At 34.8% G+C, this 144179-nt stretch overlaps 10 protein-coding genes and 3 long non-coding RNA genes across 20 annotated transcripts; 8 read left to right on the top strand and 5 right to left on the bottom strand.

Annotated features, from left to right (window-relative positions):
* The first annotated feature begins 9246 nt into the window (after nt 1-9246).
* On the top strand, nt 9247-20944 carry LOC130728001 (uncharacterized). Of its 2 annotated transcripts, XM_057579319.1 has the most exons (11): nt 9250-9459; nt 10080-10248; nt 10545-10738; nt 10838-11548; nt 11630-11707; nt 12552-12876; nt 12960-13159; nt 17952-18028; nt 18181-18282; nt 19276-19462; nt 20469-20944. In XM_057579319.1, the coding sequence occupies exons 1-11, from the start codon at nt 9448-9450 to the stop codon at nt 20565-20567; spliced, it is 2154 nt and encodes a 717-aa protein (XP_057435302.1). In that variant the 5' UTR covers nt 9250-9447; the 3' UTR covers nt 20568-20944. The 2 variants fall into 2 exon arrangements, with proteins under 2 accessions (XP_057435303.1, XP_057435302.1); XM_057579320.1 differs by lacking the exons at nt 19276-19462; nt 20469-20944 and having other exon boundaries at nt 9247-9459; nt 18181-18286.
* Nucleotides 20945-25829: 4885 nt separating this feature from the next.
* Nucleotides 25830-31996, bottom strand: LOC130728000 (protein SIEL). Its single transcript, XM_057579318.1, has 8 exons — nt 31248-31996; nt 30334-30411; nt 29950-30183; nt 29617-29808; nt 28358-28498; nt 27897-27986; nt 27255-27757; nt 25830-26893 (listed from the first exon to the last, which is right to left on the bottom strand). Exons 1-8 carry the CDS (start codon nt 31854-31856, stop codon nt 25969-25971), a joined length of 2772 nt encoding a protein of 923 aa, XP_057435301.1. The 5' UTR covers nt 31857-31996; the 3' UTR covers nt 25830-25968.
* Nucleotides 31997-45467: 13471 nt separating this feature from the next.
* Nucleotides 45468-46894, top strand: LOC130712841 (F-box/LRR-repeat protein At3g48880-like). The gene is made up of 2 exons (XM_057562659.1): nt 45468-45829; nt 46339-46894. Exons 1-2 carry the CDS (start codon nt 45468-45470, stop codon nt 46892-46894), a joined length of 918 nt encoding a protein of 305 aa, XP_057418642.1.
* A 5809-nt stretch (nt 46895-52703) lies between these two features.
* Nucleotides 52704-55309, top strand: LOC130727999 (uncharacterized). Its single transcript, XM_057579317.1, has 2 exons — nt 52704-52956; nt 55003-55309. The coding sequence occupies exons 1-2, from the start codon at nt 52846-52848 to the stop codon at nt 55228-55230; spliced, it is 339 nt and encodes a 112-aa protein (XP_057435300.1). The 5' UTR covers nt 52704-52845; the 3' UTR covers nt 55231-55309.
* A 5835-nt stretch (nt 55310-61144) lies between these two features.
* Nucleotides 61145-64032, top strand: LOC130727998 (uncharacterized). Its single transcript, XR_009015509.1, has 2 exons — nt 61145-63251; nt 63791-64032. It is a non-coding gene; the product is annotated as an uncharacterized LOC130727998 (long non-coding RNA).
* Nucleotides 64033-67305: 3273 nt separating this feature from the next.
* Nucleotides 67306-76094, top strand: LOC130727997 (nucleolar complex-associated protein 3). Its single transcript, XM_057579316.1, has 13 exons — nt 67306-67529; nt 68361-68530; nt 68642-68835; nt 69582-69790; nt 69920-70022; nt 70277-70440; nt 71386-71524; nt 71675-71851; nt 71937-72073; nt 73249-73578; nt 74579-74718; nt 74854-74951; nt 75430-76094. The coding sequence occupies exons 1-13, from the start codon at nt 67369-67371 to the stop codon at nt 75922-75924; spliced, it is 2517 nt and encodes an 838-aa protein (XP_057435299.1). The 5' UTR covers nt 67306-67368; the 3' UTR covers nt 75925-76094.
* A 1041-nt stretch (nt 76095-77135) lies between these two features.
* Nucleotides 77136-79232, bottom strand: LOC130727996 (uncharacterized). 2 transcript variants are annotated; one of them, XM_057579314.1, is made up of 4 exons: nt 79044-79232; nt 77740-77940; nt 77596-77654; nt 77136-77421 (listed from the first exon to the last, which is right to left on the bottom strand). In XM_057579314.1, the coding sequence occupies exons 1-3, from the start codon at nt 79152-79154 to the stop codon at nt 77601-77603; spliced, it is 366 nt and encodes a 121-aa protein (XP_057435297.1). In that variant the 5' UTR covers nt 79155-79232; the 3' UTR covers nt 77136-77421; nt 77596-77600. The 2 variants fall into 2 exon arrangements, with proteins under 2 accessions (XP_057435297.1, XP_057435298.1); XM_057579315.1 differs by lacking the exon at nt 77596-77654 and having other exon boundaries at nt 79044-79229.
* Nucleotides 79233-82128: 2896 nt separating this feature from the next.
* On the top strand, nt 82129-84460 carry LOC130727994 (uncharacterized). Its single transcript, XM_057579313.1, has 2 exons — nt 82129-82271; nt 82691-84460. Exons 1-2 carry the CDS (start codon nt 82249-82251, stop codon nt 84240-84242), a joined length of 1575 nt encoding a protein of 524 aa, XP_057435296.1. The 5' UTR covers nt 82129-82248; the 3' UTR covers nt 84243-84460.
* Nucleotides 84461-85763: 1303 nt separating this feature from the next.
* Nucleotides 85764-93462, bottom strand: LOC130727993 (protein DETOXIFICATION 44, chloroplastic). Of its 5 annotated transcripts, none has more exons than XM_057579310.1 (13): nt 93099-93459; nt 92904-93028; nt 92555-92713; nt 92313-92446; nt 91447-91582; nt 90640-90736; nt 90433-90533; nt 89145-89308; nt 88520-88591; nt 88317-88433; nt 87372-87467; nt 87117-87238; nt 85764-86294 (listed from the first exon to the last, which is right to left on the bottom strand). In XM_057579310.1, exons 1-13 carry the CDS (start codon nt 93347-93349, stop codon nt 86234-86236), a joined length of 1635 nt encoding a protein of 544 aa, XP_057435293.1. In that variant the 5' UTR covers nt 93350-93459; the 3' UTR covers nt 85764-86233. The 5 variants fall into 5 exon arrangements, 3 of the variants coding, with proteins under 3 accessions (XP_057435293.1, XP_057435294.1, XP_057435295.1); XM_057579311.1 differs by having other exon boundaries at nt 92564-92713; XM_057579312.1 differs by having other exon boundaries at nt 92570-92713.
* Nucleotides 93463-95810: 2348 nt separating this feature from the next.
* Nucleotides 95811-101039, bottom strand: LOC130727992 (receptor protein kinase-like protein ZAR1). Its single transcript, XM_057579309.1, has 2 exons — nt 98984-101039; nt 95811-96920 (listed from the first exon to the last, which is right to left on the bottom strand). Exons 1-2 carry the CDS (start codon nt 100500-100502, stop codon nt 96292-96294), a joined length of 2148 nt encoding a protein of 715 aa, XP_057435292.1. The 5' UTR covers nt 100503-101039; the 3' UTR covers nt 95811-96291.
* Nucleotides 101040-107282: 6243 nt separating this feature from the next.
* LOC130712802 (uncharacterized) lies at nt 107283-108131 on the top strand. The gene has a single exon (XM_057562616.1). It carries the CDS (start codon nt 107283-107285, stop codon nt 108129-108131), a length of 849 nt encoding a protein of 282 aa, XP_057418599.1.
* Nucleotides 108132-110966: 2835 nt separating this feature from the next.
* On the bottom strand, nt 110967-114820 carry LOC130727991 (uncharacterized). Of its 2 annotated transcripts, none has more exons than XR_009015506.1 (3): nt 113993-114820; nt 113756-113890; nt 110967-111487 (listed from the first exon to the last, which is right to left on the bottom strand). It is a non-coding gene; the product is annotated as an uncharacterized LOC130727991 (long non-coding RNA). The 2 variants fall into 2 exon arrangements; XR_009015505.1 differs by having other exon boundaries at nt 113767-113890; nt 113993-114810.
* A 2145-nt stretch (nt 114821-116965) lies between these two features.
* On the top strand, nt 116966-119486 carry LOC130732256 (uncharacterized). The gene is made up of 2 exons (XR_009016985.1): nt 116966-117395; nt 119243-119486. It is a non-coding gene; the product is annotated as an uncharacterized LOC130732256 (long non-coding RNA).
* Nucleotides 119487-144179: the final 24693 nt, after the last annotated feature.

Below are 144179 nucleotides of genomic sequence, written 5' to 3'. Positions count from 1 at the left end.
CTCTAGCCAATGTGGGACTTCTAACACTTCCACAAGGAGGTAGAGGGCACTAGTTATGAACCTGGGGCATCTTCCCTTTCCCATCCCTTTACGCAATGATAGGAAGACTTTATTTACAAGATCTTTTATATGATTTTAATTTTTCGATAAGTCTAAAGTGACTGTTAGATATAAATTTCTTTAAAAGTTTCTATCTCTTTGACTTCCACATTTACGTTTCATACATATTAGAGCACACTCTTTTGGTTGTTGCGTCGCGCTGTACCCACTCTTTCGGTAGCTATGGGTTTTAATTTTTGTTTGGAGAGGCAAGTTGTTATTCCATTTGATTCTTTGTTATATGATGCTAATTTTTTTCTTCCGATAATTTTTACGGGTCAAATAAGTTGGTTAACTAGTATCCATTGTCCTCAATCTTTCTAAAACTTGCTCTTCTTATAAAAATGTTACGTATATATCAAATTTGTACACAAAATATGCATGTGAAAATTTAAATTTGTTTAGAAATTATATACACTTTAACTTAGTAACCCTCAAGTCAAAATTCTGCCCTCTGCCGGTTATCATAAGCAAAATTATCACTTCCAAAATACTTATTGTGAACTTTTTTTTTTACATCGGAAAGATAAATTGCATCCTCCAGGAATTGATCCTGGACCTTCCTCTCCTCAACCTATATATTCCTCAACTATTACCACTTGAGCTATCATTTAAGGACACTTATTGTAAATTGTAACAATAATGTCAATTTTTTTATAACCTTTTTAATATATCAGACAAATCATAACTTTGAAATTGAATCAAATTAAACCTTCTTAAATAGTATTATCATATTTGTACCCAAAAGAAATACTACTATCAGACTTATCTAGTTTTAAACTAAATCAAATATTAACAAGAGACTAAAACTAGACCAACACGATCCAGGACTAACCAAGCTATTTTTATTTTCCATTTGAAAAAAAATAAAAATAGAACTCAACGATTTAAGAGGCTTACCATCTCCTCTGAGTGATTCCCGACAATGTCTCCCCTCACGTCGTCTGTGTTCTGTGTGTTGCTGTCTGTCACGTACCTGTATGTGTAGTGTTTGTTGTACCTGAAATTAATTCATCCTTGTGTGTACTGCTTGTGTACTGTGGACTGTGGTGCGTTACTTTTTAGGGTGTCACTTTCATTTATTCTGGTCAAACAATAATTCTTCTCTTTGTAAGTGACCAAATATGAATACATTTTGCACTTTATAAGTGCGAAAAATATATTTTCATAGTTACATGTTTAAAAATTCATTCCTCACACTAGCTTATGGAATCAGACAATATATTCCACAAACAAACTTTCGGTATCTAAAATGTATTCCTCCACACATACTAACTTGCAGTTTGCAAATTAGATTTGACACTTCTAATGTGCGGTAAAACAATAATATAATACACAGGGGAAAAAATGAAGCATGGTGGAAACAGTGGTGAAATTGAAAAAAAAAAACGCAAAAATATAAGATAAGAGGAGAAGAATGATGTTATTGTTGGAGTTTCTAACACACTGAACTAGAGAGAGACAGAGTAAACACAGAGAGAGAGTTGGGGAAAAACGAAATCTGTTTATTCAATTGAGAGTCAACACACTAATGACCCATTATCTTTTATACAAGTCAATCATGGGCTTTTAATACCTCACTAACTCAGCCACATTAATACTGGATCAATCAGCATTAATTCTAGCCCTAATTCCATATTAATTGCATTATTCTAACACTCCCCCATAATGCAATTAACCTATGACAAAGCTACTAAAAAAACAACTCAGCCAAAATATAACAAAGGAAACAAAAAAACCACATTATAATTGTGTAAAAAAAAACCCTAAGTCTTCAAATCAGCCAAGCTTGTGACTCCAATAAGCTTTCTCATTTCTTTGAATTTCTCAATCTTCAGTGCTTTGGTTAGCACATCAGCCAGTTGCAAATCTGTCTTGCAGTACACCAATTTAATCTTTCCAGCTTCAACTTGTTGCCTCAAGTAGTGGAATTTAGTCTCAATATGTTTGCTTCTACCATGTGAGACAGGATTCTTTGCTAAGTCTTTAGCTGATTTGTTATCCACAAGCAAATCAATTTGAGTACCAATACCTGCTCTCAGTTCTTCAAGCAATGATGAGAGCCAGATCCCTTGACAAGCAGCAAAACAAGCTGATATATATTCAGCTTCACAAGTGGATAATGCTACCACTGACTGCTTCCTACTGCACCATGAGACTGGTGCTCCAGCCAAGAGAAATATGTACCCCATAGTACTCTTTCTATCCATGATATCCCCACACCAATCAGAATCAGAATAAGACAGTAGCTTCAACTTGCTTCTACTGCCTTGATGAGGAAATAGTATTCCATGATCCAATGTTCCTCTCAGATATCTCATCACTCTTTTTGCAGCCAAGAGATGAGATTGCTTAGGATTACTCATGAACCTGCTAATCACACCAACACTGAAAGATATTTCAGGTCTTGTGTGGCAGATATACCTCAGGCATCCCACAATCTGCCTGAACTGTGTACCATCAACGGACTGTTCTTCTTCACACAGTCCAAGTTTCACACTTGCTTCAGCTGGTGTCTCTGAAAAATTACTACCCCACATATGAAACCTCTTTAAGACCTCTGAAGTGTACTTCTTTTGTCTCATGAACAAACCACTGTCAGTTTGAATGACTTCCAAACCAAGGAAGTAAGACAAAACTCCCAAATCAGTCATTTCAAACTCTCCTTTAAGCAGTAGTTTCACATTCTCAATCTCAACTGGATTATTGCCAGTTATGAGGAGGTCATCAACATACAAGCATATGTAGAGTACACTATTGTCAGCAAAGAATTTCACATAAATTCCATGCTCAACTGTACATCTTCTAAATCCAGAGCTAGACAAGAATCCATCAATTCTTTTGTTCCAGGCTCTTGGTGCTTGTTTTAGCCCGTATAGAGCCTTTCTCAACTTCAGCACCTTGTCTTCTTGACCTCTGACCACAAATCCAGGAGGTTGATGTATGTAGACTTCCTCTTCAAGTGGTCCATTCAGAAATGCAGATTTGACATCAAGTTGAAATAGATTCCACTTATGCCAACTAGCTAGAGCTATGATTATTCTCACAGTTTCAAGTCTTGCTACTGGAGCAAAGACTTCAGAATAATCCAGGCCTTCCTTTTGCATAAATCCTTTGGCAACAAGCCTAGCTTTGTATTTTGCTATTGTCCCATCAGGTTTGAGTTTTACTTTGTAAACCCACTTTACAGCAATTGGGACTTTTCCTGAAGGCAAAACAGCTAGCTCCCATGTCTTGTTCTTCTCTATGGAGTTGAGTTCTTCTTTCATGGCTTGCTTCCAAGTATCACTGACAATAGCTTCATCAAAACTCACTGGCTCAGAGTCAACTAGAAGTGCCATGTGCTGCACAAGATCCCCATCATCATCAATAGCATCATCTGAGAAGATCTGAAAGTCTCTCAGCCTTGGTGGTAGACTCCTAAGCCTTGAGGGCCTATTGTTAACTGATTGAGGAGTACGTGCTACTTGTAATCTCTCCCCCTCAGCTTCTGTTTGTGAGTGGCCAGTAGTTGCATTATCCTCAAGTTCTAAATGCACTGAGTTAGGCTTAGGTCTATCACCTTTTACTTCATACCAAGTTCTAGACTCATCAAAGTACACATCCCTACTGAAGATTACCTTCTTTGTTTCAGGATTGTACAACTTGTAGGAACCAGTTGAGTTGTAGCCAATGAAAACCAGCATCTCACTCTTGTCATCAAGCTTTTTCCTTCTCTGATCTGGGATATGTCTATAGGCCAATGCACCAAAGATCTTTAGATGACTCACAGAAGGCTTTGTTTTTTACCATACTTCCTCTGGAACCTTTTCATGTAATCTCTTGGTAGGACATCTATTGAGCACATACACTGCAGTTGATGCAGCTTCACCCCAATAACAGTGAGGTAGATTTTTGCATTTAATCATGCTCCTTACCATGTTGAGAATGGTTCTATTTCTCCTCTCAGCCACTCCATTATGCTGAGGAGTATAAGGAGAGGTCACCTCATGCATAATACCATGTTCAAGACAGTAGTTCTCAAACTCTGTGGAAGTAAACTCTCCTCCACCATCAGTCCTTAATATCTTCATGAACTTTCCTGATTGCTTCTCTGCCAAGTTCTTGAAGATCTTAAACCTTGTAAAAGCTTCATCCTTGGTTTGTATCACATCAAGCCAGATTTTTCTACTAAAATCATCTATAAAGGTGATGAAATACTTGCCTCCACCTAAGGAAGGTACTTCAAAAGGACCACACACATCTGAATACACCATGTGAAGAATGTCCATTGCTTTGGAAGTTGTATAGGAGCTGAAAGAGTTTCGAGGTTGCTTACTGACTAAGCAACTATCACAAATCTTCTGAGGAACAGAAATGGTTGGCAATCCTGTAACAAGGCCTTTGGTCTTGAGCAGTGCAAGATCCTTGAAGTTCAAGTGGCCCATTCTGAGGTGCCAAAGCCAAGTGTCTTCAGTCAAAACAGAAGCTGATAAACACTGGGATTCAAGTGCTTTGACATCAAACTGGAAAGTTCTGTTCCTTGATAAAGGAGATCTAATGATCTTCTTCATGGATCTATCATACACATCTAGATACTTGTCCTTTATGTCAATAGAAAAGCCATTTTCTACCAACTGTCCTAGACTTATCAGATTGTTCTCCATCTTAGGAACATACAAGACTTCAGCTATGATTGCATTAGTACCATTTTTCCTTCTAACACATACATCACCAGTTCCCTCAGCATGTAGTATTCTCCCATCAGCAAATCTCACTGAACTTTTTCTAGTGAAATCAAGATTAACAAGCCAATCCTTATTTCCAGTCATATGATTGCTACAACCAGAATCTAGGTACCATCTTTTTATATTTCTATCACTATCATTGGTGAGCATCATGAGAGTAAGGGGTTGATCATCACTACTTACCTCAGATCCTTCCTTCACCATGTGTGCTTCTTCATGTTGAATACCTCTGTGATCAGCTTGCTGTGGTGGTGCTTTACACTCATTCGAAAAATGCCCAATTTTGTTACAATTGTAACATTTGAGCTTCTTCCTATCAATCTTCTTTCCTGTACCACGCCAGTTCTTGTTTCCACCTTTCTTAGTGTTGTCCTGATGATTTTGCTCAGATTTCTCACCACCATCTTGTTGATACTTGCTTTGAATCCCTTTTGAGCTTCCACCCTTGTAGAACTCCTTGCCCTTGCCTCGACCTTTGTAACCACTCTTTCCTCCATAGCCACCCTTCTTGAAGGTTTGTGCTTGTAATGCCTGGTCACCAGACTTCTCAGTGGTCCTCTCCATGAGCCTTTGCTCATGAGCTTCCAATGATCCTTGAAGATCATCTATTGTCAAGGTTTCAAGCTTCCTGGATTCCTCAATAGCAACTACAACATGATCGAATTTCTGTGTTAAGGTTCTCAAAACCTTCTCCATCTTAGATTGATCTGTGATAGTTTCACCACATGCCTTCATTGCATTTGTGTGGCTCACTACCCGATTGCAATAGTGTGCTATCTTCTCATTAGCCTCCATTTGCATCAACTCATATTGACGCCTCAGTGTCTGCAATCGAACTTTCTTTAATTGTTCCGCTCCCTCATTGCATTTTTCCAAGATCCCCCAGGCTTCTTTTGAGGATTTCACACTTGAGATTTTCTCAAAGTGTGCATCATCTACTCCTTGGTGAAGTAAGCAGATAGCCTTGAAATCTTTCCTCTTTTGCTCTTTGAACAACGTTTTCGCAGCTTCAGGAGCATCTTCTGCCGGCGCTGTGAACCCTTCTTCCACAATTTCCAGAACTTCTTGAAACCCCATCACAGCTTTCATCTTGACACTCCACTTGTTCCAGTTCTTTCCATCAAGAATTGGAATGTTCGCTGAGAACCCTGAACCTGAGTTCCCTGTGGATGTCATCGCAAGAAGATGAGAAGTGAATGGCTTCAAGATTGAGAATCGGTGCTGGCGAATGGTGTCAACCACCGTGTGTGGTTTGCCGGAGAGGACGATATCGTCGTTGCGAACTTGAATCGCACCACCCTATCGCCACCGCGCAATCTTCTTCGCCGTCGCAACCCTCGTCGCCGCCGTCGTGACCCTTAGATCGAACAATAGCTCTCGATACCAGTTTGTTGGAGTTTCTAACACACTGAACTAGAGAGAGACAGAGTAAACACAGAGAGAGAGTTGGGGAAAAACGAAATCTGTTTATTCAATTGAGAGTCAACACACTAATGACCCATTATCTTTTATACAAGTCAATCATGGGCTTTTAATACCCCACTAACTCAGCCACATTAATACTGGATCAATCAGCATTAATTCTAGCCCTAATTCCATATTAATTGCATTATTCTAACAGTTATCACAATAACTCCGCAAATGCTTGAAATCAAAACAGATGAGGTTGAGTTTGAGGTTTTAAGGTTGGGAATGGTTTGGAGAAGAAAGGGAAATAGATAGAGGAAGCGAACGAATAGGGAGGGAGAAATGTGTTGTGGGTGAGAGAGTCTGTGAGAGAGTGTGGTGGGAGTGGTGGGGTGTTTTGATATTAGGTGTTTTATGAAAAAAATACAAGGAGGATGAAAAGAATATAGAAAGGGGTGACACCAAAATCAATTCCCTCAAGATGAGACTTGGTTAGGGTGTACTTCCCTTTGTATTCGCTCTTTTATTGCTTCAGATGTTTTACTGAGGTCAAGTTAATATAAGTTGAATTTCTAGTAAAAGAAAATAAAAAATTCCCTACTTGTTATTGTTAGTGCAAGTTAAGAGAGAAAGTGGAATGGGTCAAGGGAAGCAGTTATTCTACCTTAAACACATATTTCAGGCACAAAATTGTTCTAGTTTTGAGGGGAGTTTGGGATTAAATCCGTATGAATAAATTATAAAGCCATGTTAAATATTAGGGTTAATCCTCTAATTAGTCCCTGTGGTTGTGTGGCCGTCTGAAATTAGTCTCTCCCGTAAAATCTAAGTCCTCGTGTTTGGAAAGTGTGTGGAAATTAGTCCCTCCGGCGAGGACCTGCTACACACACTTTTTCAAACACGAGGACTTAGATTTTACGGGAGGGACTAATTTCAGACGGCCACACAACCACAGGGACCAATTAGAGGATTAACCCTAAATATTAAGTAGAGATATTTTGTTGCCCATATAGTGGTATTTTCTACACTAGTAATGCAATTTTGAAAACTATTTACAGATTTTGTGTAACTTCATTTCACTAACCAAACTAGAGTAATGGCATTAGCAATGACAACATATGTTTTTTTTTAAATACTAAAATTCCCACTAACAGTGGTGAATATATTTGAGTTAATGCTCAAATTAGTCCATAATTTTGTAAGCGAATTTGATTTTAGTCATTCAGAGGAAAAATGACGTTTAGTGGCAGTAAAAAAAATAGCTAATAATTATTTAAATAACCGCCTTTAAACGTCATTTCTGCCGAGAGATCGTCCTCGTCCTCGTCATCCACTAGATCTCTGTCACCTTCCTCGGTGTCACCCTGCTTCTGACCATACCCTTAACCAGAGGATCGCCTCTGTTATGGCTGGTCTCAGCCGCCCCAAAGCCTAATAGGGCATGCGAGACCCTAAAAAGTTTTTTTCTCCTCTCATACCCTTGTTAATTTGCTGTTGGGTTCATGTCCCACAAGTTCCGAAGATTGAGAGTCAAGGAGCAGAGAAATGAAACGGGTAAGAGAGTCGAGTAGTAGAGAGATGAAGTTGAATCGATAGAGAATCAACATTGGAAGAGATTCAGTTTCAGAAACACGTCATTGATTCAACACTTCAAAGTTTGCAACTTAACCACACTTGGGGTTGGTGTTGCTAACATTTAAAGTGAAAAGGGGAATCAGAAGGAGCGAAGCAGGAGAAGTAGAAGACAAGAAATGAGAGAACGAAGAAGAGCATTTTGTCTTTGAATTGGCTGAGTTGATTTAGCCTTTGTTTTCTTCTTACTTTTAGATTTAAATTCTCCCTTCACTTCTTATCTAAAGTTTGATTTTGACCTTGTATCGATATTTGTATTACTAATGGGCATACATAACAACTATTATTTTTCTCCTTTACTAGTCATCCCTTGTGTTCTGGCCTTTTGCTATCTTAATCTTCTAGGAATCTTTCTTCCAACTTTAGAGTCGAAGAGAACCTTAATACTTCAATTCCTTCTCATGCAAGATCAAGAGCATACAAAACCAAAAATCTCAAATAAAACAAAGCAAATAAAAATAGCATATAAGAAAAGAAAAGTTTATAGACTAATTAAAAGGCAAAGCTAATTATTTTTAGACTACAATCCTCAACAGCGATGTTAAAAACTTGATACAATCACAAGTGAAGAAGAAGGTGAATTGCAATCAAGGACTTAGTTACCAAAATATAAAGTATTTATTAATAGAACACACGCATGATAGTAAACAACAAATCATAATAAGGGTTGCGATGCAAGAGGTTCTCTTCTTAAGTTCAGGGTTTTAAGTTGTTATCGACACTCTAACACAAGTACTTATGATTCACAACTCTAGGATATATCATAAATCAAGATGGATCAGGTCGAGCTCTGATTGTTTGAAATTTCCCACCAACATCAGCATATTACAACCATTTCACCATTATTGTGATTTTGACCAAACCGACAACCTGGTCCCACTCGCCGCAATTCTTGGATTGATTTCAGGTATATGTGTCGGGCGTTGATGCTCACCTCTTGTACATGATCGATCTTATCTCTAACTTCTATCTCAATTTCTTGTTTTACCAATGAAATTTTCTCATGTAAATTAAAAAAATTGAGGAACCAGTGACACTGTTTTATAAAAAAAATCATTAGGGTAACAACAAGCCATTTGCGCAGCGGAATTCTTCATCCATAGCGGTAGAATTCCTACCCCTCAAGCTTAAAAAACGCCTCATCGCCCCGCATCAGATTCTCACCCTCGAAGTGGCCCGCTGTGCCAACCTCGGTGAATGTGGTAGGTTCGCTTGAAAATTACAAACTTCCATGTTGATTACAATTTGATATGTTGAATTAATATTTTTTTTTTGGTAAAATTGGAAATTGACACACCATTTGAAGTTTGAACCTTTGTTTTGTGGTTGAAGATTTCAATCAATCACCATGTACTGAGCAGATTAGTTATTAATTACCCTCCCAGTGAGGCTAACATGCGCCTATAGTGTTGTGTTAGTCTCTACATTGGCTTTTTAGCACAGAATAGGTGATATTTCCTATATATTTCCTGTGCACCATCTTAGCGTTCAGTCTCGGCAACTTCCACTCTTAGCAACCCATCAGAGCTTCTCTCTCAACACTCTCACTCTCTCACATTCTCTCGATCATTCGTTTTTGTGCATGCTGTCAAATGTAGGAACCCATAATGCCCCATCACCCCATTTCTTCGTTACTATAATCACAGCTAACGTTGTTGTTTTGTTTTCGATTTCTTATGTTGTTTCAGAAATTTTGGGGTGTTGGGATGAACCCCATTTCATCAAGTTTCAATTTTTAATCTGGGTTTTTATGATTTTTTTTTTCTAAATTCTTTTCTGTTTCCTACTTACATGGCAATAAATGCTGATCTTGAGTATTTGCATTGTTATTGTTATGGATTTGAAATGTGGAATGGCGTTGTTTTTCTTGTGTTAGGAAAGCTTTCTATGTTCATTTCCATCGCTGCATTGACATTGTGTCAGGCGCATGCTGTTTTGCCATGTTTGTAAAATGACATTTGTGTGAAGTGTGTGTATTTATGTAGTTACTAATTTATCTTTTCAATAAAAGAGAAACAAAAACAAAAACATGTGTTCTTCTTTTGGGATGTGTTGTTAGGCGGTCCATAATCTTTGTTTTCAATCTAAAGAGAAAGAGACCATCTTCTTTTGTTTTGATATATACATTATCAGGTGTTGGTAACTTTGCATTTCTTTATGTGTTCATGTTTGTCATAGATTGTCAATGAGATAACCTTTCTGTTCTTATGCCAGATGAACCGGAAGAAATCACAGCCTTCTTATTTGAGTGGGAGTGGGACTTTTCCTTTCACTCCAAATTCATCGGTCAGCAGCAGAAATCTGAACAAGAACCAACTAGGTGGAGTCATTTTTGGCTGCAAGAGCTGTACATACCATGAATGTTTAAACAAAAACCTCTTTGGTTAGTCCTTTTCATTTGATTCCTGATCCGCAGATTGCTTGTTTTAATTGTCCATGATACTTACAATTTATATTTTAGATACCATGTAGTCGTATTATGGATGAAATGATTACTTGTTAGTCGCATTTTAGATTCCACGGTGAAGTTAAAATCATGGTGGACAGAAGCGCCTTCCCTTAAGCTTTTGCTTCTATCCACCATGACTTTGGCTTTAGGGTGGTTTTCGAACAAGTTTCCAAACATGCACATGGTGAGGGTGTCTTGTGGCTCATTTGAACCTTTGTCTGTTTTAACAGGCTTACCAGCAGGACACTTCTCTTATGTAAGGAACATTGAGCCAGGGCTGCCTCTTTTTCTGTTTAACTATACCGACCGGAAGCTTCATGGAATTTTCCTGGCAGCTAGCCGTGGGAAAATGATGATGGACCCTTATGCATGGAGTAGTAGTAATGGTGGTTCAGATCTAAGTAAAACACAATTTCCTGCACAGGTATCACTTGCTTGTATACTTCATACAGTTCTGTTCAAGACTATTTTGGATATTATTCATAAAAAATAATGTTCATACCTTTCTATTTGAATATCTTAGGTGCAAATTCGTGTACAACGTAAGTGCGATCCACTATCCGAAGATACGTTTAGACCTGTAATTGAAGATAACTACTACACAAATGCTCATTTCTGGTTTGAGCTTGACCATGTTCAAGTACAGAAACTGATTTGCTTAATGACACCCTTATCAACCATTTCCCATGGTATACCTGCCGCTGCCCCTGCCCCTGCCCCTCCCCCACAAAATAAAAAATGGACAACTTTGTTTCAACCTTCTCCACCGCATGGACCTTCAAGTGAAAGTGAGCAATTTGAAATGCATGACTCAGGGTTAGAGCATCATTCTGATCACTCAATTGCAAGATCAGATTCCACTGAAAATGATTTTGCTTTAAATGGATACATCCAACCATTGGATACCCATACAGGTGAGAATGAAGTAAAACAGGATGAGAAGAGCCTTATATGTATAAAACTAAAGGAATTGGCTCTTAACCGTGAAAGTCAAAATCTCTCTTTGCCAAACGATTTGAATGATAGTCCTGATGCTGATGCGAATAACATCTACTCCATGGGGAAGAATTTGGATACACAAGTTGGTTTAGAGAAGGAAGAGGATCCTAGTTCTCCATTTGAGTACTCGTACAACTTAGATCATGTAGTCCATAATGTTTTGGATACACCAGTTGGTTTAGAGAAGAAAGAAGGTCCAAGTTCTCCATTTGAGTATCCATGCAACATAGCTCAGGTAGTTCAGAATGTTTTATGGCAAACTTTGAATGGTATATTGATTATTTTTCTAAACAACTAACTTGTTATGCATCTACAGCATCTACAGTTGATCCAAGAGCTTATAGAATTCAAGAATAAACAAGCTGAGACGAATTATTATGTGGAGCAGAAGCTGGTACAGTTTTCTATGTTTTAGACTTAAAAAATTTATAATATTTCTTAATTGTTTCTCTGTCACTAACATCTAAGTTTATTTCCGGAATGCATTGAATATATAAGGTCATCACTCATCATAGAAATTGTGCAAAAATGTGGAACTTTTCTATTTACATATTTTTAGATTCTTGATAAGTAATTATTCATATATGTGGTTTCAAACTTCTGCTCCTATTAAAATTTTACAAATATGCAGATCACTTGCTGGTATGTTTGTTGTTACTCATTACACTTTGTTTCCTGATTTGAGATTTCCAATTTTACTTGACCTAATTTTGCAATATTTTGGTTCCACTGCAGTGATGCAGTGGGAGAGTGAAATAAATAAAACAAGAGGGTCCAATAGTTCAAATATAGCGAGACCACCTTTTTTGATTCTTTCTCTCCCGCTTCATCTATGCAATGATTGTCTGATGGTTTTTTCCTCTGATATTTTATAAAACAGAATTGGAAGTAAATTTTAAATAAGAAAATGTCTTTAGGACGTAAACTGAAGACTGTATTAAGTTCATTGCATGGCTGGATAAGGGGAGAAAAACTAAGAATGTAAGTACATTAATGAATGGATAAGAAGCTGACATTGGTTATTTGAGAAGTCCAGTTTGAAGTAAAAGCTCGAGAAGTCTAGATGACTTAATCAAACGTAGATTGGATGGAGATATGATCTGTGGGGTATTGAATTTAGAATCATCTTTTGGAATTACACTTGGTATCTTTAATAGCACACATTTTCTAATTTTCATGTCAAATATGATGAAGCGTTCTCCCATATCATTATTGGTTTATTTTTATTTTAAATTCAGATAGAGGCACAGTTGGAAATTCAGACTCTTAAAGATCGTTGTGCAATACTAGAATCTGCATGCAATATTCCTCCAACACATGTTGAGAAGACAGCAATTAGTTCATATGCTGAGATGGAATTAGGTCCCAAAGATTCATTATTTTTACTTGGAGGCTATGATGGAGAATCATGGTTAGCAAGTATGGATCTGTATTGTACTTCTCAGAATGTCATCCAATCTCTCAAGCCTATGAGCTCTATTCGTTCATATGCTTCAGCTGTACAGTTCAACGGTGAAATTTTTGTTTTTGGTGGCGGAGATGGTTATGTTTGGTATGACACAGGTATGGGATCTTCTTTGGTTTTCAAATTGTGTTTTAAAATGAGAAGAGGTTCTTATTATCCCTTTAATCTTCTATCTGTGTAGTTGAATCATACAATCCAGTTCATGACAACTGGACCTTGCGCCCCTCTTTGAACCAGAAAAAAGGAAGCTTGTCCGGAGCTTCTTTGAACAACAGAATATTTGCTGTTGGTGGTGGCAATGGAGTCGACTGCTTTTCAGATGTTGAGATGTTTGATTTAGACATTGGGCGGTGGATCCCTACACGTTCAATGCTAGACAAGGTAAAGTGTCTATCAAATGATAGACATTCTTCTCTTGATTGAGGTTTGAGTGGTATTGATAGGAACTCACGGTTAGTTAGTTACTTGGGGAGGGAGTTAGTGTGTGAGACTATAAATAAGAATGTTAAAGTCATTTGGGATTATCTTTGTATTCCGTTAAGAATTGGGTTTAGAGAGAGAAGTGGTTCTCTTTCTAGGGTTAGAGAGGGTGTTTGGCATCTCTCTCATGTATCTTTCCCCTAATCCCCAATTGGGAATTAGGGTTCTATCAATAAACTACTGCAAATTTTCTGGTTTCTATCATTGGTATCAGAGCACCATCCTGGTGCCTGAACCACGACAATCCTAGGCTGCGCAAGAGGAAAGGAGAAGAATGGCAAGTTCAGAAGTTGTTCAGGAAAACCAAGAATTGAGAGCGAGGATGGAGTCAGTGGAGGCTATCACCGGGAAGAACGAGTTCGACCTAGCGGCGGTGGCGAAGAAAATGGGGGTGCGACTTGTTACAAATCCTGATCTTGAGAAAGAAATCTCAAGATTGGAGAACAAATTGCGAGATCTTGAAGAGAGGAGAAAACAGAGGGAACAAGAAAGGAGAGAAGCAGAGGCTGCAATTGAAGCGGGGCGAACAGCGGCAGCGACGACGTTGTTGAGAGGAACGAAGACGATGGCGGAAGAAGAAAGATACGCTACGGTGGGTGAGCAACCATCAGAAGTAGAGGAAGATTTGACTTCTGAGGAGACGCTGGAACCCAATGTTGAAGCGGCGGAGGAAGATCGAGTAGCGGCGGAGGCAATGCGAAAGGAATCAAAGTTCGCTTCAGATGTGGAGAAAAACCTAACTTTTGCGATGAAGGGCTTCAATCTTGCATCAGAGGTAGCAATGCCGCAATTGGAGATGAAGAGTGGCAAGATCCTGCATGTCCAAAATGGTGATGTGTTGGGCACGATGTTTCGAGTTGCTGCGGAGGCCACGTTGACGGAAACCACCATGCAGCCACCATGGAAGCGACCACACACATTTGTTGGTGGGCCGGAGAAGACAAAACGTTCGCTGGTGAAACCACCAAACACGCTTGTTTGCGTGCCGGAGATGATAAATCGTCCACCGGCGAAACCGCCTAATATTGGGGCTTTGTGGGTGTCGACGTCGGCGGAGTTTATCGTCGCAAGTCGTGCACCAATGGGGAAGAGAGATGACAGATTGAAGATGAGCCTTCTCCAATGTCGCAAGGAGGATCTGCCTCCATCATTGGATCCGTCAGAGCACAGTACTCCTGCAAAGTTCGCAACTTCGCAAACGGCAAGAGAGGTGTCGACGAGAGCAATTCCACAAGCGAAGGAGATGAAGGCAGCAAGCATGCAGGTACAGTTTCTGCCACTAAATTCATCGAAATCAACTATTTGTGTGGTGAACAAAGGGAAAGTGGAAGATAAGAGACAAGCTAAACTGATCACTGTAACCATGCGTGAGTGGTACTGTTTCTGGAATGATCTCAAAACAGAGACGAGGCCAGCAAGGATTGGGTCTGAGTTGAACGTTTTTTCTCAGCGAATGGGACAATCCCAAAACACTAAAAGGGGGGATTGGGCCTTACAACAGAATAGTGGAGTCAAATTAATAGATTGGGCCAACTTATCTGCTTTTGGGTCAAAACCCAATTTACCCATGTACTTGAAGCAAGGAAAGAACTCATTCCAAAGAGTTACAGAGAACTATGCTGTTGACTACAAGTGTGAGCATTGAAGAGGACGGGATTGCTGTGTCAAAAGTATACTTCAGCTCTGATTGTGAGTTGCAACACAGGTATGCATATAAAATTTTTGGTAGATGGGAACAAGGCCATGGTAGTACAAACAAATTGAATATTGAAGCTTTTACTGCTAGTTTAGGCCATCTTGGTACTGGACAGGAGCAAGACAGTATTTTGGGGTTATTAATTGATCCGGGGGGACACATTATGAGGATGGGGGGAGGAAGTCGCAGAACAGTGGTGGCTAAGGACAAGTATTTAGGTGATTTGTTCTATATTGTCATTCTGTGGAGTATAGAATATGGGGGTAAATTTGAGTTCTTGGTCCAAAGAGTTGATAATGAGGTTTATAAGCCTTGTGGTTATTTCCCTGCTGAGTTCAAGTATCAACTTTTCAGCAATATAGGGAACCATGATGATGAGTCAATTGTCACAGCCACAATAGCAAGGAAATGGGGAGATTATGCTATTTGTATCCAAGACATGGCTAAAGTAATGACAATGACTAAAATGAAGGATAGGAACCAGCAATCTTCCCATATCATATTGCTCCTTTGCCACCTTGATCACACTAGAGTACCTTTGATAATTTGGCATTCATTAGATCCCTATATTCAGGTTTTCACTACTGTTGAGGGTGATGCTATGCTAAAGGTGGGTCATGCCCAGATTAGAAGGTGGGCTCAAGAGGTAGAATTTTGGACTGTGCATGAAAAGGGCTTGGATTCAGCTGAGTTAGCTGCTGGTTTTCACAGTTTGGGTTGTCAAAGTGTTGTGTTCTATATCTGGGTTTGGAAACAAGTGCATAATTGGAAGCATCAACATGTGTGTGAAAGTAGGAACTTCTTCCAATTTGGGTCACATGGAGGACTTTTTAGTGCTGATTCAAGTAACGATCTACTCGAGAGCTTGCTGGCTTGTTATGGGCACAAGCCTTTCAATTCATTCATACTTGGGTTTGCTTTTGAAGATGCTGCTACAGTACTCTTTCAACCTCTTTGCATCAATTGGAATTTCTGCTACTTGTTTTTCCAGCAATGGGACTTAAGCCACATTAGTTCCAGGACAGTGAAGATTTTTCCCAAGTCATACATGTTTTGGACTTTTTGCTTTCGGCTATGGGACCCGGGTGGAAGATGTGATCACCACTCTTGGGTGTTTGGAATAGCTGTTCATGTTTATAGCTTATATTCATATGTCCCCTTTTGCATTCAGTTCTTTACCTTGAGGACAAGGTGAATTTTCAGGGGGGAGTATTGATAGGAACTCACGGTTAGTTAGTTACTTGGGGAGGGAGTTAGTGTGTGAGACTATAAATAAGAATGTTAAAGTCATTTGGGATTATCTTTGTATTCAGTTAAGAATTGGGTTTAGAGAGAGAAGTGGTTCTCTTTCTAGGGTTAGAGAGGGTGTTTGGCATCTCTCTCATGTATCTTTCCCCTAATCCCCAATTGGGAATTAGGGTTCTATCAATAAACTACTGCAAATTTTCTGGTTTCTATCAGGTATACTTATGGGTAGGGTAACTGCTGAACAACACGAGGGCTTATATGGTTTTTTAAGGCTTAAGCTAGCATTGTAGTCGGAGAGTCCAAGGCTTATAAACCTCACACTAGAATCCCATACTTCCAATACATCCCACCACTCTCTGCAGCCCCACCCACACGGGCTTGCTGTATAGTAGCCCCTTGACTAGTCTCGAGGCGAACATTACAATGTCAGGGTCACCACCCACACTGCTCGTTTGCAATTGAGAAACACGGTGGAAGGTTCTGATATCAATTCATAAGAGTTATGGGAGAACCATAACACAAAAGCTAGCCGTCATAGTTGGAGAGCTGAAGGCTTATAAACCCTATGCTAGAATCTCATACTTTCAATGTGTGACGTACAGGGGTGAATCTAAATAGGTCCCTGAAAAATTATTTCCTACCTTTTGGTCCTGCGATATTTTTTTGAAATAAGGACATATGAACATCATAACGCATATGTGGCATATTATTTGCTCAGTCACCACTCACCAGCCCACATGGCAATCCTAGTCAAATATAAGCTGTCCCTGTGGTCTTTTTCTTTTCACATCACTTTTGGTCCCTCCAAAACTTCTTTCATCAGATTTGTTCTTCCTCCCCTCTTCCTCTCTTCTTCCTCTTCCTCTTCCTCCTTGGATCGCACTGTCTGGTGACATCCAACATATCTTTCCCTTTGGTCTGTGAAGATAGACATCTTTTCGGAATGCAATGCAACCTTCTTGTTGACGCACCCACCCCGTACGTTATTGGTCCCCTTGCTTTGATTGCGTGCTCGACTATTTTTCACTTCTTTCTGGCTCTGATTTCTTATGATTTCTCTTCCTGCTTTGCCGTTCTTGATTCTCTCCTTTCTTCTTCCTTCTACCGTAATCTCTCATTTTGCCTTTTCTAATCTTCGATTTCTTAACCAACCTTCCAGAATGCCAATTACTTCTGGTGATAGTGAACACCTCAAAATCTTCCTTTTCCATACCAGCCATCAGCGTCAAGATGGTTCCCACAACTTAAAGATTGGAGCTCTGATACCAATTGATAGAAACCAACCAATGAAAATGTAGGAAACTGATATTATTGAATATTGAACTTCCAGGTTATTCGAGAAAACCTGGTCTCTCCCAATTCCAATTACAATGATCCCAAAAGATGCCTAATGCTCTCGAAGTATCTCATATTTATTATATTTCCGCTCCCACCTTCTTACTAGCTCTCAAAATAACTAACTACGATTATCTATCAAGATGATGACATATATGTAGGCCTAAGATGTTTTAGGGAAGTTTATATGGAGATATAGTTCATATGCTTGCTTGGAGTTATATAATCGATCTTATCCCTTACTTCTTATCTCTGTGTATTAGTCACTTCTATTTTTTTTCTAAGGTAAAGCTGTGCATAACATGAGTCTCTTCTCATATTACGGAATAAATAATTAAGTGATCATTTGGACCATTTCTTTTAAAAGCATAAAACATTGTTGAAGTTATTGCTTATGCTCTTCTATATTTCCAGAGATTTGCTCTTGCTGCTGCAGAACTCAATGGTGCGCTTTATGCTACTGGTGGATATGACGGAAATGATTATTTAAAGTAAGATTTATAATTTGATTTGCACTCAATTAATTCACGTTTATGGTTAAAACTCTTATGATGCAAGCATTCTTCATCTTTCTATACTGATTTTATGTTAGATTTTTCTATAATATATTGAAGTTTTTACTGATGTGAGTACCTAATTGCAGATCTGCTGAGAGATTTGATCCCAGGGAACATTCATGGGCCAAATTACCAAACATGAATACAAAACGGGGCTGCCACTCGTTAGTTGTTCTCAATGAAAATTTGTGAGTTCATCATCTTTTCTTCATGTCCATGATTGCCTTTAATTTTCATTCCATTGATGAAGTAGTACTTAGGACTCGCTCAAGCTATGAAGCACATACACCTATGAAATATGGAGTGTCGACACCTACACGACCCCGACACTCGTACGACATGACATATGCTAGACACTCACAATATGTGTCAGACACTACTTCGCGGTGCTTGAATAAAAAAAGTACTTTTTCACATCTCTGGACTTTTGAACTGACACATTTTCTTGGTTGGACACCTCTTGACTTATATTATTTAAAAAAATTATTTTTTAAAAGTCAAACCATAAAAGAACTGCTAACTTGTCACTTGATGAATCGGGGTAAGAGGTTAACTTGATCAAGGAGGCAAAATCCGTTAGATAGATTGACTCATTTTTGTTAGACAAATTGGTTACTTTGTAAAATGGTTTCTTAGTATTTTTTTGTGTAGCTCGTTGTGGTAAAGCTTAAGAAATTGTTTTTATGTTTTCTTTGTAAATAGACTAACTTGGGAATGGTTATATATATAAGCGGTGTACCAGTGCCCCTACTTTTTGGAAGTTATCTGTGTCACGATGTCTGTGTCGTGTCGCAATGTCGTGTTGGAGTTAGTGCTTGTGCTGAAGTAAAACTTTCCTCCCTGGACATTCTGTCTGGACATATCTACTAAATGGTTTGAAAGGGATAGAGGAAAAACAGGTGGAATTTCTCAAGAGGCAAATTTTCTGCTCAAAAGTTACAACTCCCAAGTATAGTTTTTTCTAAATGTAGATTTGCCATTTAGATCCATTTGGTAATTGTTTGTAGTACTCCTAACTTATCTGCAAATCATTTTTGGACATAATCATGTGGTCACAAACAGGGTAAAATAGTGTAGATAAAACACTGCTTTCTAGACAGATACTTAATTTCTTGTTCTTATAACTTTATGTGCTTGACTGAGACATGCTTCACTTAAACACTTCTTCATTCATTGTGCAGATACGCACTAGGCGGCTTTGATGGAAACAAAATGATTCCAAATGTTGATGTGTTTGATCCTCGTCTCGGAGCATGGATGATGGGAGAACCCATGAATCATCAAAGGGGTTATTTTGCTGCTGCTGTTGTCAAAGAATCTATTTATGTGATTGGGGGAGTTGAAGTAGCTGACAATTTTGTATATACAGTAAGTAATTCTATTACTCCCTCCATTCCAAAACTTTTGTTGTTAAAGGTTGTGCACATAGTTTAACAGTTCATTAATTGATGTATAGTTTGACTAAAACACCCTTATTTAAAGTTGAGTTACATTAAAGATAGAGAATGACAATTATTGGTTAAGTAAATGTTGAGGGTTGTGATTTGTGAAAATGAAAGGCGGGAGGTGAGAGATATAATATTAAAGAGTAAACTTAGAGCATCTACATCCATCATTCTACACTTCATTTTTTACAATTCCTCATAATGTCACATAATCTACACCACTTTACTTTTTACTCCAACCCAACAACTCTTAAAAGTTTCTATAGTGGATCCAACCATCAACATCACATTTGTATATTTTATTATTTATTTCCATTTTAATTAATTATATAATCTAATTATATTAATTGTAAATGTTTGTAATAAATACAAGCTCACTTTTCAAGTCTAGTGTAGAGTATCTATTCTCACATACTCATCTTTGTCATGTTGGAATTGAATATGTACTCCAATGGTAATAGATACTCATGAGTATGTATTTAACATTAGATACTACCATTGAAGATGCTCTTAGATGCAGGACTTTGTGTATTGTTTGACTAGTTGTCCAATAAAAAATTCACATATCCACTATCTTCATTTACCATTAATGTGAAAACTTCCTCAATTTCCCCTTTTCAGCCCACATGTCATGTTGAAATTGGGCAACAGTAAAAACTGCATATATGGAACTGCACCTGATGCCCACATGTCATGTTGAAATTGGGGTACAGTAAAAACTGCACATATGGAATTATACCTAAGTTTCTCAAAATAATAAATGAGGGTATAGTGGAAGAAAATGAGATAAATTATCTTGAATTTCTAAAACAAAACAACACAAGATTTGGAATGGAGGGAGTATCAATAATCTATTGCCTTTCCTCATGCATTTAGGACTAGCTTCACATTTATCCTTCATAGTTTATATATTTTCAAAAAATTTACAGGTTGAGAATTATAAGGAAGGTCAGGGATGGAAGGAAATTTACACAGCAGCACCTATAAAAAGGTGTTTCTTGTCAGCTATTGCCTCCAGCCATGAGTGACAGAAGGTAGTCATATAGACTATAGAGGCTCTTCATGGCGGCCATTGTTTTTTTTTGTAAAGTCATAGGGTAGAGATAATTTGACTTATCCTGACTGCTTATTATGTGTACTGGTCCGAGACATTAAAATCCGTTATAATATATGATTTCTAAAGTGCGTATTATTATATTATCACTACAACAACCCACTTTGTATATTTTTGCCACATTAGATCGTGTACCCGTGCAATACACGAGTCATTATCTAGTTATCCAACGTGAAATATATATACACACCTCTTCATTCTTTTTCCACCTTCATTTTTTATCTATTTCTCTTTTCTCTATCAACCAAATCACCTATCATATCTTTACCTTTCTCTTATTTCTTCCTATCTATTTCTTCCTCCACCTCTCCACACCTTAAACATGAGGTATAAAGGTATAATTATTTAAATTAGCTTCTCTATCAAGAACTATAGAGACTTCCCAAGGTAAACTCAGCCAAGAGAAGACCTCCACCACTTTATATATGAAAAGTAATTCAATCATTTTTCCTGGTTTTATATATGTTATCCTAAGAACGTATGTAGGACTGTTCATGGTTCTCTGAGAACCGAAGCTAACCAAGAACCGAACCGAAAACCGAACCGTTCAAGAACTGAACCTTTAAGAACCGAACCGAACTCGAACCTAAATTGAAAAACCGGTTCGGTAACCGAACCAAAATATCAACTACCAATTCAGGTTCGGTTCGGTTCGAACCATAGTATATCGATTCGGTTCGGTTCGAACCATCTATAAATATGCATATTTTACCGAACTGGTTAACCAAAATTTGAAACCGGTTCGGTTCGGTTCGAACCATACTATATCGGTTCGGTTCGGTTCTCTCAAACCAAAATTTTGGTTCAGGTTCGGTTCGGTTCGGTTCAAGCAAAGAACCGAACCATGAACAGTCCTAAACGTATGTATCATCTATAATTCAATATGATTCTATATAATTCTCTTACACTGTTTGTTTCGGTTGAAAATAGCTCGAATGGAAAGAGAGGGGAAGGATTATGAGTGGAAAACACTATTCATGCATGTTTGGATAAGCCATGAAAATAGATGGAAAATGTAAAAAATACACTGGGCCCACCATGTCAGTTTTCTTGGCATAAGAGGCGTGAAAATGAGCAGAGGCAATAATAACTATCCCAATATCCAATGAGGCAATGACATGTCAACCCTCTACTATGCCCAATAGTTGAAAACAATACAAAATTCATAAACCCCCACAAAACGTAGGTGTATAAAACAAAATTCAGATTCATGTAATTTTTTGTATCTTTACAACCATGCATAGTTACATTTTATCGTAAAAATAAAATAAAGTTACATTTTAAGAACACCGTTACACTTTTTTTTTTTAACAGACCGTTACACTTTAAGAACAAAATTTTACAAATTAAAAATATTGAATAAGATGCATTTTTAAAAAATAGAATATATCATTATAAATATTTAATTTGATACAGTAATTACATTTATGAAAATATCTAACATGTTATTCAAATGATGCATAAAGGGTAAATTTGTAATATCAAATCACAGTCATTATCATCTTTATCACTTTTCCATTCTTCTTCACTTAATCCAAACAACTTTAAAATCAACTCATTTTCCGCTTATATTCCTTTCCTCTTATATTTTTTTCCACTCATTTTCATCTCTATATCCTAACAGAGCTGTGTAAAATCACAAGCCAGAGAAAGGCCCTCAAATAATTCCCAAAAGCTCAGCGAAATAAAGCATCACCAGCTCCTTCATAACTACTAAAGCCCAATTTCAATGAGCCAACATTAGATCTAATAATTCCGCCACATTACATAATTCCTCTAAATATCTACAACTTGAAGCTCTGTGTCACTAATATGAACATAATTAACCAAAGAACATAAAGGTCCAAGTCCATACCAAATACCAATTAGAGTACCAAAGACTTGTATTTCCTTGTTGCAGCCTAAACGAGAATCCATCCCTCACGAAATTTCTTGCAAAAGTTAGCCGAGAGCTCATAATCCCAGAGAACTGTTATGCATATATTTCATATATTGAATACAAATGAGGTTTGAGTTTGTTATAAACTAGATTGAAGAAGGCCTAACTTAACCCAAAAGCTAGCTCAAGAGTTAAGGTTTGCACAACCATATATAAGCAATTGCTTGGCCACATCTCTAGCCAATGTGGGACTCTAACACACCCCCTCACGCCCAGTGTAGAACATCTGGAGCGTGGAATGAAACGGGTGGCCCAAATATGAAAGGTCTCCACAACAAATGGATCTAGGATAGGGGCCTAGGCCCATGGTCAAACAACCATTGGCTCTGATACCATGAAGAAGGCCTAACTTAACCCAAAAGCTAGCTCAAGAGTTAAGGTTTGCACAACCATATATAAGCAATTGCTTGGCCACATCTCTAGCCAATGTGGGACTCTAACAACTTGAATTTGATGAAAAATATTTATGTGTATTTTATTCATAATACTTGACTAGACTACAATATATATAGACTAGCAAAGAGATTAAAACAAACTAAATCTATCTAAACCTATCTCTATTTAAATAGATATCATCTCTATTTAAATAGATACTAATCTAAAATAGATAAACAAATCTTAACTATATCTCCATGAGATAAGACTCATAATAAACTAAATCTTAACAGATATTCAACACTCCCCCTCAAGCTAAAACTTACTTAGCTTTAAGCTTGTAACAAAATCTAACCCAAGAAGAAAATTATCTTAATAGATATCCCTTAATAATGACAGTCTTGGCGAATCTCTGAATTGAATAACCTTTCAAACTTCTAGTAAATCCATGGCGGCAAAAGACAACTTCTTATACTTGAAATTGAATAACCTTTCGAACTTCTGCTAAATCCATGGGCAGGCAAAAGACAACTTCTCATACTTGATCTGGCTGAAATTGATGCAAGACAAAAACCAATTCTTCTGGAGTGTCGTAGGGTAGCTGAGCCAGCAAACAAGGGCGAAAAACCAGCAACAATACGCCCGAAACAAAACAAGGCTGAAGCAACAACTCACCAACAACAACCACACAGAAATAAAACATACTTGAGGTCGATCGATTGATGGCTTCTAAGACAAACAATGGTGTCAACTTTGACACAGACAACTCTCAAACATTAGAGAGTGGGCCAGCGCAACTCGCAGCTGAAGCCCTAAAACCAAAACCAATAACTCTCAACTAGAGAGTGGGTCAGCGCAACTCGCAGCTGAAGCCCTAAAACCAGAAAACCAAACAATCGAGACAAAACAAACGAAGGTGACACTGCCACCTTCAAAACCAAATTGCATAAAGTCAGCCAAGATCAATATAATAAGAGCATCTCGAGCAATGAGACGCAAACAACAACTCAAGTCTCAAAAACCAATGTGGAACCTGAGCGTCAAAACAGAGTTAAAACTCTAAACCAAACCAAACTTGGCCAACAATGAGAGATGGCACAACACACGTCAAAACAGAGGATCCTTAAAACCAAACCTGGCTGATACACAAAGAGGACCAGCGAAAACAAAGCAGCGGAGATAGCGGCACCAGCGAGAACAAAGCAGCGGAGAGAGCGGCGCAACCTGGCTGATACACAAAGAGGACCAGCGAAAACAAAGCAGCGGAGATAGCGGCGCGTGGACTTCACACGCAGAGAGATGGGAGGCGCGTGGCTTGGAATCCGGCGGCGGTGGCTGACTGTAGTCTCTAAGATATTTAACAATATCTAACACTTCCCCTCAAGCTAGATCATATATATCATATGCATAGCTTGTAACAAATAGTATTAACTTGAGAAGCCGCTGCTGCCGGAGAGAGAAATTCACACAACACTTCCCCTCAAGCTAGAGCATATATATCATATGCATAGCTTGTAACAAATATAATTAACTCGAGAAATCGCTGCTGCCGGAGAGAGAAATTCACACACAAACGGAGCACACAATGCAATGCGGTAATCAGAAATTGTAGAGACTTGAAATCGCCCTTCACTGCTTACTCTGTGTGAATACTTCACATGAATTATGAAAAACTGATTTTGAGAAATCACCACAGATGTAAGGATCTTTTTGTGGTTTCCACACCGAAAATTCAGCATCTGAAATCACACATTCCAACCCAACAAACAAGGACAACGACCAGAGGCTCAAATAAGAGCAGAAAAATACCACCAAGCAAGACGAACAAACGTACAAGAGCAAGAGGCTCCAAGAACATAAATCCATATAATCTCTGATTGCAGTAATCAGAGTGCAGAAACAGAAATCTGAGACGCAGCTTCTTTCAATTCCAAAGCCACACATGCTTTAAATATATCTTCAATGGCTTTACTCATGTAGGGCCGGAGGAAATTTGATTCTTCTAGATCTTGAAAAAACGTTAGTAACCTTAACTCCATACATGGTGCTGCATATCATTGCGGCAACTTCATCAAGGGAATAACTAGAATATTTTCCTTCTCCAACTTTTTCTTCAATTTTATTTGAAGAAGTAACAAAAGAGATAACCTGAAATCACACAATAAAGAGCAAGGGGCTCCAAAAACATCTAACAATACTCTGAATCTAGGCAAAATCGAAAACGGCGGTGAAACAGACCAAATCACCGTGACTGTGGCTGACAAGAACGCAAGAACCAAGAGAACATGGCGAACCTTTCTGTGGAAGCAGCGTCACGAACGACGGCTGGGAAGGCAGCACGTGGAAGGACGTTGATTTGATAGTGGTTGAACATTACTAGGGTTCCAAGACAAAGGGGACCATAATTAGAAAGAAACGAGGCCGTAAGAAAACGGCTAGAACTAACAAGCGGAAGCAAAGTACGAAAAATAAATCCAAGAGATTTGGAAAGTCACCATGAGGGGGCTCACGGGGGAGAAGCCCCCTCACAGCGGTAGGATCGAAACTTGCTCTGATACCAACTTGAATTTGATGAAAAATATTTATGTGTATTTTATTCATAATACTTGACTAGACTACAATATATATAGACTAACAAAGAGATTAAAACAAACTAAATCTATCTAAACCTATCTCTATTTAAATAGATATCATCTCTATTTAAATAGATACTAATCTAAAATAGATAAACAAATCTTAACTATATCTCCATGAGATAAGACTCATAATAAACTAAATCTTAACAGATATTCAACATAGATGAAGGTTAAGAAGAGCTGTATAATTTTTCTTTAAAAAACAAACAACTTCTAAAGTTCTATCTTGGTCAACGAAAACTCCTTCATGTACGATCAAAAGTTAGCCCAAGTTATCCAAATTTGGGGTTGTATGAAACTAATGCCATAATTTACAGTAGGACTTACTTTACAAAGATAAACCTGTTTTTCTTTACAAAAATAATTTAATCATTATAAACCTTTGAAAGATAAACCTGTTTTTCTTTACAAAGAAGCACTAGTTCATGTTTTGGACCTCCAAACCTCTGGACTGGACAAACATTTTCAAACATACATTCCAAACCAATAGAAACCTTCAATTTAAGAGAATTAGCTTTTGGTGTTCTGTAAAACGGCACAACGAAAGCTAACTTCCTTACCTCTCTGGAGCCTTCAAAACGGTCCAAATCAAGAAAGACATATTGTGTTGAACCATCATCCACACTCATCCTCAGCCACAACCTACTATCACATAAAACATTATGGAGAGTTATCTCACATTGTATACCAACTGGTAGTCCTGAAACAAAGGTAAGATGATGTTCAGAGTCATTATTGGGAATGCTTAGTTCTGCCTTTACATGTCTGATTCCTCCATGAAACATAAACTGCTTCAGGGAGAATAACTTGAGACATTTATCAAGTTCAAGTGGACTGCAGGAAGCTTCATATGTGGAGGTGCACTCATGTAATAACTTGCCAAGTTCAGCTACGAAATTTGACGGCAAAGACGATTTTTCTTTAAGGATAGAGACAAAACGTAAATATATAGCAGTCAACCTCTCTAATGTAAGACTGAGACAGCTGGTTTCAACTTTATATAGCCTGAGGGCATAAGTAACTAATATAAGCTCCAAGATATTCAATTCTTCTTCTGCCGTAAAACCTACGAACCTACTCAGAAACTCTTTTGCCCTTCTGTCGAGCTTTTGAAGTTTCGATTCCAGTACCGTTCCACATGAAGACAAACCATTTGCTGGCCCCAAGTGCAAGTGCTCCCACACTTCTACAAGTAGCGTTATATTACGGAGATAGAGGACAGTAAATGCCAAAGCATCACCAGATCCCAAAGAATCAAATTTCAGAAGTGCTAAGTCCTCTTTCAAACACCTGCATCATCCACCCCAAAAGGAAAAATGATTAAAAAACAAAAAGCAAACGAATAATACGAGCTTCATACTTAATAAACAATAAAAATGGTGAAATTTATAAGCTTGAAGGATATCCTAAATTACAATCCGTCAAACCAAATATAGAGACACCAACAAATCAGAATCCCCGTATTATTGTATGTAATGTAAACTCAGCACACAAATATACATCTATATGCCAAGATTGAGTTACTCTAAAGCAAAATATTTACATCTGGTATTACTGACATGCAACATGGACCAAATATAAATATCGGACGAAGCAGATTGCAGTAAATGCCAAGGCACAAATGTTACTGAAGCTATAATTTATTGATTACCTGAAGGACCTTAGCACTTCATTTGTACCACCTGTCTGTATCATTGACCATAAACCAGGGAACTTGTCAAGGATGTAATTAGTGAAGTTCGTCACTTCATTATGTAATGACTGATTTTGTTCCACTTGATAATTGGCTACCTCTTTTTGCTCTCTCATGATATGCGAGACCATTATGGAGTCCATTACCTCATTGCTTGATAAATTAGCAGCATCACCTTCAGATAAAGGCAACTGTTGCTTCCCTTCCTCTAGGTTAATATTTGCTGCAGAATACGCCGTAGATCTGCTTCTCTCACAAAGGTATGCCAAAAGGGCATCCCTATCCATGATATCACTAAAAGCATAATAAATTCTACCCAGCAGTGTAACTGCATAAGAAAACATCAATGGTGGTATACTGCCTATATCTGCATTGAATAGTGAAGCAGATACAGAAAGAATTAAAAGTGCAGCGATCCTTGCACTATTAAATTCTTCATTTCCTTCAAAAGCTGCTTCTACCTGTAAGAGCAACATCAAAAATTTATCAGGGCCCCTCTAAGGACTATATGCACATCTGTTTTATTGACATGTAAAACATCCCTAATGTTTAAGATATTTTATGTTTATGTGGTTTATATTATAATATGAACAAACGTACCTCTTCAAAAGTTTCCCTCATAATCAAGCCAACAAATTTCTTGTGATTTCTACCAAGATGTGAGAAAGCTGAAAATACATCAGCTTCATCCTGGAATCATAGTAATTTAAGTTAAACATAGGGAAGAAATAACAATTAAAAAATGCTAAAAAGTGGGTGTATATTCACTATTCAGCAACTTGAACTCTGGAAGCCAACATGAGTTTCATAGGTAATGACTAATAACTATTTTTTAAAGAATAATAAGAATGAACTTATAAGATAATATAGTTAAGCCATCGACATGAAAATGACCACACAAGCGAATGAAGACTTTCATAAGCAATGCAATACCAACTTTGTCTAGTAAGGTCACATATTGTTGCAGACCCACGTGAATATAAGAATTTATAAAATTAACATGATATCTCACATTGCCATTTGAAGAAATAGAAGACATGGGAAAACAGTGTAAATCAAACCTGTGAATAACTCTGTAAATTCTCCAGAAGTCTGTCAATAGATGATTTGAATAATGCTAGATCATTTAGCTTGACTATTTTAAGAATTTTCCTCTCAGCATGTCTTACTTCCCAGCTGCAATCCACTAAAGCACCAAGAAACTGCAAAATAAATGACACAGGCAGAATATCAGTAGCGAAATGCCACATAGGTAAGAAAAAAAAGTAAATTAATTGTGGAAGTTAGCCAAAGATCAGAGAAAATTCATCTGTTTGGCAATTTAGATATATATTGAAAAGATATTATCCATCTCAGAAAGCGCATTCGATATACATAAACCCATCACACAAAAGTCCCCACAACCCATCCAAGTTGTTTATTTATAATTTATGAAGTTTTTTTTTTAAGTTAAAACCCTGATGGGACATCCAAGACAAGTTTATTAGTTAAAGAGTAAGTCTGCAACTATAGTGAGGTTGTTTTTCGTATCTAATTTGATCTTCCTGAAGATACAAAACACTCTTTTTTTTTTGTTTATATACCTCCAATATCTAACCAATCTCTCAAATCATACCATTTTGGCTTCCACGCACCTCACCTGTCATTTTACTTTCCAAAAGCAACTTTTTGGATCCTAGTTACCAAGTTCATTCTACAAATCTAGTAGAAAATTTATTATTGATAATCTAGAGTGTGTGTGTGTGTGTGTGTGTGTGTGTGTCTGTGTGTGTGAGAGAGAGAGAGAGAGAGAAAAGAGAACCTGAGTTTGAAAGAAGAGAAATGTATTCAGTAATTTCATTGACTGAATCCCTAACAGGGTAACTGAACTCTAACTATAACTGTTGCAATTACTAAATCCATCATATGTCCATACTTCATAATAGACTGAGTCTTCTTGAATTTGTATGCTATAGTTCATACATGCAACATACTGTACCTCTTATTATCAATGTGATACCCAAACATCTATCCGGGAAAACTACACCACCAGCATAAGTGCATCACTCATTGACCATAAAATAAAACCTCTAAAAAAGACACGATATCCCCCCCCCCCAATATTTGTCCTGCGGCAGAAAACAAGCTAAACTATATAATTAAGAAACAGAAGTACACAGATTATAATCATTAAATCTCCATACATAAACAGGAAGGAGGTTCCCTAATTTGTCCAACAATAATGAGGTGCATCTAGCAGTTTTTAAACAGAAGAGATATTGTAGGCTGGAAATCATAAAGAGCAAAACGACTAATGAAGGTTGAAGGATGAGAAATATACCATGTGTACGTGCTTTTCCTGAAGCTTTAGACAGCCATTAATTGCCATATGATGCATGGTTTCTAAAGCTTGAAACCGAACCACCACTGAATCATCATTCAGCATATCCATTAACAAGTCCAGGGCTTCACAAGCAAACTTAGCAGAGAGGATCGTCAGTCTGTGTAGGGACTGGCATGCAGCCTTCCGCACCTTCAGGTAAAGCAGAAATGCAGTCAAGTAATCACATAAGGAATAAGTCATGCAGCACTAGCAGATAGTTCCAGTCAACTTTTAGATGAGGTTCTGTAAACAATGAGCAAATTACGGCTCATAGATATTCAAATAAATTACCTCAAAAAACTCATCCTCAAGTCCATGAACTAGTGCACCAGCAACACTAGGTGCCAGCATCACAAACTGTTCAGATTTTCTCTCATCCAATGTTTCCTTTCCCTTTCCAACCTTTGTAACTTTCTTTGATAAACTTTGCATAAGAATATCCTCAGATACTACTTCCATCTTTCTGAGGCCATTAAAGGCTTCAACCCTGACCTTCATGCTCATATCTCTTGCCGCAGAACAAAGCTACAACACACGCAGTGAATGTGTTATGTGATGTAGAGGGGACCAGCCAGCACTGTCAGAAATGCCTGAAACCTCAAACACACTCAACACCAAAAAGTTCAGGACATAGAATCCTTGAAACTAAGTGCAACCCACAATACAAGAATATACCTTGGCAAATACTTCATTGGACCAATACACCTTCATGTCTGCATTAAAAGCTGCTAACATCAAACCCCATGAAGCTACCTGAAAAATCACACAGCTAAATCATTCAAACAATCACAACCATCACGCCAATCTGCTTACACAAACTAGCTTAAAAACAGAATATTAATCATTCAACACTAACTGAACTCAACAAGACACAACATCTAGTGAAACTAACACCAAAGCATCAGATTTTCTCATTCTAATCATCATAGTAATGATATTGATATACTACTTTGATGATCTCACCACAACCAAACCAATCTAATGCTTAGCAAGGTTTTAAATTGCCATCTAGGTTATGTCACAGCCATTGATATTGCCAAAGACCGCATGCAAATATGACTTTTAGAACCTTGATATTGAGGTTGCAACTGTGGCTGTGAGTCCAAATTTGATACATTGATGCTAAGTATACATTGTAATCAAAATCAATATTTAGGGAAGAAAAAAAAAATTAAATGAAAACACAAAGGATTGGAATGCAAGTCAACACTAGGGAGAATGAAGTGTGCGTTCTAACCTAAAACTAGTTTTTTTGAATTCATCTTGTGTCTGTCCTTGGGTTGGGTACTAGAGTCTAGAGCATTTTTAAATTTTAATGGAGTCATACCTATTATTTCCCATTCAGCCAAAACATATTAGATTTGAATCCTCTTAAATGAAACTAATCCACCGAGACTCTAGATCGCATTAAGTGAGTAAGCTTCTACCAACAAATGTTTCTCAATACGCACCGACAATGATCAATCCTTGGATAATGCCTAAGACTATCTACCAGTTGCGTTACACCTTATTAGTAAATACTTGAAAATTTAAGGTGAAATGAAAATTTCTAAGATTCATTCCAAGCGAAATAGAGTTTTGATCCTTACAACACGAAGCGCAGATATCCTAACGCAACCTTCCACATCACCGAGAAGCTGAACGGCACGTTGATAACACCCTTTCACCAAGCCAAGGTCTTGGAACTCTCCACACTCGCTCAACCGAACGAGCCCTTCCAACGAAGCCTCCCTCACATAAGGGAAAGGGTCTCTCGTGAACCCCAACAGCACCGGAAACAGCAATGCGGGTCGAACCCGATACCCCAAACCCGCATTCCTCAGCATCCACAGCCGCGCCGGCACGGAGGGCCCGAAACAGAGCGAGACAAAGGTTTCGCCGTCGAGTTCGCAACCCGGCTTCAAAGCGGCGAGGGCCTCAACGGCGAGGCGAGTGGTGGACTCAGCCGCGGAGGGGAGGAGTGTGTCGAGGGTGAATGAAGGGTGTAGGGTGGCGAGTTCGGAGAGGAGGTTGAGGGAGTGGTGAGTGAGTTGAGGGGAGCGAGTTAGGGTTTCGAGGATGGAGGAAACGGTGCGTTTTGGGGTTGAAGGGTTGATGAGGAGAGACCTCATGGAAGAGAGGGTGTGGAGAGAGAGAGGTTGTTGTTGTTGGGTTTGGTTAGGTGCGGTTTCTGGTTCGGGTTCGGAAGTGTCGTCCATCGCCGGTAAGGTGGTGGTGACGGCGGCGGAGAGCAGATGGGTGAGGCGGTTGGGGGAGGAGATGCTTATTCGCAATTTTCACATTTGAATGAACTACTCTCTTAGCTTTTTGTCTTGTTTTACATAACCAACATGAATCCCAAAATTTAAAGACAAAGCTGCACTCCCAATCTAGTCGTGTTCGAGCATCTCCAACCATGAGTTACTAATTGAGTTGCTTAAAGTATAGTATAACGAATAATACACACACATTATTTATCTTGATTCACCCAAAATTGGAGTGTTATGTTCGGTCTTTGGAAACCACCACAATTTTCACTATTAAGTATAAATGACTTCTCCTTACAAGTATTCTTTTACTATAGGCACATCCGCACATGCAAGTATTTTTTTACACTGCTTTTGCAGACACAAGTAAGTATTCTTTTATCATGTCTCTTCGAGCACAACCAAGTATTATTTTACCATGCCCCTCCAAGCACAACCAAGTATTCTTTTCTCATGCCTCTCCAGGCACGAACAAGTGATCTTTGGGCATGCCTGTTCAGGCATTTACAAGTATTTTTTTTTCATGCCTCTTCGAAAACAAATGATTACAATTTCACATTTGATGTGTGATCCATACTAACTTATGCGATGCATACAAATGTAACTAAGAAGGATTCATCTCAAGTTGTGTAGGATAGAGCTGATAACATAAAAGTGCTCTCAATCCTTTAATCACCATGACTTGATCAATGTGCAAGGTAGAAGTTGTAGACTCATGATCAATATCACTCTCCATTTTCCTCTTTAAGTCCTAGAACTTGTATCTTTTCATTTGAATCTTGTTCTCTCCATTCTCGCAATGGCATAGATGTTATGACAATTTCAGTTTTGCCTTACTTCTCTTCATCTTGTCTGATTCTCTTCATTTTGAGGTCTTGAAGATATAAAGCTTTCATGAATAGAACCTCTGGTTCAGAGACCTGCTTCCTCTTGCTACATGTCTTAAGTGTTGATGAACTATTTCAGCCTATGTGAACTCATGTAGGTGATGCACTCCATGAAGAATTGATTATACTCCCCCTCAATTTGTGCATTGTGTTTCTTTCTCTGCATCTTCTTCTTCTTTTCATCACTCTGTATTTGACTCTTTTCATCTTCGATTCTTTTGACTCGCTCGCTCTTTTCTTTTCTTCTTTTGCCATATTTGACTCTTCAGCTCATTTTCTCCTCTTCAAATTTTTCTCATTTTCTTTCTTTCACTCTTGCTCTCAATGACTTCGATTGCCAATCTATCTTCCATGATCTCTCTGCTTCCATATATTTTTTACTTCGATCATGCTTACTTCTCTTTCTTTTTCTCTTGTCATTTATAATTAGTCTTAGGAATATGACCGTTACAACAAGAAAAGCTAACTAAGAGAATTACAGCATACATTAGAGAGTAGAAGATAGTTGTTCTGACCACAAGTAATACGATAGCAGATATTATGTTTCGTGTGAGATTAATGAGGACTTTAGTAGTGTAGGAAAATGCTTTAAACATGTCTTCTTCGTCCATTATAACTGTAATATGTACTTTGTTGCTTATTTTCAACAGATTATGTTTAGGCTTGTTTTGATCTTAGAGAGTCTCTTGACCGTCGAAGCTAGGTGCCAGATAAGACATTTCTTCTTTTGACATATAGACATGCTTCATCGCTTTTTATGAGATGACAACTCTATACTTTTGATTTTGAACATTGCACTATTGTCAAACTTTAACAACTCATATGTGAACTAGTGATTCTTTGCTTCAGTTGCTTCATAAAATGATCATTCTGGCTTCTGATTGTTTCATTCTTCATAACTTTAGTCAACCTTGTGATGAAATCCTATTCCATAGATGTAAAGATCAGATGATGACATTCTTGGGTCATTGTAGTTGGAAAACGATGATGCTTCTGGACGATCCAAGCTGTAAGCAATTACATCACGGGCTTGAGGGAACAGACTTTATTTGTGTAAACGATGCAGATCAGGATTAGCGAATACGGGCAATTTGAATCGCCAAGCGTTGGGTGATTGGGATGGACGAATAAGGGCTAGTTACTCAGGGACCGGTAGCAACCGCCATATTGCGGATGAATTGATGTAAGGGTTGTTGGGTCGAGACCTATAATTTATTCCTTAGGGTTTCCCTGTACCCCTGCAAAAGGGAATGCTTGTACCTTGAAAGATGACTTTTGGCATTTATGACATAGGCCACTAGACTATTACAAGACCTTAACTCAGGTAAGGTTTTGGGTCTATCACTATCACTATTGTTTCTATACGGAATAGTTCCCTCCTCCTTTCCTTGTTCCTTTCCCATTTCTCTGTTGCTTTTTTGTTTTTGGGGTTCTCTGCGTCACCACTCCATTTTTTCCTTCCCCAACTTGGACCTGACGTCTTTCCTCCCTTCTCAATTCGGATCTAAGGCATCAAAGAATGGGTGTTGCACGTTTCTTCTCTTGGGTTGTTGGTTTGTTGACCATACGTGATATTGGAGTTCTGTGGTTGTGGCTCAGTCTAGTTGGTTGAGTTTTGTTGTTATGGAGGTGCTCTTGTTTCGGGTATTCTGTGGTTGCAATGGGTGGTGGTTTAGGATTCTTTCACATATTGTGAGGCAGGGTTCTTTGGTCATCGTTGAGTCAGATTTAAGTTGTTGTTGAGACAAGATCATTGGGGATTCAGTCATCTTGGGATTTACAACTGTTTACCACATATTTGACGTGTCTCTTGGTGTTTCTGATTCACCAACCCTCATCCCTGCATCTTTTAGCTTTGGGTGCTAACTGAAGTTACTCTCTAGTTTATGGGTTTTACTGCTCGCTACTTGTCGTGCCTCTTAATGTTGGGATAGGGCTCTGCTTTTTTGTGTTGGTTTGGTTTGCTTTGATCCTTGGATCTCGTCATTGCATCTCATTCCCTGATCGAGTCCCCTATTGATGGTTGACTAGTGCTTGATCTAGGTCTCTTGGTTTTGTGGGTGTTTGTTTTTGGATTGGTAAGTTGACAGGTTTGGTGAGTTCGTAGTTGTTTGTTTGGTTTTGGGTTGCGATTTTGGGTTTTTGTCATGGATTTTCGATTCTTTTGGTGTTTTATAATTTGTGGTTGGGGGGTTTTGTTCAATCTATGTTGTAGATTTTACTCTTGTTGGGACATTGTATTTTACAATCTTTTTCAAGATTTCACCTTATATATATATATATATATATATATATATATATATATCATTTAACCTTTGGAAAAAAATAATACTATAACTGAGTGTTATAACCTTCCTCATCAAAAGGGGAAATTCCTTCTCATAGGAGGCTCCCTACACACTCTAGCTGGATTCATTTTCGATCTTTGTAAGGTTCACTCGACCTTTAGATTGGTTTTATCATATTCATACTCGCTCCTATGTATATCATACTTTTCGTAGTTTCTTTTGTCAATTATTTATAATTTTATTATTGTAAAGATTCATCTATAATTTTTTCGGTAATGATTTTTCATAGCCGAAATCCTATGGAACCAAAGTCTAAAAATGACAATATTTGACAATGTATATATTTTTCACCCTTTAACAAAATAATTATATTTTAAAAGATTGTAATAAACCCAAAATATTTATTTTTAATGAATTATGATAATTAGGAAAGAATTATATGTTCTCAATCTATACCACTTATAGTGACTTGTTAGTTTTTGCTGTCATGAAAGTATATTTTGTTATAATAACAACATCTTAACTACAAGGGGTGGCACAAGTGGTGAATGTGCATTTCCTTAAGGGATTTCACCAAGGCTTCTGGCCCAGGTTCGATCTCCTCTGAGGTCAAAAATAAAAACCTTTGTGGCCAAGACAACACTACCGTATCCCGAGGCAGATTAGTCACGTGAGACCCCTTTCCCTAGTGGAGACTGGTGGCCAAAGGAAAAAAAATAAAATAACATCTTAGATATTGATACGAACCTCATATATTAGAATAAAAAGTTGTGTATAAGTTAACACTGACACTGGGTGTTCTAACCTATATTTTGAAGAAGGAAAACTCCCTCTAATACGAGCTCCATGTACCCTCCGACTGGATTCATTTCTCATTCTTGTAAAACTTATCAAATCATTCAATGATTTAAAAGCTATTGTAGAATAGGTCCAGTCTATTAAACTTCATACAAATAAAAAATTAATGATTACTTCATCAAACCCTTTATCTTATTATATAACTAGTACTTTTTACCCGTGCGATGCACGAGAATATTCATTTTTTTGGCTTTGTATTTTTTTTATTAAATTGGTTCTTTTTATTAAATGTTGTCTTAATTGCACTTTTGGACCTCAACTTTATCTTTTCTGCGAAAATTTCCCCCAACTAAGAAATTAGCAAAAATTAATCCCCGAAGTTACCCTCCGTTAACACATTTGGTCCCTTTAGCAAAAATCAATCCTGCGAAAATTGGGGGACCAAAAGTGTAGGTCACGATGGTGAGGAAGTTGACCAATAGATTTTGGATGAAAAATACTAAAGGGACCAAATGTGCTAACGGAGGGTAACTTCAGGAATGCTTTTTGTTAATTTCTTAGTTGGGGGACGGTTTTCGTAGAAAGGTCAAAGTTGGGGGACCAAAAGTGCAGTTAAGCCTTAAATGTTTGTATTTGTTTTTTTGTGTTGTTGTTTTGTTTTTATCGTTTGACATGTTGTTTTAAATGGTAGATTAATATTAATTTTGTGTCTATTGATTAGTTTATTTCAACTAGTTGAAGTAACATTGATGCGCTAGGCTTTTTTTTTTGCAATTGACATTATTTCATTGAGAATAAAACTGAGAGCGTATTATTTCACTTTTTTTTTTTCAGGTAGTATTGTGATCCGTGGGATGCACGGAGGATATTCATTTTTGTTTTTAGCGTAAAATTTTTTAAATGTGTTATTTTTGTTACTTTTATCTGGAAAAAGTATATGAATTGAATAATCAAACTTATTTTCGTTATAAAAAAAATAATCTGAAATGTTTTTTTTACATAAATGTGTTTGAGTTTGTATTGTTTATATTTAATTTAGTTTTTTAAATTCAAATTTAATAGTCTCATGCAACTATTATTTTTAAAATTATTAATTTAAATTGTTTTTGATCAAGATTCTTATAATTCAAAATTTACGAACACTTTTATATATCTTATTTATTCTATCCTTAATCGGACCACCAACATATCTCAAACTGGTTAAAAACTTGTCAAACACCAAAAAAAAAAATTAATTTCACATAGATATCTTATGTATATATAAGATAATGTTACATAGGTCAATATGGTATATTGACTAAAATATTTGATTGTTCTTAGTAATAAATATAACATCTTTCCGATGTACTAAAAAAAAATAATAAATATAACATGTTAAATATTCTAAAAAATAATGTATCACTTTATAAAATTTAAAGGTTACATAATTTTAAATTTAATTTAATTTAATTTTTTTAAAGCAGATAATTTTATCAATATCATTTATGAATTAATATAAAAACTTACTAGAATTGATTCAAAGACTACTATTATTATTAAAGTAAATATTTGTCAAATATAAGATAGTAGCTGTAATAATACATATTAATTACATCTCATAAAATTTTAATATCGTATCCTTATGAACATTAAATAATTTGAGTATTTCTACGTTGTTACTCACAAGGGGGATTTTTTCGTCATTTGTCTTTGGCCTCTATATATTTCATTCTCTATTTTCCTCAACGTATATCCAATATAGTGACAATCAACAAGGTAACTTCGATACGAGCTGCGTAAGAGGTATGCCCTATTTTCCTTTTGACTAAATACATGTTTTTCCCCTACCGATTCCTTTTCTATGTGCATTTCATCTTTTGATCCTCTCTACATGTTTTTGTTTTATTGTATTTATATATCAATAGCAAGAGGACTCCAGAAAATGACTCAATTTATGAGCGTAAATGAGAGTTTCACATCAATATAGGGACGAACCCACGTTAATAAGGATGGGGTCAAGTGCCCTCACATCATTTTCACTTTTGTTCCACATACTATGTAAAATATTACATTGCCCCCACATACTCATTATGAATGCCCCCATACCTTGGAAATTTTACATTTAGTGCCATTAGAGACTAACTTTTGTTCTCTCTCATCCATATTTTGCTTTCTTTTTCCATTGAATAAAAAAAATGTACAGGGTATCCATAACTCAATTCTTCATTTTAGTGACCTCCATTGCCATTGTCGTTAATGTGTGTATAAACCGTAAGAATGGACTGGGTTTCTAAATTGTTTTTTGATAACTCCTAGGCAAGTGTACCTATTCGTTAAGTAGTAATAAATTATCGAACTCAAGGATTGCGGTCGTCTAAATCAATTTAACCTATTAAATAACTAAAAAGACTAAGAAAAAGGTTTGGGGATGAATAATTGTTGTTGAAACGAACTTAATTAATTGCAAAGTAAAGTGAAAAGCAAGGACGTAGTATTGAAAACAATCAAAAGGGGAAGTACCTGGGGTAGGATTTCATCAATCTCACTTATGTTCTTAATACACTAATTAACTCATGAATTATCTAACTTATTTATGGTGTTTGCCTAAGTTTCTACGTGATAATCTCTTACTACGTAGAACTTCCAATTAAACCGCTAACACTAATCTCTTAGTTCCTAGACAAATTTAATTGGAGAATTAAAATACTTAGTTACTAGCCAACACAATTAGAAGTTACCCTTATCTCTAAGGTGTAGGCGTTCCTAATCAATTCCTCACCGGGTCCCTATTTTCTACCGATTTCTCAATCGCATATAAAATAGCAAAGTTAATCTTCATGCATAAAGATTCATAAATAAAAGATGAGAAATTCATAAATAAAACTAGGATTCATGAGTCAAAAAGTAAATCAAAACATAAGGTCAAGAGAATCAAACCAAAAACTCCAAGTACCAACGAAGGTTTAGCCAAGTATGGCTTCCATGATCAAAATAAATTATTGAGATAAAAAGAATTCTTAAAAAAGGCTCAAAGTGGTGCTAGGGTTAACTCCAGAACAGCTCAAAAGCGGCTATCTCCAATATTCCAGTCCAATTTCACGTCCCTGCTTGATGTTATATATCTTGCAAATATATATATCCCTAATACTGTGCTTTTCCGTTTCATTCAATCGCGTGGGCCAGGCTTGGAAAAAGCCAAAATCCTTGTCTTTTAATGCTGCCACGTGTCACCTTGCAATTGGTGGAGACTTTATAAGGGTGGAATCTAGTATTACGCAAGCTACGGTCTTATGGTAGACCCTTGAAAAGGTTATGCCACGTGGTAGGAAAGAGACAACAACAGTTCGATCTTCTGCGGGTGCATGGAAGTTCCGTGGACTCTCAGCGGCAGATCAGCTCTCTTTACCTGATTTTCTCTTTTCCTTTTATTCCGAAAATCCTAAATAAAATAAAATCAAAATAATAAAATAAATCAAAATAAAATACTAAAAAGATAATAACTCAAAATAAAACATATCAATTAAAAATAAAATAACTTAAATCCTAATAAATCCAAATAAAAATCATAAAAATATATAAAAATACTAAAAACCACATAAAAATAGTAAAATGCATGGAATAAACATGGAGTGACCTAAAATGACCAAAATATCCTAAATAATACATCAAAATGCATGGAAATAAACTAGAAAAATAGCTTAAACACCCGGGTCATCATTTTTCTATTTTTTTGTATTTGATATGTCGTTTTGTGTTTTTTAAGGTGTTGGTATTTTGTATTTTTCACCTATTTTATATATAAAAAAATTATTATGTGATATTTTGAATCTTATTGAAAGAATTTTTATGTACATATTTAAAATTTCATAAGGGCAACTATTATACTTTTTAACATTAAAAAAAAACTATTATACTTTTTAGGAGTGTGGAATTAATTATGGTCATTTGATTTTATCTGATGATCAAATTTATTAGCACCAACTTATTTATGTTATAAATATTATATTCATACACCATGCATTTTTTTATGTGACATGTCACAATTTCATCGAATGGGACAAAAAAAAATACATTATTTAGAGTATCTTAATCCGATTTTAACTAGACTAGTAATGAGAAAAAAAAATCATAAGAAAATCAACATCAAACACTTTTCTCCTTAATTTCAAGCACTTGATAAATTGTTAAGTTAATGCTTAGTTAGTGAAGTATTTAATAGTGTTGAGAATGAAAAATTTGTGCAATGTTTGCAAAATATGAAAACTCGTAGTGAATAAAATTATAATCTCTATTCAAAATTTTAATGGTAATATGTTGTATTTTTTGGACTTAAAATTTATATGGGCATATTGCTCCCACAACATAAAATTCTTGGATCTGTCACGACATCAATATATTGAAAATATTTAATGTCTATTCTACAAGAGAAGATTTAAGTGACTTTATTTTCAAAGTATTCTCTTCTAGGGTTTCAAGTTCCAACCCTATCTAACTATTGAGTCAAGATCAATGCAACTAGGCAAGGTACAAGTTCTAAAAACTAGAATGGATGTATTTTTGAATATTTGTGTAAGACAACATTGACATTGAGTCAAACGAGTAGTCTTCTCTCCAATTTTCTCTCTCTAAACTCTCTTGACGCAGATCTAGTTTGGGTGGCCTCTACGCCGCCTCCCTGAGCGACCGCTGCCCCATCCCTCTCACTATATGTCCTTTAGTGTTCCCTCATCCTTTCCTTTGTTCCTTTCCCCTTTCTCTGTCGCTTTTGTTCCCTCATCATTCCCTAACTCGGATCTGACGCCTTTCCTCCCTTCTCTATTTAGATCTAAGGTGTCAAAGAATTGGTGTTGCAGGTTTCTTCTATGAAATGGCTAGTTCATGGATCATGGGTGAGATCGGGGTTTTGTGGTTATGGATAAGTTAATTTCTCTAAGTTTCATTGTTCTGGATGTGCTCTTGTTTAAGATATTCTATGGGTGTTGTTGTTGGTGGTTTCAGGGGCTATCACTAGTGGTGAGGCGGGGCTGTATGGTCGTCACTGAGTTAGATCTGAGCTACTGCAGAGTATGGATATTTGGGGTTTTGGTCTTCTTAGGACTTTCAACTGTTTACCTCTTGTTCGGTGCGTCTCTTGTTGTTTCTGATTTACCAATTCTCCTCCCTGCATCTTTTTTGGGTGTTAACTGAAGCTGCTCTCTGGTTTATGGGTCTTTGTGTTTTTCTGCTCTCTGCATGTTGTGCCTCTTAATGTCGGTATGTGGCTTTGCTTTTTGTGGCTTTCTTTGATCCTTGGATCTCGCCACTATATCTCGATCCTTGATCGAGTCCCCCTATCGGTGGTTTATTGGTGTGTGATCTGGGTCTCAGGGTTTTGGGGATGTTTGTTATTTCATTGTTGTGCTGATGGGTTTTCTGAGTTTGCAGTTTTTTTTTTGGTTTTGGAATTGTTGATCCATGGGTATTTTTCGTGACTTTTCGGTTTCTTTTAGCGTTTTATCATTCGTGGTTGGGGTTTTTTTCAATCTATTTTGTAGATTTTATTCAGTTGGGCTTTTTTGTTTTACAACTTTTTCAATCCATGTTGTAGATTTCATCTAGTTGGGCCTTTATATATATATATATATATATCATTTCACCTTTAGAAAAAATAACACTGCAACCGAGTGTTATCACCTTCCTCATCAAGAGGGGAAACTCCCTCTCATAAGAGCCCCCCTACAAACTCTATCTGGATTCATTTACGATCTTTGTAAGGTTCACTCATCCTTTAGATTGGTTTTATCATATTCATACTCGTTCCCCATGTATATCAGACTTCTCGTAGTTTCTTCTGTCAATTATTTATAATTTTATTATTGTAAAGATTCATCTATAAATATTTCGATAATGATTTTTCATAGCCGAAAACCTACGGAACCAAAGTCTAAAAATGATAATATCCAACAATGTATATAGTTCGAGTTTAATTTCAACTTGCTTAGGACATAACTCTTGAGTTCAAGCAACGCTCAAAAGATACATATTTGTCACCCTTTAAGAATATAATTATATTTCAAAAGCTTGTGATGAATCCAATATTTTTAATGAATTATGATAATTAGGAAAGAATTCTATGTTCTCAATCTAAACCACTTATTGTGACTTGTTAGTTTTTGTGACATGAAAGTATATTTTATTATAATAATAACATTCTTAGGTATTGATATGAACTTCATATATTAGAATAAAAAGTTGTGTGTAAGTCACCACAGACACTGATGTTCTAACCTATCTTTGGAGAAGGAAAACTCCCTCTAATGGGGAGGCTCCTTGGACCCTCCGACGGGATTCATTTCTCATCCTTGTAAAATGAATCAAACCATTCAATGATTTAAAAGATATAGTAGAATAAGTCCAGTCTATTAAACTTCATACAAATAAAAAATTAATGATCACTTCATCAAACCCTTTATTTTATCATATAATATCTTATGTAAATATAAGTTAATGTCATATTGGTCAATCGGGTATATTGACTAGAATATTTGAATGTTCTAAGTAATAAATATAACATGTTAAATATTCTAAAAATTTGTTTATTACTTTATTAAATTTTAAGATTACAACAATTTAAATTAATTGGAATAATTTTCTTAACTTAATTTTATCAATACTATTTAGAAACTAATATAAAAATTTATTAGAATTGATTCAAACATTACTATTATTATTAAAATTAATATTTGTCGAATATAAGATAGTAGGTATGATAATGGATATTAATTACATGTTATAAATTTTTTAATATCCTATCCTTATAATGCCATTAAATAATTTGAGTATTTCCACATCATTACGCACGAGAGGAGTTTTTCGTCATTTCGAGGTCTTTGTCTCTATATATTTCATTCTCTACTCTCCTTAGCGTATATCTAATATAGTGACATAAGGCAACCAAGTAACTTCGATACGGGCTGCGTAAGAGATATGCCTTATTTTCATTTTGACTAAATACACTTTTTTCCCTCTACCGTTCCTTTTTATTTGTGCTTTGCATATTTTGATCCTCTTCACATGTTTTTGTGTTCTTGAATTTATATATTGATTGCATGAGGTGGATTCTCTTGAAAATGACTCAATTTATTCCTTTTTATTTGTGCTTTGCATATTTTGATCCTCTTCACATGATTTTCTGTTCTTGAATTTATATATTGATTTCATGAGGTAGATTCTCTAGAAAATGACTTAATTTATAAGCGCGCGATGAGAGTTTCACATCAAAATTATCAAAATATTAAGTGTCTTTTCTTTAAGAGAAGATTTATGTGACTTTTTTATTGAAAGATAAATATATATATATATATATATATATATATATATATATACATACATATAAGCAGAGAATACAAAACAACCAGCGCCAGCAGAAACAACAAAATCACAAGAAACCTAAAAAAAAAACCAGAAAGCGCAAGGAAACAACCTCAGGATCAAAACCAACCAAAGAAACCCAAGACAAAACCAGAATTTTTCCCCTAAAGGATTCTCCTCTTCAGGGTTTCAAGGTCCTCTCATATCCAATAATTGAGTTCATACCAGTGCAACTGGCAAGGTACATGTTCTAAAATCTAGAATTGATGTATTTTTTGTATCTGGGTGTAAGATAACTCTGACATTGAGTCAAATGAGTAGCCTTCTCTCTGATTTTCTCTCTCGAAACTCTTTTGACGAAGATCTGGTTTGGGTGGCCTCTACGCCGCCTCCCTGCATGGTGGCTACCCCATCCTCCCCGTTCTATCTCATTTAGTCTTCCCTCATTTCCTTGTTCATTTCCCCTTTCTCTGTCGCTTTTTTATTTTGGAGATCTCTATGTCACCACTCCATTTTCTCCTTTCCCTACTCAGATCTTACGTTTTTCCTCCATTCTCTATTCAGATCTAAGGTGTCAAAGAATGGGTGTGGCAGATTTCTTCTCTAAATTTGCTGGTTCGTGGACCAATTGGTGAGATTGGGGTTTTGCGGTTGTGTCTAAGTTAGATTCGCTGGGTTTCGTGGTTTTGGAGGTGCTCCTGTTTCTGGTATTGTGTGGGTGTTGTTTTTGGTGGTTTCAGGGGCTTTTACTTGTGGTGAGGCGGGGGTCTGTGGTCTTTGTTGAGTCAGATCTGAGTTGTTTCTCACAATGGATCATTAGGGTTTTGGTTCTCTTGTGACTCTCAAATGTTTTCCTCTTGTTCGGCGTGTCTCTTGTTGTTTCAGATTCACTGACACTCCTCTCTAAATCTTTAAGCTTTGGGTGCTATCTGAAGTTGCTCTCGGGTTTGTTGGTCTTCGGGTTTTGCTGCTCTCTGCTTGTCATGCCTCTTAATGTCGAGAGGGGGCTCTGCTTTGTGATGATTTTTTGATCCTTGGATCTCGTCATTGCATCTCGGTCCCAGATCGAGTCCCCCTATTGGTGGTTGATGTGTGCCTGATCTGCATCTTTGGGTTTTGGGGGTGTTTGTTTTTAGATATTCATGTTGATGGGTTTTGCGAGTTTGTTGTTTTTGTTTGGTTTTGTTTTTGTTGATCCATGAGTTTTTTCGTGGTTTTTTGATTCTTTTGACGTTTTATCATTCGTTGTTGGAATTTCGTTCAATCTACGTTGTAAATTTTATTTTGTTGGGTCTATGTATTTTACAATATTTTTCAAGAATTCGCCATTTCTATATATATCATTTCACCGGCCTTTGAAAAAAAAAATATTGTAACTGAGTGTTCTAACCTTCCTCATAAAGAGAGGAAACTCCCTCTCATGAGGCTCCCTATACACTCTAGTTGAATTCATTTCTCATCTTTGTTTAGTTTTACTCATCCTTTAGATAGGTTTTATCTTATTTATTCTCGCTCAATCTTGCTCTTGAATGAAATTCTCCTAACGTTTATTTGTATTTAGATAATTCTTCTCCAATTTCCCAAATTCATTGCAATAGTACCTTATGACTTGAAATGATACCAACATGCAATTTTTCTCTGCTTGATCTATATTTTTGCACATATAAAGTGGAGGGTATTAGTCTTGATTGTTTTTTGAATTTTCTAGAAATTTCACACTATATTTCTTTCATCTATATTTGTGATGTTTTTTTTTCTTGATTATTACAATTGTATCATCAAAAACTATATATTGTAGCTCTTTCTCCAATATTACTAGATTATTCTAGATGCTTCACATGAATTTATAAAAAATTTACTAATATCCAACTGTCTCATGCAATACATAGTTTCTTCTAGATTTCTCTAGAATGTTCGCATCATTTTTTTTTCATAATTCTGAATACTTAATATGTTAACACTTTATATTCTATATGTCTCATATGTGTTTCCCAATCCAAGAATAAGAAAGGAATAGAATCAATTTTCATGCTAAAACTATAATCATCTTAATTAGGATATATAGACAAAGTTCAAATACATTTAGACCAATTGATAATTATTTTTATTTTATTTTCTAATTATTAGGTGTCGTACATGATATTTGAATTATGATGTATTGATATTTTTTAATATTTACATATCTAGGTTCATGATAACTAACAAATTCATGTAAAACATTAACGTGTCTAAGTAATAATTCATGTAGGAAACTTCAAGTAATGAAGAAATCCAGCTCATCTTCTAGGTACTCAAATGACTATTTGAACTATGACATTCTGGTGAGAATTTTTATGACCCTCAGTACTGCAGAGCTACTTGTTGTCCCGCTGGTTTGCAAATCTTGGATGCAGGCTAGTCGTAGTCCTTCACTTTGGAATAAGCTTGATCTTACTACACTCCACTCTAGCATTCACAACGTTCCGAAGATACGAAATACTTGGAATGATATATGTTCACAAAGAAAATTGGATTTACTCTTGAAGTTTGGTGTAAGGCTAGGCGGCGGTGGAAACATAAGATGCTTAATATTCAATTACTATGTTTACTTAAGTGACTTCCATTTAATCACTGCAGCTGAAAGGTAACATATTTATCTTACTCTTTTGTATATTTTTATGTTGCATAATACTAAAATTACCATATTTAATTATTTTCGTGACCCAGTTCATTGTCTCTTCAATGAAAGTATAATATATTTGCAAAAAAAAAAAATTATTTAATCTTTCTCTTAATTATTTATTTTTGTAAGTGTTATACCATTATTGGCTGACTATCTTATGTGCCATTTTTCTATCCTTCTATTGAATTGTTGACATGTTAGTTAAAAAATGTGAGTGAACTGGTTATAAATTTATAGAACTGTCGTACCTTTTTATTAATATATTAACATTTCATTGGTGGGAATGGGATATACAAATATGAGAGTCAATTTGAGGACATGAGATCGAATTCAATATGTTATTAGTATTAATGTGACATCAACTTGGACACTATATATATAACTGATTTTAATCAATGTTACACATGACCTTATGACCAAACACCATATGACCTTAGTATATTTTAAATTGTGTCCTATTTTATTTGTAGGACACCAAATCTCCGACGACTAGTTTTTCCAGATTCAGGCTACCTATCAAAAGATGGAATCTACAATGCAATGAGATTATGGGGAGGTCTTGTGTCAATGACTATTACCTCCATTGTCAACCGTCCTTACATGTTTTCAGCAATTGGAAAATATTGCAAGAATCTCTCTCAACTGAAATTGACTTTCAACTTTGAACAACGTCATGCTGATGCCTTGGTTAAACACACCCCAAATTTGATGATCTTGAGTATCCGGGACGTAACAGTGAATTTGAGAGCTTTGTGCCATGTACTCAAAAACATGGAACGTTTGCTGTTGGTAAATATATGTCATAGTATCACCATTTGGGATAGACCAGATGGTTCCATTGTGCTTTATGAGGTCAAAAGTTTGACGAATCATTTGAGCATCTCCTGCCTGAAAAAGATTATCTCTTGTGAAGTAAATGGGTTTTGCAGATGTCAGAGGCCTAACTATGATCCAAGAAGGCATCCAGATGAAAAATTTGAGGATATTTGGCGTTATGATGAAGTAACGTGTCTTGGAATTGATTAGTTCTATCGAAGGCTTCAAGAACCTTGTCTTGTCCAAACTATTTAATTCTCGTTTTTGTTTACTGAATAAGCTTCGTAAACATTTTATTGGCTTTAAATTATGGATGATTGATTCAGTTTGCATGTATCATTTAATGGGTTAAAGATTTTATTATTGTTAATGGTGATTTGAGTAAGGAATATTAAGAGTATTTATAGTAGGAAATTTTTTATTCTTTTGAAAATTTAGGTGTATCACACATGCGCATAGATGTGTGGAGTTTTCACGGACTCAATGATCATTCTAGGCCTTATGACTTCAAATCATCCTCTGTTTCATCAATATGCTTGTATAATTAGTAGCATTAAGAGTCTTCTTCGTCAGTGTTGGGTTGTTCATTGTTGGTACTTGCTTCGTGAAGGGAATGTCGTCGCAAATCATTTGGCTAAGCTTGGTTGAACCAATGCAAATGCTTTCAGTGTTTTTGGAGCTAGCTCTCCTTTAGATGGGGGGGTTATATGCCCTTTTGCAAGTTGATACGCATGGTGTGGCCTTCTTTAGGCCTTAGTTCTTTCTGTCTTTTTTCTTTTTCTTTGTTGTTGTTATACAAAAAATAAAAATGTATAAATACACTATGACATACAAGAGTTAAGGTTAGAAATAATGAGATGTAATTTCAAAAAAATAAAATAATGAGATGCTATTTTTTTTAAAGGGTTCAAATTACTTATCCCATTTTCTTATGCATTTGCTTGTCTCTCAAAAGCAAAACAATGACGTAGAAAAAAGTAGTTTCCTCCATTTCTATAGTTAAAATTCGCTCAATAACATCGTCATATCTACTCCCAATTATTAAAAACTTTCATAGAATTGTTTGTTTTAATTTGAAATACATGAAAACGGATAGAAAAAATGAGATGTTTATCAAAATGAATTGTGGAATTGTTTATTTAAATTGGAAAGACATGAAAAAGGACAGAATAATGAGACTTTCAATAACCAATCAATTTTGGTCATTTAAGTTTTCTCTCTTCTTCTTTTGTGTTTTATTATTTTATTTAAGATGGTTGTAGAAAGATAAAATCTAGGACCAAAATAAATTAATATACAACAATAACACTAAAATTAAAAAAATAATAAAAATGAACAAAAGCATAAAAAAATTATTACAACAAGGTGAGAAAAGATGAGAAGTGTGTTGAAGGGATGAGAGAAAGCATTGTATATTTGTTACCGACGATCGACCTGTCGGTAAAATTGTCGGTAACCTATTAAAAACTTCTATTACCTCAGGCTTAAAGTTGCTGGTAAATAGTCGGTGCAATAAATTTTTCAAATGAAACCTCGAAAATGATCGACAGAATTACCGATAGCTACAATTGTTGGCATAAACCGTCGAACCGAGTTGGTGATTTTATCGGTAGTCAAAATTGTCGGAATATTTCCCTTCAGCATTTCACCCTCCAAATTCCTTCTCGTTATGCTAGCTTCCTGCCAACTACCGGTAGCTAAAGCAGTCGTTAATTTTTTTACTTGGAGAGACAATGTTCCCAAGAGTTGGACCGTCGGTAATGTGGGTAACAACTGACAGTTTAATAGCCATCGGTAACTAAACGTTAGTAAAACGCTGCAATCTTGTAGTGTGGCCTAAAGTAGATGTTGCATCGATGAACAAAGTCTCCACGAAGTGAACCATAGGAAAGTCAAACTGAAACCAAAACAATTCAAGTCTAGCCCTATAGTTCAATAATGAACATAATTTGACCTACTTGCTAATTCCCTTTGATACACAGAAAGTCTATCTCATCTTATTAATGATAGAATCAAATCAAATCCTTCGTACTCTTTTTTTTTTTACATAAAAAAGATAAATTGCATCCGACAGGAATTTATCATAGAACCTCCCCTATCCAACCCATATGTCCATCAACTCATACCAGTTGAACTATCCTACATGGATTATAAATCCTTCGTTCTCTCTAATCCTATAATTCTAAGAATAACATCTTTGACTTATTCAAACTCACCTTTACTAATATCACAAATACAAAAAATTTATAATTAAGTAACTGCACCACAAATTCACAATGACATGGATGTTGGCCCTACGCTTCCAATTTAGCGACCGCCTCTTGGGCTAATTAGACATGTATGTCGAGCTATTGAATCTCCTAACTTCTTCGAGATCAAAGGCCGGCTAAAGGTATGTTTGATAAATAGAAGAAAAGTGTGAGAAAAGAAAATGAAAAGAAAAAAAGAGAAAAGAAAAAAAGATGGTAGAAAGTAAGATAATTTTAAAGTTGTTTGGTTAAAAAGAAAGTGAAAAGAAAAATAGGACAGAAGAGAATAGTATATTTAAAAAATGACATAAATATATTTAGTTAAAAAATTAAACCTAACAATTACACCTGACAAGAAAATTAGTTTTAAAAATTTAGTTAAAATTATACAAAATTTGTCCGTCATGTTTTTGCTCCAACAAAAGAGAGAAAACTCCTAGAAATCTGTCTCTTCTATTGTCACTTTCCTTTTCTATGCATTTTCATTCCTTCCAAGCAATGCATAAATAGACAAACTTTGTCCCCATTGTAGTCTTGGTGCGGAGATTTGTTGAACCCTCTATTTCATGAGATTGGTCTGATGAGACTTGAGAGAATGACGTCAGTTATTTTGCCAATGGCTCAAATCCTCGTCCTCTCATCCTGTCAATTTGTTCTCAACTTGATTATTTTGAACTGTTACTGCAATATATTAAACGGGATAGAAGCCAAAATGTCTGCAGTTACAAAAGTCTCAATCTCATGAGGAACCTCCTCAATCCACACACAGCCGGCGAAAGAAGAAGCATGTCTAGTCAAATAGTCAGCCATAGTATTGCCAGAGCGGCAAACAAAAGAAAGGGAAATAAAATCAAAAGAACGACAAAACTGGAAACAATCATTAAGAATAGTAGCAACTTGATTATTGGTTGTGTTTGATGTGGGTTATATCTTATATGTAAAGTAATGCCCTAGTCCTTAGTTTCTCTATGTCTTATGAATAATGAAAATATGTTTCACACTTTTTGGATATAAACCAATTCACCTTTTTTTACATACATCGATCCCTCAATCTGGACTTTACCTACTAGATGATACTGACACTTCATTTGATGGAATCCATTGAAGATGGGGGGAAGAAGAGATGCACCAAGAGAATGTCTTGTATGCCTACTTCCGATTAGGAATGAAAGAGGAGAAAACTTATCATGACACCCGATTTACATTCAGAGATCGAGATAAAAAACAAGTTGATTAATTGAATAAATGGAAGATATAATAAGTGATTTTATAGAAAAAAAATAAAAAATAAAAAATGATGAAATTGAGATAGAAGAAAAAATATGGTGCGATGAATTAAATCCCGGCAAAAAGAGACACACGAAGAATATTGAAAGGAACCATAACTGCACAAGTCACGTTGTGCATAAAGTAGACACTAGTTCATTTTCTAGCTAGACAATAGACATCTTTGTATCAAGTGGCGCAAAGTGAGAAAGATATATCATCTCGACCCCTTTTTCTTGGATATTCATCAAAAGATGTTGAAAATGCTTAGCTCGTGGAGAGGTCCCCCTCCCCCCAAGAAGGCACTAGATAGTGGCCTCAGATCACCAATTGTTTGTTTCTTTTGGTGAAGTTTGACTTTATAATATGGTGGAGTATAAGGTGCAATACGTCTTAGGTATTGCACCGGTGCCATACATCTAATGCCCAATGAGATATCAACACTTGGCAGTGAGGGAAACGGGGAACTGGGTTTTCAAGTTCAACTTGTAATTTGTTTTATATTATTTATTATAAATATAATTTAACTTTTACATTAAAGCCCTGAGGATGAAGGAAAGTGATTTTGCTTATTGTTGATCAACTTGATTTATGGCTTTTATGTTGATCTGCTTATTGTTTTGTTTCAAATTCTCTTTGGGAACTAGGGTAATGGTTCTGCAGCAAAGGATGCAATTGTGGAATTGGGTTATGAATATGGAGCAGAAGCACATGAACCTGCGAAGAAGATCTCGTTGTGCAACCATCATCACCAACCAACCTGATGTAATTGGGTTTGTCTGTAAAGCTATTTGGTTTTTAGGATAAATGTAGAATAATTGTAATATGTTTTATTCTTTGTTGGTGTTCTATCTGGGTTTTTGGGATGAGTATGGTGGGTGAGGCCGTGAGGGAGATGGAGGCGGGGAGGGGGAAGAGGATGTGCGGTGGAGGACAAAGGTGGAAGAGGGAAAGGATAGAAGGATAATTTTGTAATATGACTTTTTTTTTTCTCAGCAGGTTACTTTACCTGTTATAATAGGTAAAATTTGCTCTTGTATGGTGCAAAATCTAGTGTGCACTTGCACCCTAACAGCCACCTTATAATATTAAGAAATTTTTTTATAACAAAATGTTGTTGTTATAAATTACAAATATTATTTATTTTTATCTTATTTAAGTATGCAAAATAAAAAAAATAAAAACAGAAAATACTTTCTCACATTTAGGCTATGTTTGACATGTCATTTCAGCTAGCTTATAACTTATTTGACTAGCTTAAAACTTATTTGACTAGCTTAAAAGCTCTATAAAAGTGTTTGGTGAAGGAGCTTATTTTAGTAGCTTAAAGTTTTAAGCTATAAGCTATCAGGTAGCTTATAGCTTAAAGCTTATAGCTTATTGAATTTATTGTCAATTTTAACCTTATTATTTTATTAAAATTCCACCATATAGGTATTAATGTTAAAATAAAATAAATAAAAATTAATACTATATTTTAAAGATGATTTTTTTTCCTTCGGAAAACATATTTTTAAGATGAGAAATAAATTGAGTGAAATTAAAATATTTAAAGTTATAATAATTTTAATATTAATATTTTATAGGTATTAATGTGAAAATAAAGTAATGTTAAATATAAAAATAATTATACAAGTATGTCCTTTTATGTTCAACAGCTAGTTTTACCAAACACTTTTGTTACAATTACGTAGCTTTTCAGCTTTCAGCTAGCTTATCAACTTTTAGCTATGAACTAGCTTTTCAGCTATCAGCTAGCTTTTCACCTTTCAGCTAGCTTATCAGTTAAACGTGCCAAACATAGCCTTAATATATCCTCATTAGTTTTTGGCTTAAATATGTGTTTGGTTTCTGAAAATATAACAATTGTTGGTTTTACTCCTTAAAAAAATATTTCTTAGTTTTAATCCTGAAAATATAGCAAATGTTTATCACATTCCTACTTAGTTTTTTCCCTCAATTTGGCAGTGTGAGATCCACCCATTTACGGAACTTAGTGCCACCTAGACTTTTCACATGAGGGTTTCTTTGGTGACCTCTCTAAAGCACTAAAAGACAAAAAATTGACATACAACTTAAGTATATGTAGAGTAAAAGAAATTGTACATAATCAACAATATAATAAGAAAACTTAAAATAACATGCACATTACTGACACATGATCACCGTACGAAAAATGCTTTTTATCGATGGTCAAAAGTTATCGGTAATCTTAATTACTGACGGCAACCGACAGCCAAATAGTTATCGTTGTTTGGCTAGTTGGTAATTTTTTCAACGACATTTTCCGTTGTTAATTTATTGATGACTTTTTCCATCCCTAATTATCGACCATTTTTTCAACGGCTTTTTTTGTCGCTAGTTACCAACGGTTTTATCCGTCGGTAATTTATTTGGTCTACACAAAAAAACTCATTTTATTGCGAATAAAAATATCGAGGTGACATTCTTATATGCAATAGAAGAAATAGAAGAAGTTCAAGTCAAGGCTAATACAAATCCATGTAAATCTACTAGCATCTATATATATATCATGGGAATTGGGATTGTCTTGAATTGGAATATAGGCACATTATCAAACCACCTTGGGTTACAAGTCTTTGAGCAAAGAAAGACTAGAAAGCAGTACAGAAAAAGAGGAAGAAGATGCCTTGCCTTTACATCACCACTAATCTTAACTTAGATGGAGTTGACACGGATCCCATCTTTTCTGAAGCCACCACTGCGGTCTCCACAATCATTGGTAAACCCAAAAAGGTGTGTGTCTTTCTTTCTATTTCAGCTAAAGATTCATTTATCATAAGATATTTAGCCCTGTTGTGTGTAAGAATCCTTGTTGGGCTTGACACAAAATTATTGGCTCTGTTTTATTTTTCCTTTTTTTCTGTTGTTTGATTGTATGGTAGTTCTTCGTTAAAGTGAATCATGTTCTTCCTTGGTTTTCTTTTGGTAAATTTGGAATTTGGATTCGACATTCAATTGAGTTAAATTGTGTTTGGTTTCTGGAATCTAAGTTCACCCGCAAAATCGTGTTAATCTGAAGTTACACATGTGCATCACTTGAAATCCAAACATATATGATTAATGGGTCAATTGTTAGTTGATCTCCAGCTAGATTAGACCCAACAAGATTATTTTATAGCTAATTAAGTAATCTGACACATAAAACCGTTTCTTCATTGCTCTGAAGGCAAGCTTGTATGCAATTTATCCTTTCTCTTCTTATATTGGTGTAGTTTAGTTTCTGCCTTTCTGGATCAAGAAATCAAACAGCTAGTTTAGTTTCTGGATCCTTGGTTTAATTAATCGATATATACACACATATTTTTATTTCTATCTCTCTCCTCTTATCATCTATCACATCTTATACTTTCTCACTCTTACTTTTTCTTTTCTTCCTATCTCTCTCTTCCTCCACCTCATTCCACCTCATTTTGAGGTGTGAATAAATAATTATTGCTTAATCATATTCTCAGGCAACTTGGAGTCAAAGGAATCTCTGGTATATGGGGAAGAGTGAGATCTTTGTGATTGTGAACAAAGGCATGCAAAATCAGATCCCACTAATAAAATAATGTGACAATTAAGAAATTGATGTTTTAAACTTGGGTTTTGATTCAGTCTCACTCACTTTCTCTTATTTTCATTTTTTTATTTCTTTGTGCATTTTCTATTACATCTCTTATTTTTCTATCTTCTCTTTTTATTTCTTTGTGTGTGGGTGAAATTGAGATGTGAATAAAATATTATTCTTTAAACTTTATGATTCATGGTTGTACAGGGTGTGGTCTCCTTGTAGCAGGACAGCTATGGCCTACAGGACAAATTAAAATGAAAAAGATCTATAGTTTCTGAAAGTTAATATAATTTGATAGTAACTAATATATGATACCATGGATCTTCCCATTTTCTTTCCCTACTATAATCTGTGACAAGTGGAAGGATAGTTGAAGGCACATTATACTTCTACAATTTGCATTTCTGGAGGCAGTAATCCTCATCTTTATCATGGGACCCCTTGCACCAACACCACTATTATTTGTTTATGGGTAGCCCTACAGTAAATCCCATCTCTTAAAAAATAGTAGTACTTAATACACCACTTTTTTTTCATAATTTTTTCACTTTACATGTTAAAAAAAATTTAAAATGAGCATACAACCCATATGTTTCTTTTTCTGTGATTTTTAAATCCAATTTATAAAAGACTACATAGTGTTTTAACATACAAAATCCCATAGCCAACCTGTAGGTATGCAGTCTCACACCAAGAGAAATTCATTATGACACCCATATGAGTGTTGTGGCTGTCGCTTATCCTTCGGAATAATTAGAATGCTACAGCTAGTATTGTCTAAAAGGCCCTGTAATCATATATATATATATGTTTATTAGAATTTCAATTAGTCTCCCTCTACTAAAATTTAAAGTTTAGAAGTGAGAATTGTTCTATCATTTATTTGATTATCTTAATTTATTTGATTATCTTAGTAATACTTATGTAGTCAATACTGAAACAGTGAAACAGGTTCACTCAAGTTCATATGATAACTTTGTTGGGTCAAAGGAGATGCTTTAAACTATGAGGATTTTTACATTGAGCTAACAATCATCTAAAATATTAAGTGTATGAGTTATCTCACTCATAAACTACTTAAAATTGGTCATTTTCTTCAAATATGAGACGTACTAACATTTGATAACACAACAAACTTCAAAATACACATTGTCAAAAATATTTGTGCATCTATTGTAGTCTTCATTGTTCCTTCTTAATGTGTATTGTGACTATAACTTTTGCAGTTTGTGATGGTCCTATTGAAGTCGTCAGTGCCAATGTCATTTGAGGGTAACAAAGAACCAGCTGCGTATGCTGAGGTAATTTCAATGGGTGGCATAAATTCAGAAGTGAAGAGGAAACTGATTGCTACCATTGGCACCATATTGCAGACTTGGCTCTCAATCCCAAGAACTCGTTTTTTCCTCAAAGTCTTTGACACTACTGTATTTCGTTCTAACTCCAAAATGTAATGCTTTGAGATTCTGTCAAGCCACAAGATTATGCTCTTATATCAATGTGTTTTTAACTAATTGTATTATAGTTATCATATACCTGTCTACTTGATTTTTGCATCGCGAGAAAAACTTCTAGAATTGGTCATTTATGCAAAGTTCGATTCGTGTAACTCTTCTATATATCCTGCATTTGCAAAAAACTTCTTTACGGGTTGTCTAAATGACCCATGATAAAGTTTGAGTTAAATAACTCATCATTCAATTACATTGAAGATAAGTGAGTTAGAATTTCTATATTATATCTATTAATTTATTTCCATCTCACTTATCTTCAATGTGATTAGATGATGAGTTATTTAACTCAAACTTTGTCATTGATCATTTATACAACCCCTTCAATGAAAAACCAAATGCAGACTATTTTATCTAAAGAGTAAAGTTGCCTCAGACAGGGGACTTTTGTTGAGGTCCTAAATAATGTGACTTACCTCTAGTTCTGCGTGTATCAAAGGGGTTGCCTTGGATAAAGGACTTTGTTGAATGTACTAAGTATTGTGACTTACACTGTATTTAGTAAAGAAGTGGAGAAGAGAGAGTAGAAAGAGTGAAGTTGAGTAGAAACAAACGAGTGAGAAATATAGTAAATTTGTAAGTTGTATTATATGATAAAAAAGAGAGGAGAGAGATATATAGAATAGAGAGAAATATACCATTTATATTTAAAAGTACTTTTATCCAGCTTTAGTAAGTTCGTGACAGATTCTGATATATTTATGACGGTTGGAAACTGCCACAAAACGAGTAAAAAATAGAAGAAAAAAAAGATGAGATCTTAACACCTTTCTGGCGGTCTAAGAACAAGTTATGGCGGTCTCAGACCCTCAAAATTGTACAAAAACTCTAAAAAAATAAAAACCAAACACCCACCAATTTCACTCCAATTTGGAGAGACTCAAAAAATGGTGGGTCCCACCAATTTTTCTCCGCTCGATCTCTCTCCAACTCACCAAACAAGAGAGATTCTCCATCTCCTCTCTATCTTTCTCTTCAATATCTCTTCCCTAACAAACAAGTCTTAGGCGTTGCATGGATTAGAGAGGTTTCCTTGGATAAGGGAATTTGATGGAGGTACTAAGTATTGCGACTTAATCCTGCTAGTGTGCGTATCAGAGGGGTTACCTCGAATAGGGGACATTGTTGCAGGTACTAAGTTTTGTGGCTTAGTCCTGGTTTTCAAGAGTATTAGAGGAGTTGCCTCTAATAAGGGAAGTGTTGTGGCTTAGTCTTGATTGTAGCAGGAGGGTTGCTTTCGATTAAGGACTTTGTTGGAGGTAGTAAGTGTAGTCCTAGTGCTGCACTTATCATAGGGGTTGCCTCGGACAGGGGACTTTGTTGAGGTACTAAGCGATGTGACTTGATCCTAGTTGTCGCGTGTATTAGGGGCTGCCTCTATTATGAAAATTTTGTTGAAGGTCCTTAGTATTGTGACTTAGTCTTGGTTGTCGCACTGCTAGGAGAACTTGCCTCTGATAGTGGTACTCCTACGTCCAAGGCCTAGTAGGTTAAATATGATCTAGGTCTGTTTTTTGCTCGTCATCATGTAAGTTGATCTGTCCTGTCCGAGCCAAGCTGGCGTACGTACCAGGTGAGAGTCCAACCTTAGGCCTCATTGAAGAGAGGAGTCGCGTGCATCAGACGAGTCGCTCGTCATCAGTAGGGTACAAGCATAATTAAGTACGCAATCAAGAAACTCGTGTATTGATAAACATTTTGAATGCAAAAAGTTTGACTATAAATAAAAAGTGATAACGAAAGACTTTAAGCTAGTAAAGTCAACTTTAATACCTCCTAAGGTTGGCGATATTCAAGTAGTGCATCACTTCTTTTCCTTACAGAGTCTTCATCATGTATGTTACTTTTCCGGTATCAATCCTAATTTGAGGTGAACTTTTCCTCCTCAATTCCTCTGGGGCCATTATATGCTCTTCGCAGGATCAAATCTGCGAGTCAGAAGCTTCTAACAATCACATATGAATTGTATCAAGACTTTATCTTCTACTTCGCAACAGCTTCTCATATCTTTTCCGCCTCTTTTAGTTCCTCGATCATGTCTAGCTCTTCGCGGATGACGTGCTTATTTGTGCCCGCTTGGAATATATGGGCTAAACTAGCCATGAGGGTTCACCGATTTCTACTGGGGAAACTTCTTCTTTGATGAAAGCTAGCTTGTATGGAGTTTCTAATGAAAGAACATTTACTACGCTACTCTCAATTCCTCAACATTCGGTGTATTATAATAAGGGTTATATCGTGTCCATAAGGAAATTGCAAATACAATGTCGTTCTTTAACAAAATCACTTAAGTAATAAGTACAATAATTAAAAGAAAGCGGTGATAAAACATATCGTAAACAAGTTGGGTAACCAATTAGAATTGGAAATGACCAATTGACTTTTCAATAATTATGATTCCACATACAAACCATGTTCAATGCTTGATTATGTTTGTTCGAGTGGAATGGGGCGACCCCACTTTGTGCCTGACAATGCCTAGAAAAATTAGTCTCTCACTTATCGAGTATGTATAAAATTCTTTTTTTTTGAAAAATAAAAAGATGTTGTTCCATGTATGTGTAAAATTATATACACTATCACTGTATATAAATTAAATTTCTTTATGTTTATCACTATTATGATATTTTTGTTATCATAATACAATTTACTAGTTAATTAAAAATAAAATTTACAAGTGCTTCACAGCCGAAACCAAAAGACTAATTCTTGCCACGTAGGTCCAATTGCCTCCGCTTTTTCCGTACTCGGCAAAACTCTCAAGAGGGGTTATGGACCAGATATCATCAGCTTGACTACACTGATGAAAGGTCTTTGTCTTAATGGTAAGGTTCAGAGGGCATTGCAATTTCATGATGATGTCGTAGCACAGAGGTTTCGGTTGGATCAAGTTAGTTACGAGACGTTGGTCAATGGGTTATGTAAGATAGGGAAAACAAGAGCTTCATTGCAGTTGTCGAGACAAGTTGAAGGGAAATTGGTTAAGCCTAATGTGGTAATGTACAACACCATCACGGACATCCTGTGCAAAGATAAACTTGTAAGTGTTGCCTACGATTTATATTTTGAAATGGTTAGCAAGAAAGTTTTACTTAATGCTATCATTTACAACTCTTTAATATATGGTTTTTGCATCGTGGGTCAATTGAAAGAAGCAATTGTTTTGATGGATGAAATGATAGCGAAAAACATTGACCGGGGCGGGATGTTTATACTTTTAATATATTGGTCGATGCTTTATGTAAGGAAGGAAATGTGAAAGAAGGTAAAATTGTGTTAATAGACAAAAGAGCGATTGAATGGAGGCTCGTTGGTCTTGGTTTCGATTCCAGAGATCGAGATTCGAATTAGATTTTTTTGAACTAAAAAGAAAGTGAGGTAAGTGAGATGAGGAGTGAAGAGATTCGGGTTAGCCAAGTACCATCCATTTAACTATTGGACGATGTGATCGTCCCTCATCGTCCGCCTATTATTTATACTTCATCCGCTTCCGGCACTAAGAATTGTCATATACATTTTTTTCTTACTTATCTCTCTTCTTATATCACATCATAAATATTTATACCAAAATGAGTGGTTCACCACAAAAACAACGTGTATGGGTGTTATCATAGTTTTGTAGTACATGAATGATGAATCACGTGACTTTACATAATCAAATTCAGGTTATTGTAAATTCTACAAAATGCAGAAATGAATCAAGAAAGATTAAGCCAAATGTAAATTTTAGTTGACATGGTAACTTTTTCACATACAATGAGATGCAATCATTAATTCAAATATTATTTGCTATAAGGTGCTTCACTTCCGTTACTTTCCATTGAATGTATCCTTGAATAATCACCGTCACAGAGGCCGTGAATAGGTGGCATATTATATGGACAAAAACAAATCTTCCGACAACACTTGCAACCATCGTTACAATGTTCGTCAATTTCGCAGCGGAAACTCACAACACCACCCAAACGTGCATCTGATTTCTTGCACATATCTGCGCTCACAAATAGTACATATATGGCAATAATAAGAATCATGTCTATATAAGAGACATTACTTTAACTAATATATGAAATACAGATTAAGAGTTAAGCAAGACTTATAACCTGAAGAAATTACGACCAAAACTAATAATAAGGAAATTTTGACAATCGAATTCATTGTGCTTTCCATCTCAAGTTCTTGTCCATGGAAAAACTTTTACACGTATAAATTTATACATTAAAAAATTTAAGCTTTGCGTTACCTAAAACAAATGTTTCAACCAAGCTTTTAATTTTTCAATAATCATTATGTAACCATTTATTCATTGTGTTTCAGTTTTATTTGAAATTTTTAATGACTTCTCTCATTCAAATGTTACCCAAGAATGTATGTTACGTAAAATCCTCTATAAAAATTTATGACCATGCTGTTGAGAAATTTTTTCTACACCAATACTACTTTCGAAATTCTCAAGATTCAATTGCAATATAGCATATGATTTTATCGTATCTGCAGGAAATTGGTAATATTATTTTGTTCAATAGTTTTTGTAGATTAAGCAATGAGATTTCACAATATTTTGAAGGGATTTTTGTAACAAACATAAATTAAAAACAAAGCAAAACAAAATAGAAAACAACATGAGAAACTGCTGGGATTAGATTCCATTGATTAACCTTTCTGTATCCTGCATATGATTCATCTACACCAGTTCAACCCTACACCATCGATGTCTCGCATGAGTGAATAGCAATAACTCTCTAATCTTAAACATTGATGTCTCACATGATTAAGAAAGAAAGTTATCATGAAGTTTAGGTGTTCATTGACTAACTAACCTAACTCTGTCTGGCAATTAGGATTATTATGTGATTAACTCTAGTTCGGACTCAAAACGTTGTAGTTTCCGCTCACAAGTCGAATCAAGCAAAATATCTTATGTGATTCATCTAAAATATAGTATGAAAATCAAGAGAAAACCACTAAACCATAAGCAAAGAAACATGATAATATATAAACTGAATCAAATAGAATAAATAGAGATTTATCAACTACATCTAACCCCAACAAGAGAGATTAGTTATTTACAAACATGGAAAAGAACCGAAGACTCTGCGATATCTCGTCGTCGAATTCGACACTCAAGCCTCTTCTCCAAGTGCTCTTAGCTTTCTCCCATGTTTCTAAGTTCTGGAAGTGAAGAGAAATGAAGAAAAGATGGGAAAGTTTGAACTCCCCTTGTTTTGCCCTGTTTTAGACTATTTATAGACTTTATGCCGCTTTAGTTTCGCTCGAGCAAGATTTAGGTTCGCTCCAGCGAGTAGCTTTCTTCACATGTGGGTTTCCTGCACCGTCGTAGCTCGCTAGAGCGAAATTTCATCTCGCTTGAGCGAAATTCTTTTCTCCAAAATGGATTTCTTCATCCTCTTATTTCTTTTCTTTAATGAAATCTACATGAATTCTCTTTAGCATCCATTCTACATCAAAAATAGGGACTAGACTCAAAATTTAACATAAAATCTATAATAAATCTAATTATTTACTAAACTACACAGTTCAGGGTTAAATAAATATGAAGTACACACTTTTTATCATTGATAAGTGTTCAAAGTAATATGGAAAACTATGTAATTTTACACTTATCACATCCACAATAAATTAGCATACTATTTAAGGAGAAGCAACGATCAAAACCAACTAGATTATCAACCATTGCTTAGTGATATTTTATATGGGCATTTGAGTTCTAATTAAGAATGGTCATTGTTGTTTCTATCATATCTATCTACATTTCTCTTTCTTATTGTTACAGTTCCATTCCTAAAAGGAATCTTTTTCGTTACTCCTGTATTACATACACTTACTAGATATTATACCCGTGCGTTGCACGGGTTTACTTACAATATTATAGAACATTATATATAAATTATTATAGTTTAAATAAATAAAATTTAAAATAATTTTAATTATAAATATAAAAAAATTGTGTTAATTAAGACATTTCAATAAATATAATTAGAGTTATTTTTTGTGTAAATAATTAATAGTACTCAAATTATATAATTATTAGCATAGAAATAATCTTAACAACTTAAAAATTTATTTATCCAATGACATAAAAAATTGCTAATTTACTTTGAAATATTTAATTTAAGCAATAAGTTAATTTTATTGTGTAATATATTTATTACAAAGAAAATGTGATGTTTGGTACAATGCATTCAAGTATGGGTTCTTTTACCTATGCGCTGCACAGATTTGTTTTAAGTTGTAATTTTAAATTGTGATATTTTAATTTGTATAAAGGTAAGAATATTAAATGAAAGTTCATCAAAAACTTCATTGTACACTAAATTTTTTCGTATATTACGCATATGTATCATCTTTCTCAACAATAAGTATTTCAATCCCTTTGGTAATCTTACTTTAAACAACGCAAATATAATTGGTCATGAGAGCATATATGTCTTGGCAAATATAATCTCCCATAGTTCAATGACTGATTTTGGCTTTTGTTAATTGTCATGGTGTAACAAACTTTATTGAAAATTGTTTCTTCTTAGCATAAAATATCATTTAGAATTATTTGTGGTAAAAACTATATGTGTTATAAGCACTTTTGCACCAGTGTTACTTCCTGAAGTATTTGCGACTCTATTTTCTATTCTCCTAGATGTACAATAATTAGTTTTATTCCATTGCACATTCCTAGGGTTGGATTGATGTTCCTGAGTAGCATAATTGACATTCCTACTTTAAGGTGCAACAATGGTTTGGGTATTATTGAAATTTAAAGAATTCAAGAACTTCACCGGATACATGAACTCTTGTTCAGTTATATATATTATCATTTGCAATATCCATTTGTTGAATTCAGATGCCAATAAATTAAGTTGAGCAGATGATGAAGTGTCAACGATCATACTTTTAGAAAACATAAAGATCTTGAAGAAACCAACAATGTCTTTTAGTGTTCTATCAAGGGATTCAAATGCCAACCTTTTAGTCATAGGTGTTTCATTCCAAATAATCAAATCTATTTGAATTATTAATTGAGCAAGCTGAGTATTTTACTTGATTAAGCTCGTACTATCTTCAAAAACATCTAGAGGTATTTTAAATCGACTATGAGTGTTGTACCTCAAGGTAGTAATTAATAATGATACGCTCCCTGGAATTTTTAAAAAAAATAAAAGATTAGAGTACAATGAATTTAATACATATTAATATAGTGTGATTATTTAGTTTGTAAAAATGTATTTTTAAGTTACTAAAAAAATGTATTATTAAGTTCAATCATCATTGATTAAATAAAAAGATAAATATTTGTTAAATATTTTTTAGTAAGAATAATTCAAATATTTATCATCAATAACAAAAGTAAATATTAAAATTACGTTTTAGTTTTGTAAATAGAACAAAAAAATTACAAAATTAAGAATTTTAAAATATGAAACCATGACAAATTAATATTATGGCTAAATATTTTTTTAAAAAAAAGGCAACCACCGTAAAAAAAAAAAAAGAAGGCAGCCACACAATAGGAGTAAGTCCACATTGAATTAAAAAAAAATTGACAAAAAAAATAAATAAATAAAAAATAACAAATATATGAGAAAAGGGAGAGTGAGACACGCTTCCCCTTTTTGTCAAAACAAAAACCCTAGCCACCACACCTGGCCTCTCCTCTTCTCCTCCTCCTTCCCTTACGACCACGAAACCACCAGCCAGGCCTCCGACAACTTCCGTCGGACATGCGACCCACACCACTGACCCCCGTCCCACCCAATTTTGTTTCTTTGTCAAACTTGTGTTGCACAGGACAAATGACCACCGCTGCGTGACTTCCAGCGAGGCCCATAGAGTTCATAATTGTAGACTAAAGTAGTAGTGTTACCATGATATTCTCTCTATGGTATGGTCATATAATGGAGTTTGAATTGAAGGTTCCTCCTCTCCCTCCATGTCATTGATTTGTGGAGGTATTTTCTTCACTGCCTTTTGTTCTTTGTGGGCTATTCTGTGTTTACCTCTTCCTCTATAATTGAATTATTTCTTGTTTGTTGGTTCTTATTGTCATTAAATTAAATAATAGTATTAAAACAACCATTTAAACCTTCCCTAAAAAAATGTCATTTAAACCTTAAGGGTAGAAATTGCTATTGAAATGAAGGAGTCTTGAGGTTTTACTTGCTTTTTGAGAATTTGTATTAAGGAGCACTTATCCGTTCGTGATTGTCTCCCCTGGTCTGCAACCAAGATGTGCAATTTCTGCAATGTCTACTCTTCCTGGGGTTCTAATTTTACTTTGTATTCTTTTAAGCTTCTACTACTTTTATTCTTACCTTGTAGTTTTGCTGCTGTTTTGTACTGATCAATTTTGTTTCCTTGTTGTATAATCTGGGAGGAGCTTTTCCTCTGACCCTTTATATATATGATATCCTTTTCTCTTACAATTTTTTTTATTCTAATTCAATAATAATAAACAATATTAACACTACAATACTATGTTTTTTCACAGGAAGTATACTATCTAGGCTCATTCTGTGGTGGTATCGAGCAAGGAGGGAGTAACTGTGAGTGTTTCAGCTTGACATATATATGTTTTTGGTTTCTGATTTTATTGTTAGTGTTAGTAAATTTGAAGAACCTTGTGTAGAAATGAAATTTCTCTTTTTATAGGATATAGATTGACTTTTGTTCTATGAGATATTCATATAGAAAAGCATAAGATAGATATAGAGTAGTTATTTACCTGATGAAGCCACATCAAGCACAATCTTTTTTTTCCAGCCCTGAGCCTTGCAATGATTGTCCTATAGAGAAATTCAAGAGAACTAAGTTTAGTGATAATAAAATGTTAGTAAAAGACAATAAAAAATTGAAACCTTCTTGTCAATTAGATTTAGAACCATATTAGTGATTTTTTTTCCTATATATATTCAGAGTGTCCTATATCCATGATACTCGTACTTCTATTTTCCAATCTTGTATTGGAGGATAGATCAAGGAATGCAAGTTCTTTGTTGTCGTTAATGATCTTTCTCCTGACACAAAGAAAGAAGAAATGAGTAATAAAAAAAAAGATTTAAAATTAGCTAATGTAATAAAAAATGGCATACTTGTTGAAATAGCTAGTGGAAGTTGTCATTTTGCTCACATGGTGATGGAGTGTAAAATATCTATAACTTGAGTGTGTGAGTGATTTGTTTATATAGAGATACACAATAAATGCATGGTTTTATATGATACATTTATATTTATTTATTTAATGTAGGTAACTGAATAAATTTTGGACACTGACAATTTTATTTAGTTTCTGTATAATCAGTTACGAAATCTGTCATGGTTTGTTATGAGTCTATTCTATTCTCTGTGGCAATTATTGATATCATGAGTGGTGAGTTGTTGATGCTTTATGCAGTAATGAATCCCCTGTATCTATAGTCTTACATTTATTTTTTATAAGTTTGGTTTTACATCGTGAAGGATAATGACTAAATCATAAGAAAAAATGAAAAGTCATGAATTTAATTTGCTTGCAGGGAGAAACTGCTAGGTGAATAGGCATTTCTTCAAGACAATGTGTAACTGAAAAAATTTCAACATGAATAGGTGGAAAGCAAGCTTGTGTGGTCTTCAAGGCAATGTGTAACTGAAAATGAATTGGTGGAAAGAAAGTTCGTGGGATCTTCAAGGAAATGTGCAACTGAAAATTGATATTAAATTAGTCATTAACACATTGCTCATTTAAAGTTATCTGTCAAGCTTCCTTTTAGTTAGTATCCACTTTGTGCCTTCAAACACATGTAGGCAATACATTTTGCCCATCCATAGAAACTGCCCGGTTAATCAATGTTATACTATTGAATATATTTAATGTGTTTGCAGTGGGTTATAATTTTTATTCAGTTACAAAGTTGTTATTGCTTCTCTCATTAAAACATCATTTTTTTCCTTAGTAGAATCTCATGTGTTATGTGTATTTGTATTTAATACTTAGCTCAAGTGAGCTTTACTAATATATATAGATTTTAAAGCATGACACCTAATATGGTTATTCTCAATTTTATTTTTTCCTAAAATAACGTGTCCTATTGTGAGACATGTACCGAAATTTTCAGTAATTCCTCGTTTCATAAAAACTGTTCACTTAGCGAGAAAAAGTTTGTTCACAATAATTGTTAACATAGAGTTTCAATGAAGCATTAATTAATGTTTTTACATATAATGTCCCTAGGAGGATAATAAATGAGAAGAGATAAAAGTACATTGTAAGGAGTAAAATAGGGAAACAAATAATATATTTTAAAAAATTAACAAAATTAATTGCATTTATTAATATGCGTGCATCTTCTCTAAGTACACATTTATTTTGAAATGAACGAGTACTACGTAACTGTTGAAAGTTTGCAATCCTAACATTCTTGTCGCTCAACCGAATTCACGCACATTATTTCATAAATACAATAGATGTACATTTTCAAAAAGAGCGTGTTTTAAAAAAATCATTGTTTACCCGGTGTTGCTAGTTGGTATTGTCAATAAAGAATTAAAGATTGATCAACATTGAACAAGTGTAGACCACCTGAAAGAGAATGTGATGTGATCGAAAAAGGAAAATAAATGTGCCTCAAGATGATGCATTGTTTTGTAGTACACAACAGTACTAGGCAAGATAAGTTACACTGTATGGTAGATCACGAAAGACTTTAAGCTAGTAAAGTCAACTTTAATACCTCCTAAGGTTGGTGATATTCAAGTACGACATCACTTCTTTTCCTTGCAAAGTCAACATCATGTACACTACTTTTCCGGTGTCAATCCTAATTTGAGGTGAACTTGTCCTCCTCAATTCCTCTAGGGCCAATATATGCTCTTCACAGGATCAAAACTCCGAGTCAGAAGCTTATAACAATCACAGATGAGTTGTATCAAGACTTTATCTTCTACCTCACAACAACTTCTCATATGTTTTCCACCTCTTTTAGTTCCTCAATTATGTCTAGCTCTTTGCAGATGACGTGCTTATTTGTGCCCGCTTGGAAGGTATGGACTGAACTCACCATGAGGGTTCACCGATTTCTACTGGGGAAACTACTTCTTTGATGAAAGCTAGCTTGTAAGGGTTGTATCGTGTCCATAAGAAAATTACATATACAATGTCGTACTTTAGCAAAATCACCTAAGTAATGAGTACAACAATTAAAAGAAAGCGGTGATAAACACATCATAAATAAGTTGGGAAAACAGTTGGAATTGAAATTGGAATTGACCAATTAACTTTTCAATAATTATGATTCCACATATAAACCGTGTTTTATGCTTGATTATGTTGGTCGGAGTGGAATGAAAAAATCTATCAATTTGTCTCAAGAAAGTATTAAACTCGTTCTTCCCTCCGGCTATGTATAATGGTTTTTTCATTCAACACCCTACTTTTTTCACTTTTTACATTCCACATCATCTTCTCTCTTCCACCTAATAATTCAATACACATTCAACTTTTACTCACTACAATGGTTTTGTTTAATAAAATTCAGCACCCTACCCCACCACTTTTATTTCATATTCTTACTTTCTTTAATGTTTTTGGATTAGATGACAGCATGATGAAATTTGGCGAAAATCCATAACTTGGTATATTTTGGGGAACTCGTTGGTTGGAAGATTCATTTTGAATTCTGTAGTTGTTGGGATTTTGGTAGTTGAAATGGTAATTGGCAGAGTTTTGAGTGTTAAAATAATTATTGTTGGGATCCATTTCACTAAAAATATGTTTAAAGCTACAAACAAGAGTTTTTTGGAGACTAAATAGAAAAACTAGAGGGAAAAATGTCGTTTTTTTTTTCCTGTGTTCAAATCAAATGAACCAAGTCTCTATTTATAAAAAAAATGATGAATTTTAGTGAAAAAATAAAAAATTAATTTACTATGAAATGATTGTCATAGTTAAATATGTATTTTACAATGAAAAATAAAATTTACTAGTTAGTTAAAAATAAAATTTACAAGTGCCTCACAGCCTAAACCCTAAACCCTTCTTTCTTCTTGAACCAAAACAAAAACCCTCTTTCTTCCGCCCAACGAGACTGAACGATGGGGAAGAAGCCGAAGCAAAAGATCATTCTTCCGCCGGAACTCCCGCCGGAGATTCCAGACGACGAAGTTGAGATTTCCGATGATGACCTCCAATTCGTCAAGGACAACCGCGCCTTTGCCTCCTTGCTTTCCACCTTGGACACCCAATCAATCACCAGGTTCCAACCTTTCTCCAAAATTCTTGAGCCAGTACCCTTCCCTTGTTTCTCAAAGTTTTAGGTCTTTTTTGTTACAATTTATGATTATGAATAGGGGATAAGAAATATCAGTTTTGAATTTTTTTTTTCACTTGAAGAAGCTTGATTTAAGTCATATTATTTATACAGATAGATTTTTTTTTGCAGACTCATCGTTCCGAACTTTCGATAGTAATTAGCTTTAAATTGAGCATGAATTTTGTTAATTTATTTTGCTTGCACTGTTAAAATTTTAACAATTGGCAAAAACAGGATGTGATAGGACTAATGCTATTTGGGCATTGTTTTTGCAATCTGGTTTTGTAGCTGTGTCCAGGTCTGATGTTAACCTCTAATACTGTGCATTCATTGCTGTTTGGAAAAAGTTACTAAGGTCTTAGCTTTAAGTGGCTTTGGTTTGGTACTATCTTAGCCTACAGAGCTGTGTGGTTGTCCGCTGTGCGTATGCTTTAGTTAAGGGCTGTACAAGAAGCTGCTCTATGTCTGATGCACGCATTCTGTTTTTTGATTTCCTTTGCTTCCCCTTAGCCTGTTGGTGTACTTGCCACATTTGCTATTTCCTTGCTGATTTTGTTTTCTTAGCTGTAGTATGGCTCTTAGTCTTTTTTTGCTTTTTCCCTGTATTTGGAATTTACAGCTTAGTTGGAAGAGTTTGTTTCCATGACTTATATCGTATTAATATATTATGTTTCTCTTTTTAAGTTATAGCAGTTTAGCTTATCTGAGTTAGAATGTTGTTATGAGTTTTATGTGATGGAGTGACTTACATATAACTTTCTTGTGTTTCCTAAGGCATGTTACACGGGTTGCTGATGCTAAAGATGATGCGTTGGAGAAACTTTATGAGCAGCGCATGCAAAAGACTGCTCTCAAGAAAGAGAAAGAGGAAACAGGTTTGCAGGTTGATCGTGTAGACGCTCTTCCAATCAAGACCTTGGATGGGAAACTCTATTACCGAACAGGTATCCAAGTGTTTTCTTCTATAAAACTTGTGTATTATGGTCACCTGATCATTCTTCTCTTTCTTTTATTGTTAACGGATTGGTAACGGATGCTGTTCTCACATTCTGCAGCTACAAATAGGGTATCAGAAAATGGTCCAAATGAAGAGGAAGCTGGAGAGGATGAAAATGTTGACAAAGGTCTAGTGAAGCTAACTAAGGCTGAAAAGAGAGCCAAGCTTAAGAAAATGAGGAAAGAGGAGAAAAAACATGGGAAGGAGGTGCCTAAAGCAGAAGTGGAAGAAACACCACAAGCAGCAGTACTGGTATTGTCTAACCTTTTCAACAATATTATTTTAACTACTTTATATGGTTTGATGGATCCTTTTATTTCTAAATTCGAAATACTGTATCGGTTTTTCATAAAAGAAAAAAAGCCAAGAAAATATTCTAAAAGTAAGCTATATTTTTTTTATTTCTTGCATTCATCTGTTTTATGGATGTTCTGATGAATCATTTGTCACAAACATGTATGATAATTGTTAATTTGACGATTTAAAAAATTTGCTGATATTTTTCATTCATTCAATTTCAAGTTTGTCTCTATGCTTTTAACTGTAAAAATGCCGTCACTTCAATAATTCTGCAAAGATTAGGTTGCCTTTCACTGAATTTGTTTTATTAACTTAGTTGCAAGTTTAAAACATTGACTCTGTCCTGCAAAGATTATGCTGCCTCTCTAAGGGACACAATGTCACCAAAGTCATCCTTGCGATAGAGTAAAGTGGTGACAGGCAAGGATGGAGTTGGTGACAAATGATAATTGTGAATTATTGATGAACTAATATAGTGAAAAGTTCAGTGGACTAATATGACAACACTTCAATTTTCAAAAGACTTATTTAGGGACAAAAATCTTTAGAGGACAAATTTGGCAACACCCTAATCGTTCAGTGATTAAATTAAGGATTGATTGCAAATGTCATATATTCTCTTTAACTGCCACCTAGACACATAATTGAATTCAATGTTTGAAACATAATTTTTTATTCGTTATTTTTTCGTTTTTTAGGCTGAGGTTAAAGAAGATCTTGAAGCTGAGGAGACATTTGAAACTAAAAAGTGTAAACTTGCAGAATTGGGAAATGCCTTGCTTACAGACCCAGAGTCCAATATTAAATTTCTGAAGGAGATGGTACAGATTTCAAAGGATAATGACCATACAATTGTTAAACTTGGACTTCTATCCCTCTTGGCTGTTTTCAAAGATATTGTCCCTGGGTATGCCTGACACTCATATTTTAATGCACATTTTATATGTATTGATATTATGATAATCTGCATTTGATTTGCTTCTGCACTATTTATTTGTAATATTATCACTTTGACATCATTGCATGTGATGTGCAGCTATCGGATAAGGCTTCCTACTGAAAAGGAACAAGAAATGAAGGTTTCAAAGACTGTTAGAAAGATGCGTTATTATGAATCAACTCTTCTTTCTTCATACAAGGTTCATATTCTTGCTTCAGTGTTGTATAATTACTATTATTTCTTGATTTAGCTGAAAGGAAGTTTTACTGTCGGATATGACTTCTAGTTCTAGTGCTTGCATTGGTACTTGTTTTCTTGTCCCTGAGCCAATGTTCCCAATTGGTCAAATTTTTTATGATTGCTTGTTTAAAATTATTATAAAATATGAATTTTATTAGATATTTGTGCCACTAAGATTACTTTTTCTTTACTTCTGTTTATGCATGTTATCAGGTATACTTACAAAGGCTGATAGCCTTAGAAAAGAAGCCCTTGTTTCAGCTTGTTGCAATTCGTTGCATGTGTTCTTTGCTTGATGCAAATCCCCATTTCAACTTTCGTGAAGGCTTATTGGAGGCTACTGTCAGAAACATAAGCTCCAGTGATGAGGCCATAAGGTCCGGTTGTATCTTTGTTGTCGGTCACTCTTTGTTATATTTAAGTTTCTCAAGAATTTTACCAAATTTCCTATGAAAGAGCATGAAATGAGTTTTATAAATGTTCATATTTTAGGCTGAAGAAACCATAATCAGTAAAGGAAACTATACTGTCATTTGGGGCATGAGGGAAAAGTCTAGGGTAATTGGCTTCTTGATGGATTAAAATGCTAATGTGCCTTATGTAGTTATAGTTTGAAAGGTGTCTGTAATTTACTGGCATTTGATTTTATAAAAGTATAAAAAAACTATTCCTTTCTTTTCTAATGGAAGTACTTTTAAGACATTTATGGTCGGAATGGTACGTGCATATTCATTGCTTGTGATTGAAGTGGTGACGGAGTACATGTAGAATATTTTTCCATGTTTGCAAAGCATACCTTTATCTATGACAACGCAAATATTATTGTTGAAGTTGCACTTACGGTGTATATCATTGTATCTTTGTCAATTGAAACAACTTGTTTCTATGAAGAAAAAACCTAAATGAGTCAAGTGGGTAGTGAACTCTACCACAGGAAATTGTTGCCGGGCTTCATAATTCAAGTATTTTGTTTCATTTAAATACTGAGTTATGTCTCTGAATACTTTATTGGTAGGTAGTTCTGTTGGTGGTTATTTTTCATAACATACCCACTGCACACCGGAAGCTGAGTTCTGAAACTTCAGCATTGTTCTAATTTCAATTTTGCAATTATTTGAAAGATTTGAAAGTTTCATTTGTTAAGCTGTTTTATGTAACAACAACAGTGACCCCTAAGTTGTTTGATAAATCTATCTTGTGGGTTTCCAATTTTTCCCCTAGCTCAGATCATTCATTTGAATATTAATCCATTTTCTGTTTCTTAAGTTTATGTGCACTTATTATTGTGTATCTGATTTGCATTTCTTGTTTATGTTAAACAGGAAACTTTGTTGTTCAACGATCAAGTCTCTCTTTACAAATGAGGGTAAACATGGCGGTGAAGCTACTGTGGAAGCTGTTCGATTGATTTCTGAGCATGTTAAAGCTCATAATTGCCAGATGCACCCTGATTCTGTTGAGGTAAGAGTCCCACCCCTTCCAATCTTTATATTTGGTTGGAGTCTATACTTGTTAAATTTCTGTTTTTCTAATGAAGTTTCTCAGAGTGAAACTCATTTTCTTTCATATGGAACATTTAAGTGATGTTTGTTCCTTTTCATGTTTATTCAGGTTTTCTTGTCTCTTTCATTTGATGAGGATCTTGGGAAGTCTGAAAAGAAAGATGAGGATCAGAAATTCAAAAAGAAGAAAGGCTGGAAAAGAAAAAACATGGAGCCATCAAATCAGTTGCCTGAAAATGACAGAAAGAGAAGTAGGAAAGATTCGATTTCTAAGACAAAAGAGGAGGTCATTATTTTTCCCCATAAGAATCAATCTATTCTGGTTATTTTTGTTTTTGGTAGAGAAGGAATTGTTATGATGCTTTGTGTAGATTGAAGCTGAGTACAAGGCTGCATCCCTTACCACAGATGTTATGGAGAGGAGACAGATGCAAACTGAAACACTCTCTGCTGTGTTCGAGACATATTTTCGCATTTTGAAGCACACGATGCATTCTGTAGTTGCCAGGTTTATTTTGTTATCATGTGTATACTATATTACGATGAGACATGTATGTTCATGGGTTTATGAATCCAATTGTTCATTTAGTGAGATATTTAGTCAACTGAAATACTGATGGATGGTTGCTGGGTTAAATAAAATGTAAGTACCTGTAATAATTAAGAAATATGACATTCAGCTAATACAGATAATCAAAGAATTAGGATCTGGTAACCCATTCTTGATGCAAGCTTCCAAATGTTATATACGTTCTGGCAATGCTTTGACTTATATAAGTACACATTTTACCATTTGCCTAGTACTTTTCACAGTTCTTGATTTGTACTTTACTTCTTTATGTCAATTGTGAGCACAATGAACCACAGATGCTTATGACTTGTGTGTTGTTGTCAGTCACTTTCTATTTGCTGTGATTATTCCCGTTGTTTGTAGACTTGTAGGCTTGTTTTATTTAGGGACAGTTGGAAACAAGAAAAGAATGGAAAAAGCAGGGACCATAGGGGGTGGGGGATTTGAATTTCTACCTTCGTCTGAAAAAAAACTTGTTTCTGTATTTTTTCTTTCTTGCGTAATGTGTTTAAATACTTCCCATTTCCCTTTTTGGGGGTGGGGTTCCCATTTTTACCTTTTTGCAACCCCTGAATTGATATTTTTTCTTCTATTATACTTTGCAATGCAATTCAATTCATGCATTTGCACTCAAATCTAAGACACTAGCTTCATATTTGCTTGTGGATTTATATTACACAATAAATTGCATCTTCATTGACTTTTTACATATCTGGAACCTTGTAGATAGTTATTTTAAAGCTCTACTTATCTTGTTAAATAAAGTTGTATTTTATTTAAGTGAACTTCAATTCTAAGTATGTGTCGCTGCACATATGCATATGCAAATAGTATTAGTTGTTTGAAGCTGCTTGGATATATAACTCAAAGAAAAATGAAGATATACTTGAAATCTGTCAGCTTGGAATTTTTGTTGGTTTCATATTTATTGTTTTTTTTTGGGGTATATATTGCTTGCTGTGTTTAAATTTTATTATTCTTTATATTTTTCTATGCTTAAATTTTTCTCACATACACTTTTTGTTTGTGTTAAACCTTTTAGGAACTTTTACCTGAGAATAAGTCAATTTCTCTCATCGTGTTCGATAATTTTTATTCACTTTCTTGATCAGGCCTGAAGAAAATCCTGATGCATTATCTGCTGGAGTGGAACCCCACCCATTGCTTGCTCCATGCCTGAAAGGACTGGCAAAATTTTCACACCTGCTGGACCTTGATTTTATGGGTGATCTAATGAACCATCTGAAAGTTCTTGCTTCTGGAAGTAGCAACTCAGGCAATACTTCTGAAAAGTGTCCTAAATGTTTGAGCGTATCCGAGCGTCTCCAATGTTGCATTGTTGCTTTTAAAGTGATGAGGATCAATCTTGAGGCCTTGAATGTTGATTTACAGGACTTCTTGGTCCATCTTTACAATCTCATAGTTGAATACAGGCCAGGAAGGTTTGCATTAAAATACAATATCCCAAAACTTCTTTTTTTTGTCACATGACCTGTATGTTCCTGTTTCAGAAAATGTACAGTTGATGTCAATATACTTGTTTGTGTGCGGTCTTGCATGTTTGTTTTCTTATATTTCTACCTGAGTACTTTTTGTTACTGATAGTGATAGTTAATGAGTCAGTCACTGTTAGTTACAGGTAATTAACATGACTCTCTAACTTAATTGTTTAGAGGGAAAGAAGTAAAAATATCAGATAAGAAAGGGGATAGGGAGGAAGTCTAAGGGGATAGGTGGGAAAAAATACGAGGCGCCAGGGTTATCTAATCCCTGGATTTGTGAGTTCCCTCTTGAATTATCATTGAAATCCTGACTCTGGTATCTGCAATCAATTTAAAGTTCAAGAATCAACCAAGCACAAAATTTGCGTATGTTTGCTGACAGCACAGGACGACCAGTTTTTTTTTTGTTGGATTTATTAAATTTTCATTTATTCCTAATTTTATATTATTTGACAATCTAGGATATGGTTACAATTTGTCTCCCAGATTAGGTCAGTAATCCAGTTAAAGTTATTGAATTGATTTAGAAAAGACTCGTAGAAGTACTGGTAAGGAGAGTTTACCATGTGGAGGAGATGGAGGAAATTAAACAGTTAGAGTTACTTGGAGACTAAGAAGAACTTTAAGCCAAACAATTATCAAAGAATTAGAGATAAATGGTTTGGCTTTAAATTTAATACATGACAGAGCATTATGGTATCATCTGAACTCTGAGCCATTTAGCTAACCCCACCTTGTGGGGAAAGGCATGTTATTTGTTGTTGTATGATGAAGACATTGATATAACTATGGAATCATAAAGCACTATTGGTGTTCCCCCCCTCCTTGTTTCAGCTTTCAAGCAGTAAAGCACAAGGATATTTTATTAGTCAAATTTATAGCTTGATTTTAATGATTTGAGTTATTGCAGACAATTAATGTTTCATTTTTTACACAACAGAGATCAAGGGGAGGTGTTAGCTGAAGCTTTGAAGATAATGTTGTGTGATGATAGGCAACAGGACATGCAAAAGGCAGCTGCATTTATAAAACGTTTAGCCACATTGTCATTGTGTGTTGGTTCTGCAGATTCCATGGCTGGTATGTTTTCATATTCATATATCAACCTTCATCTTTGTATATGCTACTACAACTGGAAATAAAACAGAGGAAAAAGAAAATAAAAGGAAAAGAGAAACAGACTTAATTTGTAGTTTTCCTTTGGACCTGTTTCAGCCTTGGTAACAGTGAAGCATCTCCTTCAGAAGAATGTTAAGTGCAGAAATCTGTTGGAAAATGACATTGGAGGGGGCTCTGTTTCTGGCACAATTTCAGTAAGCTTGCTTTTTTCATGTATTATTTGTTGCATTAAATGCCACATTCAGAATCTTTTCTACAGTTTTCTTCCTCTCAATCTTTATGGTAGAGTAAAGTGAATTAAATGGGGAGAAGAGAGCTTACGAAAAGAGGGGAGATGTTTAGGTATCTCCTAAGGAGTCATAATAAAAGAAATAAGGAAAAGAACTGGGTAGGCAAAATCATCGTTACGAACCAACTGTTCCAAGTTTTCTGCATCAGCCTGAAGTTATTCTTTTATGTTTATGTTTATAGATCTTACTTTTGAAAGAGAAACTAGGTGAATATTAATTGCTAGGGTAAAGGGTTTATGTCAAAGCTCAGTGAATGTGATTAGAAAATGTTTTAGTGTGGACCATTCTTTTTCTGTCTGCTTATGTGAATATAATAACTCTGAAACTGGCTCCCTTTATTTTATTTTAATTTATTTTGATCAGCAACTGTCTCCCTTTGCAGAAATATCAACCATACTCCACAGATCCTAACTTAAGCGGCGCCCTTGCTTCAGTACTGTGGGAACTCAGTCTTCTATCCAAGCATTATCATCCATCCATATCAACAATGGCGTCTGGCATTTCAAGCATGAGCTCTGCACAGAACCAAGTCCTTTACACCAGGTCCTCTCCTCAACAAGCTCTTACGGAAATGTCTCTGGACCAGGAATTGTGTTTCACACAAATTAGCAGTATAAAATTAAATAACAAAAAGCGACGGACAAATGGCCCTGCCGCATCAACTTCCACTGGTTCAACAACAGCAACGACTCCACTGAATGATGATGAGTTGCGAAAGAAACTTAGTTCCCATTTCATGGTTCTTCATGATATCAAGGAGAATGAAAAGTTGAGGAGTAAGTTGGATAGGACAACGCGATCACTGCAGCTATATGAGCAGTATAAGAAACAAAAGAAGCAACGATCAAAACCAACTAGATTATCAGCCATTGCTTAGTGATAATTTATATGGGCATTTAGGTTCTAAGAATGGTCATTGTTGTTTCTATCATATCTATCTACATTTCTCTTGTTGTTACAGTTCCATTCCTAAAAGGAATCTTTTTCGTTACTCCTGTATTAAATACACTTATTTTAAAGCATGACACCTAATATGGTTATTCTCAATTTTATTTTTTCCTAAAATAAAAAATGTGTCCTATTGCGAGACATGTACCCAAATTTTCAGTACTACGTAAGTATTGAAAATTTGCAGTCCTGACATTCTTGTCTCTCAAATGTATCCACCCACATTATTTCATAAATAAAATAGATGTACATTTTCAAAAAGAATGAAAGAATCCTTTGGTAGTAGAGTTTAGAACTTTGTATTGTTATTTGCTTGTTTTAAAAAATCATTGTTTACCCGGTGTTGCTATTTGGCATTATCAATAAAGATTGATGTACACTGAATAAGTGTAAACCACTGGAAAGAGAATTTGATGTGATCGAAAAAGAAAAATAAATGTGCCTCAAGATGATGCATTGTTTTGTGGTACACAACATTACCAGGCAAGATAAGTTACATTACATGGTAGTCATATGGGGTTTTTTTTTATGATATGCATTTTTTTCCAAAATATATTTCACTGACAAAAACAAATTATCTTTAGATTTTCAATATGAACAAAATTAGGGTTCACAATGAGTTCAATATGACAGTCAAACCATTTAACCAACCAAGGGTCCTCCACCAAACCAATGGCGGGAGGGGGCAAATCAACTATCGAACCATTATTATTTTTTAGAAGTCCCTACTAGCTGCTGAAATAGATGTCTTCCGCACTAATGAGCATTATTTTAGTTTTGATTTTAAAAAATAAGTATTCGGTGGCAGCGGCAAAAGGCAACAAGTGTCTGTGGCGATGGTGAAGGAGGGTGCTGGTGGTCACAAAGGTGTGGTAAGAGGTGGTAGTAGTAAAAAGTGATCAACGGTGGTGGAGGGCCCTGATGACAGTGGTGGTAATGATGATAGAGAATGCGAGGCAATGGCGTCTACAAAAGGAATTGGCCAATGGTGGCTGTGTACAGTGTCAAGGACAATGATCGTGATGGATTTCGTCGGATGATGGTAACAATGCAAAGGAGGTGACGGCTATACGTTTGTATTACTAACCTGCAAACTTAACCGATAAAGGTTAGAAACCATCCATTAATATACCATAGAGCTATATTATACCGTCATATTAATATCAAAAGGAAATCTCAAGTATCATCAAGATCTCAAGTTTAACCCTACATGATTCCCAATCAAAACCAATGCTCATATTAGGCATTACCAAATAATGTCTGTCCTTGAGCTTAATCTAACTACAACGGCAAAATGTCCTCACTAGGGAATCAGAAATTTATAGTAACCATTCTGAAACATAATAACCACTTCAACATCCAAAGCAACACGACCAAGGTAAGGAGAAATTCAGAATGTAGACCCGTTCCATCCAAAGTTGGAACCCTGCAGAACATAGAAAGCACCATCAACCAAAATTCAATATCAGCAAATAAAACAACCAACTATTTGTTGGACCAACAATTTTTTTTGATAATTAGCATCAAAAGAAACTGGTTGGACTATAAAGTGCAGCTTATAGCAGCAAGTAAAGGTCTTGAACAGTGAGGATCTATTTACATGATCTAGTGCTGGTGTAAAGCATGCAAACATTGTGCATATTCTTGACTCTGATGGGCCTAAACAAAAAGGAAAAATGGAATAAGAAAGGGCGCTAGGCAAAGACCCCTTTTTCTAGGACAACTCTGAATTCTAGATACTTGCCTTAGTGTCATAAAATTTCAAGAAGAATCTTGACTTGGGCACAGACAACTTGGTTTCAAGAATAGAAGCGATTGCAGCACTGAGTTTTTTGTTCACATCAGGGTTAAGACCACCAATAGACACCAATTCACCATAAGCTGCAGGCTGCTCATTCCCACCAAAAGATATGGGCACAGATCCTTTCAATACAATCATCACATACTGAAAACCAAGAAAAGCAGAATCTAAAGACTTTAGAACAATCTGAATAAAACAGAAGACGAAAATATTGTAGCAAAGCAAGAGGAATAGTGTAACAAAAACAAGAAATATCAAATATTTTTTTAATTTATTAAGCCAGAAGAGTTCATTTTATACTATAGAAATACAAGGCTGAAATCGCAAAAAAAAGGTTTTGATTCATTCGCACCCTAGTTGCTCTTCCATTTCATTCACACCACTTTTTCTTCCTATCTCTATCTTCTTTTTCTATCACATCGCCAATCATATCTCACTTCTCTTCCTGTCTCTCTTAAGATGTGCTTGATTTGAGTGTGAATATACTACATTAACACCAGAGAACAACCTTGGCAAGAGGATTGAGAAGGCTAACTTGACATATTATTACAAACTAAAAAACAACTTTAGGATCAATCATAATACAGATGCGTCAAATGTTTCTTTTTTTAAAAAATAACCACCTAAGATTTCATTATCCATTTTGGAGCATGTATCAAAGGATCCATTGCATTGATAAATAACATACATACTCAAATCATTCTGATTTGATTGTTTGCACCCTTCTTAGAAGTTAAATAAAACTAATTCAACATAATGAAAAAGAAACTACCATAAGCTATGAAAAAATAGTCAAAACAGAGAAAAATATAGAACATTATATGGAGATCAAAATATGCTATATGCACACACAGACACCAAGAGTTTGTGTCCCTTCATTTCCAACCAACTAGAAATGAAACTCATTTCCAACCTCATCATCATACACACCAAAAAGATCTTTATACAGCAAATTAACCTGGAACACTGGAAAAGCAAAGAAAAAAATTTGAAAACCCTAATTTTCAGATAACAGTTGAGACAATGAAACCTCAATTTGAAGACAAGAAAAACAAAAATGTTAGGGTTATCCACCTATAATTTACTTCCCTAAGTTCATTTTACACAACACAGGCCTCTAATTTTACCATTTTAATCAGCATGAATAAGATTGCCAAAACAATAAACAGAAAATAAATTACAGGGAAAAAAGAGAGCATTGAGGCATGAAAACACAGTAGAGAGAGAGAGAGAGAGAGAATGCATACAGCCTCAGGTTTGCCAACAATCTTGGCGACGGTGGCGGTGGCTTCGGAGAGAATGGAAGAGGTGTCAACGCCGTCGAGGGCAACGTTGGTAGAGAGATTCAGGCACGGCATCGTTTCAGTCTTCTTCACTCGATAACTCACTCACTCTTGCTGTGTTGTAGTGGCAATCAAATTGGTTCAACTTCCCAAAATGTCCTCTTTATATATCCATTTAATACCAGAGATAGAGCTAGACCGTTCAACTGTCTTGCTCAATACAAAGGCTATGTTTGATATGTCATTTCAGCTAGCTTATATCTTATTTGACTGACTTAAAGTTTATTTGACTAGCTTAAAAGCTATTCAAAAGTGTTTGGTGAAAGAGCTTATTTTAGTAGTTTAAAGCTTTAAGCTATAAGCTTATTAAATTTATTCTCATTTTTATCCTTATTATTTTATTAAAATTCTATCTTTACCCTTATATATTTATAAAAACAATAAACATATTTTCCCCTCACACTTACGTATGCAATTTCCGCCACCATTCTTGCCACACCGCTACGCACCACAAGTATTATAAATATTATATTAATAAAAATAAATATTATATTTATAAGATGATAAATAACTGGAGTTAATAAAAATATTTAAAGTGATAAAATTTTTAATATTAATATCATATTGATATTAATGTGAAAATAAAGTAATATTAAATATAAAAATAATTATACAAGTATGTCCTTTTATGTTATTTTACAATTTCAGCTTATTTAACAGCTAGTTTTTTACCAAATACTTTTATTTCAATCACGTAGCTTTTTAGCTTTCAGCTAGCTTATCAGCTAAACATATCAAACATAACCAAAGTGTTTTTTTCTTTCTTTCTTATGATTGATATTTGATAGACACTCACCTTATTTGTGTATAATTATGTAGGGGTTTTTAACCTCCACAAATATTATCAGAGTTAAAAATCACCACACAAATATATGTCCAATGGATACTTACTAAAAAATTGTTTAATTATAATTTTTTTCTTAATTACCTATTTTTTCTTCATTATTTGTTCTTCTCATATGCAAAGAAACTCTCTATGGGCAAAAGACCCATAATTAGTGAGAGTAAAGGGATTTTATCCACTTTCCCTAACTAATACCAGTTACAAGATCAATCAATCTTAACCCTGAAGTCGTCCAATCAGGCTAAAATCTCGCGAGCCAACTAATTAGGCTATGGTGGCTTCACTTAGGTTTGACCATCGTTTGGACACGGGTAGTTCAAATCGGGTAATAACAGGGTTTTTTTTGTGTCAAGGGTAATAACAGGTTTTGTGGGTGGGTTTGGATGGGTTGGGCCTTAAAAATGGGTTAGCTCGTCCTTCAAAAATTAAGATTTTCCTAAAAATCATGGAAAAAATGATAGCTCAAAAATTAAATTGATAAAAAATGACCCTTTAGGAATATGAAGGTATGTTGAACTGTAGGAGAACAAGGTGCACCAACCACCGTTAACCAACAAGGTGGCTGTGATCATGGGCTATATAACTTCTAATATCATGGTCATCACTCATCAGGTCCTGGACTATTTAGATTTTCAAGGTGTAAACCTAAATTGACAAAAAAGAGAGAGGTGTAAGCCCAATGATAGTTTCTGAATATTCTGACTCACACATATTGGCCAAAAAAAAGAGACTCACACATGAAGTAGAAAAAAGCATTTTGACTTCGTAAAAGCTCATACAAATGTAAAGAAAAGAGGAGATAAGAGAAATAGAATGTACTAGGAATTATATTGTGAATATTTAAAATTAAAAGACAAAATACTTATTCACATTTTTTTTAAAAGCAGAAACTCATAATCCGAATTAAATAAGTTTTTTTAAAGTAATTAAATAAGTTAAAAAGAAAATAAATCAATCTAGCAAATAATTTAAATTGCCGTAATTACTTTAGGATAAGACTCAAATATAATAAGATACTCTTAACTCTTATTAGGTCAAAAGAGATCTCAACATAAAGTGAAAGAGTGTTTCAATGATTACAAAACGAGTTTGCAACTACCTAAGATTAGCATGAGAAATGAGAAATGCAAGTGACTAAGTAAAGAGAAAGAGACTCTGAAGATAAATCAATAAAGGTGTACAAAACTAGTGAACTATCCCAATCGCTCATCTTCATTTTTTGGTATAGTCTACACAAGTATGGTATGAAGAATGAACTATCTCAATCATCCGGGAAAACAATGTCTGTTGATCTATTGTTCACAACTTGGACTGTCTAGAGCTTCATCGACTATTATATCCATTGTTCATAAATTTTATCGCTTGACCATAACACATATCAAGTGCCTTAATATAAAAGTTCAAACTCCATACTGCATAATGAAAAAAATTGCATTGTCTATAGAATTAAGGCCAACACATCTATAAGCTTGGATAAATTATTCTAAAACACTTCAGTTTGCTTTCTAGATTTTTTTTAAAAATACAATTATAATGAATATCATTATTATTGTGGATATTTAACTTGAAAATCTATTTCATTAATTTTTATAATTCATTAAAAATTGTTTAACAAAGAGATTAATTTCTATGCACTAATCGTGTAAATAAGTTTTACACAATCATTAAATCACATTACTTTATTTTGCAAGCTCATAGTTTACACTATCAACACATATAAATGATCAGAATAACTACATCGGAAGCCTAATTTATCGTCATAGTTGAAATTGAATACAAATGTTACCATTTATAACTCCCTCATAAATAATTTTTATATCAAACTGAAATAAAATCCAAAATAAAAAACTCTTTAAAACCGAGCAGCTGCAACAAGGCCAAATAGAAAACGAGCCCTTCACGATGAAGAAAGCTCTTACCAGTTGCCACCATGAAACACATACAGCCACGTGTCACAACCCTACCTGCGTATCAGCCTTTGCATTAGGCTCTGAAACAGAGCCACGTGATCTCAAGCCCATCCGAAATTCCCAATATACCCTTTCCCACTTCATTCTTAGGCCTAAATTGATCCGTTCAACTTTTTCCTTAGTCTCCAAGTCAAGCGTGACGTTTGTAATGACATTTACATTAACATCAACATTCATGTTTACAATTATCGTACATATACATGTTCCTATTCAAGTTCCAAAACCTCTCTAAAACCTTAACTTCATAACAAAGGTGAATCATCCCAACTACATACTTCTATAGTATCAAAAGCGCATGAAGACTGATATTATTTCTGGGTTAGTTACTCTTTCCTCAATTCATCTCAACCTATTTATTATTTATAGCTCCATGCCTTAGTTATGTTCAATTTATAAGCTTCTCTTTCATTTAAGCCAAATTGTATCTTGTTTTTAATTTATTTATTTTTTTATTGCACCAGTTTTTTGATCCTTGTTATTATTGGTGTATAGCAAGTTATTTGTTTGTTATGTTTTGTTACAATTCTATTGAATAGTGCTTTGATTAGTTACTGATAGAGCTTTGTTCATCAGAAATTGTAACAAACCATAACAAACAAGTAATTAACTTGCTAAATAGTGATGAATTTCTGGTTTCTGTATAAGCTTTTGTTATAAGGATACATTTTTGCTAATGATTTGTTAGGGAAGTTGGTAAAAATTTATTTGTTAATTTTTCTTGATTGGAATTGCTGCAGAGATAGGAGATCACGCAAGAGGCGCGTTGGTGGAAGAGTTGATTCAGTGGAAGACACACTTGAGAAGTGGAAGAAGTACAACAAGCAGCAAGAGCTTGGTGTTGGAGAGGATGGGGTGGAAAAGATTCACAAAGTTCCCGCGAAGGGCTCGAGAAAGGGGTGCATGAGAGGTAAAGGCGGGCCTCAGAACTCTGATTGCAAGTTCAGGGGCGTGAGGCAGAGGATTTGGGGGAAGTGGGTTGCTGAGATTCGCGAACCGATCAACGGGAAACATGCAGGTGAGAAGGCGAATCGGCTCTGGCTTGGTACTTTCTCTACAGCTCATGAAGCTGCTCTTGCTTATGATGAAGCAGCTAAGGCCATGTATGGCCCTTGTGCCCGGTTGAATTTTCCGGAGTCAAGGCCTAATGGATCATCATCACCAAGTGGCTCTTCAGACACTTTGAGTGGTGGTGGTGATCTTGCAAAAGCTGTGGAATTGGAGGGGAATCTTCATCAGTCAAGTGGAGAAAAACTCAGATTTTCTGCTGTTGGAGTGTTTGATGAAAGTGCTGAGAGAATGGTTCCTTCTGAAGCTTGTGTGTTTGATGACTCGGTTGAGGACTCGAAGGAAGTGACGAATGATGATTTCCAATGTCGAACAAATGAGAACTGTAAGAGTATAACTCAGCAAGGGTCTCTCAAGAATGCTAAGTATGAAATTTCTAGAGATAATGATGGAAAAAAGAAGGAATCAGAGGTGAATTTGAATAACTATGTCTGGAAAAATTTGCAGGAGGGGCCTGTGGTTGTAGCCATGAATTCAAGAGCTGGTTATAGATCATGTGATGCTACTGAACATGAGATTCTGGTGAAGAGTGAAGGAACCAAAGGAGAATCAGTGGAGCCTTTGAATTCCCTTGAGTTGAGCTGCAATTACCACCACCTGCATAATATGCTGCCAGAGAGAGATCTAAGACCAAATTCTGAGCATTTTAACAGCATCCAACGCGAGCCGATTGCGAAGAAACACTGGAAGGAAGTGATTTCTGAAATCCTGGAACTTTGTTGCAGCAGCAATAACTCAAAGATAAGTGTTCAGTCACAAAATGAGCCATGTATAAATGAAAATTTTGATGAGATGAAGACCGGGCTTAAGGGTTTGGAGTGCAAGATGAGAGTCCATTCTATTGGTTTCAAGAATGAGACACCAATTGTAGAAGATTCCAATCATTCCCTGCAGAGAATTCATCTGTTTGGTGGTGGTGGCACTGTTGGATTAAATGAGAGAATGTCTCAAGCTGAGGATTTGAGCACCAATACTCGTCGAATCTCAAGGTTGCAAGAGAAAGGAAATTATGGAAATGCACTGCCCGGATTTAGTTCCGGGCAGGGTAAGAAGCTGTGTGATTTTTCTCAACATCTTCAGAAATTGGGTGAACATTGGAATAATAAGCAGTTTGCAGACATGGAAGTGAGTTATGATTATAGTTTCTTAAGTCCTGATTATGATTTTGGCTTATTGGAGGAGAAGAAGTTACTAGATGTGTGTTTTTCACATCTAGGATCTTAGAGTTCCTAGAAGTTTACACTGTTCTGTTTTTCACCTAGGTGGGTTGTTCACATATAGGATCTTTTCTGTTTTTTCACTATGGTGGGGTTATTGCTGTTTTTTTCCCAACCTTAGTGATCCAATAAGGCCATGTTTCCATTCTCTTATCCATGTCTCAATTACTACATATATTCTATTCTAAGAATCTGCACTAATGTCCAAGTTGATGAATTATGATATGCCTTTCCTTAGCATTTGAAAGAAACGGCCTAATTTAGTTATTGCTGCTATAACAAAGCCCAACACAGTTAGTAAAGTTAGTAGAATGAAAACTGAACAATGTTAGTAGATAGCTGAACTCCTTAAGTATTTAGTTGAAAGTTCGACGGATGGTGTGTATGAGAAGAATTTGTTGGGAGAGACATACAAATTTAATGTGATATCAGAGCCTTGAGAGATAAACACTTCGTCCTTAAGCAAGTCGTTTGGTGTTCGAATCCCAACTCTTGTGAATGAATAAACTCATGCCCATACTACTTAGTGCGCTGACCGGAGGTTAAGAATTAGTTTTATGGCTGTGGGTTTTGTTACTTGCATTTTTTAATCCAAGTTTGATTGAAGTTTAAGTCCACCTAATTGACGATGATGGGTGTTTGAGCCTTTGAGGGTGGTATGGAGTCAACGGTATTTCACTCTCATTTGGACTTTGATCAAAGTTGCTATTTCCATGCCACTTAAAACTTAGTTTATGTCTTAATCATTTTCAGTCAGCAATTAGATAAAACATTGATGGACGGATTTGATAGCAATGTGTGAGAAAAAAAATGAGGATTCAATTCACGCTACCAGTACTTTTTTATTTTATTTTTGAAAAGGACAATTTAAATATTAGGAACAAGACACTTTTTTTTTATTGAATAATAACATTATATAACATGATTATATTATTCATCAAAAGTGTTTCACTAAATTAGTTGATCTTTGATATGTATTTTTCTTTACCGTGGATGTAGGTTTACTAGGTTAGGAAACAAGTTACATACAAAGTGCAATTAACATGTGATTTTTATAATTCCATCAAAAAGATATTAAGGTTATTATTTGCTTTTATTATGATTATTAATACTTTATGTTTTATGTAAATTAATATAGGAGTGAATTTGTCCCCGTAGTATAACACAAGTGGTAGGAGCTGGGGAACATATGAGTTGGGTAGGGGAGGTCCAGGATCGATTCCTGGCGGGTGCAATTTCTTTCCCATGTGCCAAAAAAAATATAGGAGTGAGTTTTCTGACGTAACAAATATATATATATATATATATATATATATATATATATATATATTGGAGTGACGACAATAAGGTTTCTCTCAATATTTACTCTGTGCAACGACTTTGATACATTCACATTACTGTTTCTCTTCGATCTCAAGTTCAGTTCTTCTTTTTCCTTATCAGTTTCCTTTTACTATCACATCATCCATCGTAACTGACATTTCTCTCTCTGTTTTTTTTTCTTTCTCACTCTTGGTGTGAGTAAATATTGAGTGCAAACATAACATCAATCATTTGTGGAATATGTACAGAATGAGAATAACATCATTGGAAAGTTAAAATGGAGCCAACGCCAATCTGATGCGGCTCCCTTAATGATAAGCACAAATTTACAACAGAAGCCAGAAGACTTGACTTCTACACTACAGGCTGGTCATTCAATAATTTTTCTTCTTCCCTGTGATTCTTTTGGCCTTTCAAACTCTACTTGTACCAGCAAGATTTTGGAAATTGGTTTGCAGTAGCAATTACTGCAACATTCTAATAATTTACTACGGTCCTGTATTCTTTTGGAGTGGATTTGAGAACCGGGAGAGGGCGCATAGCTTTAGTTTCTGCTTATTAGAGCTCCTGAGAGTTGAGAATCGTGTCTTGAGCATCCTCACAACACCATTTTGGCCTGATCAGTGAAAGTTGGAGCTTCTTGATTCTAAATGGGTGGTCTTAAATGCATGTTAGTCAATCTTGTGGTCCATCTTTATACCAGATGACATTCCATGGACCGCGTTTGCTGCTTAACCTTAAAAATAGGAAAATGCAAATATTATAAGTCTTAGTCTAGTTAGAGTGCGTGTTTTTGCTACACGGCACTGGTTCAGGTTAGTTACTACTGTAACCAACTCTGCAATGTTAGATTCACTACAAGTCTAAATAAATAGTGTACAAGGCTTCTACTCATAACAGAATGTGAATAATACTGTTACATATTTCTTAGATTCAATCTCTCTCTCTCTCTCTCTCTCTCACTCTCCTTATGCATTGTAAACATCTCATGTTTTCCAAAAACTATCCTACCCAACCCATTTCCCCCCTCCCCCACATAGAGGAGTTAAAGAGCGAATAAGGGCTAGTTTGATTCCCTTCTCAATTTTCTAAATTTGAAAACTATGTTTAGAAACAATTTTTAAAACCTGTTTTCTAGAAGAAGAAAAGAAAAAAACTACTTTAGCGATATGTTTTTCAAATCTGGAAGACCTGTGACTTGAAAACTAAAAATGAGAACATAAACATCTTTGAGATGTTTTGGGATTTCGGTTTTAGAAACTGAAAACAAGAACTGTTTTTAAGAACAGTTCATAAAAACCCTAAACCCTTTTCTGTTCATACCTAGCGACTATTTTTCTTCTTCTTCTGGTTTTAGAAAATGAAAACTGTTTTAGAAAAGAGTAATCAAACAAGCCCTAGAAAAACTAATGATTGCCAAATCAGTGAATCACATTCAACCAATAAATCTATTCTGCCACTGTTAATTGAGCTAAGTTTTGATATGAATAGTACATCAGGTTAGCCAACAATGCAAAGTTTCCCAACTATCACCATCAAAATGAATGAGACACTTTACCTTGAAACTCCAGCTAGAACACGCAAAGTCATGAAGATAAACAATCCTGCCCAAACTCCAGGAAGTCCAAATATTGGACCAACCACCAGCAGAAAAATTGAAGAAAATAGTCCAGCTAGCACCTAACCTTAACAGAAGCCATGAACAAAGGACAAAGAGGGATGGTGCAGGCCGGGGAGGACAAAGGGAAATGAGTTAAGAGAAAAAATAATGAAATGTTTTAAGAATCTTTTAATTATTGCACTAGATAATTACCATCGAGTAAGCAGCATATTCAAAGTCTGATACCCCATAATAAATCCCATCAATAACAAATGCCAAAGCGTTTACTGGTTGAGATCCAGCAACAAACTGCACATGTGAGTAAATTTCAGATATTTCAAACATCACTATTTATACAAGCACACAAAACAGAATGGAGAATAGAAGTGCATGTAACTAACATTAATTAGTCCCACAAAGGGTTATAGCATGGGTAAAACAACGTTCAAGCACATACATTCTGATGCTGTCTGAAAACATTAGCTTTCAATCTACCCAAAAAGTCTTCAGCAGCCAAGATATGAGTCAACCATAGAACTTAGAAGAGAAAGAAAAGTCTAAATCTAAAAATGATTTAAATATAGAAATACACCCAAATGACATTTACTTAAACTTGTAGGCTTGTAGCCATGCAACAATCAATTACATTGATCAATATTGTCAATTAATACTTTCTCAAAAAATAAAACAGTTCATAAAGTCATCGCAACCAAGTCACTTTACAAGATAATTAATCATGATACTCAATTTGTCATGACATGAGCAAAAGATGATTTCCCTGTTCTACCTTCTTGGACCAACTCCTTCCGTACAGGGGCGTATCCAGCGGGGGGCTGGCACTAGCAGGGGCGACCCCCCCAAGAATTTCAAAAATCGTGCCGACTATATGTCATTTTTTGAGGAAATACTATTCATTGGTAAAAAAAAATTCTAGTATTTTATTTCGGCCCCCCAACAGGAAAATCCTGGATACGCCCCTGTTCCCTAGTAAATACTAAATACACTATGACAATGTTTTCAATCATAAGCATTTCAATTTTGACTTTGGGCAGGGTGATTGCTTAATTTTCAAAGTCAATCCTCGTCAACAAGGGAATGACATGAAGGCTAACAAAATGGTAAAAAGGTAATTATCTGCAAACAATTGTGCTTCCTTACCAATAGACCTGACCGAGCAACATCCAGAACTTCTGAATCTGTGGTAAATAAACTAGTAAATGCTCCAAACCCAAAGAACAAGATTATAGACAAAGTGATTCCAACTCCCAGACCAATCTGTTTGAGGATAAAAGAATTCGGGATCAGTATGTTTTAATGTAATGAAGGAAGAAGGGTGGCAGTTTATGGTGATAACCAGTAACCTGTATCACTCTGTATATAATGAGGCGTGCTTGCGCATAATTTCCCAGGGAGTAACTACCGGCAAGAAGAGCCTGTAAAATAAATGTCACTATAACAACATGACAAGGTAATTTCCAGCCAAACAAATCACTAATAATCTTCAAACAGTTTGTTACTGTTAGATCTTCAAGTAATAAGAATTCCACTAATGGTAGAAATTGTGTCATCTTTATCATTTGAGACTATATGATACACAACCACTTGTTTCATCACATATTCTTCAACTGTGTTAAGGGATATGGTAGAAATATTGGAATTCTTACTCATGTCGTTTCAGTATCTCCCTGAAATGGACTCACCTTATCATGCAATATGGGACAGTAATTCAACAGAAGTTTGATTTCTTTTACTTGGAAAAAAGTTTTGAAACTTGTAGGTACCCTATTTTATTGATTTCCTAGGCAGGGAAAGCCCGCAAATGTGGACCATAATGCATTTTATACAATTTTGTTCTTCTGAATTCATGTGATTTGGAAACTGGACAAGCCAAGTTTCTTATGAGATATGTTTGGGCATCTGGTGGAATTTTGGTATATATCTGATTAAAATGGCGTGTTAAAGTTCATTGCAATAGTATTATCTAACCTGACCAGCAAGTGCCAAGGCATCAGTGAGCAAAGATATAGACAACCAAACTTGCATGCAAATTTGATGACCTGCCATAGGTATGGGCCCCAGCTTAGCTGCGATAGATGTTGTCAGTGTCATAGTTATAAACACAGCCAAAGTCCTGCCAAGAAGAAAACCCCCTGCAAAAGCAATAGTTTAAATTTAAAATTAATCCACATTGCTCCTTAACTCACATCATTTCTTCAGTCAAGTCATAGTAGTAGTTAATAAAACAATACTTTTAAAGCAATGAAAATCATTTCATTACTAAATACACAAAACCATACACTATCAGATAGGAGGTTTATATTGTTGTTGCAATCACGTTACAATCCTTGATATTATGAAACATTGCATATAAATATGACTCATGCGGCCACAATTGCAGTAATGATGCAATTGCAGAACCTATAAAATCTCAGTTGTGGTTGCAATTGCAATTGGAGACCACAATTTTAAACCTCGATTATATTAGAATAAACCCAAGTCCTTGAAAAGTACAAATGTCATAAACTTCACCTTTAAGAGGTGATGATTTGTAGTATACTTTGAAAATAGATTCTATTCAATAATAGGTCTAAGGAAGAAAAAGCCACTTGGGCTTGAAGCGTGGACAATGCACAAGCCCACCTACCATGTGCTGAAATTCAACTTTTAATTAGAATAATGGGGGGGGGGGGGCGACAAGGATCGAACTCTAGACCACTTAGTCATAGAGGCTCTGATACCATGTAAAAAGAGAAAAGACAGAGAGAGAAAGAGATATTGTAATGGGACACACTGCAAGGTGCAGCCTCCCTCATATATATAATACTAGGTCAAGAGTAGTACAACGTGTAGTACAAAGTACGAACTTAAAGTACATATGGGCCTGGCCCATAGACCTCTACGTCTAACCCTAACTCTTCACATAATTATTATCACTAACATAGGGTATAGCAGGTCTATGTCCCAAGCCCGGGTAAAGGAGGAGGGTTGTGCTAGGTCTCGGCAGCCAACGTAAAAACTCATTGATATCTTCAATATTGATTAAACATAAAATCATCAAAAACAAAAAATTCATGTCATGCACAACTCACATTTAGTTGAGTGGTACTAAAGATAAGGCATTGTTGAGATATTCATTGAGTTAAATAAGCTATCCACAAACATGCACAGATGATGTAGCAGAAACTCGTAACTTCAATTACAGTATTAATGTTTCTTTAAGGGGAAGGAGTAAGGACAGCAAAGGAATAATTCAACTAAATTGAAAAACAGGTACCAGATTTCAGATAGCTGAATAATTTTCTCCCATCGAAGTCAAATGGGATTAGCAGCACTTGGTCACTCAATTTCCATAGAAGAATGAAAGCTATTAAATATCTGGTGAACAAAAAGAGAAACACTGTTAAAAGCAGAAGATCACGTGAATTACGGAACATGTGCAAAATGCACATATAATTCTAAGTTTACCACATCACTGACATACTCAGAGATCACTGTAGCAATTGCAGCACCGCCAACACCAAGACCAAGAAGAAATATTAGTATTGGATCTAATATGACATTAAGAAAGTTTCCAGCACCTGAGATTACAAGAAAAGCCTTTTGTTATTTATACATCTAGCAAATCACATGAACTCCTATTTCTCCATTATCAACACTAGCAGGGCTGCACAGAACATTTTTGCAGAGTATTAACATGTAAAAACAAGAAACTGACAGACCATGGAACTGAAGTGCGGTGAGAATTTAGATAAGACAATCATGGATTTAAAATAAAAATTAGAAAGCAAAAAGTCACAGAAACTGGTAGAGGATCTGCTTGCTCTTCAGTAAATGAAAAGGTAAAATGAATAAAAATGTGAAATGGTTTTCAAATTCATCTAATATTCTATCTTGTAACATTATGTTGAGCCTGCATTTAATATAGAACACCAAAGACCTGTAACAAGAATTATTGTTTAAATGATCATGTTGTCAGCGACGTCAAAACTTTGGTTCTTTCCATAAAATAAAAACAGAAGTTAAAGGGAACATTCAGATTATTGCAATTCAAGTTTTCACATTATGTAAAACTACATATTTTTCTTGATTTACAAAGGTATGTTTAAGTGTTCATTTCTTGTAAAAATTGAACTATTTCTAGGCTCTGAGCCATTATATATTTCGAACTTTAGATTGCTTCTGATTAGAATTTGTGAGTGTTCTTGCGAGAAGACTCCCAGAAAGAAATTCCTAATTTCAATTGTACATAACATTTAAAGTAAAATGAGTAAGCTGCTGCAATACTTGCCAACAGCGTATAGAGGTGTCTTTGTATCCATAAATCCTCGGAAAGTGCCTTGTACGGCTAATGCAATCACAATTGCTGGAGCACCAAAGGCCCTCAGTGTAAGGAATTGCTGGGCAGGTCCACGCATTAGAGAATCCTGTAAAGCATAAAAAATATAACTAATGATGGATACAAAATTCATTCTCAGTCTAAGAATATGAAACTAAATTTCAAGTATATAAAATCAAATGCCCAAAGAGAAAAAAAAATGCTTTTTCTATTTTCCTGTTTTCATGACTGCTCAAACTAACAAATAAGCAACAAAATTCCAGGTTATACAAACTTTGTTTCTGTTGAGAAGTTCTACATTGACTAGAGATATGACCAATTAAGTGTTTATAAAGGGTAGAGCAACCCTCAGCCCTGATAACTGGACAATATAGGTTGATAAAAGACAGTAGACCTACGATAATAGTTTTCAACCAGAGTGCAGTGCTACAATACTGTCAAAGAACCAATTATCTCAAAAGCTTAAGCTGTTGGGTAAAGGCCACATGAATGGTTTTATATTATATTTCTAGCAAGTACAATAGAACTATGATAATAGTCTACATTCGAAACTGATTCTAACAGTATACTAACAGCTCCCTGCAAGTTCAAGGGAGGGTGAGTAAGGAAGAACTTGTCAGCCACCTTGAGGCTTGAGCTTGTCTCTGAGTGTGAAAACCACAATGGAGACAAGACTTCGGTGAAGACATCTACACATTATTCAAGATAGCTAAAGGTTGTCTTGCCCAGCGCATTGCGGACTCAGAAGAAATTAGAACATGAACATAATGACAATATGAGGTGATAGATAGATGAATAATCAGCCAATTTAGACATACAGCAGGTATACCCATGATATTCATAATGATGCCAGATCCAAGGGAAAGCGCCACAGTTTCAGCAATTCCAAGAGTTGCTGCAAGTGCTAAAGAAGTTGATACTGAAGCAAGAAGCTTTTTATTTTGGGACTTGCCTGAGAAATTAAAACCCACATCAGACTAAAATTTTCAGTAGATACATCTGAACAAGTAGATATCCTACTAAAACTGATATAAATATATATATTCTGTTAAAAAATCACCATTTTCACCAGTACCACTGATATCTTCCTCCTTGCTAATCAGAGCCTGCTCCTCCGCAACAAAGGACGTAGTAATATTAAGCAAAGGAACATTGAACACTTTTGAGACTAGATTAAACACAGAAGTTGAAACCCCAACTGCAGCTAATTCAACTGCCCCTGCATAGGGAAATCTGATTAAGGGATAATTCTTGATCAATATAAGTCAAATCAAACAGAACCAGAGAAAAAAGCATATCCTTTCAACCAGAATAAAAAGCTACATCCATCCAACTAACTAAAAAATTCCATTCCATTTTTTCAAATGAAATTAAAACTCAAATCATATAATTTATTTCCAGAGAAATACCTATATGGCCAACAAATGCTGTGTCGATCAATGAGGCAATCGGGTCAGCTGCCAAGGCCACAGCAGCAGGCAGGGCAATGGATAGTATCTCCATCCAAAGTTCATCATATTTAAGCCACCCATTTCTACCCAAATAAAAACCAATAAATCATAATCAAAATTTAACAAAATATCATAACGGAAAACAAAGAATACCTGAGAGGATGAAGCAGAGAAGAGAAGGGATTCTGAGGCGGTTTAGGTGAAGATTGTTGGAGGGGTGGAGTTTCAACAGAATCAGTGGTGCTGGCACTCTCATCGTGTTTATACGCTTTAGGTGAAAATCGAACACGAGGAAGAGTGAAGCAAGGAGGCTTTGTGGTCAGTGATGAAGATTTGTTTGTTGGAAGAGATTTCAATTTGAAAGAGTGTGTACAAAGAAAACAGGTGGAGAGAGAAGACGCCATTCACAGTTCACAGTTTGGAGCATTAGAATCAGAGTGGTAAACGAAGAGAAAGCATAGCCATATCTGCAATTTTTATTTGTTTTTTGAAACTAACGGATATAACTTAAGTATGTGTTTTATTTGGTCAGGGAAAAACTGACAATAAATATCTATGATGGTGGCTCAATAATCAATGTTTTGGCTGTAACCTATTGCTGGTTAGTAATTCACCACGTATGTTTTTTGTTGTTGTTGGGAATTGTGTGTCTTAGAACTTAGAAGTATTCATTATTCTCCTAGGAAATAGTACTATTTAATTTTTAGAAACATAACTTTTTTATTTTTCATTTTCTAAAAATAACATTCATTTTCAAAGTTGCTCGGGCAACATTTTAAGTGAAATGAAAAGGAGGAATTGTACCATCGTGGTGTTGGGTATGAGATCAGTGGTGGAGGGATCCTTCACAGGCGTTTCTATTTCCAAACTTCTTCCTCAACATCAGCTTTACTGGAAGAAGCACCTTGTTGAGAGACAAGGGACATTCCAAGGAATCGTATTCAGAATTGCAACCATGTTAGCAAGCAACCTTCGACATCGTCCAAGAATGTTTCTATTCTTCACGGAGTAAGACTTGGAGAATCTCCTCAATCTCTGCAGTAGAGCACGGTCAAGAATAGTCTGAAGTGCACGATGGAGTTGCTAGACCACGACATGAGGGGGTACCTGCAAAAGACATTCTGAGTTCTAGTGAGAGAGTAAGGAGAGAATCTCAAAGTCTTATGAGAATTCAAAGATTATAAGAATGAATAGTCTGTTAAGTAAATGAACGATCACACATGTATTTATAGGCTCGAGTACGTTGTTATTTCCTCTTCAAGTCTGCAAGAAGCCTTTACGAAGGTGCTTCTGACCGCAAGGTTGGTTCTGGGCCATCTTGCTTCGGTGTTGTATCTCGATTGTGGAGTACCCGCTCGGACACTAATTGGACGTGATGTTTCTTTACTAAGCGACGTTGTGAACATAAGATGGTACTTGAAGATTGAAGGAAAAGGACCAAGAAGTTCAAAGCACATTAGAATTTTATATTTTTCTTTTAAGAACTTCTCGGTCACTTTTCTTCAATCTTCAAAGTGTCCCACTATTTTCACATCACTAAGTCATCCAGATAGTCGTTATTGCTTATGTGTAAGTCTATCGGGTCAGTTGTGATGTTGTAGGGCCTTTGGGCCGAAACAAAAACTTACTAAGGTAAGAAGAAAAACGATACATAAACGATTGAATAAATTATGATAAAAGCTTAAATTGAATGGCTGAATGGGTGAAAGATACGTAAAAGTCAGGAAATAAACATAACTAACAAAGTGGAAGGTCAAGTACAAGAAACTTGTATTTCAATTTGATGGTTTGAATTGTGTTGTTACAAATAACCATAACCCCTATTTATAGAGCGGTTTCCACTAACTACAATGGTTACAAGGCTCGTTAACCACTAATTCACATCCTAGCTTCACGCTTCTACTCAACATCATGGTATGATGTGTGTCTCCTAGTGAGGTTGAAGACATGGTCTTTTTGAGTATCAACTAGTCCTCCCAATAAAAACTACTCCAATTAATAAGAAATGGTTTGATTTTCAATTTGTTAAACCTTAGACTATAAGTAAACACCTTGGAAATATTTTCCTCTCTAAATGTAGGTTTGGTTACTTGTTCAAAAATCTCTTTGCGAGCAAATCTTTACCTATCAACTGGCCTGCTCAACTCGGCAACACCTAACTTACTTTCATTTATATTGGTTCATCCCTTATAGACACAACCATTTTCTAACTGTTATCAGTAACACCAAAACATTATACTATATTCTAAAATTTGCTAATTAAATTTGAAAACCAAAATTTAGAACTCTCACTAGTTATTTACCTACAATTCCAGAGACTTCAGTTTATGAAGTACTCTCTCCGTTCTTTTTTATAAAAACTGAATGAGAGGTGCACATTAGCCATTTTCATAAGAAACAATTTGGAGTATGTGGAGCATTAATTATTTTTGGAGAATATGCCCTTATTTAATTGAATTTCTCTCTTTTTCCGCTTTCTATAGCATTAATGATGCTTAAAAATTAAGAATAACGAGTGGAAGGTAACTTTGGAAAGTTGATAGAAATTGAGAGTAAATTTAATGAAATTACCTAAATATACTAAATTCTTAAATGGTGTGAAGTAATTGTTTGGTTCTTATATTAAGAAACGAAGGAAGTATAAAACATAAAATGTGTACAAGAGATTAGGTGTTCGAAGCTATTTTGAGATTTAAACGACCTGATTCTTATTTCTGGTACATAAAAGTGAATGTGTTCTAGATTTTAATTTCTAGAAAATAATTTAAACGAGGTTATTGTAGGAAATTACTCTGATCGGGTGGTGGGGTTTGAGATAGGGGTGGTGATTTAAACAACCCCTACAAAAATCATCCAGAGACCCCATTAATACAAGTAACATGTTCCTTTTCTGGCTCAATAGTCAATGAGTTGCCAACTTGCCATTCATAATAAAGTGAAATAAAAAAATAAAAAAATATACACTAGATTACATCTGGATTTGCCAACCCAAGTAATAGCACAAGATAATGTGAAATTAATCAAATTATTGTAATAAGATTTTGTGGGATGATGAGATCAGAACAAAATGTAACATTAACTTTCTTCATCTTTACCCAAGAGTATAAAATTGAGGTGAGAACGGCTGTCAAAAAATTGCTTTGACTTCAAATCAGAAGTTAAGGGCCTAGTCCAAGATGGAAGGAAATATTTGCAACACCACCTTGATACCCCTACAAGAAAATCTTCTGAATGCTACCACAGAAATGCATCATGGGACTGAGATGCATCTTTCATTGCGTGCATCACAGAAATTCCAGCCTCAGGCTTATTCCTTGATCAGCTGGTATAAATTAGAATACCATGTTCAAATTCTTTCAAGATTTTCAGAGACAGCTTTCATTTTAGGACGAACCTCAGGGTCTCCTTCTGTGCATGACATTGCTACGTGAAACACAGCTAGTACCTCTTTCTTGGCATGAACTTCTTGGAGAAGCGATGGATCAACCATTTCAGACAAAGGGCTTTCTAGCTCAAACCCTTTCCTTACCCACCTCACCAAGTCAGGGACTTCCATGGAAGTCGATGCTGCGGGAGAAGAATCCGGGGACTTCCCAGTGAGCAATTCGAGCAATACAACTCCAAATGAATACACATCCCATTTCTGGGTGGGTCTGCAGCCCGGGACTCGAGCTTCAGGGGCTTTGTAGTTGTTAGTTCGCTCTGTTTGTGAGGACTTTATGTAAGGAAGAGCTGCGCCCATGAAGCCGCCTGAGGAGGGGTTATTTCCGGTGATGCTGATCAGCCGGTTGAGACCGAAATCGGAAAGATGGGGTTGGAAGTCTGTGTCAAGCAGGATATTGGAGGGTTTGATGTCGCCATGAACAAATTTTCTTGGACTGCATTCATGGAGGTATGCCAAACCCCTTGCTGTTCCTTTGGCTATTCTCAGCCTGGTTGACCATGAAAGATTTGGAGATGGTTGGCCATTTCTCCCTGCATAAGCGATTGGGATTAAATATGAACTATGCAACCTTTTTTTGATGAATAGAATAAGTTTGCCGGGTTTCACCTCTGGCCACCACCGCGGGCCAGGGGCATGCCTCCGGGATCATAGGTCACTTATAGAGGTACTTACAGGTCATCCACCGTCACAACCCTCACATCAAATAAATTTATATGATTGAGTTGCTTTACTTGCAATTACAGATTTATGCACTTCATACTTTACACAAACAAAATTATACAATTTGATGATATATGATATGTCCTTGAAATTAATAAAGCCAAATATAACAATTTAAAATATTATATAAATAATTTCAAATACAAAATTATAATAATCCCACATTAACACATCACAATAGTCAAACATAAAAGCAAGAGAAGCAAGGAAGGTAGGAAAACAGTTATAGTAGGGCCCAGGCTTGATCAAGAGATTGTGGAGCTGGTACTGCTTCAGAAGCAAGAAAGTTTAGCGAAAAGGATAAATAATGGAAAAGGGAAAAGCAATTTTTTTCACCAGCAGTTTAAGAAGTAGGAAGTTCAACTAAAAATAACAAAAACCAGGAAGTTTTTAGCTTTAGCTGAAAGAAATAAAGTCACAAAAGCGGCTCAAACTTGAAAGCTGTTTTTTAGCCTACAAACACAACACACTTTATACAAAGCTACTTTAAAAGATACCATTATAGTGACCTGAAAATACACATATAAAGGAGGATATCCAAAACAACTTCTAATATACTATAGAGGATGAATACAGGCTGAGTAATGAGAAATTTTAACCATACAATGATATAAAAAAACATTATCTCTTAAAAATATATTCACATTTTCATCTAAGATTTTCACTCTTACATAAAATACATGAGGAAAAGTCTCGGCACAACGATAAGGTTGCTGCCATATGACTTTGCAGTCACATATTCGAGACATAAAATCAGTCTCTTGCAAAAATGCAAGGTAAAGCTACCTACATTAGATCCATAAAGTGGTCCGGCCCCTCCTTAGATCTCATGCGCATTGCGGGAACTCTATAGCATGATGTTTGTCCTTTGCCCTTATTAAAAAATACATGGAGTACATTTATAAAAGTCAAACGGACACTACAATGATGTGTGAAACTGCAATATTTCCACCTAAAATTTAGGTTTGGTTAGTGACCCCATGTGCTGAGAATGAGAGATCTAGAAGATCATGGTCCCAAACATGAGAACCACTGCCATCTCGTTTCCCACACACATGGTGAATGTCCTGTTTTTCTCGTCTGAAGTACCCAAAGGACGCTCATTTATATTAGCATTGTTGTCTCACCAAACATTTTCTTGATCCAATGCTTTTACCAATAATAAATAAGCAGCTAATAAGTGCTCACCTAGCAAGCAACACTCAACCCTCAAATTAATTTTAAAAACATACTCCATTGAATATTGCACATTTACGCCATTTAACCAACCATGTTGGCGGTCCCATTGTCCCACAAATCAATAACGGAAACGACAATCATATTCAAAAATAGAAACAATTGAAAAAGACAGGACTACAAAACCAATTTTTGCTATCAACTATTTTAAAATGAATATTAAATTTAGTATAACTGGTAACCCATCCTTTCTAGATAGCACAACAATTGTTTTCGTTTTCTGGGCTGAATTATAAAAGTAAAAAGGACAAGAACCAATCAAATTATCAAACAAACAAAACATAAAATCAGACAGAAGAACTACTCTAGACAATTTTCTTCTTGTACTAATTGATAACATCCTCCTAAAATGTTTCTATTTATATAACCAGAGATGCACGTTATTTCCTGTTAACATTAGCTGTCATGATTAATATTTTGCAATCACTCCTATTCAACTCTCATTACTAATCATCACTAAATTTTTGGTGGAAATTGTCATCACTCTGTTTGTGTACACCCTTACCCCCCAAGCCTGCTACTCTAATATGTATAGTAAGGGTAGAAATAGAGGTTACTACTTATCACTAAATGCAACAAATGAAATCACTGACCAAAAGAAGGAAGGAACACAGGATCAAAATGTGAAAGAACTGACCTCTAAGGGCAGTGGCCAAATTGCCATTCGAGATGAAATCACTGATCAAAAGCTTCTCATCAGGAGCCCAATAATAAGCTCTCAACTTAACAATGTTAGGGTGTTTCACTTTCCCAATAGCTTGAACCTCAGCAGCAAACTCCTTATACCTCTGTTCCCCACCCTCCCCTAATCTCCTCACAGCCACAGGCACCCCATTCCCTAGCACAACTTTATACACAATCCCCAACCCACTCTTCCCCAACACATAAGCAGAAGCTCTTAAAAGCTCATCAAGCTCAAAGTTGAAGCCCTTATCAATTGCCACCAAATGCCCCCCCTCCCCTTCAACTCTCTCATCCTCTCCCCCTTTCTCACCCTCCTCCATTTCAGAATCATCACTCCTGAACCCATTCAAAGACCCACAAAAACAACACAACCTTGATTTCTCATCTTCCCCATTACCACTACTACCAAACTTGCTTTTTCCAGTGCAACTACACCCATTGGACTTGTCCTTCTTCTTCCAATAAATATAAACCACTACAAGCCCAATCAAAGCCACAACAGCAGCATCAGCAACTGTAATCAGAATAATCAAGCCAGGGCTCAATCCCTTGCTGGACCGCTTCCCGGTTGGCCGAGACGCACCGGGATTCGCGCCCGGTTCGCTCGGCGCTGAACCGCTGCAGGGTTTCTGCAGAGGGAACCCGCAGAGGTTCGGGTTGTTGAGGAATGCGGTGGGTCCCTGATTCGAAAACGACCCCGTTTGAGGGATCTCGCCGGCGAGGTCGTTGTTGCGAAGATCGAAGCTCACGGATACAGGCAATTTCCCGAGGGAATTTGGGAGTTTACCGGTTAGGTGGTTGAAGGAGAGGTTTAGGGTTCCGGCGAGGGAGGTGAGGTCACCGATTTGGTCCGGGATCGGACCTTTGAGATGGTTCCCGGAGAGGTCGAGCTGGACGAGGATCTTCAGCGCCGGCCAGGGAGTCGCCGGGATCTCACCGGAGAATTTGTTGCGGGCGAGGACGAGCCGCTGGAGCTGGGAGCAGTTGGAGAGGGAGTTTGGGATGTTGCCAGAGAGGGAGTTGTCGGAGAGGTCAAGATTCTGGAGGTGAGGGAGGTCGAAGACGGAAGGTGGAAGTTCGCCGGAGAGGTTGTTACCGTGGAGGAAGACGCTGTGGAGCGCGGCGGCGTTGAAGAGCTGGGAGGGGATGGAGCCGTGGAAGGCGTTGGTGTGGAGGCTCAGGCGGCGGAGGTAGAGGAGGTTGCCAAGCTCCGACGGGAGATAGCCGCGGAGGCCCTTGCCGGCGAGGGCGACGCCGACGACGCGGGGGTCAGAGTCACCGGAGATGTTGCCGCAGCTGATGCCGGACCACCGGCAGGGATTTGCGTCGGCATCGTTCCAGTCGGAGAATGCGGCGGCGCTGACGCCGTCGACGGCGGATTTTAGAGTGAGAAGGGCGAGGCCGTCGGAGGTAAGTGAAACAGTCCGGTGGAAGTGGAAGAAGAAAAGGAGGATGAAGAGAGTGAAGTGCATTTAGGATTAGAAATACGGCACCGTTTTGGGTGGTTTGTTGTTATGGATGGTACGGTGCGTTTGGTGCAGTTGTGGGAGAGAATGGAAAAAGAGGTTGGAATGGAAATGGTTGAGGAGGATTATTAAGAAAGAGGGGAAGTTGTTGTATTTATGGAAGAAAAGATATCTAAGAGTTGGGGAGGATGAGATTTTAATTTTGTGGGGTCCAATTCCCGCCAAAAAGATCTATAGAGTTTGAGAGAGAGTTGTTAGTTAACAGAAGGAGTAGAGTGAAGTGAAGTGAAGTGAAAGAGAAGCAAGAGGTAATTGAGACAGAGAAACAAAAGGATCTTTCTCTCTTTGGGTGCAACTTAAGATGGGATCAATGGATTTAGGATTCTGTTGGGTTTCTATTCCAATATTGAAATAATGTTTGATAATAGTGCTTAACTGAACTCAACTGTGGTTTGTTTCGTAGGGGTTGATGTTTCTCTTTTAGTGGACTTTCAAATAGTGTAAAGACAAAGTTAGGTTTCTAATCCACCTGGAAATTATCTGTTTTTAAATTATGGCTGTTTGGTTGAATAATATACATACATATATATAATATTAAAAAATAACCTCTCTCAACACGAGAACAATTACCTAATCTAACAAAATCTGATCACTATAGGAAGAATCATCCAAAATTCTCTAAATATCTCATAAGCAATGTCAAACCAGGGAAAGATCAGTCCATGTTAACATCTTGTTTGCCTTAACAAACATATGAAATTAGGGAACAACCTTGCTGTCAAAATGCTTAGGAGTGATGTGATCCGTTGTGAATTAGAAGTCTTATAATAGAAGAAATATTTCTCAGTACCGAATAACTAATTGAGACGGTCGGATCTATCAAATTTCAAAAAAATCCAAGTGCACCTAACGTATCTAAGGGGGTGAGCTCGACTTTCTGATCAACGAAGTGGTAGAGAGGCGGCCCACAAAGTGGGTGATAGTGTCCAAGGCGCGTTGAACTAAAGACAAAGGAGTTTCAACAAGGTCCAATTGTTTTTGGATTTATTTACCCTGTTCGTCATGGAGTTTGAGGATATCATAAACTATGTCAAGTTCAGCAGTCAACTCCTTCGTTCTCGTTTTCTTTGCCACTAGAGATTAATGAGAACACTAAGGTCTAAGGATATGGTTCATGTAGAAAGTAGATAAAATACTAGACAATATAATGCAATTGGAATATGTTTAGTATCATTATTGAATCATGCACTTACCACTGCGCCAAAATCAATTGATGTTAATGTGCGTGCAACATTATTTCCTTATAACGCAGCAGTCAACACCCCATTTCGAACGCAATCCAGCATGCAGGTTGCTAGCCCATCGACCCAATAATTCCCTAACACTTGTCAGTTCCCCGCAGCACAACATGCCTTTTATGGGATTCGAACACACGACCTGCTTTGATACTACGTGTTGGATCACGTGCTTACCACTATGCCAAAACTAATTGGTGTTAGTGGGGGCACAACGTTATTCCCTAATACCCAACAGGTAGAATGCTGGTCCACTGGTCCAACAATTAAAGTTCCGCCAAGTGAGTATGAAATGGCAATAGACAAAAATTAAAAATGAAGACACAAGGCGACTTCAGAGAAGAAAGAAATATGGAGGGGAAGGTACACTGAAGGGCAAAGTAAACTAGGGTGAAGAAGAAAGTTCTTAATAAACATCACACATTTCTCCATTGTTATTCCCTAACCAAATACCTCCCTCAATCCCTCAATCTTGGTGGTACTTTCAGAATCATGTTATTCTTCTAAGAATTTCCTCTTTGTTCGGGTCCATTGTCGCGTGTCCACTTGAGATTCCACCTATTGTGTTTTTCACTATAGTAAGGAACCAAAATGTACTATTCGAGTCTTTTTCCATGTTATGTTTATATTAAAATATACTTCATCCGTTCCTAATTGTAAGACCTTTAGATAAATTTTGGTGTCCATTTATATAAGACTCCTACTATATTTTGGAAAAACATTATTGCTCTTTTTCATATATACCCTTGCATTTATTAAACTTTTGTAATTCAAAATTGCTATTATCACTACTAATTAATTCTCTTCAACACTATCTTATACATTAATTAAGGGAATATTTGAAAGATTGTGTTAGAAATAACCATATAAAATTATTTATGTGACCCTTACTCAACAACAGTTGAAACTTTTGGGATAAATGGTTAGTCGACATGGTATCAGAGCCTCTGTGACCAAGCCGTCTAGAGTTCGACCATTGTCGCCCACAATTTTTATAACAACAAAGAATTAAAGCACGCGCGATTAATATCAGTATTTATGTTTCTAGAGTTGGATCGACAACACCAATTAAGCCGTGAAACAAGTAGTTGGTAAATTGAAATTGGAATTGGCACAATTTGGTGAATTAGAAGTGGGCATGTAGATTTTCTACGGTTTTCTCTTGCATGAGAGGGCATGTTAGAAATATTAATATAAAACTACTCATGTGACATTTACCCAACAACTTAAGCTTTTGAGATAATTGGTTATTGGACAATTTGTATAAACTTTTTAAAAACAAATACATTAGTTAACCTCATTACATGTTTTCTTAATAAATATAATTATGTTTAAGGATCATATGAATGTACACAATACTTACTCCGCCGCAGTTATAAATCACTTCTACCTAATTCTCCGGGATTAAAAAAATAGTTATTTGTAATAAATTTGTAAAAATATTTATTAATTTCTTAAAATTACCGATGAATTTATCTCTCAAATTTAAGAATTTTTCAAACTATCTCTTTCATATAGAGGAAGGGAAGATGTAGGGATCAATACCTGAAGGGTGTCATATATTTTCGCGATGTACAAAAAAATGATGGGCTAAATTTGGAAAAAAATGCTTCTACAAAAAAATCTATCAAAATGTGATTTATAAATAGGGCTGGAGGAAGAAACGGAACATAGTACCTAAAATGTGTCTACAAAATGCTATTTTAACAAGTGTTAATAATGGTAAATGCATTAGACGATTATCTCTACGACATTATTATGACCTCATGACATTTCACAAAATTTAGGACATAGTGCTTCAATATCCCTTTCTTCAAGCAAACACCACTCTCTCACAATCATATGTGTGTTTGGATTTTAGTTTGCGAAACAGAGTTTGAGTAAATGTGAGTTTGGAAAACATAGTTTAAGTCAAAGTAAGTTAATTGTAATGTGATTTATGTTTGAATACTTTTTTTTCAAAACAAAGTTTGATATCAAGAATTATGTTTGGATAATACTAATGGAAAACACTTTTTAGCTAGGTTGACATTGTGAAGATTAATTATCCTCAACTGCTCAAAGCTAAAATAACAGTGATGATTTTGATAAGTTGGGTGAAAGTGAGTTTTATACCAAAACTGAATTATGATGAAAGTGAGTTCAAACTACCCAAACATAATGACACAATATTCAGTGCAAATCAAAAACACATTGAGGGGTGCAAACAAACAAAGAAACACATAATGGCAGCGGTAGATCGACCTTCATTAAACACTTGTTTGCACACCTCACATTTTAATTTTACAGACTACAGTTCGTTCACTCAATTGAGTACTTCATAGAGACCCAGCTATTGCTGTAATTATTTATTATTTGAATATAAACAATATGTGATAATTGCATCCACTTCTCAATCATGCAAAAACTAACTTAACTTAGAAGCTAACAAAGCCGCACGAATTAAACTATATTGCAATTTGTGTTTTAATTATTTCTTGTACGTATAATTTTAAGTAATGATTTTTACTAACAAAAGTTAAAAGGACTTTATGCATGTCCAATGATATTGATCTTCCCCTATTTCAAAGGAAGATAGCTTAAATTCTCACCTAATTAAAGAGTAATTAGATTCGATTTGAGAAAAATAAATTCATAAAAAGCTTTGCTTTGTAGTCAAGTGATTTAGTTGGTACCCAATGAATTCCAACTATACAAAACCGGCAAAAAATACAGAATAACTCCAACTGTTAGATCAGGAACTTTGGCCCCGCACCTAAATAAACGAAAATATATAGTATGTTCTGTTTTATATAAATCTCACACAGCTTGTTGAATCTCACTAGAGTTTTATATTTTAGGTAGACTAAGGTAGTGTGTAAACTATAGCGACCTGACTCATTTACTTTCCGCAGACATGCAAATTAAATAATAATATATTTAGACTTAAATAACCTTTTGATCCTTGAAATTGTAAAGGAATCAAATTGAGTACTTAATTTTTTTTTCATCAAATGTTATCCCTGCATTTTTTAAATCAAATTAAGTCATTTTTATCAATTTTGACCAGTGAACGGTCCAGTAGCGAACCTAGTCAGCAAAGCGTGTCCACGTGAGTTTTTTTCACATCAATTTTAGTCCTTGTAATTTTTTAAAATCTTATTTTCAGTCCTCATTCCCACCAACACATTCCTCTACCTTCTTCACCGACCTCCTTCATCCTCTACCCATAAATTTTTCAGAAACAAAATGCTTTAAATTCTTTTACTGATATTTGATTCAAATCTTGGATGCATAACAAACTATAAACTTCAATTCTTGGTGACTCCTACAGCTTGAAGATTTTTTTATAACCAAAGATTGTATTAATCTTTTGGATGTATACATGAAAACATAAAATAATTTTTTTTTGTTAATTTACAAATCAATCCCTTAAAACTATTTGATATCAATTTTTTATAGCATATTTGATATCATTTTGAACGAATAAATTACATTTAATTTTTTAATGTTGTAATATAAAAAATAACCATAATCAATAATAAAAAATACTTTGTCAACATATATACATCTTAATGGTAGAAAAGTCACAATTGACTTATTAATTATTCTAGTGTCACGAGTGAAAAAAAATTATTCTAATGTCATTAAAAATCATTAAATGTCAAATTAATACTTTAATTGTTTAAAAAAAAGTCATAATTGACTTTTATTAATTATTCTAATGTCATTAATAACTATTAAATGCAAAATTAATACACTAATTATTTTTCTAAAATATGAAATTATTTAATATTTAAATTACTTAAAAATCAGAAAATATAAATATGACATCATCTACTTACTAGTTATAGTATGAGAGAGAAAAATTATGAAAAAAGACATTAAAATAAGGGGGTGACACTTGTCCAAATTGTCAATTTTCAAAAAAAAATAATTCTAATGTCATTAAAAATCATTAAATGTCAAATTAATACGTTACTTATTTTCAAAATAGTCACAATTGACTTTTGTTAATTATTTTAATGTCATTAATAACTATTAAATGAAAAATTAATACATTAATTATTTTTCTAAAATATGAAATTATTTAATATTTAAATTACTTAAAAATCAGAAAATATAAATATGACACCCTCTGCTTACTAGTACTAGTTATAGTATGAGAGAAAAAACTTATGAAGAAAGATATAAAATGAGGGGATGACACTTGTCAAAATTGTCAATTTTTTATTTCGAAAATAGTGTATTAGTATAGGACATTGAAAATATTTTCTCTTTATAAAAGGGTTTTAAAGTCGTTCGCTCACAGAGCCCCAAAAGGATTAGGTTGGCAATGCAAGAAGACAACGACGGAAACGATGCAAGCCGATGTAATAGTTCTGAGGACCTTCCTCTATCACTGGCTTCTTCATCATCATCTAGTATGATTTTATATTCCTTTATAACCTCATTTTTCACATATTTTAATTTAATTTATTTTGATGTTGCATTTGTTGTTCTTGTCATATCGTTGTTTGTAGTTTCAAAAATTAGAACTCTTGAACTTTTGTTAGATTGTTTGTTTGGATTTGGGAGATTTTTTTCCCCGATTTTGTGAGAATTCTTTTATGTTGTTTGATAAAGAAAAAAAAATTGACCTGTACTTGAGAATTCCACCATTATCGGTCAGATGTTGTTTTCACTTATTACTAGTCATTTTCACTCGTGCGTTGCACGACGATTAAGTTTATTTTGTAGATATATATATATGTAGAATATCAAACAACAGAGAGTATGTTGAATCATGTATGTGAATAGACCAATGTAAATTTTATAAATAGATTTCGTTGTTTGGCCTACCGATGTCAACACATAAACAATATTATAAATCCAAGTTTTTACGGAATGTGTTGCAAAAATAAACTAATTAAAAAAATCACAAAAATGTCAACAGCATGATCGCTTAATAGAAAAATCGCAAAAATGTGTTGCATCATCTAGTATCATTTTATATTCCTTTATAACCTCATCTTCAAGTTATGCAAAAATTTATTATGTTTTTAGTCTAAATGTAATTTTCCATGTTTAGATGAAAATGAATATATGTTGTTTATATACATTATATGTTCACAATTTTAAAATAAGGATAATGCAAAACCATGTTATATTTTGGATTTCATTGTTATTTTGGATTTCTTTATCTCTTTGTTTACCATGATATTATTATGTAAATGAATAAATGTGTATGTACTCTTTTTATTTACTTTGAAACTACATGTGATACACAGGAAATAAAATAAAAAAGAACGATGAACTTTCTGATGATCTCCTTGATATCATTTGTGAGAAATTAAATTTTGATGACCTATTTCAATTTGCTGGAGTGTGCCGGAGCTGGAGGTTATGCTCTAAAACATTTTGGAAAACTTTTATGTCATCAAAATCGCCATTTATTGTTCAAAAAGCTTCGCATGATCAAAAGTCTTTATCATTCATCAGCCTACCTGACAGAAAGTTGCATAGCTTGAAGATGGATAAATTTTTGGGTTTTTCTTATTGTGAGAGTTCTAGTGGATATCTTATCTTCATGGGTCCTGATACTCTTCTACTGATGAACCCTTTTAAGAGAAGACAGAAAGAAGTAAGCACCTTAGACCTTGATATTAAATCAGACTACAAGGCTTATCGTGCCTTACTTGCTTTCGTGAAAGGTTCCGATGAGTTTGTTATAGTGTTTTATTCTAAAAGTTCTGTGAATGTCTACCAGTCTCAAAATTATCTTTGGGCTACTTATTTGGAGTCCAATATTTCATCAGACTTTGACTTTGTGGACATTGCGGTTTTTCATAATGCTATATATGTTCTCACAAGTGATGCCAAGATTGGAGTACTTAATCTGGGTTGGTGTTCTGTGAGCATAAACTTTCTGCAACTTAGGAATACTCCAAGAGTAAATTGTGTCAGCCTTAGGTTGGTTAGAGATGATGACAAGCTTCGAGTGGTTAATTTTACGCCTAAGAGAATACTAGATGTGTACGAAATAGACTTCTCAAAAATGGAGTATGTCAAGCTGAATACATTGGGGGATCTTGCACTGTTTTATTCACCGCGGACATCATGTCATGCGTTGAGCAACCCAAGTATGTGGGGATATTACAGCAACCATGTGTATTCGATTTGTACCTCAAGACCAAAATGTGAAGTTTATTCATGGAGTAATAATCTAGTTGATTTCTATGAACATGATCATATTCATGGTCTTCAAGTTCCTTACAGATCCAGACTCTATTGGAGGGATTGGTGTTTCCGAAATCTACATGAGGAGGTTGAACATTCTCTTATTTATATACCTGAATGGTGGACATTGTGTTTACCCTAACCATTTGGACTTTGTTCCTTGTACTTTCATTTTGTTTGCTTATAATTTGGCTATACTGTTAAACTTGTGTTTGGTTTTAGTTCATAATAATAAGTTGATTAGACTTGAAAAACTTGTCATGCTCTCTAATTTCTATTACTTCACTCATGTTATTTGACTTTTGATGCATTTAAACTAATTTTAGTTTCAGTTTACCTATGCTAAATTTGTAGGCTTAGAATAGCCACATAATTATTATATAAATTCCATTTAAAGATCTATTTTATTCAAATATATATATTAAATCCATTTGAAGTTTTAATTGAATATGACATATGGATGATTACTTTTTGTCATCGACTCTGGTGGCTCCACCCTATATAAAAACAATACTAATCACATTCATATACTATTGCATATTCTCCAAAATACTTTTCTGGAGTTTAAACTTGCGTCCTCACATATAAAATATATATGCATGATTATATTTACAGACTAGAAGTCTTACCAATAAAAGTATGTGAGATATAACCAAAAAAAAAGTTGGTTTGAACATATTTTCTTCTTTCTTCTTTTTTATTTAATATTTTTTTAAAGTACATAAGTAAATATTTCATGATTTTATATAATATTTTACTTTGTTTGACACCATCCGAGAAACTTTTTTGTTATATGTACAAATATAATATAAACTCAGAGAACGTAAGCACTGATAATATTGATGGCCTATTAAACACCGAATAAGATCTAAATAAGACCTGGTCCTCAAAACTTTTACCCCTACCATATACTTTTTCATGTTCTCATCATCCATATATTATAATCACGTCGTTCCTTCCTATGATCTTCATAGTGTCTCAAAGCTTAAATTTTGATGCATGTGTCCAGCTCGTTACTTTTTCCCCAATCCATTTACTTTCCTAAAGGAACATTATAGTAATCCCTCTCCGAATCAAGGTGTCCATTTTCTCCATAGCTATATATACCTTTCAAATTACAAATACTAGTGTAGTAACCCGTGCCATGCACGGGAGTTTTTCTTAAAATTAATTTTAATCATATTTTATCATTTATAAGATATGTACAAAAATATTTTAAATTTACTTGATTTATTTGAAAATAAATTTTATGAAAAATAGGGGGGTCTCGGAGGCTTTTTACCATGTCATTTAAACATGATTAAATGAAATATATATTTCGAATCCCCACATGATTTATTATCATACTTTTATTTATGTATTAGCTCAAAAAATTATTTGAACATTTTGAAAAATTAGTAGAATTATATTACAAATTTTTATATTCTTATGTTTAAAATGAAAATATTTTCATGTAAATATTCCCCCGTGGGAACTTTATGCCTTGTAATTTCAACACAAATAAATTAGCTTCTTCCCATACGACATTTTTATTCTTTTTATATATTTACTCTCAAAAGTAATTAAAATTTCAAAAAATAATATTAGTTTTAACATGAATTTTTTTTCATAAAAAATATTTCTCTCATGGGAGCTTTGAATTTTATATCACTCCCTTTTCCTATCAATTTATCATGCTTTTATATATATATATATATATATATATATATATATATTTACTTCTAAAATTATGTAAACAATTTTTTAAAATTATTCATAGTTTCATTTTTAGCATTTAAAGAAAATTAATTTATCGGATTCTAACAATAATTTTGCTGCCCAAAAACTATAAATGGCCCTTGAATTCTTTTCAAAAAATATGATTGCTCAAGAAGATATATCTTTATTCTTTACTTAACTCAAAGCCGTGTCCCTAAATGATAACTCAAATGGTAAGAGCCAGTGAATATATGGGTTGGTGACAGGGGTCAAAGGGTCAACCCCTGGCGATTTGTTTTCCAATGTACCAAAAAACTTAACTCAAAGGTGTTGATTGATTACTTATTAAGGTTTAAAAGATACAAATTGTCCATAGAATGCATTCACCTTGAATATACTAATAATTTCTAATCCTTATACGACATATTTTCAAAATCAATCTTTCATGCTTTTATATATTTACTCCTAATATTATTTTTAAATAATATATATAAAAAGTATAAAAATTATATAAAAAAATACTCTTTCTATTAGTTTTGTTATAAGTATTACATTGGCTAGAGATATGACATATATAACCTTTATAAAGGGTAGATACCACCCATATTAGATGGTTATTCCAAATTCGAATATGGAATGAGTCTATCTGAGATCGGTTTTAAGTGGATACCACCCATATTTGGGCACCTCACGTATGTCTAGTCTTGCAATTTTCATGTTTCGGATGTCCAGTCTCGGCCGTGAGATAGTGTATTAGAAATCTCACATTGGCTAAAGATATGATCCGATAAGAATAGAGCAACTCACAACAATCAAGTTAATTTTTAGATTGAGTTAGACATTCTAAATTCTAATAAGTTTTAACATTAAAATATTTTATCCTAAATGTTCATACACATGAAAGTTTTTACCCTCTATTTCCAGTGGTTTTCAACACATATTACCATAGGTTACCAACAACATATTTTAACTCAACTTGGAAACCAAAATACCACACAACTATCAGCGATAATCACATATTTTGTTATTGAACTTGTAAGCAACTATTTTTGACGACTTTGTGGAATTACTTCCTTTTAGTGTTTAAAAAATATAGAATTCCAGACCCAGCCTTTATAAAGGAAAAGGAAAAGAATAAGAAAAGGATAGTGTACTATAGATACATGCTTTAGAGCTTAATGGAGTGATCGATATTAGATTAAAACTAAAACCCCACAAAAATTGACAAATTAATTGGAAAAATAACAGGGAAGCAGCACGAAGGCTAAACAGATGAATATAAAGGTGAAACAATACATGTGCCAAGAATTATTATATAAGGCAATTCTTCATAACAGTACAATCCATTTGAGATTTGAAGACTCCAACTGTACATATAACAATATCAAAATTCAAAAAGACCAAAACACAAAACAAATTATAGGCATACGCTTGGCTCCTGAGTCTCATATTTGTTCAGAGGTGCATTAAGCTTCAACCTTAACACCAAGTCTGGAATAGACATAAAAAGATAAACATAAGCAACCAAATCGATCTGCATCCCCTTATACTACAACTTCCACTCCTAACTCCCGAGTGAACCCACCACTGCTCATGAATGTTCCCTCATAAGCTTTTCTCAGCTTCTGCATCAAATATGCCACTCACATGTATGAAAAAACTCCCTTCATAGTGTTTGCAGCAACCAAATCCTAGTCAGCATCTTTAAGAACAATGCAACCTTTTCCTTCCAACTCCATTTTTAGAGGATTCATGTCTGCCTTCTTTAAAATTGCAATCCAAGTATCTCCACCAGTGAAGCTGACAGACAACATAGTTATAAATAGAATGTGAAATTACAGGGATATTCAAAGCAATGCCTAACAAAACATGAATTTAAAATACATGCATGTATCAGTAGAAAACATGACTTTCTATTCTGAGTTTTAAACACTGGACGACTTTGACATTATTGAAAAATACTTGAAAATGAACATCATTTTCAAGTAAATGAACATTCAAAGTTAGGATGCTCTTCAGGATTGATATTAATCAAATTCAATTTAATTGTTCTAAAATTGAGTATTTTAGGAAAATGGAAAGCCTACTTTGTTTTTGTTTTTGATTTTTCCCTGTTTCTCTTTCTTCCATTCGCAACAAAAGAGAAGGTTGTAATGACTCAGCTCTTCTCTACACATGAATTCAAACAAAAAATGTGGAAGAGAAAACTTGGGCCTTTACCTACAGATGCAGGCACATAAAGTTTGCTTGGGTACACGCCCAAAACTTCAATAATAATTGCACACCCTACCAATCCCAGAATCTGTAAGTGGACTTACAGTGTCAAAGAACTTGTAACAGAAGAGGTAATAGACTCTGTTCTGTGATTTTTCAATCTAACCCGAGAAGAGATTCTTCTCAAAAGAATATCAATCATCTCTATATTGAAAGTTGAAACATTGCGATCATTGATTTCTATATTAAGTAAAGTGATTGTAAAAATTAGGCTTAATTGCACTTTTGGTCCCCCATCTAACATGATTGTGCAAAAATGGTCCCAAATGTTTAAAACGAGCGGTCAAAGCCCCTAACGTTTGTGTCGTGAGCGATTTAAGTCCCTCTGTCCAATTCCGTGAGTTGACTAACGGAATGTGCTGATGTATGCTTCATTAATTGACGTGGCATGTTAGGTCAGCACGCCATGTAGATAAGTTATTATTAAAACATTATTTTGTAAAATAAAATTTTCCCAACCTCCTTCTGAGTGGATCCAAATCCGCCTCTCTTCTTCATCCCAGAAAATCATAATTCTCTTTGACTATTCATCTTCATCCTCAGACTCATCTTCAACACACAAAAAAAAAAAAAACCAGAAACACTAATAATACCATTTTCTTCATCCCTCTCATTTTCTAACACAACCATGGTCGCAGCACCTCTATCCCATCTCTCAGCAATCCCACTAATAACACCAATTAAGGTGTGATTGGTGAGAAGGAAGAAGAACCTAACCCCAACCCCACCACTCCAACACCATAAGTCAAGAACCCATGGCAGCAGCATCAACAGCAACGACAGAAGAGGAGAACAATGAAGTTGCAGATCCATGGGTTTGAGAGGAAGAACTCGTTCATGGAGGAGACACAACGTCTTAACGAAATCGAAGGTGGAGAATAGTGGAGTCACAGATCCGTTCTCTAATTTGATTTTCTCGGAGCCCAAAATTACAGCAATTGCTCTTCGCACACCAGATCAAACCGTAAATTACTTGATTACGAGCCCTAATACGAGGTGAATCTCCCAGGAACAATCACACCCAGTCACCACCGTGCTCTTGCTCACCAATCGTGCAGCTTCGTCATGCGCTTCCAACTGTTGTTGCTTACTTGTTGCAGTGTTTGTGTTGTGGTTATTAGGGGTGGTAGGGTTGGAGTTCTTGACTTCTAGGTTGGGGGTGGTTGTGCTGTGTGGTTGTTGTGGCTGGGGCTGGGCGTGGTGTTGCGGTGTGGTTGGGTTTGGGGGTGGTGGTGTTGTTCTGGAAGATGAAGGTTGATGATTAATTTTATGGGTTTGGTTGAAGAAGATAAAGGTTGAAGATGGAAGATGAAGATTGAAGATGAGATTTTTAATTTAGGGGGAAAATGTTTTAACAATAATTTATCTACATGGCGTGCTGACCTAACATGCCACGTCAATTAATGAAGCATACATCAGCACATTCCGTTAGTCAACTCACGGAATTGGACGGAGGGACTTAAATCGCTCACAGCACAAACGTTAGGGGCTTTGACCACTCGTTTTAAACATTTGGGACCATTTTTGCACAATCATGTTAGATGAGGGACCAAAAGTGCAATTAAGCCTAAAAATTAACATGACAGAGAATACATTACCTTGTCAATTGCATCAGATAACTTATTTTGACATGTTTTGGAACAAAAAAATTCTCATTTTAATTTAAAGAACTTAGAAAAAGATGAAAATGTGTGTTAAGATCATGAAAATATATGCAGACTCAAAATCCATAAAAGAAAAAAAATGTCTACTCAGACTTCACAAATAATATGACTTATGAACAAACATTACAACCTTTTCATTACCAATATCAACTCCATTGGTCAAGGGCAAGCAAAGACGACTCCTTCCAAAAAATCATCACAATTGGGTGCGACATTTGGGGTGAAGGTTCAGTTGCTATGCTACAGCATAATATAAAATTCCTGCCTGCAAATAAGATGAAGTTAGGAGACAGAGGTAAGTTCTAAAAGATAGAAAAAAAAATGAAGAGTTTTGAAATAACGCTAAACCCTAAAAAAAAAAACTTACTGCTTGATTCAATTTAATTTCTCACCGAGATCCTCCCCACCATGAACTGATGTCGCTTCTCGGCGCCGCATTCCCTCTTGCGCTGAAGATGCTCATGAGTTGTTTTCAATCTCAGAGAAAAATCGAAAAAATTAAATTGGGTTGAGACTTGCAATTGAAGAGCTTCCTCTTTTCAAACAAATCCCAAATTAACAAATCTTCATTGTTAGATGAAACCCCAGTCTCTCTGATTCAAGGTCCATCTCGAATCAACATAGCCTTCACCCTCGAGAACCCAGAGCAGCTGCCCCTTCCGCCACTATCGTCGTCGCCCCGTCCAACTCTGCCTTCAAAAAATCCGCCCAGAGGAGAGGAAGTAATCCAGATCAATGCTTTCAACAAAGGAGAGGAAGTGATCCAGATCCAGTGCATGCTTTGATTCATCCTTATTTGTAGAACGATATAAGAATGCATGCAACAGTTTCAAATTTCAAATAAACAGCATATTATAGGGTTCATAGAGGCATCACGTTTATTAGGTATAGGGCTGCAGTTGTTGTTAATCTTCTAAAACACGTAAAGTTAATGGTTGCAACATGGAGAAGACACGCAAAGCAACCCAGATAGCACAATTTGTTTTCTCTCTGTCCGTCGATTGGATAGTGTGGGCGGTTTGGGTAAACCAATAAAGATAAATTTTAAAAAGCAATTTACAACATTTAATGAAGATAAAATATTGAATTGGTAAAATTTGAAACAACACATGTTGATTGGCTGCCTGGGACTGTTAGAGATAAAGTAGGAATCTAAGTTTAAAAATCTGTTTTTTTAATTGTTTTTCAAATACAGCCTGGAAACATATAAATTTTAAATAACCTGCTGAAAATATAAATTTTAAATAACCTGCTGAAAATCAACCCCTGCACCACGTGTTAAAATCCAAACCTTTCCAAAAATAGTATTATAATTTTTATTTAGACTTTTTTTTAATGTTTCTGCTAACGTGGCGCAAGATGGGGGTGGTTCCCATAGTGACATGTGGCAAACTTTCCTTCTAATGGTTTCTCATTTTATTTATATTGAGATTTCAAGAAGCAAACTTAACCAATTAATTATTCATGGGCTGACTAATTAACCTTTAATGCCCTAGCTTTAAATAATGAAATGGTACTTTTTTTCAGGGGAAAGCTCTTTGGCATACAAATCATAGTTAATAAAAGTTGTGCAGGATAAAACTGTAAACCTAAAATCTGAGATACCAAATCTTTTTACAAACTTTACTTCTACAAATTAAATACAATTATAATAGAATAAAACCCTATTAAGTATAAAAACATTGACTCTATGTAATATGTGTAGACTCACGTGTGACTATGATCCGACTACTCAACTTGAACTGAGATCCTCTATCGCATGTGAAACCTATAATGTCACAAACCCCAAAGCATAGTGAGTTAAATGCAGTGACCAGCAAAAATATCCTTAATTATATGACATTCCACCTTACACAATTGTGGGAGGTATGGAAAATCCTTCAACAGCCAAAAGCAATTTAACATACAAACGTACAAATTACATATTTAGTTTCTCTCTTGGATCTTATACTCATTCCTCCACATTTCTTACTCTTATCTTGGTTCTCTCATTTTAACTTAACACCCATTGTTGTCAATCTGTAGAGATATCTCATAATCTTTTACGAGATTACGATATCACGTACCAAAATCGAGACTAGCTGGGGGTGATAACTGTTTTTTCAAATCTCGGCTGATATCTCGAGATATCTCTTAATCTCGTGCAATATCGCGAGATTACCACAAAATTACGATATTAGCTTGTTTTGTTAAAAATATCAAAAAATGTTTTATCTAAGACTATTTCAGTCATTTAACCCACAAATTTTAGGGTTTTCACTCATCTCTGTCGTTCTTGCCACTCAACTCTATCACTCTTTCCACTTCTTCTATCATCTCTGCATGCGCAGCCTTCACTCATCCTCTCGCGCGACCACCAACGCAACTTCCTCCTCCTCTGACGCGGCTTCCTCCTCTTTTTGATGAAATCTGATCTGATGATGAATGGATAACTAAAACGGTAGATGTAGAGGAGAATGATATTGATGGTCATGATGATATTATGGATATCATTGAATTAGTTCATGACAACATTGAGAATTTGGTTCTTGATTCTAATGTTGGAGGGGGTCTAAGTCTATCTCATCTGAGGAAGAACTAGATGGTGATGATGGCGATGATGATTCTAGTTGTTCTGAATTCGACGGTGTTGTAGGATTTTAAATTTGGATGACTAGTGACTTATTTGTTCTTGTTTTAAGTTTATCCTAACTTGTGTTGATGTTTTGTTAACTTGTTATGATTTATGTACCTTAGGTTTGGATATTTGATAATTTTGTGCATGATTTTAATTGTCATTGTTGAATAATTTGGATAATATTTAGTACTATTAGTGTGACTTGATCAGTATTATAGTTTTAAAAGTATTATTTTTACACGAGGTAATATCTTACGAGATTACGTTACGAGATTACCTCCCCTCCACGAGATTATGTAATCTCTAGAGATTAACAATCATATTAACACCTAAAACATATCTTTTAACTGGATCCGACCTCTGGATTTCAAGGTTTAACCTGCAATGTTTTCATAACATGAATTTTTAGATTTACCTTTATTCTAGTCCTTTTAAGATCACCAGGTTTTTCCCTCAATGCTACATGTTCTCATTATCTTATCATCTTATACATTCTTTACTTGTAACATCCAAGATTTGTCTTTTTACTAGGTGAACTTTGGCCCACGTTTTCCCCGCTAATGTTTCTTTTTTACATTTTTTTTTATTAGAACCAACCTTGATCTAATAACGCTGTCAAGAGGTATCACTACATGAGGCCATTTGGAGTGAATTTGGCCCCTGCCCAATTCTAAGTTGTCATAATTTAATTGGGCCTTGTAATGAGGCAAATTTCGTCCTCGACCCATATTGAAGTGAACTTCAGCTCGGAGATTACAAAATATTCTATCCCGTCTACAAAGTGCTCTGTTAGGGTTTTGAAAGAAAGTGTCGTCCTTCTCCCTTTGGGGAGCTTCTCCTCCTCTAGGGAGGTTTTTCTCTCCTGCTTGGTAGGCTTTCTCCCACAATAGGTGGGTTCTCCTCCACATTAGGTAAATTTGTTACCCGAATAAGTGAGTTTTTCTCTCTTTTGTTATGGGTTTTCCCTTTACCTTGGCCTCCACCATCTCCGCCCCCACCGCCACTGCCTCCACCTTGGCCGCCGCCGTCGCTTCCACCAACCGCCGCGAGTTGTGTTGTAGATCCAGGCTTGCCGCCGCTGTGGGTACTGCTACAACCCAGATCTGAGGCCATCTTCATTTTCGTCCATCTCTGAGTGGCCTAGGTTGATAATGTAACACCCCACTTTTCGTTATTAGTTTATTTATTATTTTATCTTAATTATTATTATGTTATATGGTATTTTGATAATTTATGCGATTTAATTAGATGATTATGTGATTATGTGATTTAATTAGATGATAAGGTCATTAAGTGATTTTATTAGATAATTAAGTTATTATGTGATATAGATAAATAAGGGTTTTAGGTTTTAAGTGAGTAGTTGGGAGTGGAGCCCATTGAAAGATTATTTAAGGGTTATGAGAGAATTAAAAAGAGATAAATCAGAAAATTAGGATTAGAGAAGCAGCAGAACAAAGAAACACGTGAAAGGTGAAGGAGAGGAGAAAAGGTGGAGAAAACCTAGAATTTGATCTTCAAGAAGAAAATGGTCAAGGAGGCTTTGTATCGGTGTCATAGAAGGTAAGGGTTTGAATTTACCTTGTATAATTGTAGAATAACAGAGGTTGAGTTTAACATGAAGGAACCCACATCTTCTTTGAAAATTCAGAACTGAGAGACTGTGTTGAGTGTTAACATGTGGTGAGCAAAATTGATTTTGAGCGAAATTGAGGTTCTGGGGAAAATTGGGTTTTGTTCTATTCTGCCCGCAGATACCCTAAGAGTCTGTGTTGTAGAGAGCATAACTCTCTCTACAGAATTTCAAATTGAGTGAAACCAATTTTGTATGAAAGCTAACTCATAGGGCTATGTTGGGTAATATTTTCATAATTTTTCGATTGCTGGTTCAATACCAGAATCATTTGCAAGTTCATTCTGTTTCTGCCCGCAGACACCCTAGCAGCATGTGTTGTAGAGAGCATAACTCTCTCTAAAGAATTCCGAATTGAGTGAAACTAATTTTGTATGAAATCTAACTCATAGGGTTATGTTGGGTAATATTTTCATAATTTTTGGATAGCTGGTTCATTACCAGAATTATCTGCAAGTTAACTCTATTTCTGCTCGCAGACACCCCAACAACATGTGCTGTAGAGAGCATAACTCTCTCTACAGAATTCCAAATTGGGTGAAACCAATTTTATATGAAAGCTAACGTATAAGGCTATGTTTGGTAAAATTTTCATAATTTTTGGACTGATCATTTAGTACCAGGATTATATGCAAGTTTGCTATGTTTCTGCTTATTTCTTGGATTGATTCTGAAACTGATTCTAGTAATTGATAAGAGACATTTAATGATTTTGTGTTGCTATTTTGTCAGTGGAATAGTGAATGATTTGATAATTGTATTGAAGTGTTATTTTGTGCAATTTTGGTGTGATTTCCGTTATGAAATTTGGTGAGAAAATATGTTATATATTTGGGGCTGGAGTGGTCTCAAATTGCATGTTTTAATTTATGAGTTTTTGCACGAAATACACTTCATTTAGTCAAGAGGCAACGTGTCGGTTTTCATCGGAAAACTGAGGTTTGTCCCAAAACTGGCGTGGTTCTAGAAGTCTGGAGTTGACTTCATCGGTGGTTAACTGTCTGGAGTGGACGCGGTGATACCGCTAAGGTTAACAATTGGTACCACATGCATACATTAGAGTCTCACACACTAGGTTTCACGTTTTCAGTGGTTTTATGTGTTTGGTGATTTGTTGGTGAATTGTTTTGCTGTTGTGGTAAAGTTGAGTTATTATTCTTCGTAAAGCTTATAATTTTCCGAAATGTTAATAAGAATTGTGAAACTGTCTTGAGAGCAAGTATTATAATCACTCGGATTTTAAAGAAAAGGTGTAGAGTTTATAAAGCACAATCTGAATTGTTTACTTGCTCTTTGTTGTGCTATATTTTATACCGTGTAAGTTCTTACCCTTCTGTTGGAATGATGTTCTATGCGACATCGCTCAGGTACTGGAGGTAGAGATGTGGCTCATGAGGAGTAGCTTCGGACAGTCTTAGTTTATGTTATTATTATTATTATTATAATAAAATAAGTGTCTTGCTCTGTAATGTAACACTGGGTAGATACTTTACGTTACTTTTACATTTCGGTTGAGAGGATTTTATAACCTCTCCTTATGGAAGTTGTTGAATAATTTTCTAAATTATGGCGATGTCGTACTGTTGACGGTCGAAGTGCTTATGAAATTCAGTTCTGAGTATGATGAATTTTATTGGAATATCATGGAAGATAAACCTATTTAAATAAGTGATTTTATGCATCTTAGGATTATCTGACTGGTTTAAAAATTTCATTGGCAGAAATAATTCATTCTTTGAAAAGCATATGAACTTATAAATTTTCAAACACAATCAGTGTTAATTTTAATGAGTTTTCATGAAGAAGTGTAATACTCCCTTGATATGTTTTTAAACTCTGATAAACGTTTTTAAATAAAACAATGGAAAAAAGGGGGTGTTACAGATAAGGTATGACTCTCTCTGTTATGGAGGAACCTTTGCCGCACTGCCGTGCTGCCATCGCCGTGCTGCCACCGCCGCCGTGCCTCAGCTGCGACCGTCTCCTCTGCCCTCCTCCCCTGTTATGCTCAGATCTACAGAACCCTTTTTTCCTGAATGTTGGTGTTGTTGACTAAGCTACCCTTTGTGCCTTGAAGTCATGTCTGGCTGTGAAGTAGGCTCTTCAGAAGGCAACTCCGGCAGAGTCGTGAGTTGTACAGTTTGAGTTGTCGAGTATAAATGGTAGACACACACCACTCTAAATGCCTTTTTGACTCACTGATGTTTTCTGAGGATTGTAGAGTTTCTGTAGGTCTTTTAGTTTCATTGATTATTGGTTCTAGCATGAGTGAGCCTTGGTTTAAAGTTTTAATTGCTTTGTGGTATCACTCTTTGATGTTGTAAGTGAACTACTTTGAGTTCCCCCTTGTAGAGTCGTACGCGCATCAGGCTGGGCTCGTCTGAGCACCTCTTGTTTATGTTCATCTTGTAACATGTTGAGCATTCTGCTCATTATCAATGAAACTGTTCTCCTTTGACAAAAAAAAAAGCTCGGAGATTATATATTTTTCTTTTAGGTAGCGTTTGGTAGACAGGTGGAAAGGGAACCGAACGGGATACATGGGTTCCGTTATGTGTTTGTCATGTTTTTAATATAGAACGGAACGGGACAAAAGGCTCAAGTAACGGGACACTTTGGTCCCCTGGAAAAGGGTGGAACAGAAGGGAATGAAACAGAACACTCTCTTAAAACTTTTGGAAGTTCAAAAATACCCCTAATTTATATTTGAAATTTTATGTATCTAAACAGTTTAAAATCACTTCTAAAATTAAAAGCACTTAATATATTTGTAGACAAAGTTAAATGAAAATCTGCTTTTTCAAAAAAATCACTTAAAATATAATCAATTATTTTTTCAAAAGTGAAATCACTTTTTGTAAGCAATGATAAACGAGTCAATTAGAGTGTGTTTGATTCAACTTATTTTGGAAAAAATCACTTTTAAAATTAAAAAATCACTTTTTTAATCAAAATATCACTTTTTGTGTTTGTTTCAGCTGAAGTTGAAAACTGATTATTTGAAACAGTTACTTTAGCTTATCATGAAAATCTATGATGATAGATGAGAGGAGATAAAAAAAGTGATTTTAATTAGAGTTGTCAAACACGAATCAACTTAATTAAAATAAAATCAAATATTTTTTGAAAAGTAAAATCAGTTTTTGTAAGCAATGGTAAACGAGCCAATTAGAGTGTGTTTGATTCAACTTATTTTGGAAAAATCACTTTTTAATCAAAAAATCACTTTTAAAATCAAAAAATCACTTTTTGTGTGTGTTTCAGCTGAAGCTGAAAACAGATTATTTGAAACAGTTACTTTAACTTATAATGAAAATCTACGATGATAGATGAGAGGAGATGAAAAAAAAAAGTGATTTTAATTAGAGTAGTCAAACACGAATCAACTTATGCCTTTCTCGAAATCTCTAAAAAAAAATTATAGTAAAAATCAATACTTTTTAATCTAAACAAACGCACTTAAAATAGCTTAAATAAATAATTAGGTTTCTGCTTTTTTCAATAGCATACTGAAACAACTTAAACAACATATATGTGATTATTTTAAAGAAATAGGTGATTATTTCTGAAGTAAGCAATAACAAACGGTTTCTATGCAAAATGTTCAATTAAGTTCAATTTGTTTTCTTCAATCAAATATTAAACATGCGGAGTTATATATGTAATTAAAATCATGGTTCTGTTCTATTGACTTGGAGTTACCAAACACCACACACAAAACATTATTGTCGTGTTCCATCCTGTTCTGTCTCGTTTCGTTATGTTCTGTCCTGTTTCGTTCCTTCACCAAACGCTACCTTAGTGTAGAGCTTACCCTTTATTTGGGGTCATCTTTTTTTTTTTAAATGGTAATAACTCTGGAAAAACTTAACTACATGTTCCAAATGAAATTGGGAGATACGCTTACAATCTGAACTAGTCAACATGTGAATCACTTATTTGAGCTTAGACTTGGAAGGTACATATCAAGACGAGAACAATGTTATTAAACTCGGCCCGGTGATCGACTCGGTCAGGGCACTGGGTCAATGGGTCACTAGTCTGACCACTGAGTCACTAGTTGAATCGTTTGACTCGGTTGAAACTAAAAAAAGTTATAAAAAATGCATAGTACTATAATAAATTGTCACAAATACCATACACACAAAAGAAACAATAAATGTTTTATCATAACAAAACGTCCAGCTCACAAATAATTAAATAAATTTTAAACATCAAACAACATCAGTTTTACGCTTTAATCACAATAAAAATCGCATAAAATAAATGTAGTTTTAGGATTGTAAATTAAAGTAAATGACACAAATAATTATCAATTTTGGGATTTTAGTTTTAGTTACTTTATGTGATAATCAAACACTAGGGTTTAATACTTGACAATTGTGTAATTTCGTTTTTCTTTTATATACATAAAATATATTGTAGCCATGCTTCCAAAGCTCTTGCTTGGTCTCGTGGTAAGGTTCCTTGTGTTATACACACAGCCACAGGGAACAAGTTCGAGTCTAGGCTAGGCACATATTAATTTTTTTTTGCAACAGCTAAACGCAACAGAGAAAAAAGTTGTGAGCTCACCGGTTCAACTGAAAAAGATCGAGTCGCCTATTTAACCGCTAAACCAGTCAAGTCGTATCGGTTCCCACCGGTTCAAGTGCACGTTCGATCCGATCAGAGGCTCAGACCAGCCAGGGGACCGATTTCGGTCCAATCAGTCGGACCGGCCGGTCCGAGCTGAGTTTATTAACTAGGGGTGTTCGCGGTTCGGTTTGGACCGGTTTTAGGTGAAACCAAAAACCGATCCAATCAAAATTTATTGGTTCGGTTTCGATCAATTGTTAGCAAAAAAATTTCCAAAACCGAACCGATCTGATCCGATGATGAACGGTTTGGATCGGTTCAGTTCATCGGTTTCACAATTATTTTTTGGTAAATATCAATTGCACAACTTTAAATACATAGCAAAAACAGATGATTCACAACTTAACAATGCATAAAATGGCAAATTAATAACTCAATTATAGTTTAATCACAAATTCATTATCCATAATTCATAATCAACAAATTAAGTACTTAACAATGTAGAAATGCTTAAAGTAGTGTTTAATATTAATACCATTACAAATTAATAATAGAAAACAAAAACATAATATATCTAACAAATATAAAAAGTCTAACTAACAATATTTCTTCCAAACATTTCTTTAATAAATACACACACACATATACATGTATATTTAAATATTTTATAAATAAATATATATCATCGGTTCGGTTCATCGGTTCACTGGTTTTTAATTTTTCAAACCGTGAACCAAACCAATCTTCATTGTTTTTTATCGTTTTAGATCGGTTTTTAACCGAATAACAAAAAAAACCAATTCAATTGCTTTGGTTCGGTTCGGTTCGTCGGTTTCATCGGATTGATCCGATCCAATGAACACCCCTATTAATAACTATGGGCGAGAACCATTGTTGGGTAGACATAGACAGCTTTTGAAGGATCAGAATTTGCAGGTTTTCGTAGAATGCCTTCTTTGCCAAGTCTCCAAATTATCAGAAGTGACACGAACATGCTCATTCTTCTAGGTTTTAGGGCCCGTTTGGTAGACATAATAAACATACATGAGATGATAGCATTAATCTTATCCTGTTAGCAGTAATCATATCCTGCTGTAATATGTTTATTTGTTGTGTCAGCAAGATAGAATAATACTATCTTATCCCTTATCATATTCTGTCTATCATGTGTAAAACTTATCTTGAGAGAGGATTATGATAGAAATTATCCTGACATGATATGATATCATTTTATGAATATTATGAGTTTTTTATTTCGAAGGAAAATTTGATACATTTTTCATTGTTTCTATCATATCCTATTAATATCATGTACACTTCAAACGCAGGATAGGAATCATATTTAATGAAAATAACTTTAATGTTTAACAATTTACCTTTCCATATGTGATATTGAGAAATTTTATGATTAATAGTTAATGTAATTAATAGCCTAAAATGTTATTAATAATTTCATTTACTAAATTGATATATTTTAAAATTTATATGAATATAATTAATAAGATATAAATATTTTCATTAATATGAAAGTCAGAACAATATATTGGCTTTAATAAAAAAATTAAATGTTACCTATTTAATTTTATTTAAATATATTTATCAATATGTGAATAGAAAGTAGTATTTACTATTTTTATAATATTTTACTTTTCTTTGTGGGATATTAATTTATTATTATTATTATTAGTTAATATAATTTATAATATTAAATGTCTTTAATAGCTAATTATTAATTCCAATAACACAACGGTTAAACCAGTTTTATATTTTTATATTTTATATTTTCTATTGTTAAATTATCATTATTGTAATTGTCAATAAATTTTACCAATATATATAGGTATGACCCTTTGTAGGGGAGGTAAACATAGAAGAGGTGTGTTTATTAGTAGCTTAGAAACATGTTGAAGGTGTTGGGTATAGTATTTTCTGTGTTTGTGATCATTTCAATAGACATGTTGATAATACCTGTGCAAGGTAAAAAAGGTGGAGCTTATGGGATTCCCATGGAGAAAACAATACGTATAATAAATGATCTGACAGGTAATAATTTTACTCAGCTCTATGTGCATTGTCATTCAAAGGATGGTGATGATCTTGGCGAACATGATCTTTCCCGTGGACAATACATAGAGTGGTCCTTCAGAGATAATTTTTGGGGCACTACTTTGTTTTGGTGTGACTTTGGATGGAATAGTGTGGACATGAGTTTTAGGGTTTATAGTACAAAAAAAGATGCTTACCGTGGAAATGATTGTTATTTAAGTATTAGACCAGATGGGGCATACTTTTACGATGGATACCAATATTGGGTTAAGAAAATCTCATGGTGAAGCTCCAAGCCATTATTAGGTTACTATCTAAAAGGTATAAAATAAAAAATTAGTAAGCATTCCGAGCATGTCATATGAATAAATGTAGTATTTTATCTACTTTAATCATAAATGATGTTTTCCAATATATTGTCACATTTCGTTTTCCTTTGATAATTACTTTCAAAATCTTCTTTCTTCCAAATCTCTAAATAATATATATTTCCCTCCTTTGTATATCTTGTTCATAGAAGATTCATAAACAATTATTTAAAAAACTTCGAAAAATAATTTCTTTGTTAGTTCTTGTCTTCCTTATATTCCCATAGAAGATTCATAAACTATTATTTGTCGAATTGATGGGGCTAATTAGGTAGGGTTGTGCGATATGGACCATAGCCTCCGTGACACATGATTGACATTCGCTTCTTTGCGGATGTTGCTTCGATTGCTTCTTGTGAATTTGCTTCTAAATTTTCATACAATTATACGTGCTAGTTCGAAATATAAAAAAATTGTAGAAAAATACAATAAATCCATTGAAATATTTGCATGAAATTTCAAAATTTTGCGGTTTAAACTACCGCAAAATAGCTGAAACAATTTTTAACCAAGAAAAAAATTCGTATTAATTTTCTTTTCGAAAATTGTGGCCGCAAAACCAACACAATTTGTTTGGATAGGGTTTGATAATCATTTTTCAATTAATTAAGTATAGCTAAATGTTTTTGATGTGTAATCACTTGTATTTTTTTGGGTTAGGTGATAATATTAATATTCAAAATGTAAAACTGTATCCCTTACACGACAAATGAAAAGTGAGATGAGTGGAAGCCAAATGCAACACATGTGCCTGTCAAAAAAAAAATGCAACACATGTGAAAAACAAATGAAAAAAATATGTTGCTAGTAATATCTTTTTCAGCGTCATTCTAAATAATAATATACTATAATTATATCTCATTTAAAATGAGTCATATATATATTTCTTCTCTTTCAATATTATCCAAAATTCTTGTTAAAAAAAAATATTATCCAAAATTCTTACCATATCAATTTTACGCTAAATAACATTTAACACATATATATAGACAGATAACGAAATAATTACGTTATCTTCCAAAATATTCGAGTCTTACATTTATATTAATGATGATATTAATCAATTATTAATTTTTTTGTTTTTGTCAAAAAAAAAAGACAATTGGATGCAAATAACTTTGTGGAAACATATTAGTTTCAAAAAAAAAAAAAAAAAAACTTTGGAAACATATCTCTTCTAAGTGAGAAATTGAAAAACCAACAACAGATATCAAAACATATGTCTATGCAAAGCATTTCCCCCAACCATTTGTAAAACATATAACATAAACACCCCATGACAATCAAATCCCAGGTTCCACCGCACCACCATATTCATAAACTACTCCAACCTGCACTAACCAGAACCAATGTCTGCTAATCAACCCAATGATACTACATTTTGAATCACAACCCCCTCCACCCCATAATACTATGAGTCATGACTCCACCCCTGCTGCCCCTGTATTGGCTCAACAGCACCCCAAACCACCTAATCACTATCCCTCCCATGCTTAGCCAAAAAATTAGCCACCGCATTTTCTTCCCTCAAAATGTGCTTCACCCCCAAGTAATTCAGCTGAGCCAATAATGAATCAATTGAGTGCAGAACTTGATAAAGCTTCTATGGTCTTCGATCCTTGTTATTCACCCATCCTACCGCTAATGAAGAATCACTTTCTACAATGAAGGATCCAATTTTGTACTGCTGGCAGAAAAGCAAAGCATGGCAAATTGCTTGGACCTCCGCACAGAGGGATAACTCAGATTATGATGAGGTTTTGCTCATGGTTACCACCAATATGGAATGATAAATTATGGTACTTAGATATAGGCTGTTCCAACCACATGACAGGCCACAAAGAGTGATTTGTCACCCTTGATGAATCTGCAAAAACCAGAGTCAAGTTTACTGATCATAGTGTTGTCTCAGATATGGTGATCACAGATGCTAGCTTTCAGATAACTGATGAGGATGGAATGTAGACATGGTGATCTCAGGATGAGCTGCAGTAAAACCACTGAAGTTGAAGCAGAAGTAGGTAGACTCAAGCAGTGATAGTCTTTCAAATAAATTGGTGGCATGACAGTTCTTGTAGGTTTTCTTGGCCATGGAGATGAAACATTATCTGTTGGAATTTGTGATTCTGAGTTTCCTACACTTTGTGAACTGACAAGAATCAAAATATACTTTAGGCATAATAGAGGAAATAGGTGAATCAGGCACATTGGTGGATCAGAAGAGTTAGCCACTGGAAAAATTGTTTCCTTCGCTGCATTGTTACTGGAACTAGCTATGTCATGTGACAAATAAATCCAATTTTGCACTGAAGAATCCACATAGGGGAAAATTTGTTCAGTCAAATTTGTTCACAACATAAGGTGATTCTCCCTACATAAACTCCTTGCCATTGTCTCTTCTAAGAGTTTTTATAGTAGCTCCAAACTGATTTTCTACCATTTGGACAAAAGCCTTAATGTTTGTGATAACTTCTGATTTTTCTTTCATCATAACCACTCAAAGATACCGACTGTGGTCATCAAGAACCGTGAGAAAAATTCTATGTTTATTAATTGAAGTTGTGGAGTATGGACCCCAAATATCCATATGAATCAAATCAAACACTTTTACTGCTCTACTATTACTTTTTGGAAATACATTTCTCCTTTTCCTTGAAAATTCACACACATCAAGCATGCATTTTATCTACCACTATACAACGATGTTCCCTTGTCAAAAAATTCATCCTACTAGTAGACAAATGCCCTCACCCGAACCAATCGCTTTCATAGAATTCATGTTCTGTATTAGGCAGTGATCTTGATAGAAAGTTAAGCAACAATTTACAGCTGGGAAGATTTTAGGTATGGAGATCAAATTGAAATGAAAATCTGGTAGATACAACACATTTGTCAGTGTTATTGTGCTTGAAAATTGTACTGTGCTTGCATATTGTGCAGTGAGTAAAGTGCCATCTGTTAAATTGACAATCATTGGCTCTATCTTGGTGGATATACTGAATAATTTCAAGTTATTTGCAATGTGATCCATAGCTCCAAAGTCTAGAATCCAATTGCTATACTTTGAATATCTCACACCAGAAGAAATGTAAGATATGCATCTTGTTTCTTGTGAAGAGACTTGATTCACTAAGGTAGCTAGTTGTGTGTCCTCTGGTTCACCTTCTGCTGCTGTCTTCACAGATTTCTGCAGAATTTCCAGCAGTATATTCTTCTCTTCTCGAGAAAAGTGCTTCAAATTGTTCTTGAAAGCAGAAATTGAATCCGCTGAGCTTTCTGCAGTGGATTAGCCTTCTCCTTGAACATTATTCACATTTCCCGCATTCAAATTTGTGGTGACTCACTCTTCCAAAATTACTATGACTTCATGTAGTTCTATCATTCCTCAAACTAAAATCATTTTAAAAATCCACCTCTTGTTTTTAGAATAAACTTGTCAAAATGGCTTATTGATTTTGTAGAAATCAATCCCTTCTAACACATGTTTTAGAACATTTTCTTTCTACTATTTAAGCATCTACACAATAAAAAACTATAATGCTGCTTTCTGCTTTGCCAAGACCAACAATTTCAAAGATTATTATTCTATGTATGAGTTCCTTTGAGTCGGGTAAGAGGATAACAATGCAGACTTAAATACTAGACTACTATCATCATCTTTCTTGACTGACATTGCACAAAGACTCGAGCGCTTAAAGCTGCATGATTTGTTCTCATCGTTGCATATAAGAATTAAGTCAGGTTTCTCAGCTACCAAATTGAACACAGAAATGTTCTAAACATTAAGTCCATGATCATAGAGCTAGCAACATGAACAACTTCTCAGTGGTGGCTTCTAGAAATAATTGAAACTTTGAACTCAAGTTTTTCCTCATCAACCAACTCAAACACGCAAATGTCATCAATATTCAATTTGCATTCTCTCTTAAATGCACCCCAACCTTCACAAATCCTAGTGTGATTCGCATATTTTAACACTTTCACATCCCACCATCTTTCCCCTACTCTCAACTTCACATAATTTCCGAGACATCTGCTATGTCTCTTCACGAACTCTCTTGGAACATTCTGCAACCAAGAAGATAAACAAATTTCATTAATCAGCTCCAACATTGCCCACCACATAAAATTGCTTCATGAAAAGGAAAATATATATCAAATGATTAATTCCTATTACCGGGTAATATGATTTTACAGTAATCTCAAATTTATCTGGTTCCATGTTAGGACTTCCCAAATCTGCATATATAACACAAAATGAAGATATATGTTTTTATGCTGCATACCTTTCAAGATTCAATAGTTACTAGAATTAATTGAATCAAATAAAAACTTGAAAGAAGTTAGAAGAATACTCTCAAGCACAGGTTTCTTTGAGCAGCTCCTAGAATTGCCAAAACATTCCATATTTTCCTCCACTCCTCTCTTTGGTTTATATCTGTTTGCTTCATGACTTTCACCTTGTGAATTAAGGATCAAAAGGAAAAAATTGATGAATAAAATTAACTAAAGCTAGGAAATATTGTGACCAACACATATCAGTAACAGATAGAAAAATAGAGGAATCCAGGGAAAGCATAGAAATAGCAGATAACAGATTTTCAAGCAATGAGAGAAAATTAAAAATTACAAGCTAAAAGTTCTAACAATATGACATGCTAAAAGAAAAGTCACAAATCTAACACTCAAATTTATCAATAATTCAATACCAAATATACATTCTTCGAAAAATTTAAAAAAATAAAAAAGCAACTGCTCAGACTTTGCAAGTATGATTGTTGGAAGTCTAATAGCTGTAAGATTTTTAAGTACATCACACCCATCACTCCCTCAACCTACAAAATCATTTTAGGCCTGCGCACTTCAATCCCAACAAGTAGTATCAGAGCCCAAATGACTCAATGACCCACAGTTCAAATATAAAAGTGGAGCCGAAAGAAAATGTTATGGTAAACATTCTGACCAACAAAGAAAAGAGATTTGGACTCAATGAAAAAACCTATCAACTAAAATCAATCCATGAAGCATAGGAGTACAAGCCAACAAAGACGTCATATGAGAGGTACTGCTTAGGTAGTCCAATTTGTCTTAAGGGAGGGTGATGAAAGTTAAAAGAAATCTTACATGGGTCTGGTTCTGGGATGAAAGAGCTAAACTATAGTTTATAAGTGTAATTGTTAAAAGTATAATTGATTTTTGGATTACCACATCACACTCACTTTCCTAACTAACAATGATACATTCACTGCTTCAAAAACTTAATTTTATTTCTACATCTCTCATTCAAAAAAAAAAAATTTATTTCTACATCTCTCTTCCTTTTCTATCATATCACATGCCACATCTTATAGTTTCTTTTTCTTTTCTTCTAATTTCTCTTATTTTTTCATTGTTTTCCACTTGTCAACATAACATTATTCTTATTATTGTTAGACATAGAAAAGTCACAAATCTACTCTAACACTCAAATCTAACAAAAAAACAAATACATATACTTCCTAAAAATAACAATAATAAAAAAAAACCTTGCAATTGGCCAGAACTTGGTTTAATATGAATTTTGAATGTAACCGGGTTGCGTTTCATCATCTCAAATACGCAGCCATCACCAACTTGCAAGTTATTAACCTCGCAAAATAACTTCCACCCACTTCCAAATCGAGCTCGTTCCTTGCTATAGTCGAACTTGAAGTTAACCTCCCATGTTGATGTCAAGTCCTTACCAATAATAATGGTAGCAATCCCTTCTAACCCATACAAATATTTTCTTGAAAAATCACTTGGTAACACCTGTTTCAACATTATTCAACATTTTAGATCATCGTAGAGTATCCAGATCATCTTGTCTTTCTTATAGTAAAATGGGTCGTCTTATAACTTGTAAACAACAAATTGTAATTAATCATGTTAAATAAGGTTCATAACTAAAAAAATGTCAGTAAAACTTGTTTAAAATAGGAAAACAAACAATGTTCAAAAAAGTTAACCATAATAATTACATTTAATTTCTTAAGATGCATTGCAGCCTTAAAAGTTGACAGATTTTGAAACAGGGTAAGTACTATGGTTCTAAAAACGAAAATTAGTAAAATTGAAACTCGTGAATCATAGGTGACTGGTATTTGGATGAGAAGTATAGCAAAAATACCAATAAATTCTGTTGGAGATAAGATGGAGTCAATATAATAACACAGAAGGGATTCTCAGTCTCAGAATAAAAATTTCTGGATATCTCTTCTATAGCTTGAGCTTTTATGGAATTCTTAGACTTAACAATGCTTCCTCTATTAGCTCCTATAAAATTAGAGAAAGGAAGACAAATCAGCATTTGTTAATAAGGTATGAAGCCAACATCATGATCCAAGGTCCAAAATGAATTGTAAAAGAAAAGAAAAATGAAAAGAAAAAAATAAAAATGAATTCACCTGAGATTTCTTGCTGGGTAGCATCAAAATCCACATTGATTTTTCTCTTACCATTATTGTTTGTCCTATCAGAGGGACCACTCTCAGGTTCACTACCATTTGAGTTGATTTTCTTTTTCTTACGAGGTTGTGTGGATATTTCACTCTCTTCCACAATGTGAACAGAGTCATCATCCTCTTCACTAGTATCAAGTGCACATCTTTTACTTGGATAGTTTATTTCTAGGGTGTTGCAATTAAATATGGAAACAAGGAAATGAGATTCTCCTTTGTATTCAAAAACTAAAAAATATCCATATTTTAACGGCTCTGCAAATTCTTTCCAATTCTTCTGAAGCCAAATATCATCATCACGTTTTTCCCAAAATATTTTCCATTTATCACCATTTGGGAGCCTAAGAAATATTGGGTTTGATAATCCTTTCCAATATTTGCTCGCAAAGGCCTTGGGAATCCTCTGCAATGTTGAAGAATTAAAGAAAAATAATAATTAATATGTAAGGAGAAATTAAGGACTAGTTGAATCATTTGATATATGAAAATGATAAAAAGATCACTTACTGTCTCTTCTTTTTTCTCTTGATCATGAATCACTTTGAAAAACCGAGGCAATGACATTGGAGCTGCCATAAAATGATAAAGTTAGAAAAAGATAAAACTGAACATGCTTCTCTTATAGAACGTAGGAGTTTTGTTCGTGGTAGTTCAGAAGAAGCTTATTGTGAATTTGTGATTATCATAAAATAAATTATTTTATATTAAAGTGGTAAGCTTTTGCACTTTTAGATTCAATTTACAATTTTATGTCGTAATATATTTCGCGTAGAATATAAATTTTGTTTGACTTTTCAAAAATAACTGTTTCAGAAAAAATTTAGGGGAACTGAAAAACTAAAATTACGGTGGAGAGAGACATTGATGGATCGGAATTGATGAATATTCATTCTTAATTTTTAACGTTTTTAAGTAAAAAAAAAGTCAATTTTGTAACTGATGCGAAGTTTAATTAGGAAATTAAACGAAATAGTCATGGCTATCACTTTTGCAATAAAAGCTGAATCAAAGAGTAAACTTTATTTGAACAAAAAAAAAAGTAAACTTTATCCCAATACTCAAGTGTTAAGAGCTGGAGCATGTGGGTTTAGAGAAAAAGATTGAGTGATTAATCCATGAAGGATGTAATTTATATTTTCAATGTATCAAAGGAAAGTCAAGCACAATTAGTAAATAGTTGATCTCTTAAACATTTAATCCATAGTTCGACATGTGAGCCGTATGTAGAGATATTGATTATGTGAATATGTAGTTTAAATATTTACTTTGGGAAGTGTGAGTGTATTGGGTTATTGAGTGATTGAGAGTGAAATCTATGTTGTAACAATTTGGAATTTTCACATAGTATTTATTCTTTTATTGTCGATTTTGACAACAACCGTGATTTTTTTTCAGTTTTAAAGTTTTCCACGCAATATTCTAGTGTTGTAGATTATGGTTCTGTTTATTTTATTTCTTTAGACTCTTTTCAGTAAGTATAAAAGATATGGAACCGAACATATGTTACAAACATGTAGATGAATTGACCACAGTAAATATATTTATTTGATGAGATTGTAGATACCTCACAGTGTCAACACTTGAATAGTAATAAAAACCACGTTTTTAAGTAATGCATTACAGGGAAATTGAAATAAGATAAACATAACAATGACAGCAACATGAACCCTTATTCGAAATTGTAGTCCATGATTAATGATAAAGACTTCATAACCGAGCTTGTTGTCAATCAAGCATATTTGTGCTATAGAACCTAGAAAGGAAGAAAAAATTATTAGTGTAATAATCAGTAACTAATACAAATATAAACTGTGTATAATTTGAAAGTGGTAAACTAACCTTATAGAAACGTCATTACACCTTCAAATTAGATGATCAATAAATTGCTTAATATCTTTTTATGCTGTAAAACAATAAAGAGAATAACCATATCAGTTTTCATATTTCTACCATTTAAATTGAAATTAATTGTAAGATAAATAAACACTTACATGTCAAATATTATCGAAGACTTCTTGATACACTACATTGCGGGTGTAGTGTTAGATACAACTCCTTCATCATTTATGACGAGCATCTTCAACCCTTTTCTAAATTTAACTCTAGAAAGTGCAGCATATAGCTGCCCGTGAGTAAAGACAGGCCTTGCCAAATACAGTCCAACATGAGATAAAGAAAATTTCAAAATTATGAATTTTTGAAAATTTAGGGTATGGTAAACATGGAAATTCCTTGAGTGACCTTCCATTGCCTTGCAATATTTTTTCAATCTCAATCATACATAAGTTCTGTAATTCTTCATCCTCTATACGAATATCTGAAGGAAATTAAATGAAATAAGGCAAATTAAATAAATTAGAAAATTAAATTAAATTAAATGAGAAATATTAATTTTTTTTTCATTTTGAGAAAGAAAATGCATTTACACAACTTTAATTTTTCCTTCTAATCACACTCACCATATTTTGATAATGTCAAATTAGGATTATTTTTATAAAATGGTAGTGGTTTTAACGTGATATTCATGTGAAAAAGTATTTTTATAAAAACTTGACACATTTATTTAGATAATAGAAGCTCTGATATAGTTTTTTTGATATTTTTTTTAACGTGCAACAAATAATAGTGAGTTTGGTAGGGAAATCTTTGTTTTTTTATTGGGAAAACTAATTATAGGTTAATTTGAGTATAAGAAAATAGTATCTCCATAAAAATTAGAAAATAGATATGGTATGTAATTTCTACATTTTAGCATGTGTAAAAATTATGATAGTACATTTCTTAGATTGCTGCATAATTTTCTAAATACGGTAAATACTATTTGGTTTACTTAACATATGGAAAGAAATAGTAATAGCAGTGGACAATTATACATGTCAAAAAATAAATGCATACTGATTCTTAAGGGATAAAAAAGAAAATATTACTAATTATGGCCAAAAAATTAATATTGATGAAATACCTGGAATGTTGAGTGTTTTTCTTCTGTCATATAAAATCCAATCACTTAAAAGAGTCCAAGACTTTCTCCAAACTTCTTGTGGCCTGGAAATCAAGTTTGTCATCAGCATTCTGATAAATAATTTCCTTAGCTGAGATTCGGAACCAAGTTCACTTGCAATTGAAATTCCATCAACATACTCCCGGTCATCCTCCAGTAATCTCATCGCTTCGCATGCATCGCGGAATGTGGGATAAACAACACCCTTTACAGTTATTATGCTTTTAAAACTGTCACAACCTTTTTGCCTATTTAATAAAACACGCACGTAGTAATTTTCTCTCATTCTAGGAGCAATAAATTGCAATCGACCAAGATAAATGCCTCTTTTCCTAGGAAGCCATATTGTTGATTTTTTGTTGTATACAAACTTGGAAGGAAATTCTGCATATGTGAGATTTCTCCCCTCCTGGTACTTCTTGTTGGCATCCATCCATGCCAAGAATTGAGTGCCCTTTTTAGTTGAGTTTTCCTTCACAACTTCCAAATCGTCATTCTCTTTGAATAAAACACTTTGTTGGTTTGGAAGATGAAATCCTAATCTCAACACTGGAGGTCATCTATCATGAATATCATATTTGAATGTTCTCCACGCGGCTTCACATGGAGTAAGGTACCTGCATTTAATTTCAGGAGTTAAAAAATTCAAATGATATTAATCATAAACTCATTTTATATGGTAGCTGCATTTTAGGTACTTGCTAATAATGAACTTGTTTTCAAAAAAAATTACCGTTTTAAACTTAAATATTCACTCCTTAGTTGACGGGTTCCTTTTATTTTTAAATTATGTTTTTTTATCAAGTAAAACCAACCACACATATTTCTAATAATGGAAAAAAAAATCAATACTGTTCGTTTTCATTCTTAAAATAGGAATTTACATTTGACAAACATTTAAGACATCACCATAAATGGAATGATTTTTTGATATTAAAGTAAATTGACTCCTTAAAATCCACAAATTAAGGAACTAATCTGTATAAATTCTTCTTAGACATTAAATTACTATTCTTTCTTAATGAGTAAATATAAGAAAGGAAAAATCGGAGTCTTATGGAATAAAACGAAATTACCATTTTTTTTCACTACATTAGCTTACCAAATTTAATGTTCTCATCTTAAAATGGTTTTAAACACTGACTTAATTTTTTTTTCACGCACACTTATTGGAGGAACTTATGCATTCAATGCAAGAATAAACAAAAAATACCTCAATTAATTTATAGAGTAAAACATATTTGTGACTCGAAAAATTACCTGCAATCATAATATTGTTTGATTTCATCTTGTTGTTCATATTTGTCAGCACTGGATCCACCATTGGATATCTGAACATTGACTCTATCAGGTCCTTTGTTATATTTTATAGCATTCGACTTATTGCAGTACTCAACATTGATGTGTCCTTGATAGCGCATAAGCAAGACCGGGTTATAAGGAACAACAAAACCATTATCGAGAGGAACTCCTTTCTTCAAAATTGTAATCCCAGTTCTTCTTCTTTTATAAATTGGATAACCATCATCATCAACTGTTTTGCAATTCTGAAATTTTTTTGAAAAGTGTTTAGAACACTTTCCATCGACCATGCAAACTGACTTAGGGTCAACAACACCACATGGACCATGCATCATGTATGATGATACTGCCTTGTATAAATTTGGATAAACTTTAGGATCAGGAAGCTCTGTAGAAACATGTTTGTCTATATCCTCAATTTTTTTAATTTTGTGTTGAGGTTGAAGCCACAAAAGTATGTGTGGGGGGCAACTTCTTCTATGAGAGGATTAAAAAGAACCTTTGTAGCTCCATAAACATTTTGGAGACTTGTCTTACCTGTAACATAAAAATTATGAATGTTTTCAAAAAATTTGTCACTGCACTTTAATTATTTGACACCAGATGAAACTTTAAAATACCTTTAAAGGGCTTTACTTTGACACAACTCACAACAACAACAGCATTGGTTGCATCAACAAATCCAAGATAACCAACGACCTCATCAACATACTTTCCAAAAAAGGCGCATTCAACCCGAGCCCTATTAAGACGCATGAGAAATTATAAAACCGTAAAAACTTAATAATTAAAGATGTATAAAATTTGAATAAGCTTTGAACATTGGGTGTACCCATCTTAGTCAAGTTCAATAGTAATTCTTTTCTGCTTCCCACCATCTTTTTCGAATTCTTGTTCAGCACTTGCACCAGTGAGAATTCCAATCACATCTGCAAAATCATAGAAACATTAATCCAAAACCCAGAACTGTAATTTAAAAATCAAAAGGTACAAAAAGATTATATACCAATAAGAAAAGACGTATCAAGATCCTTGAACATTATATCAGATATTGGCACAAAATTGTACGGGCTTAAGTTGATGGCCTTGTTGGGAACCAAGCGCACAAATGTATGAATATCAAAGTTGATCTTGAATGGATGTGAGGTTGGTCGGAAATCACGACCGCTTTCACCAACACCAAAGAACGAAATCTGATATACACGTCCTTCACTTAGCAAAGATTGGAATCGGTATATCAGAGTCTTCCTAACCGAAGCATGAATCTTAACACCCTGAAATTCAATAAAAGGAAAACATAAACGATTTATAGTATAAGCAAAAGAACGTAAAACATGGTGTTTATGTGAAAAAGTGATTTACCTTGCCATCCATAAGAATCATGTCCATGGAAAATGGAAGCTTGGATCCATAAAAGCTCGGACTAAGCCACAAACGGTTCACCTTTGCAACAATAGACCAGTTCTCTTTGGAGGCATCGATGGTGGCGAGGTCGTTGATTGCCATTAGAACACGGTATATTTCAAAGCTAATAGTTGGTGGGAATAAATGATGAAGTTGAAGAATACCGTGAGGTGTTTATATATGAATTTGAGAATTAGGGTTACTGGTATATTCATCTTAAAAAAGAAAAAAAAATAACGACTGATGTTTATTTGAAATATGCGTAATCAAAGCTTCATCTTCATTCTTGACTTTTTTGTAACGAATAAACGCAAGGCCCTTTAAAATGACGGTTCATGGTGGAACGAAAAATATCAAATTAATGTGTAGATGCAAACCTTTCATGTAAACCTTTCATTAGAATTCTTGACTTTGTGAGAGTATTAAAACCAATTTGTTGACTACTTTAATTGCTGATTTTGCTAACCTTTAAGAGCATTAAAATTGATTTTAATTCTTGACTTTTTATAAGAGTATTAAAACCAATTTATTGACTTTTTTTTGTAAACAGTAATAACACCAATTAAATGCACCAAATGCCTTGCGTGAACTAGTCAATCTGATTCCCTATTAAAGGAAAATAGGGAATGCAATTAATTAGGGGAGGTATTCGAATTTTTTTTGAAATAATACATTATTTAAAAAATTAAAGTATTTATAGAAAATTATGCTTAAGTATGAAAATAGCTGATTGTTGTTTTTACAATGTAAATAGCATTAACTGTATATTTGAACGGAACACAAAATTCGAATTTTCCATGCAATTAATTAGGGGTCATAAAACTATAAAAACTAAATCATCATTCTTTGAATAATGGGCCTCCATTAAAAAATTGAAATAAAATTGAGCTTCTAGTATTTTGATCCAAAACAATCAGAAGGTGACACTTGTTCTTGGGATGGTTAAGAGTAATTATTGAAATGCCAAGTCATGGAGGTGAATCTCACAGTCTTCCTCTTTTCTAAAGTATATAGATGTGTGTTATTTCCTAATAGATCATATAGAGCAACATATATGATGCTTATAAAAAAAACATAGAGCAACATGATCAATACCGGCCAGTGGTGGCCTTTTTTGATTGAAGTCAAGTTTCTTCTCAATGACCATCATAATCATGTCTCCAACATACAATATGCATTCTCTCAATGCTGGCCGACCTTCACAACCCACGACCTTTTCCCTACTTTCAAGTCCTCATAATTTCCATGACATCTGCTATTAGTGCTATGTCTCTTCACCAACTCACTTGGAATGTTCTGCAAGACTGCAACCAAGATAAACAAATTTCATTAATTAGCTCCATCATTTCCCACAACATAAAATTACTTCATGAAAATTAAACATATATCAAATGATTAGTTCCTATTACCAGATTACAGTTATCTCAATTATATCTTGTGGTTTTGTCTTCGGTGGGAAGGTAAATAAGTAACCACTACGGTACCCTTTCAAAAATAGCTTTGAAATACCTGATGAAAAATATTAGAAAAAATAGAAAAGAAAATGACCTTGCAGCTGCTCATAACTGGATCGAAACATGAACTTTGAATGTAACCGGGTCACGTTTAAGCAGTTCAAATATGCAGGCATCACCAACTTGCAAGTTATTATCTTGACAAAATCTCCTCCATCCATTGCCTAATCGAGTTCTATCTCTAGTATAGTCGAACGTGAAGCTCACATCCCATGTTGATGTCAAATCCTCACCAACTCCAATGGTAGCATTCCCATATAACCCGTACAAGTGCTTTCTTGAAAAATCACTTGGCATCCCCTGTTTCAAGTCATGGTTTAACCAAAAGCTTCAATAAAGACAAAAAAAAAATATTCAACATTTTTATATGAGAGCATCTCGATCATCTTGTTACTATGGACCAAGAAAAAAATGAAGTACAAGTTAAAGTAGCATCTATGGAAATTAATTTTATCACATGAAAAGCATATTGTGAATAATGAATACTTAATGTTAGTAGTAAAACATGATTCATTGATGGATCAATTTTTAAATAGTCCATATTTAAAAAACTAGCAATATAGGTGACAAGTATAGCAAAATTACCAATAGTTGGTGGATAGAAGATGGAGTCAATATAACAACACAGAAGGGATTCCCAATCTCAGACTCAAATTTGCTGGTTATCTCTATGATAGCTTCAGGTTTTGAGCAACTAGCCTTAGCCATGATTCCTCTATTAGCCCCTGCATGCCAAATTAGAAAAAGACCACATCATGATCCGAGATTCAAAATAAAATGTAAAAAGAAAACGAAAAAGAAAAAGGAAATTGAACTTGCTTGAGACTTGTTTCTGGGTAGCAACATCAAAATCCACTTTGATTTTTTTCTTGCCATAGTTGTTTGTTCTTTTAGATGGATCAATATTGTTAGTTTCACTGTCTTGTAGAATCACAACAGACTCACTACGCTTCTGAACTTGTTCATGATGACTACCTTCATTGTCATATTTGCATTCTGAAATGTGAACTTTGAAAGTAACCGGGTCACATTTAAGCAGTTCAAATATGCAGGCATCACCAGCTTGCAAGTTATTATCTTGACAGAATGTCCTCCATCCATAGCATAATCGGGTTCCTACTCTAGAATAGTCGAACTTGAAGTTCACTTCCCATGTTGATGTCAAATCCTCACCAATTCCAATGGTAGCAATCCCATGTAACCCGTACAAGTGCTTTCTTGAAAAACCAGTCGGCAACGGCTGTTTCAAGTCATGGTTTAACCAAAAAACATCAATAAAGAAAAAAAATTCAACATTTTTAGATGAGAGCATCTCGATCACCTTCTTACTATGGACCAAGAAAAACATAATCTACAAGTTTAAGTAACATCTATGGAACTTAATTTTATCACATGAAAAGCATATTGTAAATAACGTATACTTAATGTTAGTAGTAAAAACATGTTTCATTGATGGATCAATTTTTAAAGAGTTCATATTAAAAAAACTAACGATATAGGTAACAAGTATGTTGATAAGAAGTATAGCAAAATTACCAATAGATGGTGCTGGACATAAGATGTAGTCAATATAACAACACAGAAGTGGTTCTGAATCTCAGACTCAAATTTTTTGGTTATTTCCATGATAGCTTCAGCTTTTGAGCAACTAGCCTTAACCATGCCTCCGCTATCAGCCCCTGCATGCCAAATTAGAAAAAATCACATCATGATCTGAGATTCCAAATGAAATGTAAAAAGAAAAAGAAAAAAAGTAGGAAATTGAACTCGCCCGAGACTTCTTGCTGGGTAGCATCATCAAAATCCACTCTGATTTTTTTCTTGCCATAGTTTTTTGTTCTTTTAGATGGACCAATACTGTTAGTTTCACTTTCTTCCAGAATCACAGCAGACTCACTACGCTTCTCAACTTGTTCATGATGACTACCTTCACAGTCATCATATTTGCATTCTGAAGTATCAGGATTAAATATTCTAACCTGGAAATGTGATTTTCCAGTATAATCAAAAAGTAAAAGTGATCCAAATCTTAACGAGTTCAACTCTGCAAAGTTTTTCCAATTCTTGTGAAGCCAAATACCATCATCACGTTTTTCCCAAAACATTGTCCATTTACCACCATTTGGAACCCTAAGAAATATTGGGTTTGATAATCCTTCCCAATAATTGATCGCAATAAACTTGGGAATCCTCTGCATGCAAGTAATATAGCAACACATGAGTATCTATAATGTACATAATATATGTGATAATGATATATTAGACATTGAGTTTCAAGTTAGATCATTTTGAGTACAAGAAAGATTAAACAAGTCATTGATACTTCTCGAAAGTCAACTCACAAATGTTGAAGAGAGAAAATTAGTAGTAGATTTGTTTACAAAGATGTATATAGTTGAATCCTTTAATATATGAAAAAAGAATTAAAAGACTGCTTACGGTTTCTTCTTTTTGCTCTTGATCATGAATCACTTTGAAGAAGCTAGGCAATGCCGACATTGGAGCTGCCATAATTAGCATACAATAATAAAGAGTTAACAAAGTGATGAAGAGCAATTACAAAACTTGTAAAGAAACTGAACATGTCCTCTTATTCTTATAGTGAGAGTTAAGATTTTCAAGTTTTTTAGCCTAGTGGAAGATGGATTTTCTTCCATCTTCTTTTGTGGTTTGGTTCGGGAAATGGGGATGATTCTGATGTTTCTTGCAGGTTGGGAGATGGTTCGCGCGGTTTGGTTTTGGACTTTTGGTCTTCCCTCTCAGGTTATGGTTTACTGAACATTGATTTACGGATGACGATGGATTGATGGTAGTGGTTCTAGTTTGTGTCTGGGCAAGGTTCCCTGATATGTACACCTTTTTATGACAATGAAAGCATCCATGAACTTTTTACTCACTTTGTATTCATTTTTTCAAAGAGATTCAGAAATGTGTTAACAAAAGTTTTCCCATGAATTTCTCTCATTTCACTTTCACGAATCATTGAACATTTTAACTATCCCTCCCCTTTTTGTTCATTGAATTATTTTTACAATAACAGAACCCAAAATAGCAATATATAGAAGGGTTAAATGGCTAAGAAGTTTACCTATTTTTTGACGAAAATTAAGTGTCAATTCCTTGCCTTCCTTGCACTTTACACTTACTGATTTCTGGACCTCTTCTTTCACTTCTTATGGTTCTTGCTTCAAAGATGCTTGCTGGTGAACCTTCTTGTCGCAACCGGGAATAAATAAATAAATAGAATATTAGATTGAATAATATAAATGATATGGTAAAAGAATACAAAATAAAAGAAAGCATATTTTTTGGACTTTAAACTTTTAAAACTGAACACATATTTACAAGAAGCAACAAATACTCACAGGAACTACAATATCTAGTAATCTAGCTAATTTCTTCAACAAAAAAAAACAATATCTAGCTAATTACTTTCAAAAAAAAAAATTATCTAGCTAATTAAAATTTGGATGAAACATTATACTCTAACAGTATACTAAATCTAGCTAAAAAACACATATCAACTAAATAAAAAATAAAATGGGATTTCAAATAAATAAAATGGTTTCAAAAAAACTAAATTAAAAATAAAATAAAACCAATTATAAGTCATTAACACTAATATACATATAGAAAAGGGGAAAGAAGGAACCGTGAAAGCAGAGGAGGAGCGATCGAGAGAGACAGAGGCTGACGGCGGCGGTAGTGGAGATGGTGCGGTGCGGCGGTGAGCTGACAAAGGAGATATGGAATATGGGGATGAGGTGAGGGTGTTTTTGTTCTTAACTTCTTATGATGGTGAAGAGGGAACAAGTTTCTCATTTTGTTTTCTTTTATACATGTCTCAAAGATTGACAACATCATGTGTCTTTATGAGTGCAGCATTGTGCAGTCACTCTCATTTTCCTCTTTGGTGATGTTTCTTTTCTTGTTTAACTTTCCTTCCTCTTTGATGCTTCTGCCATTTCCATTTCCATTCATAGTCATACCATTTCACCTCACTTTTTATCCCAGCTGGATCCCTCCTTTTATTTTATACTTTTAACTGAAATAATAATGATAACCAATGTATAATAAGGGAGTCATACAAGACATGCATATATATTGAAGGCTAAACCTTACACCACCTGACCCAATACCTCGTCCCATAACTATTCTCTACTCTTCATTTCCATTACGATAGACTTCCTTTCTTTTCCTACTTTCCTTCTTCTTTTTTGTCCTTTTCCTCATCCTCCCACTCTCCTTCTTACGCAGTTCTCTCTTTCTATTTTCCTGTTTCATTTCTTTTCTTTTTATTGTCCTTTTCTTTCCTTTCCTTTTTGCTTTGAACTTGTATTCCTCTAATAATAATAATAATAATAATAATTATTATTATTATTATTATTATTATTATTTATGAAAATAAGGTAAAGGAAAGTTATGACAAAGTTGAGTATTTACACTTGCTTTAATCACATTTTATCTCAAAAGTAATTAATTTAGTAGCTTAAAAATTGTGTAAAGATTATTTATTTATGCGTTTAACTTGGACTTTTAATGTACAAAATTAACTCACAAAAAATCCAAGTTCAAACAATGAATAAATTACATTTTGAAAAGGATTAGGTGCTAAGCGCCATTTTTAACTAGAAAAATAAGAGTTTTCATGAAACAATGGGGCTAAGAGTTGCCACCCATGACAGTGAACAAACTCAAGCTTGAAGTAAGCTGGCCTCAAACGCTAGAATGTGGCGTTAAGCGCCTCCTTGCTTTCCTTTTTCCAAAATGTCTATTAAAGGATGAAAAATAGAGTTTTGAAGGCATTTCTCAAAATCTCTTCAAATTTCTCCATTTTTTTACACTAAAAAGAGTAAGGGAGGCTGAGCTTCATGGAGGAGAGATCTTTGGGCTAGGATTGATAGAGTGGAGCACTTGAGCGTGTGGTTGAAACCATGAGAGGCTCGTGACAACCTCTCAAAGGCCATGGAAAGCTCGAGAAAGTTTCTACTGATGCGGCTCTTATTCTGGTTTTGAAACAAAAGTGATGGTGATAGACCCAAAACCCTAGCGTTTGTAGGGTTTTGTACTTACATCGTCGTCCATGTAATAAATGCCAAAAAGTCCATTCTCAAGGTACAAGTGTTTCCTTTTATAGGAGTATGCAAAATCCTAAAGCTAAACATAATCAGACTGTTGGACCTTATAGGTTTCAGCCCATACAGCACTACACCCGCAATTGGGCGGTTCCTATCAAGTCCTTACATACTAGCCATTCGTCCACCTCTAAATACAAATGCAATGCCATCTAATTAAACATAAATCATGTTCAATGAAACACCCCATTTTTAACAAAAATTCAGACATATAATTTTTCTCCGTTCTACAAAGCCAAAAGACATTGCTTATGCTTCTACGAGACTCTTATAAATTATAATCTCCCTCTTCACCCACCTTCAATCACTTTCTTCCTCTTCTTTAATCTCTCCTATAGATTTGAAATGATAATAAAATTTATTGAGCCACGCACAAATTAATTTGGAGAAGACATATTGAAAGCTAAACCTTACACCACCTGACCGAACATCTTGTCTCATTACTCTTCTCTTCCTTCCCAATACGAGACTTCCTTT

Source organism: Lotus japonicus, chromosome 1, assembly GCF_012489685.1.
Source record: "Lotus japonicus ecotype B-129 chromosome 1, LjGifu_v1.2".
Lineage (NCBI taxonomy): Eukaryota > Viridiplantae > Streptophyta > Magnoliopsida > Fabales > Fabaceae > Lotus > Lotus japonicus.
Note: the sequence above shows the minus strand (reverse complement) of the source record. Positions and strands in the feature narration are given on the sequence as shown.

Excerpts from the sequence above, each read along its gene's own strand:
- LOC130728001 (XM_057579319.1), top strand. Across the intron at positions 11,708-12,551 it reads ATTATGTGGAGCAGAAGCTG|ATAGAGGCACAGTTGGAAAT; the intron begins GTACAGTTTTCT and ends TTTTAAATTCAG. Across the intron at positions 18,283-19,275 it reads GTTGTTCTCAATGAAAATTT|ATACGCACTAGGCGGCTTTG; the intron begins GTGAGTTCATCA and ends TTCATTGTGCAG.
- LOC130728000 (XM_057579318.1), bottom strand. The coding sequence starts at position 31,856 with ATGGACGACACTTCCGAACCCGAACCAGAAACCGCACCTAACCAAACC. Across the intron at positions 30,184-30,333 it reads CCAATGAAGTATTTGCCAAG|CTTTGTTCTGCGGCAAGAGA; the intron begins GTATATTCTTGT and ends CGTGTGTTGTAG. Across the intron at positions 27,987-28,357 it reads ATTTACAGAGTTATTCACAG|GATGAAGCTGATGTATTTTC; the intron begins GTTTGATTTACA and ends CTATGATTCCAG.
- LOC130712841 (XM_057562659.1), top strand. The coding sequence starts at position 45,468 with ATGAAGAAATCCAGCTCATCTTCTAGGTACTCAAATGACTATTTGAAC. Across the intron at positions 45,830-46,338 it reads TTAATCACTGCAGCTGAAAG|GACACCAAATCTCCGACGAC; the intron begins GTAACATATTTA and ends TTTTATTTGTAG.
- LOC130727999 (XM_057579317.1), top strand. The coding sequence starts at position 52,846 with ATGCCTTGCCTTTACATCACCACTAATCTTAACTTAGATGGAGTTGAC. Across the intron at positions 52,957-55,002 it reads TCATTGGTAAACCCAAAAAG|TTTGTGATGGTCCTATTGAA; the intron begins GTGTGTGTCTTT and ends TAACTTTTGCAG.
- LOC130727997 (XM_057579316.1), top strand. The coding sequence starts at position 67,369 with ATGGGGAAGAAGCCGAAGCAAAAGATCATTCTTCCGCCGGAACTCCCG. Across the intron at positions 72,074-73,248 it reads ATGCATTCTGTAGTTGCCAG|GCCTGAAGAAAATCCTGATG; the intron begins GTTTATTTTGTT and ends TTTCTTGATCAG. Across the intron at positions 74,952-75,429 it reads CTGTTTCTGGCACAATTTCA|AAATATCAACCATACTCCAC; the intron begins GTAAGCTTGCTT and ends CTCCCTTTGCAG.
- LOC130727996 (XM_057579314.1), bottom strand. The coding sequence starts at position 79,154 with ATGCCGTGCCTGAATCTCTCTACCAACGTTGCCCTCGACGGCGTTGAC. Across the intron at positions 77,941-79,043 it reads TTGTTGGCAAACCTGAGGCT|TATGTGATGATTGTATTGAA; the intron begins GTATGCATTCTC and ends CTTGGTTTTCAG. Across the intron at positions 77,655-77,739 it reads TGAAATTTTATGACACTAAG|GCCCATCAGAGTCAAGAATA; the intron begins GCAAGTATCTAG and ends CTTTTTGTTTAG.
- LOC130727994 (XM_057579313.1), top strand. The coding sequence starts at position 82,249 with ATGAAGACTGATATTATTTCTGG. Across the intron at positions 82,272-82,690 it reads AAGACTGATATTATTTCTGG|AGATAGGAGATCACGCAAGA; the intron begins GTTAGTTACTCT and ends GAATTGCTGCAG.
- LOC130727993 (XM_057579310.1), bottom strand. The coding sequence starts at position 93,349 with ATGGCGTCTTCTCTCTCCACCTGTTTTCTTTGTACACACTCTTTCAAA. Across the intron at positions 89,309-90,432 it reads ATTCAGCTATCTGAAATCTG|GGGGTTTTCTTCTTGGCAGG; the intron begins GTACCTGTTTTT and ends TTGCTTTTGCAG. Across the intron at positions 86,295-87,116 it reads GTTCTAGCTGGAGTTTCAAG|GTTAAGCAGCAAACGCGGTC; the intron begins GTAAAGTGTCTC and ends CCTATTTTTAAG.
- LOC130727992 (XM_057579309.1), bottom strand. The coding sequence starts at position 100,502 with ATGCACTTCACTCTCTTCATCCTCCTTTTCTTCTTCCACTTCCACCGG. Across the intron at positions 96,921-98,983 it reads TTTGGCCACTGCCCTTAGAG|GGAGAAATGGCCAACCATCT; the intron begins GTCAGTTCTTTC and ends TCGCTTATGCAG.
- LOC130712802 (XM_057562616.1), top strand. The coding sequence starts at position 107,283 with ATGGATAAATTTTTGGGTTTTTCTTATTGTGAGAGTTCTAGTGGATAT.